The following is a 131323-nucleotide window of genomic DNA, read 5'->3' as shown; positions in this document are numbered from 1 at the left end:
CCGGCGCCTATGAGAACAAACTTATATTTGAAAGGTTTATCACCAAATCGAAGCTACACTTGGGTTAGGCGCGCCCTAGTGAAGGTCTCTGGATCAGCCTGACCATTTAGGATATTTTTCCGGCGCGGAAATTTCTACGCAAGAGTGCTGCTTAAAGCGCCGTTCGAAAAGCAGCCGTCACGACGAGGTAGAACCGTCGTCCCGGAGCTCAGGAGCAGAAAGCCTGAACCCTAGAGCTAAGTCGGTTGGTTGGGAGAACTGGCTTCATAGAGAGGTGCTGCCTTTGCTGAATATCCGAATATGTTTAACGGGATGTGGTGTCCTCACTGATTCCGTTGCACGCCAATGCGCCCTGAAGGAAATCCAACTTTCGGTGACGATACAAATGAATGATCATGGGTGAAGTTAAAGAGAAAAAAAAAAACGCTTCCCGTTGCCCGGACCAAGCCTGGGTCACTCCAGTTATGAAGCCGGCGTCTATTCGATTGCTCCATTTTAACATGGTCAATTCGAACGACAAGCAGTGGGTACCGATCCGCGCCGTACACCCCCACTCCAAACGTTAGACCTACGGGGTTCGCCACCGAGAGTTGCTGTGGCTACTCCAGAAAAGGGGTGCGTGTATACCTCCAGAGTGGAACATACTCGCTGTGTGGGTTTAACAATTCAAAGAATCCATCAAGAGAAAGATTCGCGTTTACAAATTGTCGTCTGGTGGAGGAGTACATCAGTCTTTTTTTTACATGCGACGCATCTCTTGCTCCGAGGCATGTCCCTCCTGCGGCGTCGTTGTCGCGCCATCCGTCCGCATCCCTCCTCCGTTCTTCTCTCCGACAGTTGTGCGCAACAGCTGTGCGCAACACTCTCACTACGTCTCATTATCATAAACAACAGCTGCGTGCGAGCGCTGCGCTCCGCTCTCGTCGCTCGGCGACGCGCGGTGTGCGCAAGTACGCGCATGCGCGTCTCTCCACCGTTGTCGCCTCTCCTTCAAGCGCTGTGAATATAAAGCGGGTATCGCGCTGCGGTGGTTCGGCTGTCTTCCCGCGTATGAGAACACTCGCATGTGAAGGAAATGCATCATACGCGTTCACAACACGTTTCACCCCATTTAGAGTATCAACCCAACGGAAACACCAATTGAACAACCCGATGCATCGCATCACACCAGGGTTCCTTCACGGGAAGATGGGCGTCATTTTTCTTGGTCTCCGCCATAGTATCCTCCTCCCGACGGAAATTTTTTTGGGCCTGATTACAGCTCCAAGCGTGCTTCGTCTTTGGTGAGCGCTTGCAGACGGGTAGTGTTCGCTGAACTTCGCTCTGTGAGCCAAGAAACAATTTCGCTGTAAAAAGTGGTATTTTATTTTTATGGAACAAGGGTTTATTTTCGAAATATTTCGTAATCACCCTATAGGAGAATTGGAGCATTTGGTGTCATGCCTTGTGGGCGATGACGGACGGGAGGGTAGTAGTGGCGAGCGTCAGAGCAGGGAACTATAGCAATCAATATGAATTACGCGAACATAAAATCGCCTACAGCACAATAAAAGTCGTACTATCTGCAATAATGTTTGATTTCTTATAAAGAAGCAGTTATTTTGTGAATCATATCAGAAGAACATTTGCAGTTTACGCTCGTTGAATGCACTGTGCCACGTAAAACGTATGAAAACATAATTTTTACACTTCTGTTTTGAAGTCACGCCTAACGCAAGAATAATTTTAATATCTTTTTAGCCAAAATTTTCGGAAACACATGCTGGAATTGGGTACGATGGCGAAATACTTTGGATGCAATAATGTTTTAAAACAAGCGGTTGTCGTGAATTGCGCTTCTGGCACATGCTATGGAATCTTTACAAATGGCCCATTGTTCTTGTACCGGCCACTTCATTGCGTTGCTATCTTCCATTCAGAATTCCTCCATTCTACAGGGAGGCAGAAGCCGAAGCTCTAATTATTTCTGTAATCTTGTTTTTATAAAACATATATAGGTTGCGCATATGAAGCAGAATTAAATGTGATGAACAATGCCTTTTCTTCTACTAAACGCAAATTAAGAAAAATTTTGAAAACCCATCACATTCTTCAGATGGAGCCAGAAAAGAATAACACCAATGTGTAGGGATTTCGGCGCACTTTAGTGGTTGGCATGTTGTCAAAATCATTCATCATTCATGTCCCCAAAGCATGCAATCTTATGGATCTTAGAACGCCTCGAGTAACACTTCTTCTATTGCACACCTTGCTACAGTCTGGAATACATGTTTTGTCACCACTTGGCAGAATACGGAGCAGGACAAGGTGTAGATGAAAACTCTTAGGCAGAAAATTAAGCTTGAAAGGCAGCAGGTTGGCACATTCTTGGAGACGCACAGTACAAACGGATCTGTGTTTTGCCTGTCTTGGCGGTCATTTTTTTCTGAAATTCTAAATATGTGTTGTAGTAAGGGATTCTCTTCTTCTTACGGCACATTTCTTTGGGTTGGTTTTCACCATGCTTAAACGTACCCATTCTAGAAAAGCAAAATAAAGGAAATAATCATTTCAGTTCGTTACATAAAAGAAACTGTCCACAGCACTTTGCTGCCGGTCTACGGATACTCACATATACAGATAGAAACCGACAGAACATGCACTGTAGAAGACCCGCTCACGCAGACATCACAACGTCGACTCCCATACAGAAAGGACACCCGAAAGGGCAGCAACAATTACAAGTGCTCTATACTCCGTAAAAAACGAGTACACTCTGTACTCTCACTACACTATATACTTATTGCGGAAAGCCACAAGTAAGGTAGCGATAATGCAAACGCACTCTTACTAAAACCATAAAGACACAGTCCACTCAGCTCCTTGTAACTTCTCTGTCTTCCTAAAAACATTCCTTGTAACATCAATCTGGCCAAGTGGTCTACAGTTCTGAGCACGTTCCCAAATGCTCATTTGGCAGTGGTAAGTTTTAAAACGTATTCTTGATAAGTAAGAGAGGTACAGCACACGTTATTTCGTTTATTCATTGACGAAGTGTTATTACACACTATAAAACTCCCCTCTTGGTATCGCCCGTATCCACTTTAGCGTTTCTTCATGTTGCAGGAACAAGAACACAGGCACAGTGAACATGGGTTAAGTTGTAGCGGTAGAACCTAAAATTCTAGCACAACACAACTACACGTGCACACATCCACGAAATGATACAAGTGGCTGACTAGCCACGCACTGCTGTGATAATCATCGCGCTAGTAAATAATGCTGTGCTACATGCCCAGCTTTTGACCTACCTCTAACTTGTTAGCTAGTAGTTGTTTCTAGTTAGGAAATACAATATAGCGCAATGTTTTGTTCCCCCAATATGTAAAATGGTACGTTTCTCCTTATTAAGAGAAAAATCGTGTTTTTGAGCATCACTCCTTCGCGCACGAACACTACTGCTGCGTGGGACTTCTGCGGCTTTCCGTTCAACAGAAGCTTTCTACCTGTCGCCAAAACCCAGCCTGCCAAACAAAAACAAATAAAAAATACGCATTAGGCAAGCTTGTTCTCACCCTATTTTGTGAACGCTTTAGTTGAACATCGGTCGCTCTTGACCTGTCGGCTTTCTTTTAAACTATGACTAATCTATAGTTGCGCTGCCCTGGGAAATGCAAATGTGGTCGTATGCAGGCGGACCCCATAGCTCTGGCAAACTTCTCAAGCTGCCTGCGCGAATTTATTTCCAATCAATTCAGAAGCAAAGGGCCGTTTTTATGGCCGCCCGCTTTTTACTCCCTTTCCCCCACCACAGTACTGATGGCAGCGGAGGCCCCAGAAGGTTTCTCCGAACTAACTTTATTGACTCACCATATATTTACTAACCTTGACGAGACACTGTCAAAAGTTGCAACCTAAATTCTAGCTTTGGTCAGTAGCTGCCTTCAATTGCAGTTTTCAAACATGTTCTGCAAAATCAATAACCAACAATGTCGAACCGAGTAATGTTATGGTAGGATTTAACGCCGCGAAGCTACACAGGTGATGAGGCACGCGGTATTGGAGGGCTCAGTATTATATTTAGACCACCTGCGGCGGGTAACATGCACCTAAATCTGGGCCACATGGGCGTTTATTTTTTTTTGCGTCCCTAAAAAAAGCGGCTACCGTGGCCAGGAGTCAAACCCGCGTCCTTGGGCTCTCCGCACAACGCCATAGCCACGGAGCCACCACGGCGGGTTATGTTGCACAAATTCATATCTCTAATATGCTCATATGCATCATCCCATAGGTGTACGTCAATAATGAGTAGAAGGTTTCGCATCGTATGATCGTTTTAAAACCAGAGGAATCCTTGACCGGCTAAAGGCCCCGAGTTCTATATCACTCTTTAGCTACCAGAGAGCGTTTATGGCTGGTTGCCAGCAGCTTCTGGGTTCAACACTTTTCGAAAGCTGGTAAATGTTCATAAATACTCAAACTGTTGAAGGTAAACTGTCAAATGTTGCTGTATAAGTAGCTGCAGGAGCTTTTATGGCTGCCTGTTTTTAGCTTCTAAGCTAACACTTTCTCACAACTTGCAAAAGAGCTGAATGCTTCAAGCCTAACATGAATAGAAGGGTCCGTAGCCCGCCAAAAATCTGTGTTTAGCCTGTGTAAGATAGCCTGAATGGTTGTGGATCTAAAGTTTTAACACAAAATATAATGTTCTAAAGCTGCCTCAGATAATTTTATGGTTCAACGTTCTTAGCCTGCTTGAAATAAAAAAAAATTAGTAGCTGGCTATACCATTTTACACCCTTTTATGGGTGGCCATAGGGACTCATAGGCGGCGATACCTCACCATAAGTTTTGTTATTGGCCCCCGTGGACTATTTTTGTGTGGAACCCTAGCAAGAACATATATCTTTCGCTAATGATAAATGAAATATTCAGTCATCCCTGAGTAAAAGGTTATTATCTAGCTTAGTACCACGTGGTACAGTTGACATTCAACTAATTTTTTTTCAGGGCAAAGCAAGAAAAATTCCCCGCATTTACCCGAGGGGAAGAATGTGAAAGTGCGAATGCAGGAGTTCAATTTGCGCGGTTCGGTAATATTCGCGAAAGAGAGATCACACACACACACACACAACTACAAAGAAAGAAAGATGCATTTATTCACAGACACCTATTTGTGTTGTCGTTGTACTTGATTGCTAGAGCGTATCTCAGCTTTGAAATTTCGTGTCAGTACTCCTTTAAGCGGGTGCATTAGCCCTTCTCACGCCCGATTCCTGGCCAATCCCCCACGTGGGTATGTGCCATGCACAGACACCTATTTGTGTTGTCCTTGTACTTCATTGCTAGAGCGGATCTCAGCTTTGAAATTTCGTGTCAGTACTCCTTTAAGTGGGTGCATTAGCCCTTCTCACGCCCGATTCCTGGCCAATCCCCCACGTGGGTATGTGCCATGTCAGCGGCCAGGCAGCGCGCGCCCATGTCCCCCCGTTGCCAAGGAAGACGAGGAGATTCCTGGCCAATCCCCCACGTGGGTATGTGCCATGTCAGCGGCCAGGCAGCGCGCGCCCACCTCCGCCCGTTGCCAAGGAAGACGAGGAGCGCGCGCACCCGCAGCTGTTGCTATGCGGACGGCGGCGGAATGCGGACGGCGGCGGACGCTTCAGGCTCGCTTAAGAAGTGCATTCGCACTTAAAGCAATATTTACGCAACTCTTGTTACTTTTAGTTGGTGACGCTCTTTACAATCAAATAATGCGGTGCTTACCCAACAAAACTTTTAAGCAAAACACAATGCTAGAGTACAAGAGAACTAAAGCTAAAACCATAAAAAACATTGACAGTTGAGCTAACTCCACAGCGTGCGGAACCTCTGAACTTACGGTTACTGCGGATTGTGCGGGGCCACGGGTATTGTTGCTGCACCCTCTTGGACTGCTGAAAGAAAAACGGTTCAGTGAGGTCTCAAATATTCTGGTCATTAAGCTTCCATACGCTACAGCTTCAGAAAGGCCCGACGAACAGGAGTGGAAACCTATCCTAATCTTTGCGGTTCTTTGGATTGAATCACGTGTGGCACCGGTACAAAGCCGTCGCATTCGCTCAGACAGTACGGAGAGCCAACAAAACTGTGTCTTGTAGCACAATGACGAAGGCAACCCTTGTATTCTTGGAACGTTAGCGCAGAGGAGCCTACCTTTTGTTGAAACACCGACCTAAGTTCTGTGAACAATCGAGAACCGCTGGTAAAATCGTTGTTTTTAAGACTTGAATGGAGATCACTATCGTTGATGGCACAGGGAAATATTGAGTTTTCGTCTAAAGCAGCCTCAACCTTAGAAAAGGTGTCGATAGGGTTTGCGGGGACTTTCACAGTAAGATGAGAGGTGAGCTCCCCACGAAAATAATAGGAAACCGGAAAAACACCTAGCAGCCACAGCGCGAGTAACATTCCGCTCCATCTCGTAAACATGTAGCAATCCCGCCTCCTTCTCAGCTTGCTAGTGATAGGAACGGAGGTAGACAGAAATGATTCAACGAGCAATGTCAACAAATCCAAGGCATATTTTTTCTGCAAATCTAGTACCAAATTCAATTCAGTACCCGCACTCCATTGCTAACCAGAATGTAGATTTTGTTACAAAGACCAGAGCAGGAGCTCCTTTCGAGTGCGTCAAAATGTAGACGAAAGACTGATGGACTTCCCTTCCCATGCATGGATAGTGTAGTGTCGATATTCCAAAAAATTTGGTGTGTGTGTACACCGAGCCACTTATCATGCACCTTTAAAAGGTGCATTACAACGTCGGGGACGCAGGCAGTTGCTAAAAGCCTCATGCCTAAATTATATAGGCATGTAACGAACATGGGCGTGGCGTTGAGAGCACGTAAAGCCAAAAATACAATTTCGAATAGATGAGTGTCACACGTCATGTACCATCGCTTTTTAAATCTCTTCAAGTTCCGACAGAGAAATAAAGCTTTACTCGCACTGAGAGAACTGCTTAACCAGGAATCGTGTGTGGTTTTGTAAAAGGCACAATTACGGGATAGGAGTGTGCCTTTAAGGGACGAGCAATTTGCATGTCTTGAAGTTTCCCGGTACAGTGGCCATTTTCCTCTAAAGCAAATGAATTAATTTCTCCCATTCTTCGACAACTCTGGGAATGGATATTATCGTCGTCAGTTCTTGGAAAAGACACACAATCAATTTAATGCCAGTCTGTGCGGCCAAAATATTTTGAGAGGCAGCTCTTGCTTTCATTGAAGCCATTCACCAGTATTATATAAACTCTTCACGCGACAAGGTGGTTTCTTAGATCGTTTGGTGGAAATCCCCGTCACGAAGTGACAATGTGGTGACCTTGTGGCTAGACGCACGAATCAGTGACGCAGCTAATGGCTGCCAGTATTTTGCGTTACTTAAAAGCGTAATGTCTTTCACGGGCTGGAGCCAATGTTCAAGCGAAGTAGACCTGTTCATTTCTTCCAATACGAAAGACTTCGATGTAAAAGCATGTTTGAACACTGAAAAAAGTATAAACGTGCAGTGTAATCTACTTAACTTACACCAATCCATACTTTCTAGTCTACGGAATGGAACTGGTACACAAAGGCCCACTTCCTGAATATATATATATATTTTTTTATTTGGGGCGGCAATGGTAACAATCGCGGTATAGTTTGACTCTGTAAATGTGGTTCTGCTGGAGTGCGCAGGTCGTTTTCTTGGGGGTTAACAATAAAAAGGAGTGTGAGGAAAGTTGTACATCACTGTGACAAAAGTGATTATGGTTGGCGGCGACAAATGCAGCGATGAATGTCAAGAACACCGGCATCACGATCAGGAACCAGGCAGCGCTTGCCAAAAGCATCGAAGGTATTTGTATCCTCAAAATGTTCCGAACGTTTCTCCAGTGCGTTTTTTAAAGTTCAGTATACAAGACATCGTCGTAAAAAAGGCATTTGTTGAATATTTGCACTGCAAACAAAAAAACTATACCGACTCAAGGCACGGGGCTACAATTTCACCCCGAAACGACGGCAATGTATCCTGACCAATCAATATGCATAGGCTGAACATTCTTCCCTCAAAAAGATATTAAGAACACAAGTTTTAGTTGATGTAGAACTGTCACAAATGCTCATATTAGGGCATGACAACCCTCTTTCGAACTTAGTGTAGAAGCACGTACTACATAACAGGTAGATATATTATATATTTTAACAACATTCAGTGTTTTAAGCACCTAAAACCGAAATATTTTCCGTAATTCAAATTATGCCGACCTGAAATAATGTTCCGTTACTAGTAACGCTCTAATATTTGCATCGCTCAACAACAGACATGCCAAACGCTTCCTGACTGTATCATTCGCAGTGTGGAGCTGGACGCGATAGCAATGGTGACTTGCGGGTCTATCAACTTTTTGCGCTGGAAATTTATCGTTCCCATAGTGCCTACTTTTCATCCCATTTGAAAGCAACCGCGCCTCAATTCTGTTTTTCAGCATTTCCCTATAAATCGAAATCGCCTTTTATTCCAGAGTGTTAGCGTTGTCCAATGCATAGTTTTGATGCCAGAATAACTGCTTTTATTCATTCCAGAATGGGGACAATCCGCTCAGTAAACACGTGGCAACACTACTGTATTAAATAACGCTATTTCCAGGCAGACTAATCAATTTTAGAGAGTGGTGGTGGTTATTGTGCTAATCGCAACGGCTGCGCGCAAAGCGCTTTTGTAGCTGTCAAACGTTTCAGTTGGTGCTCTCACCAGGATTACGCCATATGCATTTTCTGTCGTGAAAATCTGATTAGGTGATGTCTCCGGTTTTTTACGGTCGTTTTCTCACAGGTGATGCGAAATTCAAGCAGCAAATACATCCAATGTTTACGTGTTTAAATATTTGTGGAGAAGTTCATCCAACCCGATACGGTGAGCAACACGAATTGATGACCTCGGTTGCTAGGCGAAAAGAAATATCTAAAGGAAATTTTGATATTTCGACTGCCGAATGCCCATTTTCTCAAAGGGTTGGTTCTGGATAACGTATGCTGAAAGCACAATAGCCAGCACAACAGCTCTTTTATTTTATAAAAACTAGATCGTACATTCTAAGTTAGTTTTTTTTTCAGTAATAATATGTGAGAGTTTCGTTTCATTATTCTGACCTGCGCTTGCGCAATTCATTGCCGCAGAATACGATCGTAAAGAAATCATGGTGTTCTTTTGAGCGCTAATGTGCCAAGCCTGCAGAAAGGAGAGCAAAGAGGAAATGTTTAGGGCGGAGACATCCGATTAAACCCGTGGGAAAACCACCAACCAGAAAGGGTGTCACAAACACAAGTTTTCTGATACAAGCCATGACCTGCGCGTGTTTCCAACAGTATTAAATATACAATGCCCCTCGCAAGGTCTAAAGGGGTCACCGGAAGTTTCTTAACTTTAAGTTGCATTAATATGAAAAGAAAGAGTTAGCTCATAAATACAAGATGAGTCAAGCCACAAAAACCACTTATCCAGGGAACGAAGCCACGCCTCGGGAATGATTTTGAACTATACAATGGATTGTTGTAGGTACGAACGCAGGATTATTTGTTCTTAGCAGAAAGACTCGACACAAGCTCTCTCACAGGCCAATGAAGCGAAAGTGTTGAAGAAGCGTGTAGAGCTTTTCGTTTACTTCCGCCACACAACACTGATTTTGAAAGCTACCAACAGCCATGCCCTGAAGATCAGTAGTGCACACATCGCGCTTTTTAAACATCTCATGGTATTGTTAACGTTAGTTCTGGAAGGCCTTAATGCTCTTTAGCTCGTAAAACAGAGACAGAAAAAATGTCACCTAATTATTAGAGATGAGGTAAAAAATCACGCAATCAGTTTGTTGTGGTAGAAAGTCGGGGGAAAGTTGTTTCGAATGAATTCTTTGTAAGTAAAACGAGTATAAGACATGAATATAGTTCGAAGTTAAACAGTGGGCGTGATTACTTCATTGTAGGGCTTTAAGAAAATGTCCTCTTTCCCATCACTCTGTGTAAATGCACCGTTCATTTATTGATAGCAGTTTCCGTCGAGCTCGTTTTCATCAACAAACGTACCTATCGTTTACGCAATCTTTGATAATATTTTCCTGTCACCTTGCCGCGGACAGTTCCTAGCCGCTTTTCAGGAATCGCAAACGCCCTATCTGCTGGCGACAAAGTGGGGAGTTCTAATTTTTTCAGACAAAATTACTTTGAGTGAACGCTCATTTGAACATAGCATCTATTTTATGCCTTTTTGCTTTTCAACTATAGGTTAATTTCAAGCTTTTTATTGCCATTTCTGCATTCTTTTTATTCCACTGAATATTATAGGAGGTCTAATTTCAGGTCCGCTTTTCGGTTCCCTTCAGTTCCTCACCGACGCACGCACAAGAAAATGGCCGCGTATGTGCTCGTTTCGTAACAAATGTGGACGAAAGACGAGAGTCGACTGGCACCCCTGCCAAGCAAACGCTTCCCTTCTCTTTTTCGATCACCTCTCATGTTGTTCCTCTCCCGTATCGCTCCTCTTAACTCAACACACTAGAGCTTTCCTCAAGTAAATTAAAATTTACCGAGTTCTACTGCTCCAAGTCGCGTGCATCGATGCCAGCGCTGCTGTACTGCTTAGACGTGTGTGAATCGAGGCGCCCTAAAGAGACGTTTATATAATCACGGTGCCCTATTCAACTTGCGTTTCAAGAGGAACGTGGAAGCAATCTAGCGAAACTTTTCGTTACTGTTGGTGTTTGATTTCTTAAATGCCGCCCGGATCTATAGTAGCGCTGGCCGCCACCGGCGACAATTTTCTGCATTTGATGTAGTATTTCATTTGCTGTTGCAAAAGCCATGCATCTATATTTGTTTAAATAAATGAACACTGCATATATCAGTGATGTGTTGATTTGCTGCGTTATATTGGCGTATCGTTTTGTTCGTGTTCAACAATGTTGACGAGTAGGAGCATTGACACCGGGCATAGACGTTTAGATTTAGCAGTGGGTGTTTAGATTTGGCAGTGACTATTGCGCAGCTTCTGCTTCACTGTGGCCGGGGGGCTGAATCGAGTCACAGACCGACAGCCAGACAGACAGACAGACCAAAATTTCTGCTTTTAAGCAGCCCAAGAAAGACTAGCGTCTTTAAAACACACGCACACAATCACACGCACACACACACACACACACACACACACACGCATTTCGACACCCACACCCGAAAGGACAAACACAACCACACACGCAAAGAAATATTATTCTCTACCAAGCTTCCAGAATATCCGCTCTCACGTTTCTCGGCGACTTATTACAAATGGTTGTCAAGTGTCCTTGTCCGAAGTGTGTTGTGCGTTTCTAAGACCACCTTACCAAAATTTTGCTCCCTCTTTCACTCTTCAAGATGCTGAAAAAGAACCTATGTGCGAAATCTAGTAAGCATCTAAAACCTCATTGTGAAACCCACATCTTCTAACACCAAAGTTATTCGAAAATACTATGGTGAGTTACGCCGTTTGGTTGTTCGCACTGTAATTGTCGCAGTCGCCTCTTATATGACATTTTGTCTCTTTCAAATAAGGCAGCAGCCGTTGTCAGAATTGTACATTCGTAATAGTAAACATTCTTTGCCGTCACTGAAGCCGGAGTGGTTCGCCACAAATAGGCTCGTGGAGTTCTTGTACTTCTTCAGAAAATCTTAACAAATTCAGAAAATCAATATACCGCAGGTATAGGTAGCCGCTGTTGTGCAGGCGAGGAGTTTCTGGGCGTCGGTAACACTGGTAAACACTGGGTTCTCTGAAAACTCGGGGTTTGAAAGAGGGAATGAAGGTGGTTGAAACTTTGCTTGTGGTTGCAATTTATAATTATGTAACGTATAATGCCGACAACAAACATAACGCATTCTGCCAGCGATTGGGTGGAAAACATACGACACGACTGAGTAAGCGACGAAGAGTGTTGCTTCCGAGCTGTGCTGAGCAGGCACTCTACTTTGGATCGTTTATGGTGGGTGGCAAGTAAATGTTGTCTCTCGGACGAGCAATACTCAGTAATGTGTCAATTTACCAGGTATAAAATATTTGTTTAGCGTGAAATTGATTACCCCCATACCCACCAAAAAAGAATAGTTTGGGGTGCCCCTGCAAACGTCAGAAAAACATGGTCATCCTTTCTAAACTGAAAAGCCCTGGCCGTGTGAGGGATACAGGCGCTGTCATGGCTCCACTTTTTCCGTCGGCCAGTAAAACCTAGATGAAGCTTGTTGTGATAACAAGCATTAGGCCACCGTAAGGAAGATGTATTGGGATAAGGTGGAGTTAGGGGAGTGCGGTTACCTACCTCTGTCTATGCGGCAATGAGAACCAAAATGTGTCCTTTTTAGAGAACAAGACATCTTCACAATGAGCTGTGAAAGACAAGTACTGAAGTAGAAATTTATGTGAAATTAAAATGCCAAATACCAAGGTACCTGACCTATCTTGTTCATAACTACTCAGTAAGGGCGCGCGGTTTATAACCTAATAAAAGGACTCTTTTATTTGAAACAATTTGCCTATAGCTTAAACAACATTTAATGCTGTTAGTGTTGTGAAGTAAATAATAGCAACAACCTGCAAATTCAATGTTTTTCCGCTATGTAAAAAAAAATCTTGTGATAACCATCTACTACTCGTAGGAAAGATTGGGCCCGAGATTTTTCTGTGAGGTTCAAAAGTATTTGAACAATTATTCTGAATACAGTTGACAGCACGTTATAATGGCCGCATTTTCCGTGCAAATATTGCAATACTTTGTAACAACTTGACCTAAAATTCTCTCGGTGTAACTCGGTGGCTTAAATTTATAAACGATAAAAGGGTAGCCATACTTGCTAAAAATTTGTTTACCGTTATATATCATTTGCATGTTATTACAATTTCAGGCTTGTTCGTTTCGCTCCACGAATTAGGTCCGCCACCAGATTGACAAACACTAGAATCAGGAGCCATATGTGGACCCCTACAACATGGTAATTAGAATCATCGTTCTGCGTGGTTGATGTGACGCAGTCCTACATATGTGGCATCACGTTCCGGCTCCATTACATCAGATAAGAAATAACGAATCCTACAAATACATAATTTGTGTTACTCAAAAAATGTTGCTCCTATCTACGCTGTTAAGGTGTTCCACTGCGAACCTGTAAGCGACACCCACAGCGATTACCCATACTACTTCACTGAAATTCTTACGTGTTTTTAAAAAGAGTGAAAAAACACGCAAGTGAAATATACTTAACCACACTTTATATTGCTGCAACACAACCTTAACGACTGCTTTATGTTATTTTTCTTCTAGCTGTTGTCTTGGCATCTTTACCCGGGCTCCGTCACCTCCGTCATGTGAGGTAGCGTGGTGGTGACCGGCCGTCAAAGGTTGCTGCTTTTGTGACGACGACAAGAAGCCGAAGGCAACCTAACTGGTTAACTGCATGGTGAGAGGTGAGCCGAAGCAATATATAAACAATACCTTTCCAGTCGAGGTTACAGTACTGGATTCGACAGATCGACCGCCTGGATTCACTGCTGCAAAACAAATGCAAAGTACCCGCCGAAAGGATAATTTTATACACAATAACCGTAACGGCTGCGCACATTTTCTTCTTTTAATATACACACGGAGCGCAAATAGTACAGACAAAGCACTCTTGCCGAGATCGTGAAGGGCCGGCAGTAGCGGCGCTCGTAGAACCTGAATGGAAGAGAGATCTTGGCCGCGGCGTCCGCGTCCTTCGGAGCAAGGTTCTACTCGTAGATTCGTTGTAGCCAACAAAGTTTGAATAGCCGACAGAGACAGCCCGCGCACCGGCTGTTTGCAGGCACGTTGCGACTTGTGCGGGGCACTCCGAAAAAGTTTCCTGGACGCAAGAACATAGTAGCGGCGCGCAGAATCGTTACATCAAGATACTCAAGGAGGTGTTATACCGGTCTTTCTTTTTATATATGAAGGCATGGTAACGTCGCTGCGTGTTTTTTATGCTGTTAGGTACTTATGCACTCGGTGGAGCTTACAAACCGTAATTTTTACCGCTATGGCCAGTCCCAGTATATAGCTATCTCCTGCTGTCTGTGAGGCTGTGGACGCCATCTACACGATGCGAGTTTTCTGGAGACATCACCACGATGATTTGCTTGGGTGGTTCAGGTATGCTTTAACTGTCTCTATTATTCTATGTAAAAGCGTGGTGGCGTCACTAAGCGATTTCTATGGGCTAGCGTACTTTTGCCCTCGGAGTAACTTACGCGACCACAATCTTTACCGGTATGGCTAGTCCACCTGGGTAGGTATGTGCTTGCCTTCTTAATGATGACATTTTTCTGTTGACATCACTACAAAAATTTGCTTGGGTGGTAGAAATATGCTGCTTCGATGTAAAAACAACAGCACTACAATTTCTGGGAAGGGTTGAAATTTTAGGCAATTAACCTAGCTCCGAGCGAGTGAACAATAGTGCATGGTAATTATTTGCGGCTTCATCGCTGGTGCGCGAAAGGGCGGCAGTTGTTTCAGTTATATAAATCAATAATTTAGCATTTCTCCTTTTTAGGTCCCTTAGGGCTATCAGTATATCAATAATATCATAGACAACATCCCACAAATTACATATGAGGATTGAAAAATACAAGTAGAAAATCAGGAATAACAATGTGGTATTCTAACTGTTATTTTGAAAGTACCACAGGACTTTCTCTTGCTGTGCCATAAAAATGTGTACTATCAAGTGTAAAGCAACACAATCCCAGAAAAAGAGATGCTAGCAATAACGCAAACATCCCTGTGCAAGTCATTGAGAGCACAAATACCATTTGCGGAAAATTTGCTGAACGAATGAATAACTACAATTTCGCAAACTTTATTGAGCTTCACTGAATGATTAAGTTACATTTTTTTATTACTTGTTTTTTAGAAAAACGACGACAACTGTCAATTGTATGCACGGGCAATGCTGTACAAAAATGAATACCAGTTTTATTAACTGTAAGATATTTCTATTCATCAACCGATTTAATTTCTAACTTTGTCTAAAAGTGAAACCATCATGGCCTGCTTCGTTTGTCATCCTTGAAACTGACGGGAAAACATCAATAATGACCTGTTATGAGCACAAAAAATATCAACGTCATTGTCAAATGAAAGAATTGTCCCGAAAATAGCAAAACGAAAGTGTGTTGATGTAAAAATTGGCGAACAAAGAGTTCAGAAAGCAGTGCCTTGTTAATGCGATGTTCATTTTTACCTCTCTGGAATGTGTTGACTGCATAGTTCGGTGGCCTAATTAGATTATTTTGTGGAAACACAAGGATGTTATTGATCCCTACATCAGATAAAGCTACCCCGGGGCTATTCCTGCTGAATGGATGAATAAAAGCATGCACTGACCGAGTTACTAAAGAACAAATTGCCCGTGGCTATAAAACATGGTCGCCGGGCGTCTGGTCGCTTCGGTAGTAAAACTAATTATAGCAGTATCTAGCTGCCGACTCTGCATATCCAACACGATCATATCGTTTCCACCTCCCGGCAGTCTAGCTGCAGAGGGCAAACCTTAATGAAACAGAACTGCCATGAAACTCGCTCTAAAGGAAGTTGTTCCTTGCCTGCACATGCAGCCACTTTATTCAATTTCCACCCCTCCCCCTGCGCCCCCAGGAACCGTAATTCTTGCCCATGTTCCAGTCACAACTCATAGTTACTCAACCGCCAAATGGATGCGGCGTTTGAGGAGAGTGCGACGCTCCTGTTTTATCGCTAATGTCTGTAGCTTCGTGCTAATACTCAAACAAAACTTTCAAAGTGCTCAAATGATAACCTCATCTCTAACTTTATTTCACAACGCTTGTAATTGGGCGCTGCTGCCTTGTCTTAACATTTAGCATGCTTGAATAAACTACCGCATGAACAGTTACGCCCAGTGGTTCCGAGGAACGCACCAGCTGCTAACCCGACACGCTCTAATGCCTTTTATTGCTATATTCGTGTTTGCAGTGAAGTGAGATTTCAGATACTCGAAATTTTCTTTGCAAAGTAAGGCGGCATTGCTGAGGGAGGTAACGTCAAAGTGGCCACATAACTTCTGTCCGTTTCGACGATAGCAGCGCGGCGAAGCTAGCACTGGCGACCACAGGAGAAACCGCCGAGTGGCACAGGCTCCCGTCAGAAACCTTGTTCAGGAGACTTTCTGTTCCAGAACCACCAGAGACTATGTGAGAAGGATCCGCGAACGCTGCCGCAAACCCAACTCGTGTAACAATACCCCTTACCCTGGCCCGGTACTTCCAGGAGGCACCCAGGTTCACTACAGTCATCCTCGCTTAGGCACTCCTGGATCTGGCGGTCTAGTGCATTCATCTCATATATATTGCAGAGAGGTTCGACGGCACGTGGAGAGCAGCAGCAGGCGTGGCAGGCTTCAGTAGCATGGACACGACTTTCGCAGCGGAGCTGTTTAAGATTGTTTAAGCTGCGCAATCCCTTCCCTGCGTCACTAACAATTTCGCGCAACAAAATCAACTTTAGGCCAAGAGGTGTGAGGGAAAGAGGAGAGGAGGAAAGGAGCCGACGGATAGCTGGGGGGTGTGCGCGTTGGGGCGAAGACGTTCGGGTGCCGAGCCACCTCGCCGGGGAGTGGCTGTGCCTAGCGTCACTAAATAATGGCTTTTATAGTATTGGAACTCTTTTCTCTCATTGTTATGTGCCGCGAGGATTTTTATTGTTCGGTGGCACCACGTGATATCTGTTTATATACCGGCGCAGCGATTTTGTTTCTGGGCGCTTCTCCCCTCTCTTTCTCTCTCTCTCTCTCTGCGCGGACGCTAGAGCAGCCAGTCACACTCTGCCCGTCACAACCGGCGGCGGTTTCATTGGGAGAGATAACAACACAGCAGTAGAGAACAAAATGGCCCCCACACACTTCCGGGTGCACGAAGTGGCGGTACTCTTAAGCGTAGCTTATTTAGGAAAGCTAGCTGTGCCTTCGGACAACGTGCGCTCGGTTGCAATGTGAGATGTACCGAAAAAAAGGCAACTATCACAACAGCCCAGTTAACGTCTTCACATCTTAATCAGAAGGTGGGCACATTTTTTGGCTGTTTCTTCTTTTGTTGCGGCCCAATATGCACCACAGTGGCAGCACACTTGGTCCATTGCGGAAGAGGCAGCGAAGACAGGGTACTGGGTTGCTTTGGGGCGAGAACCGGCGGCGGGCACCGTTTAATGAGGAACCCTAGGCATCAACTGGATTCAAGTAAACCCCAGGTCTATCGTACCGTGAAGACTGTGCCGCTTGGAGTCAGTTTGTCTCGTAGCTTTACTCTCCCTGGCTTCACTGCAGCACAATGTTGGGTAAAAAAGTACAAGGGACGTCCGAAAGCCGATCATCCGTTCGCTGCACTGATGAGAGTCCAGCTGCGCAAGCCCGTGCTGGGAGCTAGGCGAGTGCCTGAGTTAAAGTGCAGCCCTCTTTGGTTTATTCCTTATTTTCTTAAAAACTTCGTACGATAAAAACTCAGTAATAAGAAAGAGATTAGCAGAAATTTTTATTTTCTTTCAATGTAATTGCGTCCTTCTTTCTCTTAACCGATTATAATCTTCAAAGTATTCATCCTCGTCGCTCAGCTCACCTCTCCCAAAGCAGTTTGCAAATGTGGCACTTGACTTCGCCTTACTGTGATATCAACACAGAGTTCGTACAATAAATAAACCCGTTTTTCAAAGTATGCCTCATCGAAATTTAGCACATGTTCACTCCAAGTAAAGCCCCTTCGAGCTGAAATCTCATTTCAAGACGTGAAGCATATCCCGCTTTACGCCACTGAGCTTTCTCTACGCCTATTTGTGGGAGGCCTATGTTAACTGACGGCCTAAATATGGCCAGGTAATGCGGCCGTTTTGGAACGAGGAACGTCTGTGGGAGTGCTTACTTTGCCCCTTACTCTGGGCGCCTACTTAAGACTTTACACTGACTTACGAGCTCAAGAAAGCGCCTCACACGCATATCGCGGGATCCGAGGTTCTCAAGAAACCAAGAGTTTGGTTCAGCAAAGTAGAGCCGGTTTTCAGCTCCGGCAGGGCACGTCGCAATCGACGAAGTATCTTCTGGTCGTCGCAGCCCTGCCCCCAGAATTCGCCGAAGTTATCGACGACATTTTGGTTTCAGCCCCTCCCTCCCCCACACACACAAGGGAAATACGACACCCTCAAAACGACGGTGTTGGACCGCCTCGAGGCGCCTGAAGAAAGTAGACTTCCGCAGCTCTTATGTCGGGAAGAGCTGCTCGACCAACGATCTTCCCCACTGCTGCACCGGATGCGGCAACTACTCGGTGCGCACGCGCGTCAGGACGGCCAGCTCCGACATCTTCATGAACTTTTTGAGCAACGTCTGCCCCAATCGGTGCGCGTGGTTCTCGCGGGGTGAGATCAGACGTCCCTTGATCTACTGGTGCAACCTGCCGATCGCATCACGGAGCATTCTGCTCCAACCTTCGTGCCCTTAGCTGCTGCAACAACACACAAATAACCAGATCGACTGTCACGCCTGGAGGAGAACGTGCAACAACTTATCAAGACCATGCAACAACTTTTGCTGTCTGGCGCTCCCCAACAGGACGAGCAATGACGCAACCGATCCCCTTCAAGACAGCCAAGCTCTTCCCCGAGAACCCAGTCACAAGATAGACATTACGGAGTTTGCTGGTACCACCATCGTGTCGGCACGGGTGCTAGCCTCTGCATTTGAGCTTGCTCGTTTCCGGGAAACGCTCCGGCAAGTCGTTAGCGGCGGCTTACGACATCGGCCCTTCACCGAGCCGCCTGTTCTTCGTAGTGTACCGCGTAAGCAACTTGCGTCTGCTAGTCGACACAGGAGCCAAAATTTCTATTGTCCGGACAACCCCCGAGGATCGCCGAAGTAGCAAGAACATATCGTCGCTGCAGGCGGTGAACAACACTGCCCTCGCTACGTACGGCTTCCACTCGCTGACAATAGACGTCGGGCTCAGGCGCCTGTTTTGCTTGGTCTTCATCGTGGCGGACGTTAATGTCGCCATACTCGGAGCAGACTTTCTGAGCCACTTCAACCTGTACGTGAGCGTACGTGACCGTTGCTTCAAGAATAACACAACCCTCAAAGTACGTGGTTTGGAGTCAAACATCTGCTCATTTGGTGTCTGCGCATTCCAGCCAGTATCTGCCTACCACCACGTCTAGGCCGAATTCCCTTCTCTCACAAAGCCTCGCAACACGGAACAGCCGGTGGAACATAATGTGACTCACCATATCGTCACCACCTTGCCGCCAGTCACCGCCCGGCCACGAGGGCTGTCCAGCAACAGGCTTCAACCAGCACACAGCGAGTTGGAGCATATGCTGCAGCTGGGAAATATTCGCCCATCGTCAAGCAACCATGCATCGCCGCTGCATATGGTGCCTAAAGACGACGGGAATGACTGGGGCCCATGTGGTGACTACAGAGCCTCGTACGCATCAACAAAACCGGACTAGTATCCTCTGCCACATATTCATGATTTTAGTTTGCGGCTCGCAGGTACAAAAATATACAGCAAGATCGACTTCGCAGTGGCACACCACCAAATTCCCGTCAAACCGAAGGACGTACCAAAAGCAGCCATGAAAGCTCCATTCGGCCTGTTTGAGTTTGTCCGTATGCCCTAAGGCTTACAAAATGCAGCACAGACCTTTCAAAGGTTAATGGGTGACGACACCAGGGGTCTTATTTCTGCCTTTGTCTGCCTGGGTGACATTTTAGTGGCAAGCAGAACTCCTAGTGAGCACGAACAGCACCCCCGCCAGCTCTTTGAGCGTCTGGATGAGCACGGTCTGGTGTTGAAACCTCAATAGTGCGCGTTTGGTGTCGATGCTCTCAACTTCCTCGGGCATCACATCACCGCTGACGGCATTATGGCATTGGAATCGAGGCTGGGATACTTCAAGAAGTTTCCTGCCCCAACATCTTTCCGCAAGCTGAGAGAGTTCCTGGGGCTCTTAAACTTCCACCGGTGGTTCATTCCGTGTTGTGCTCAAGTACCCCTGCCGTTGACCGACCTGCTGCGTCGAGACGACCAAATAGCCCCGGAATTTTGTTGGCCTGACGAACACCAGAACGCTTTCCAGAAAGCTAAGGACGAACTGGCCGCGGCTATCCTTCTCATCACTCTACTGCCTGACGCTTCTATAAGCGCCATGGTGGACGCCTGCTCCCCATCGGTCGGAGCCGTGCTGCAGCAACAGGAGGGTGCAGAGTGGAAGCGACTGGGCTTGTTTTCGAAACGCCTGAAGCCTGCAGATGTACGGAACAGCCCTTTTGGAAAGGACATGCTCACAATCCGTTGTTCCATTAAGCATTTCCGCTACTTCCTCAAAGGTCGTGAGTTCCACATCTTGTCACACCACAAGCCCCTTACCTACGTATTCAATAACAGTTCCTCCTACTCAGAACTGGAAATTCGTCATCTCTCGTTCATCTTCGAGTTTCCTACATACATCCGCCACGTTACCGGGGTCAGAAACGAAGCAGCCGACGCCTTGTCTCGCGTCAACGCTTCCGACACAAAAGTCCTAGACTGCAATGCGATGGCTGAGGCTCAGTAGGAGGACACTGAGTTGACGAGACTAAAAGGGGGGATCTTCACTCGTGCTTTAGGAGGTGGCACTTCCCTTCGTCCAGGGCACCATTACCTGCGAGACCTCCCACGGAACCCCCCGACCTTTCGTCCCACTCTATTTTTGTCGTGTGGTATTCAACACTTTCTACTCCATCAGCCACCCATGTGTCCATGCCAGCCAGCGGCTGATAACACAGCGCTTCGTTTGGCCCGGCGTCAACGCGGACGTGCGACGTTGGGCTCGGACATGTGAAACGTGTCAGCACGTGAAGGTGACTCACCACAATCGGGCTGCACTACAGGAATTTCGAACTCCTGAGTCATGGTTTGAACACGTTCACTTCGACCTGTTGGGACAGCTACCGCCCTGCCAAGGTTTCAGGTACCTGTTCACATGCATCGATAGATACAGCCGATGGCCCGAAGCTATACCAATTGCGGACATATCAGCTGAGACCGTCTTGCAGGCCTTTACTCATACATGCGTGTCCCGCTTTCACTGCCCCGCCCGCATAACAACTGACCGCAGACGGCAGTTCCAGAGCAACTTCTTTTCCGCGCTTTCGACGCTCCTCGGCACGTGGCTGCAGCATACAACCACCAACCACCCCGCCAGCAACGGAATAATGGAGCGCTTGCGCAGGCAACTCAAAGCTGAACTTAATGCGGAACTCTGATCACCCGCACTGGGTGGAAAAGCTCCCGCTCGTTCTTCTTTGCCTACGCTCAACTGGGTAGGACGACCTCGGCTCCAGCGCAGCGGAAATGGTTTATGGCTCCACAGTTCCCCTCCCGTCAGAATGCTTCTCCGACCAGACACTTTGCGCCCCAGCAGCCTCCGACAACATCCAGAAGCTGCGCGCATGGCTTGTGAAACTCAGGCCAACCACATCTTGCATCACCTGTAACAAAGGTTTTCACTTTTCCCTACATGGACTCAGCAACACATGTGTTCTTGCGACACGACGCAACGAAGCCGCCCCTCACTCCGCTGTACGAGAGCCTTTTCAGTGTTTTGGGACGCGATAACATAATCATCACAATAGACGTGCGGGGCAAACGAGAAGTCGTCACCGTCGGCCGCGACAAGCCGGGTCATATTGACGTTTCTGTTCATGCGGCCTCTCACGTACGTTTTCAGTGATAACCAGGGGACGCTGACCTTTCGACATTCAGCAGGTAACTGCTGCCTTTTTTAAAGCTCCGCAATCCAGGGGGGGTTGGAGGAGGGAGGGCTCTGTAGCGGAAGATGCTCGGCACCCCGGCGCAAGCGGCTCCCGCGAGACAGGGCTTTTCCTTTCGCTCCGGTCTGCAAAGACAGTGCGCCTTTGTGGAAGACGCGTATTGGCGACGTCGCCGTTGGCTTACTACTGGGGTCATTCCCCCACTCTCTTCAACGGTCACCGTCGGGGGAGGGATAACTTGTTGCCCGACTGAGTCCTGGGACTATTACTGGCGCCGTGGCCGTCTGCTGGCTTGGGGGTTCTTTTTCATCTCTCTTTCGAAGGATGCGGGGGTTCCCCTTTTTTCCTTCGTCGGGAGACACTCTCAGCGTACGCATCTTCGGAAAAGAAACGGTATTTTCTCGAAACAGCAAACCAGCTCCACGTCTGCTTTCGCCCCTCCTTCAGAAGCCGACATCCGGGCGGCTACACTACCAAGCGGACTGGTTCTTGTAGCGTCTAGGTGGCTGTTTTTCTGATGGCGACGAAAAGCAAAAATGCCCGTGTATACGAGATTGCGGCACACGTTAAAGATCCCCACATGGTCAAAATTAATCGAGAGCCCTCCACTACGGCGCCCCTCATCGCCTGCGGTGCGTCCGCGCGTTAAACCTTACAATCAATCAATCTTGCAGCGTCAAACACCCCTGAAAAATGAGCCAAGTGAAATCCAGTTGCTCGTGCGGTTTGGCAGCGAAAGCGTTTTTCCCCCGGTTCGTTGTGAAGGGAAGGCAGCGGAGTCAGAAATACCGGGAAAGAATAAGGGTGAGTAATTCAGAAAATAAAACAAAAAGGCCGGTGCCCCTTGTTCTGTTGCCCAGTGAAAGTGGTAAATCATTCGGTACTTCCAACGCAATAGGTTCTTAGAGGGGGATGAAGGGAAAATGTGGCCCTGAAGGTAAGAAAGCGCTGACTGTCTCAATGTTCCCTGTGCGTACGCGGCGAGCAGTGTCTGGTTGTGTCTTGCTGTGCAATTGTGAGGGTGTTCACTCCGCTCCCAGGAGGAAAAAAAAACGTACCTATCACTTCGCAAATTTGGTGAAATTGCGTTAAACCAGGGCTCATTTATACCTTAGTTTTGCTTCAACTATAGGTCACGTGCCAGAACGCTTCCCTGGTCCTCCTTCTTCATGGATATTTGAAGTAAACCCACGCTTTCATTATAGCAAAGCTGGTTGCAATCGAGTTGGGTTAATTTTTTTAAGGTTCATATTTTTTGTCGTTGCTGATAATATTAGACGGTGACCAGGGCGAGTGCTTCGAGAGGTGCGAGACGGAAGGAAATGCTTCCGACACTACAACCTCCGTGGGGAAGAAGAACCAGCTCACGACGCAGAGAACATGACAGATGCATACGTCTTGGTTACCCTGGCCGTTTTGCCACAAGTAACCCCCCGGCGGGTATGCGGAAGCTGTTAGTACAGCTTAGCTTTATCTGGTGCAACCTTACCTTCCGCCACAACTCTCCCGATTCGCTCTCGTCGCAACGCACAAGACATGCGCAGGAACCATTTTTGTCTGGTGTAAGATAAAATTCGGAGGCGCATTCAGCAAGGTTGCACCGCACAACCTGTTACAGGCTACCCGGTGGAGGCAAAGCTGACCCTCAGTGCTTGTTCAGGGGATAAGTACGGAGCCGCACAACAGATCACAAAGCGGAAGCCGCTGCCGCAGTCAACCGCGCCTCGGTGGGAAGACCCAAAAAATATTCCCGCCAGAGGAGCTGGTTTAAGTAATTCCCGTCGGGAGACAAACAAGAAAAATCAATAGAAAAGTGCACGGTAGGGAAGTATCCGTAAAAAAGATTCATTATGTATCGCCACGTTTCGCCTTTGTTGCACGTAAGCAGACAGAAGTGCCCTAGGGGACCTTTCTGGTCGGATTTATTTCGTTGATACTATGCAGCTTGAACCATCACATGATTCTAACCTCTCTGCTTCGTTCCAGTCCCAGTTATTTGAGCTTCAATATTAGACAATACAACTTCTCTATGTACCGTTCCTCGGCATGACGCGTTATTTGTCTTGCCTACAGAACGTCTTTCCCTTGTTTACTCTGACAAGTGATACATAAAATTAAGCCATTCGCCTTCGGTTTATTTTGGATCGTAGAAAAATCCCCGTGCGTTGGTAGCACAGTTGTATACGGATGCCTGAACATCGTCGGTATCTGACATAAAGAACACTCCGCTGCAAACCAGCTTTCGACATGGGAAACCTTTTATCCCTCTCATTCTAAGTGCGACCCCGCAAAAGGACGACCCCCCGAGTTTTCGGAAAGACGTGTCGAGCATAACGTTAAGTCTGATTCAATCCTTAATCATTGTTGACTGTACAGTTGCATATAATTAGGAATTCATCCAGGGGCCGTCACACTTGCATTTAATAATATTACCCTGATAAAAATTTTATGTCAGGGCCTTCAGGCCTGCACGACCAGCATTCATCATTTGCCGATAACTTTCACGAGATCCGTGCGGTAACGGTGTGGCCTTTTGTTATTGTCACACACTATCCCAAAACAAAACGAATGATTCTAGACTGCCGCAACGCTACGTAGGTATGAGAATTGATATGTTTTTAAGTAAAGCGCATGACCATGAGTAGACAGTTTTTTATACATGACATAAAGCCGCCGCTCCTAAGGCATTATCGGGACATGACATATTCACCGTGAGACATAGAAGTTTGTTCGTCTGCTGGGATAATACTGTCGACCTACACCTTTTTATTTGCCTATTTACGTAAGATGTATGGTAACTCGACTTTATAAGTTGGCTCGTTACGTTTTTTTTTCACGTGTTTAAACCACGCCTAATTCAATCGTATTCTCCTCAGTGTAGTCATTCGCCTCGGCCGCGCCGCAATGTTAACAGTAAGTATTTGGGGCAAGTTATGCTTCCGTTCAGCAAACTTTTAGTCATTCCTTGAATCTTGACTAATCATCTTATTGAAATCACCATTTCACCGGAGCAATTATGAAAGCTGCATTGTTTGTCTATTCCAAGCACGACATTGAGAAGTGTCGTTCCACCAATGTACGATGTCCGGGTACACGGAATGTTCTGTGAAACTGTTGCTATAAAGCTTAGCGCAAAGGTTGCAGAATGTGTAGTAAACCCAGTGCTTCACGTCATACACTCCTTTCCATGCGAAATAGATTTTGTACAAGTCAAAGTCTTCTGAAACTTGCTTCAGATAGACGGCGAGATCTTTTGGCGTCTTGAATTCGAGGGCGTCGATGTAAGAATGCGGTGGGGCGAGAGCTTTGTAATCAGCACCACCGAAGGTGACCGGTATTATGTCAAATTGCAGTGTAAAGTACAGCTTTTCTGTAACGTAGTCTTTGCATATAGTGTTTTCGAAAGACAACAGAAAGAAATATTCTTTAGCAAATTTTTGGTGACATTTTGTGCCGCGGGGGCACGTATAGTTGCCACAGTGTCCATAAATGTCGACGCGCATATACTTGCGCAGTTCCTCTACAAAGTGTTCCCGTTTGCCGAATGTGTGGCAGTGGCTGACGGGCCAGAGCGCCATAATTTTTTTCTGCCTCCAGTTCTCCCTGAGGCGGTCAAACGAGTGAAACTTTGGTACTGTTTTGGGTGTAATGCTTCCGTACGTATCCAAAATATCCGAGTCAAGTCTGTAGGTCATGGTCCAGTTTATAGCGGTCCTCCAGGAAAGAAGGGGCCGCATCTCACAGTTGGTGGGCGACTCCAGTGACCAGAATACCCACTTCTGACCCACCGCCCTGCGAGTAGGCACGTCAGAGGCGTCAAGGTCACAGTAGTAGAAGACGATGGCATCACTGACGGGCATCGTCTGCCGGTCATTGGCTATATAGCAGCGATAAGAACACTCCGGTTCTTGGTCCCAATAGGCGAGCTCAGAGGTTCCATTTTCGCTGAGTTCGGAAAACCAGGAGCCGAATATTGTCGTCCAGAACAAAATTCTTGGTTTGTCAGGACGTCCAAGGTTGTCCGTGCGCTCGAAAAACGGTTTCCACCTGCTGCCCCTGACAAGAACAAAAAAAACCTTATTTAAATTTCCAGTTAGAGGAATGTTGGAGGCAAAGCTACAGGGCAAAAACTTTAAATGGGCCCTGAAGAAACCTGTCGATACATGAGTGTTCACATTTTCGCCCATTTAATTATCTACGTATACATATATAATGCTTAAACTTTATTACAACGGAGTAACCTGAATACCAAAAATAGGCCCACGCTCCGTGTGTCAAGTTAATGTTTCCTATCTGGTTCAAGCAATTTCTGGCTAGCAAATTGAACAATTCTTGAGTAACGCTCGCGCTTTCGGGCTCGCTAAAGCCTCCATCCGCCATCCCCCCCCAGTAGGTAATGACCAACTGCGCTGCTTCGGGCTGCAAAAGTACTCGCCAATATGTGTGCCCAGCCGCGACCGCGATTTCGCAGTGCGCGCATAGTGCTTGCCATACTTATGTTTTACCATTTCCGCTAAAAGCATTGCCAGATAATAATTCTTTATACCTAAATGGCCTCCCGCAGTGATTCTTCTGCATTTGCCAATCCTTATGTTTTCTAAAAGCGTGTCGGTGGCGTAATTTATGGGCTTTATATACTTTACAAAGTTAATTACACATTGGAAACTACCAAAACAGAGGCGCAATAATTATGGCACTAACGTTGTCGGTCCGGAGCTTTCGCTATGTATGTATTCCCAACGACCCGTCGGTCGACTGGTCTTCTTGTGTCTTAGGACGGCGGGCGAGTCACACTACTCCCACTTTCGATCGGCGGACACGTTTATGACTCCGAGGGCGTCGTGTAACAACGTGGTCCGCAAACTCGGAAGCCGGTGTCGCCATCGTGTATTAGTCGTGTTGTCATAGTGTGAGCATGCCTTAACGACAAAATTTCGAATGGACTAAAGAAGGCGGATATAAAAAAACACAATGACGTGTAGGTGAGTGGAAGGAAGGGCGAATAACGAAAATTAACACGCACAAAGGAACGGGAAAGGGGCGACAAACTTTGCTATGTAAGGGTGAGCTTTCCGCAGCAGGCAAAAAAGCTGTGCTTGGAACAGACGACGTTGACCACCCAACATTACGACTGGGCTTGTTCATTTAGTGTGCCCTAAATGCCTTTCAGGTCACCATTATTGACAAATTAAATAACGCCTTCAATTGAATAATCTATGATAAACAATGTTTTCCACTTTTTGCGTCTCTAGGTGGTAAATTAAAAGCTCTGCTCTCATGGTAGCTGAAGGTTCCTTTCTACTTGTTCCCTTCGTGTCTTGAAATTGAGCTTGTCTCACAAAAGGAAGGTATTTCTGGGCAACGTGGCCTCAAAACCTGCCGTTTTCCTATAATGCTGTCGTTCTCCAAGCGAAACGTACTACGCTGATATAAGTAGCTGCATGATACCTTCAAAGTACTAGAAAAACTGAACGCGTAGAAAATGACAGGGGAAACTCTTGACTGGCAGTGCCAAGGGACCCTTCTGGGTTCGTCAATATTGGTCAGTAGACACTTTTGATGACCTGAGGTCACCACTTCTTGCCTGTTTTCTTTTTACTTCTGCAGAGGAGCGCGAACCACGTGAGCAGTGCCACACTGACTCCTCTAGTAATTGCCACATACACACACGAACACTTTTTTGTGGAGTCTTCTTCATCCTTTTTATAGTATATTTTTAACCACGTTGGTAAGCAGTGGAGGTATCTCCAACAAAGCATTCCATTGTATTTGGGGTGAAGACTCGAGGGACTAAACGCATATGCTCAAATTGTCTTTCAAATATTTTTAAGGTCGCGTGTGCAAGAGTAGTTTTAACGATCGTACATGCTCCCCACACAATATGGGTGACTATTGTGGGAAAGGTTGCCCATACACCTTTCGGTGCAGCTCACAAGGAACAGTAATGTAGTGCCTCTCCGCTCATAGAATCACGCTTGAGAGCATTTTTTTCAACTCTGTACTCTATATTGGAGCTCTTGGAATTGCGATTACAAATTCTACATAAGTTGTATTCTGAAGAGAGCCGCTATTTAGTTTGGTTCTGGACTCTTATTTTCATCTTGGATTTTTTCATTTCGGTCTATTGGTTGAAAGCGTAATTTTTTACATAATTTTTGCTACGTTGGACCTAGCTAAATCACCCATTTACCAAGCAAGAAAACTAAATTTTAATATAAATCTGACCCAATCGTCACTACTGAATCTCTACGGATTGTAGACTATGTTAAAAAAATATTGCTTTTGAATTTTAGGGTGAATTGACAAATGGCCAAAACGTAACATCTTTTCTCGTCCCTCGAGAATTTAGTGAAAAACTCTTGTAGAAAAATACTTGCCCAAAGGGTCCACCAGAGTCATTGACCCGTTCAAGACGCCGGAAACGGGTAAAGTTGTAGAGTTTTAAAGGTAAAAATTTAGTTTTGGGAAGGTTAAAGTAGATCAGTACAGAAAAGATCATCAGTGCGATGAAGAGTACAATACCCACATCGTTTCTTCGGGACGTCATTTTGGGCAACGCTGCAGAAAAAGTAGACCGTGAGTCAGCTGCGCCCACTGAAAGGCTTGAAATTGAGATGAAAGGCTACTAGTATTGTAATTAAAAAACGTAAAACTATGCCATATTTTAATGCCTGCCGCAATATTTTAGATGATTTAGGTGGGTGTAGCCGCGCATCTAGAGAGAAACGCCTTTATAAAATTAAAAATAAAATTTGAATGCAGTTCTTTGAGAAAAAAGAAAGTGTGGATGTATCACACCCCAAAGCTATCAATAAAAATAGTTTGCAGGAACCCTCCTTCGGCCTCAGTCTCACACACTTCTTTCATATCTTGTTTTACTTTGTTATAGTTACATCGTACGCCCAAACAGGCAAACAAATTTCTACATGTTTATTGCTTCTTTTTGCCCAACTGCATTAGTTTTGTTAATATACCTTAAGCATTATAAATTACCGTGGCCACTTCCTTAATAAAAGCCTTGGTTTCTTCAAATGAAAGAGACACGGAGAGTTCCTTATGTGGCCGTAGCACTATATTCTCCTGAAAGCAGTTGTAATAGTGAGACTTTACGTGAGTCAAATCTGGTGAATTATTTCGCTACAAAATTGCAGAACGTTCATAGCGCGATAAATTAATTTCGGGCGGAAAAAACGGCTGTGTGCTCATATACGAAGATCAGCTGTTCTCCCTAGGAAGTACACACAGTACAACCGCGTCGACAGTTTTCAATGGCGGTTAATTACAATTTTCAGTGGTGCCAAATTTTTGTGGCGGCGCCGGGTGGGCTAAAAGACACATTAGAGGGCTGCCTTGTCACGCAGCATCAAATCATGCGCGCTATAAAATATATACAAGTTCCACCGCGTTGACGTTGCTTGCCAGGTAGACGTTGCCGCCAGCTATGCCTGTGCCTAAGATGGCGATTTGGAATAGCGTCTCTGCACGCTGGTTCTTGAGTACGACTTTCATTTCTTCTGCTGCTGTTGTTGCGCTGCCGTCCTAAAGCTAGCAGTGAGGTTTTTTATTGCGGCACGCCTTGCTATTTCTACCAAATATTCTAGTATGTTCGCAGTGTGCAAGCGTCATACACTTAGTTGACCCCATAAAATTGCCAGTGCGATTGCGGTTCGAGACGTTGTTTTCGTGTACTGGGCTTTTCTGCGAACCACAACTGATAGCGCGACTTGTCGACTGAGCGAGCAGGGATCCTGCACATCAACGCAAAGCCGACGTCACCTTGTAAAGATACGGGAAAGTGAAGTTCTCTCGACACCTGCATTTTCACCACAGAATGTCGGTTGGACAAGCTTTCAGGCATCACGTGAAGGTGGATAATCCCACCATATAACACGGATCACCGCGTTCACTTCATGCTAATGAAGACGTGCGTGTCTGTCTATGTAACATGCACGGTGAGATGTATATCCGGGATTATACTTTGCACTTATTACAGTGTGATTCGACGGTAATTAATTTGCTGAAAACGTTTTTTACTAGCACAGCGGTGAGAGTAGAGCGGCCACTTTCAATGAAAAACTGGGCATTCATTTGATGTGTAGCTTGTTCAGCAGCTAACCAGGCGCTAGGGTATACTAGGTTTCCAGAAGCAAAGGTTACGCTACGCCTCTGGAGTGAGGAGTCAAAGAGTGAGGTGGTATGTGTATTTCAAAAGTGTCTTGTCACGTAATCAAATACCCTGAATAAATCCGCACCAGGATACCGACATTACTACGTCACTGAATAGTTCTTACACATGGCTAGCTATATTTGCCTCATCTACCATTGCTTATGGCCAGAAACACTTATATGATATCAGAAACACTTATATGATTATGTAAAAGAATACCGAGCACGCGATCAGAACAATTAATATGTGCCACGCTTGCTTTTCAGCAGCGACTAAATATAGTGGCAATTTGTGAGGTCAATAACTGTGCACTGCTGAGAAAATTTTTCCTAAAATATTTTTTCCCGAACGCGATGAAAATGGGTTGTGAATGCATTGACCACATCTGATAGCTTACATCTGTCAGAAGAAAACGCTGGCGGATGTAAGCTAGCGAGATCAAGGCGCGCCCAAGCCACAAAGCACCGTCAGTATCACCAATTTGTTTTGCAGTGAGATTTTCGCAACGTTCACGGGACAATCTTACGGATCCCATCCAGAATCGCGCATAAGGACTGGTGACCACAATGTGAGGGGCACCAGTCTGTTGCAGTTTTCATCCAACCGGTAAATAAAACAGGGGGCGGGGTTTGGTAGAACAGGGGTACACTATGAATTTTAGGTTACGTCGACTGACCTGGTGGGACCCCCGCTAATAAAAGCAGAAAACCAGTATGGCGTTTTTATATTCACTCAAGAAATACCACAAGGGCACAGGTGAGAGCTTCCTTATTTCACAAAGAATTTAGCCCTAACGCTAATGAATGGTATGGCAAAGCAGTCGCCATCGAGCCCTCCGAAGGTGAATGTATCGCGAATCTGCTAAAACCCACTACCAATGCTGATGGAGCAGAGTATGAAATGTTTCCCGCTGTCTTGTTTGGCTTGTCGCTTGCGCGCGGCTTCTGTGGCAGAAAATTGAGGGTGCTGCCTAGCCTGACGCATGCGTTTGGCGTATTGGCCAGAACTGCTTTATTTAGTGGCACTAGTCCTGCCTACCCTTCAAACATAATCTGCAAACATAAGCTTTACGAGGAACATAAGATGGGAGGGGGGTGGTGTCATTGTTCACAGGGCCTTCTCATCCATAATGTGGTTTCGTTGCTTGTTTGTGTCTTTTAAAGGTTCCAGCAACTGAGCTCTATGCTCTATGCCGTATTCGTGTGACCCCTGCACTCGGCGTCTGAGTACTTTACTCTACCTTGCATTGCATTGTACTTAACTGTACTTTATTGTACCTGTCCCACAAGCAGCGGTGGCTCAGTGTCAAAGGCGTTGTGCTACTGTGCAAGGGGACGCAGTTTCGGTTCCCGGCGTCGGCGGCCGCTTTTTTTAATGAAGGTGAAAAGTAAAAATTCCTGTTTGTACGAGATTTCGGCGCGGGTTAAAGATCCCCAGGTGGTCACAATCGATCTTTAGGGTGAAGGCATTCGGACTACTTAATACCGAGACCTTCACTACAGCGCGCCTCATCGCTTGTGAAGCATCGGTGCGTTAAACCCCACAATCAATCAATAAATTGTGCCTTTCTTTTATTGTTCTTCATTGACTGGTGATCTACATGTTGTTTGTAGTTTTTATTAATCAAACGTTACATTTTCCAGCTTGCCAACTTTGCTTATATATTGCACTGTACCAAAGGAGGCTGGGGCCTCTGTCAAGCTTTTGTTTCCCTTACTCCCAGCCTGCCCATCGTACTTCCGAGGAAACAAAATATCTGAATCTTTCGGTCTTTGAATGGCTCGTTCCTGCCTGGGCTTCTCGTTTACGAAGGTAAATGTTTTTACGAACTAGAGGGTAAAAGCCTCACGGTAATATGTTAATATGCCTTTATTCGGAGTAAGCTATAAAGAAAATTTTTAACGTCCTCGTGTCGCCACATCACCTAAATGAGAATTTCAGAAAAAACAAATTCAGCAGAAGATGTTTTCTAAGAAGAGTAACTTTCCAACGTCGTAGCATCAAATGATGTAAGAATAATTATGCCAATGCACGTTCCAAGCAGGCAAATACACAAAATCCTAAGCGATAAACATTTTGGGCTATTCTTGAATCTCAAGTCGTAATTGCAGCAACCTAAAAAAGGAGACTACAAGAATTTACACGGCAAAAGCAGTCCTGCCTGAAGGCACAAAGTAACAATTCCCATAAAAAACAATTACAAAAACAAGAAAATCTATTCACGTTTAGTTGCACAAAAATAAATAAACACGTTAATAACTAAATAACATGTCACGCAAGCTCCAGCGTCCGTATCAAAAAGAAGGGTAAATAAAGATTATCTGGCGCCACTCACAGAAGGGCGTCGAAACCCCTGGCGAAGTGCAAATTGCCGTCTTCCCCGTCAACGTCCCGTAGATTTCGGAAGCTTTTCTTCTACTAAACTCTACAAGAAAGCGCTCATATGCACTAACGATATAAATTCCACACAACCCCCCCCCCCCACACACACACACAATAAGTTAGACGCCAAGGTAACTGCAAAATAGCGAAGCAGAATAACGGTTCAGACGTTCTTAACCTTTTATTTCCAGCGGCAGCTGCGTCTTAAATGCGTCATCCTGTAACCGCCGATAGAGCTTCGCTAGCTGCAAATAAGCACTTGTTTCCAGGCCTTTCGTTACTTCTGCTGCATTGACAACACTGCATAGACGTGCAACGACATCTGCGTGTGGTTCGTTATTGCAACAGAGGAAAGTGGAGGATTGTTTATGACTCTCATACGAACAGAAAGACTGGACTTGTTTTCAGTTTGCAGCGTGTCTACGCATATCCAGTGAAATACTGTGCGTTGTGCCACCTGGTGCGTTTAAAAGGATGTTTTCTTTTCCGCATTCAGCAGGTTGGGGATCGAGTAAGTTGTTTCGCGGTGAACTCGGTGGGATTGTTTTCTACGCTCCCTGATGTGCGCTGCAGCCGATCGCTTCGGTCCTGCAAATGATGCGGCAGCAACACCAGCAAATATTTCAGCAGTGTAGAGTGCTATTTGTGTGTAAACAAGCGCAGTACGCAGCCATCGCACAAAAATAAATCTGTAGATGACCCGTAGAGCAGAAAGTGACGGGCAGTCAAACACACCGTATCGAACAAATATAAAGCGGACAAAGGGAAGCAATAAACCAAAACTGGAGAAGTTGGATTGGGAGCCATTTACTCAACTAAACCCAAAAAGTCTCCCAAAGCAGCCGAGGAAGCGCATCCGACGACCAGAGGGTGTGTGCGATCTTTACGGCATGTCAGGCCAGATCCAAGGTTGGCTCAATCGCCCATCATACAGTGAAGAGCCAGTCTACGTTCACCACCGGCGCTCTTTGCCCTAGCTGGCCTGGCTCCATAACCATTCAACAATCATCATCATTTCTGGCCACACTGTTCACGAGAAGAACGGGGTATTTGGCCTTTAGGTATTCAATTTCGCTTCGGCAGCCCGCAAGACGATTTCCCGACGTAAGGCCACAGGAAATTCATTTTGTGTTTTTCTATAATGAGTTGGGTCACATGATTGATAATTGCACGGCCGCAAAGAATTGGTTTTCTATCGTAATCAGGCGCTTATAATAACAACACTATATGTTCGGTCGCTTTGTATCTGATTTTCAGGTGGCGTCTGCTGTTCGCAAGAACTACCGCATCCCCCAACGCTCCCGAACATCCGCACTTCCTTCTTCCACTGTCGTTAAGAACCAGAAATTTTAATGTACGCCCACGGAAAGTTTAACTGCACTAGTGATGTTCGGAATACAAACAGCTGGCCTACAGCTTTAGAAGGTATGTTTTGTGCTTGTCTCGGGGCTTGCCCGGAACGAGGACCTCGTTTTATGTATTTATTTATTGACATACCCTCAGGGCCCAGGGGCAATACAGTGGTGAGCGGGAAATAACAAAATTATTGGAAGAATACACAGCAAGTAATAATTTGATAACAACAGCTCTTTACACAAACCTCGTTGCGGGTCCTCGTTGTGGACTTCCAAAAAAACATTTCCCCCTTCTATCCCGCTCGCTGCAGTCAAAGTTGTGAAGTACCTCACAAAAAAGAAGCAGGCAAATATCGCTGAGGCACACGAGTTAGGACGTGTGTGTAGATCCTTCCATAAACCCCAAAAAGTAGGGCAAAGTCCTGTCTACTCGAAAGTGAAATGCATGACCGTGTCTCCTACTCATTTGTTACATATTTAATACATAGCATACCGATGTCGCTTCATGACCTAAATTAGGAGGGCAATTCTTAAGAAAAATGTTTTCGGAAGAAAAAAAACTGTTACAAAATGCCTGACATTAGTAGCATTTATTAATTATCCTATGTTTTTGTGCCCCATAAATAGCGAAATGGGGTTTGTAATGGCATGTGTGCATTGTCAGCAATGGTAATAACTATAGCCGGTTGTCAAGCGCTAGTGTGGTCGTGCACATTAGCGAATGAAGCGGTGGTTGAACACCCGCCGTATACTGCAGAGAACTGCAGATTAGGTTCCGTCACTTTAAGAAATACTATTCTGTAAGTCATAGGACCGGTATGACGGCGCAATGTCAGAAAAAGAATGTTTATTGCATCTTTTTATGTTTTCGGAGTTTAGAGAAACTAGTCAAGGTATTCTGAAGTACACATACGCATGACTTTCCATGTGAAATCATAGACTTTTACTTGAATAAAGAAGTGCCTGGGGTTGGGGAGCCTAATTGAGGTAGTGCGGCCTCAAACCGGAAAAATATGCGTGCAGAAGGGAAACTTTTATCTAGTTGGTGATCGATAGTAGCATAATATTTACTGTGATACCTGAAGGCATGCCCAGTTACATGCAAAAGAGAAACTTGGAACGCTTTGCTTTACAAACTGCTTTTTGGTTACTAGCTTTCTCATACAGCTCTTTTTACTAAGCACGGTCTCTACAAATACAATCACTCTATAGCCCGATTTATGTACACAGCACCCTGCAGGCAGCCTGGAAAAAAGTTTACACCCCCCAGTCGTGTTTTCTCGAAACATTTCTTTCCCAAAAAGTTTCATGTTTTAACACTGTATACGTTCTTGATTCCGCTCAAGCGAATCCGCCCGCTGTGCTTCAAACGCATTACAGGACACGTGTACACACAATTCAGATGCTGGAGTTAGTTTAATCTCTTCGACCCGAGTTTCGTTTCCAATAGAATGCGGGGGCTTCTTGCATTATTCACACCCACTTTATTCTTTCCATTACTCGTTCGACCGACCTAAGATTCCCTTCGGGTACTTAGTATGACATGAAGCTTTCACTCGTGTGTAATTATTAGAAGTTCCCCAAGGTTGCATGCCTGTATTTTCGTTTGCAGAGGTGTCATTGTGATCAGTAATTCATAACGCTCACAGAAAGAAGCCTACCCCATACAAGTGCTGCCTTTATTTCCACTTTCATATTTGGCAACACAACTGTAATGTTCTCCAAGTATTCTGTACGGTGAAATTACATAATTGCTTTCCCCCCCTGTAATGAAGAACACGGCTGCAAGCGCCTTAATACCGGAAACGTTCGATGTTCCCACATAAAAACGCAAGAAAACATCTCCACACTATTCAAAGGTATAAATTTTGTTGCACAAAACCCGCTGAGAGATCAAAGTGCGCTAAAGTGAACAATTTTAGAGGCAAAGTTCTATTACTGCATGCATTAACCAAAAAAGACTGGTTCCTCGGAGCATAAATCTTACCTACAAGCTCAGTCAGGGCTAAAACAGCATCTCCTGCACTTGCGGAGGCGAAGTTTACAACCCCGGTTTTGCCCTAGGGGAGCGGCGCGGTGAGAGGATAGGAAAAAGCGTGATAACTCGTGCATTCGGAAAACGATACATGACGGGGAATGTTCACTGCTCGTTTGCGAAGGCTGCGGGAGGGGTGTCAAGAAGCTAGTGTGTTTTTATTGAAAGTGTGATTGTGTGCACCTTGACGTCATTCTCCCGGCGCAAACGCTCAGCTTTCGCTTGACGTACTTGATGTAGCCGCATTCAGCCACACGAAAATGGCATTATTGAACTCTATACATGAGACACGCGAATCTTTGGGGGGTGCGCTTAGGGTTAGTTTAGAAAGAGAATACTGTACTCTGAGCCTGTGATCCACCTTTGGTTTGAAACGTGCATTGTACATCATAAAGTTGTTTGAAATTACAGAAAACGCTAGGCGCACTCGGAAAAAGGACGAGTTTGATATTGGAAAAAAACACGTTTGTAGCAAGAACACAAGAGACCAGGCTTTACAAATACAAAACAGCGACGAAGTATTCAAGCGTAATAAAGAAACACATTTTTGGCGGAATTGAGCTATTTGTTGGCGCTCCCTCTTATTTGAGATACTCGCTACCCACTTGGAAAAAAATGAAATGTATTAAAGCAAACTGAAAATTTGTGAACACTATTTGATATTTCTTGCTACAACAAAGGAGCTAATAATTCTGAAATTTTTTTGCAACGGGTTCGTCTTTGCAGAACATCATACCAAGAAAAGGCCGAGAGCTCGTGAGCCCTTGCCACGTGGTGACTGCTGAGAGCCCGACTCGCCCAAGAACTCTAGTAAAAAAAACACCCCAGCGCTGTCGTGAAGCGTCCTCACGCTTGTAACAAATACGAGTGCCGATGGACTCTTGTACTGAGGAGGCAACCGTAGAGACTCTTGAAGAGTAAGCCATAAATATGTTTAGTCACTCTCTGCAGCGCTAATGCTACAGATGAAACGACAGCCTATTGGGGAGAGGTCACCGCGAGCACCCGCATTCACGTGAAGATTACGAACATTTGGAGACATGGCAACGAGTGTGCCAATCTTTCTCGAAACGACTTGCAGATACCGCCACCGTTGCCTCGAGTCGATGACGAAGAGCTTGTGAAATTCTGAGGATGATTTTACATCCATTACTCCCCGCGAAGAACACGACCACTTGTTCGACGCATATGACGACGATTGCTAGCAGAACGACTACACAAATAAACAATGATACTGAAGCTTAACTGTGTGTCCCGCATTGCTAGTCTACAAAAGCTTCGCCATTCAAGCCTTCCCGTGAGCGGAAGCTTCCATACTTTTGTACAACTTTTTAAATTGCGCTGGGCATTGCCTGCCAATGCGTTCCAATGTTCACCATCGGCGGCAGTGTTCGATTTTTCGAGCTTTCATAACGCGTTGCTTTAAAAAGCTTTCAAATTCTGCAATAAAAATTAGCATACGGAACGATCCTCAAGTTTGTAGGCATGGATGGCCAAATATCACTGCATCGAGGAGGAATTAAGATTTCCAATAAGCAAAGCTTTCAAAACAAGGGTATCGTCAAACTTAGGCGAAGTTGCTACACTTATATTTGAATTTTTTCTCTTTTGACGCAGGATAGAGCGGGCTGCGGAAAAGATGCTGCGATCGTCACCATGTAGTTTGCTTCGAGCGCATATGCCCATTTGTATTTTCTTAATCATAACATTGGTGATGCGTTTAATATAGGTAGCTTGATTAGGCGCTTGTAGTAACATATTACGGGGAAAACACTGCGTTAGATTAACAGACAAAATAGGTGAAGAAACATGACATACGCATTTTCCCGTCCGTCAACTACTCAGTGGAGCCTGCCTACAGTGGTGGGGATCTTCCCGAGCTATAGAAATCGATTTTGATATGGGTAATTAAACAATGGTATGTTAATTTGATAATGGCTAGGAATTTGAATTCTGGGCCAAATTCTGCAATAGCAGCGCGCGAGCGAGGTCATCCATGTGAAAAAATATCATCACATCAACAGTATTGACTGCCACCACTTTCATTTCTTACCCTCATTTATTGTAATCTTACGCATGTGGCGACAGCAATTTCTGTTGGCGTCACTTCTGCCTGTCTTTTGATGGTGTCCGCCAGGTGAATAGAGCATAACACAAAATAAAGTATTTATGTCTGAAATAAAAAACTTGTGTCGGCACCTCACCGACCTCTATTTTTGCCCGTAAGGTGTTTTTAACCCTTTCGGCCATGGTGGGGTAAATTGACGCCATCACATAGAAGTTCCTCTTGCCCAGAGAGAACGAAACCAAAACTGATATTTTTCTTAGGAATTGTTCTCCAATGATGTCGACTGCGATAGATATCACTGCTGCTTCCTCTTAGTGGAGATGGACGCTACAAAGAAGAGGAAACTCCGGGGAAGACGAAATACAATATTGAGGCCTAAAAAAGTGGCGGTTCGAGTTTTATTCCCAAGCTTGCAAAACTTTAAATACGCGCACAACAAAGCCCATTTTTTGTTTGTAGGTTGATGTAGTGGTTTAGCAAAATATGCAAAATTGATGCCTCTGCTCAGCATACAATTTTTAATTGCCAGATGTTCTAATTAGGTGCCTCAATAATACATCTGTTAATTTGCACTTCGAACACCATATTTTGTAGGCTTATGGGGCCATAAATTTTAGGAGAACATACAGAAAACATTGTCTTGCTTGAAATAAAAAAATCTGGTCGGAAAGACAAAAAACGCGAAATGTATTCAGGAAGTTTAAAATTTTACACCACAGTTACGTAGTACTGGCAGGAGTGGCGTTTTCTGAACCTAGGTGAAACAATTTTATAAGTGCTTTTACTGCATGTTAGCATACAAGGGAGACGATCCAGCAGAACTAGAGAAGCCACTACAATTGCTCGGTCATGTTTTCTGACAGTGTAATAAAAAGACTCCCTGAAATCACAAAAATGGCATTTCTTTGCGTTTTACAAATCGCCGGAAAGTGCCCGGGGAATCTCCACTCCTTTATTTTTTTTCCTTAACCTCTATCTTATCTCTTGGAATGTTTCTATAAAATTGGAATCATTGTTGCCAAACATTGGCAGCCTTTTTAAGGAGCCATATTTTCTTCTCATAGGCCCTTCCAACTAGCAGTAGTTTGGGAGATATGCCCCTCTTATCTTCATGCGGTAAGGAGTCAGTTGTGTAAGCTGCCGTCCGAGAAGAATTGTCAAGCAGGTTTTTTAGCGATCAGTTCGATTTTAGATATATCTGTTTTATAAAAGCATTATGCTCAGACTTGCGTTTTCCGGATTTCAGTTCTTCCAACGTTACAGAATATAGCCATCACACTTGTCTATTTGGCCCGTGCAGACGTTCCCGCGTGGCGTAACACTTCTGGGCGACAACACCTGGTTTGATTGTTGCTACATCGAAACAACGTCGCACAGATGTCACATGCAACATGTGTTCTGCAGGCAGCATTGTGTTTTCCAGAATTCTTCTGGAACGATTCTCCAGGGGCCAAACAGTCTATATCTTGCAGCAGGCGTGCTGTGACCCACAAGCAGTGATGGTAGACTACATTGACGTTGTATCGTAAGTTGAGTGATAGTAAACAAATTTTTTGAAGCACTATCATGTTGCGGGAACATTTAAATGCAGACATGCGGGACAAGGACTGCAGATAACACTTCATTCTTAAGATTGTTTTGTATATTATGTGTGTTTTGTGTACAGTAGAATCTTGATAAACGGAAATCGCTTAAACGGAATTACCGCTTGAACGGAACGGTTGCCGGTAAGTTGGTTCGTTTTATATGCAGATAACGTAAAAAAACTCCCGGTAAACGGAAGGAAAATTTCTGCGTCACCGTGTAAACAGAACTAGAATTGGAACTTCTTGTGACACTCATTGGCATGAGGATCAGCTTTTTACCGTTCCGGCTGTTTTTGTTTTTGTTTTTTCTTCCTCCGTGTTTCGTTTTTAGCCTCGTTGGCCTCGTAAACCTCGTCTCGTTTGTAGTCAGCCGTGTTAGCGCAAAGAATGCAACATCGCAGTTCTTGTTCCAATCGTTCGGTCTTGATTCATGACGCCGAAGTTAAAGGGCTCAGCTCCTGTCACCTAGTTCATGCCATCGTGGTGCTGCTATTCACGCTTTATTACCGGGTTGCCGTCTTCTAAATTCGGTGGCTCGTAAGCACTGGCGAAGTTGAAGCCTCTAGCCTCCGTAAAGATGCAGCTGCAAGGACTCAAACAAAAATATTTGCTGCATTTTGTAGTGCACAGCGACTCATTGTTGCCAAATCAACTTTGTGAATACTGTGCCTAAGCCTTTTGTAGTTTTCTTGATTTCTGAAAAACTATCAGCTACATTCACCTTCTAGTGCTTAGAGTTTCACAAAACGCCATTAAGAGTGTGTACGCACATAAATTTGCACATCTGCACATCTTTCTCAGTAAACAGAACTCCTGTTAAATGGAACTACATTTTTCGGTACCTTGAAGTTCCGTTTATCGAGAGTCGACTGTATTTGCATGATGTATAATTTTATCTGCTTTTTTCCCTATTTTTGTCTCCTTTATTCTTTTTTGTTTGTTAGTATATTTCGTGTGCGAAAATGTGTTTTTACAACCCTGCTGTATTGCCCTCTTTACGAAATGTAGGTATATGAATAAATAAATAAAATAAAATAACACTAAATGTGGATGCGCTTGAAAGATAAGAATAGAGGAAGAGCGGCTGTTTAGGCTGCACAGAGAGGGTCTCTTATCCATTCTTACTGTGGCTCTAGTGCCAACGAGCTTCCTCTTCTTAGAGCCGCAGGTAGGGTGACGCATGTCATCATTATCATTTATTTATTATTGTATTTATTCCGAATTAAGTGTACCTTTTTCTAACGCTTAGAGTCTGGCAGTACTATTTTTAGACCGTGTGCTTTTTTGCAGTATTTATTGCCTTCTGATGCACGGCACACAACAGGGTCTTGAGTGGGTTATTATGTCCGAATTAAAAAAAACAGCGCTACCTGACAATATAAATTCATGCATAGCGTTACAACCCTCACATTATAAACAATTTGTGTTCTGAAAAGCCCGATGGAGTCTGTTAAATTTGTAATCTGTAAAGTTATGAATATCCTGACTGTCATAATTTAGACGTTATTAGAACTTGTAGTACTGCCTGCAGCAGGAAGAAAATATATTTTCATTTCAATGACTACAAATAACCAGGTATCACAATAACTAACTTTTCAACGCCAATTTTCTGGGATGACGATATTTCCTTCGTGTTGCCTAAGACCCTGTACTAATGCAGCTCCCACAAAACGCAGTGTTTTTTAATGTACACAGTACAGTTATTTATTTTCAATTTATGGTGAGTACACTTTAACAATTTGGGTTACCTTTACCAACTCTGACAGAAAACATAGACAGCCCCCTGGAACGAGCAGTTTCATTAGGTTATCCCTATGATTCGCCCTCACGTTTTTGTACTGTTTGAACACCTTTATTCGCTCACAAGGAAGCAGAAATAATTATACAGTATACGGGAGATGTTGCACATAGCTCCCTTGGTCTTGTTCTCTGTAACACAACAGCCCTCAACACCTCGAATTATTTATTGCCTTCTGCTAGAATGCACATATGTCCTCAGCAACGCCCTTTGGGAATTGGGCCTCATGGGGGGCCTAATTTGCGCTTTATTGAGCGAAGTATTTATAAATAACTCTTTTGAGGGCGGAATCATCCACATTGACCTTGGCTGACCTTGAAATATACACTAATAATTCAGAATAAATCCACAGTTGTTTCCATTATGATAACATATTTATGATTTGGTTTTGTTGAGTTATCTTTTATGGGCGTCCACAGATCCCGCGAAGCAGTCGAGAAGACGCGCCTTTCGACCACTCGGCATGGTAGGTCTTCTGTGAAAAGGGCCCATCTCCCCGCGAGGGGGACTCGAGTAAATGCGTCGCATAGGGGGTGGGTGTATTGCTTTAACGTTTGGTGTTTGGGGAGTTGGTGGTAGTGAATGCGTTGTATCAGCAGCTTCTTGACGTAGTTTGAATGAGTAAAGGATATAAGGCGCGTTCGTAGCCTTCTATTCTGCGTCGGCTTTGTGGCGCAGTGGGTAGAGCACAATGTACCCTGCGTTCCGCCCGCAGGGTCGTGGGATCGAAACCAGGCGCCGGTAAGTAATATTTTTTTATATAGTGTAGGGGGAGGGGTGCGGACCTGTTGTTGAAAGCGAGGAGTGTAGCGTGATGCGGGAGAGGAGGAGTGGGGGAGAGGGCGCACCTGCGCGCTGAGCTGTTGCGGGCGCACGGCGGACGCTACATGTGAGTTAAAGAAATGCTCTGCATTTAAAAGCTTTGGACGTCCAGACAGCTTTCCGTAGACACTCGCTGTGATGCCCACGGCAGAAGAAGCCCCCGTCAACTGGAATAGTACCAGCTCCAGAAACAGAAGTCGGGAGGGTTGTCTGCTGCAAAGCATTTCACCCCCCTACTACTCTAAACTACTGTCTTTCGCAACACGAAACTACGCGTGGTGTAGTCTCTGGAGTGCAGGCTTATAAAAGCCTACTAATTGCTTTTATACAAACTGGGATGAGGTGTCAGAAACAAAAAAAGCAAATAACATAAAAGGCTATGCGCAACGTTTCGTGTCATTCTAAGTACAATTCTGGGGCCCCAGCGTCTCTGTCAGTAGCGATGGAGCAAGACAAGAAGAAGCAGACGAGGAGGGTCAGGATGTCCATGCTGGATCAGGACTGCCAGGTGAACTGCAGCTTCACGCCGAGTCCTTTAGTGCGTAATGGCAGTAATCAGGATGGCCAGGGTTACCTGAAGCCGTGGAAGAACGCAGGGGCATGACGTACCACCGGCCGTACTGCGGTATCACGGAATCTCTGTCACTAGCCCATAACCACTTTCAATTTTGGCTCATCGCTTCATAAACCACGGCTGCCACTACTTTCACATCTAACTGCCGCTGCTGTTCCCAAACTACTGCTTCGAAGCGTGCCCACGCCTCCCGCAATGCCAGGCTTGGAATTGCAACCTTTAGGACCGCGTCAACGTTTTTCTATTTTGTAGGACTCATACGATTTTCTTCTTACTGTACTCTCCCTCTTGTATTTGTGGTACAATTCCCGTGTAAACTTTCTGACTTCGGTTCTTAATGCATTGCGTCATTTTCTCCGCCTTCCAACATGTTTATACGTTTAAAAACCCACCGCCAAGGTCTGTTTGCAATTCTTGCATTCATGCTACTAGTTTTCGCGAACCTGAATAACTTCTCGTAAACCTCTGGTGTAAACTATGAGTTCTTGCGCCTTCTCGGCACACTAAGATTCAAGATCATTCAAAAGAAAACATTGGTATCCAGATCACTTAAATTATATCTGGCAAACATATGCGGCAAATTATATGTTGCCAACATTACGGTGGTGTTCATACACTTTTGTGCTCGTTAAAGTTATATTGTGAGCCAGCAGACGTATTCAATAACTCTTTTTTAGTCCTTTGCTTGAAAGTGTGAGAGCAAATCTTGCAAACTAACTATAGTTTTTCGCGCCCGTAACATTTGCCATGTTGTAACCACTTGTGAAGTGTTAGAGCCATATGCTCTTTAAGGTATTGAATTATGATGTTCGAGTTTTTGTGTTTTGTGCTGATGATGGTGCCATTATATTACGGTTTTCTAGACTACTCCGTTGGCACTCAAGTCTGATACAAGCGCTCCGGCATCAAGAAAGAGAGATTTCATCTAGCCACCTAATATAGTGCTGCGTTTATTGATCTGGTACTGCAGTGATGTTTGTTGTTTGATCGTCCTTACCAAATCCATATTTTATTTCTTCGGTTGTTTCATTTCCTCTGTGTCTTTTATTTAAGACATTTCGGACTTCACGTTCTTCAGCATTCTACACAGAAATCTCGTTTTAAAGCTCCCTCTCTGTGCCTTTCGTTCACCAATCATTTCCTTTGTGTTCTCGTCCATCTGGTCTTTTTTGTTTGTTTTTTTGTGTATTGTCGTCGGCCATGTTTTTTTATGAGTTTTTGCCGTTTAGTTCAAAGATGTCTGCATAGGCACCAGCGCTACTCAATGCAATATAAATATGTATTATATGCAACATTCTTGGCGCATATACGCGATATAAATAATATAGGCGAAACTTTTTCATTATGTCAACAGAGTGAGGTTCAATCATCGCACATTTTTATGTTTAAGATTTGCATTCCTTACTCGGCCATCCACAGCTTCCGGTGTGGGATGAAAAAAAAAGAAACTCCATACTTTGGCATACCACGGTATTTAAGAGCACATATGACGCCAACAAATGTTGCTCTCGGGAATGTAATTGGTCGTCCGAACTTGCATTATTACTTCCGGGTCTGCAAACATTGTAGTCACCTTATTTCTTAACTTTGAGCCTAAAATACGCGCTGTGAGTTGGAGACCTTGAATTATCTAGTAGTTCAGGGGAAGACGGCAAGCAGGCAACGAATTTTTGTGGGCCCAAATCTAGCGGTCGTTCTTAAGGCAGAAGTGGTGGCATAAAACGATCACCGGTTTTTAATGAGACACAGCCCCACTCAAGAGTTCGAGTATTGTGGAGTGTTACATTTTTCGTTCTCTATCACATCATAAATTGGCAAAAAAATATTTAGTTCCTCTGGATTTTCACCCGGACATTCTTGTTCTGAGCGCAGGTAGGTAAAAGAAAAGGTACTTCTTAGTCAATAACAGATGACCTTGAATCTACGTGAGGGATATATCTTGTTAACAGTGGCTGCCAGAAGGGAATGGGCAATGTAGCGGCAAAATACTTGCGGTAAGTCTGGTGAACAGTGGAAGCCACGGAAGCATCGACGTTGTTCTGGTATAGTGTTGAATTGTCACCCTATGTTAAGCGTTTGTGGGAACCTTTCTCGACAGTGGTGATAGTTTCGGAACATTTTAAGTGGTAGCGCATGCCGTTCTGGACAGTACACTGGTGGCTTTTCAGGTACAGTCACTGTTTTTTCTGGAATACGGCTACGGCACCGATTGTAAATAACCTCTTACTATCCAACATCTTTAGCTTCGGTTGCATTACTTTCCTGTTGTCGGCTTAGCTTTCCCTCTAGAAGTGTGCTTGCCTGTCTGTAGCTTTGATATCGGTGATTGTGGGAACAATACTTTCTACGCACTGGACACACGTCGTGTTTGCTAACACATCATACATCACGACAGTGCACAACTGTACAGTGAGATTGTTTTCTAGCAGTCCAAGTGGCGTGGAAACGACCGGCACCTGCAGACGTTGCCGACCGAAAAGGCAATGCCGTTTCCATTGTGACAAATGCACATATTTCACATTATAATGTTGGCCACCGGTCAAAGGAAAGTTTTGCTTTTTGTACTTTGCCTTCCTCGGTGGCTGCGGCGCACCTCTTGGTTCGGTCACGACACAAAAAGATGTAATGGTTAAAAAAAATTGAACCTCGAAGTCCCAGAATCGTCGCTTGTCTTGGTCGCGGAAGCACTCGCTCATCGTTATCTCCGTCTCTGGAGAAAACCAAGCCCTGTCAGTGCCTCACGATCGCTCACGTAGGACAGCAGATAGAAGGGTCTCATTTGCTGCAGATACAATAACGTCATACGCAAGTCCTACACCATGCTGTCTCACCATCTCGAATATCGCGCCTGCTGCATTAGTGTTACATTTGAATGCACCTAACTTTAAAAGGCGCACAATGTGCAGAGAAATAAGCCACAAATGCGCACCTCAGATTACAGCGGGAAAATAAGGGTGTCCTAAACCACTGAAAACCGTAGTGAAGAAGATGGCAACTTCTCGGTTACTGAGTATTTGGAATAAAGAAATCTAGGCGACTTTTTGCGTTCCGCAAGTTGCTATTTATCATAAGCAAAACTTTATATACGTAAACCCTCCGGATTCGATGACATCGGAGATGGGGTCCGCAATCTAGACTTTATATTCACCGGACAAAATCGGGAGGACAGACGTTCGCGAGAGCGGGCGGCTAGGAGCACAAGGCGTGGGCTTCTCAGGGCAGAGGAACTCCTAACTAAGTGGTCTACTTTCACCTTCTCAGCAAGAGCTGAGCAGAAGGTTCACGCCGACGCAAGCGGGGCATTGCACGGAGATTGCCAGGTCCTTGTAAAAACGGGTGTGAGGTCCAGTTTAGGCAAACTAAGCCAACTCAACATGGAGAAGTGTACCGGGCTTGAGTATAAATGGGTGCTTGGTGCGCCGAAGACATTGTCACTTAGGTGACGAATGAGTGCTGCGGATGGCGCCGGAGGAGCGGGATGCATGCAGTCGTATGGTGTGCGTACCAGAATCTGAAACATCAATTCCAGAGTGGCTGTTCATTGATATAGGGACACTTAAACACGGCAGCCCTAAATGTCCACTCTGACCTGAATTTCTAGCAAACGTTCGTTCTACGTAAGAGTTTAACGAAGTTCTAAGACAGCAGCGTATGAATCTGTAATCTTTATAGATGTTACACCGTGTTCGAGGCGGGGTGAGAAGTACAGTTGTGTGTAGTAGAGAATCGCGCACGGCAAAGAGCTCTACTTGGCCACTTTTCCGTAGTGGCTTAGATGCACATAATTTTATTGCAAGATAGCTGTAACCAAGTAGACTGGTAAAACGTAAATTATCTCATGCGCTGGCATCGGTAAACATCAGTGTAAAGAACGCATCAGCAGTGTGCATAGAAGGTAGGCAATCATACTTTCAGCAGCGAGACAGAACAAAACAAATGTAGAGAACATAGATGACAGAAACGTGTGCGTACAAACCCTATAATATTGTCACGAAGTCAAAGACGATGCAGTTGTCTTCAAGAAAAAAACGTTTATTGGAGCGAACTTGTGCTCCCGTAACAACTCAAACAATACGCAGGCGGCGAAGCAGCAGACAACAAAGTGACGTGTGCAGGCTAGCTCCGGCGATTCGAATGCCGCAGCGTCGGCTCCGCAAGAATTTATCTTTATGCGCGAGTGCTTCTGGAACCGTCGAATTACATCCAGAACAAAGAAAATTATTCTAGGCTGTTCAGGTTAGTTCGGAACGCTCTGCTCATCCGAAGAGATAACACATAGGGCATAGAAAGAAAGAATGCAACACGCCCTTCCCTTGGCACACAGATAACACAGATAACACAGACCGGCGCAGCTGGGCGCTAAAAGCAAAACACAAACAAACAAACCCTTTGCATGGTTTGCGGCAATATTGTATTGCGCTCAGTTTTTTGTCGGGTATTCTTTGCAAACTTGGGAAGAATACAAAAAACTCCGGATCCAGGCGTGCTTCTGACTTACCAGTTGCTGGCCCAGGTAAAGAACAAATAAACAAAAAGGAAGCCCGCATTCACGTGTGATGGAGCACCGACTGGCTGTTTTTACGTATAGCTCTAGCTACGTAAATAAGAAAAATAATTTCTACCGCTTTGCGACGTTGGAAAGATTTCAAAGGGATCACACAACCCACAAAGCTTTCCTTGTGTTCAACTGCACGGCTGCTTGTAGACGGCGGAAAGGAGGAAACTAGACAGTCGTACTACAGCAGATGTGTTGTTTTTTCTTCTTCTCACCACGGTGTGATGCAGACTGTTTGTACTGACGACTAGGTTAATTTCAGCAGGCAGAGAAGGAGCGAGCCAGGTTGTCGTGAGATAAGGACAGACTGTACTCACACGATGGAACGAGGAAAATACACAAATTGACAATAAAATCATTCAATAAAAAGAGTAAATGTCCTAGAAAACAACGTTTTTAACACAAAAGAGTTCGCGCTCACGTGTGGCAGTTGATGGCGTCGCTGATATGGGTCGGTGCGCTAGTCGTTGTGCTTGAGCGGTGCGCTGGCGCGAGCGGTAGTCGATAGCACTACTACAGAGCCATGGGCTCAGTTTGTTGCTTGGAAAACGCCATTTTGGCGATGGAGGTTGTTTTAGTAACGCCGAGGCGTTAATCTGACCAGGCGGGGAAGGACCAGGGGGTAGGATTCATAAAAGGACAAAATATGTTGACGGCACAAACTGGGAAATACAGAAATAGAAGCGAAAGTCATCTTTGCAGTCGAGTCCTTTTAATGAAAAGTCCCTACAATAAAAGTCCTTAGAATAAGTCCCTATATTAGAGTCTCTATAATAAAAGTTTCTATTAAAGTTCCTATAATAATAAGAACCATGTCTTCCGTGCTGTGGCTCGGTGCGCTGTCGTGGCAAAGAGAGATGCCGTGAGACAACGCGACTGTTGTCTCTGAGCTCGCAAGCCTGGACAGGAGGCTGTGTTGAGGACACAACAGAGATGGCGTTGATGGTCTACAAGGCCAGAAGGAAAATGTGAATCTGCTCTGAGACTCCTGGGCGTACCAATCGAGTAGAAAACTCGCAGAGAGCTGCTTTGCTTCTTCCTCCACCTTGCAACCTTTTTTTCCGCCACTTCTCCCTCTTCGCCTTCGCCTCACGCGCTCTTCTTAGACGTCAGCATACACCTCTGCTTTATTACTTCTTTGAGCCATCAAAAACGCCTCCTCACATGTGCCCCCATCGGGACAAGTGTTTCCGGGAAGAAACAGACCCGGTGAAAGGACCGTTTGTGGTCACAGTGGAATCTCTAGTCAGTTTATATCCACGGCGCCACGTATCACCATTAACACCACCACACTTTCGTGTCATGTAGTAGTACTTAGAAAACACTGCATAACAAGGAATCCCAAAAGCACACAAACTAAACTAAAACACAACTGCTTGGAATTCAACAAAATATATATCTTAAGTCACGTCTTGCACAAAACGGAACCACCCAAAAGAAGCACTAACTTAAAGAACCAATATTATTCTGACCAAACCAAGGAATTGCACACGGTTCAAGCAATACCAAACCACACAAAAACTAGCACTGCGAAGTGCCATTCAGCACTGTACACGCGTGGCCTTCGTTCAAGGAGGCTCAAGTAGTCTGCACACAATTAACAGGGTACAACGCTTGAACCTAGCATACTGCAATGTAGCAGTTTTCTTTCCTCAAATAAATCATCTTCAAATCTTCTCCTTTCCCTTAAACATTAAATTTCGAGCCAGGATGAATGCGTGTCTTCAATCTGGCTTGTTAACAAGTACCTAATCTTCACCTTCTTTCGACGCGTCTAATGGACTCATTTGGCTACGTGGTAGGTTTGGCTTCTCCAAGGAATTCTGTCATGCGCAAGGGTGCCGCATGGTGACTCCCGCAACCGTGTCTTGAAAGACAGGTACCATTTGATTGCACCCGCAGGTTTACTCGCGCGTGCGCTCCTCGGCCAAGTTACTTGAGCTCTCACAGAGTTCGAGGCACCTTTAATCGCGTCTCGTGCGGGAACATCCTTCCGAGAACGTGCTCGCTTCTGCAGAAAGCAATGTGTCAAATCTAGGTCACTCTCGCCTAGCAACAGCTTTGTGGCCGGAATGAGGAGCTTTTGCAGGACATCCCTGCTCGATTCATTTATTTGCGCTTCACGTCCGACAGCGAAGGATTCCGACTGAGCGCGAGCTCCAAGCTGCTCAGATAGCCCGTCACAGGGTTGCGCACCGCTGACCACACTCGGTACATTCCCAGTCGGTGTGCCAGCACGCGACTCGTCTTCCTGGGCACCCTCAGCACGGGCTGCTTCTCGTGCCTGCAACACGGCTTCCACATCTGCGGTTAATCGTTCAAATCGTTTTCTTTTTCTTTTTTCTGAGTAGCCTTATCGCAGCTTACGACCCACGTGACTTCTTTCTCACTGTTGGAGTTATATGACTTGTTTTCTACATTTGTTCTCCTACAGGTGACTGAGGATCTCTAAAATGTCACTGTCTCTATTCTTCGCGATCTGTATCTGGTGATCTAGAGCGGCCACTTCGAGATGAAGCATTCGCACTTCTGCGTCTCTGCCCTGTGCCTTTCTTTCGCGAGCCGCGTTTGCCCCCCTCTCGTACCGTTTCCTGGGCTCAGCCCCCTCTATTCCTAGTCCTTTCCAAATCTCCACGAAATATTCTCATTCTATGTCATCCGCCAAATACTCGCCTTTCCGCACGAGATATTACCTCCTCGACTCGCTGTAAACGATTTACAGAATCCTGCCGTGGACGTCATTTTTTGTGATGGAGATGGTTTGTACTGATGAGGAGGTTAATTTTATCAGGCGCAGAAGATGCCAGGCAGGTTGGCGTCAGAAAAGGACGGAATGTATTCACATGTCAAAATTTAGAAAATACGCAAATTAGCATTAGGCTACTCTAGTCAAAAAACTAAATGTCCCAAAAAACAATCTGAACTCAAAAGAGTTCTGGCTCAAGTGGGGGGGTCCCTGGCGTCGCTGATATGGGTCGGTGCGCTGGTCGCTGTGCTTGAGGGGTAGGCTGGCGCGGTGCAGAAGTCGGTAGCGCTGCTGCCGGGCGATGGGAGGAGCTTGCTGATTCAAAAACGCAATTTTTTGTGATGCAGGTTGTTTTAGTAACGCGGAGGCGTTAACCTGCATACGCCGAGAAGGACCAGGCTGTCAGCATCGGACAAGGACACAGTATATTGACGGTCACGAACGGGATTTACACAAATGGAAGCGAGAGTAATCTTTGCACTGGAGTAGAAGTCCTACACACGAAATAGTTTGGGCTCACGTTTGAGGATTACGCCTTCAATCCTATGGTTCGATGCACCGTCTTTGGCGCTGTCGTGGCCGAGAGAGATGCCCTGAGATGAAGCGACGCTGTTGCGCTCCGCTAGCAACTCTCGGGAGAGGGCTGTGGTGAAGACATCGCAAAGGGGGCGCTGACAATCTACAATACAAGTCCAGAAGGGGATACTTCAGTAAAATATGCTCTTGGGCTAGTTGGTTCATTGCTTAAGAAAAAACAAGCGCTACAAACCAGGACAGAAAGAGCGAAGAACTACACAGACGCGCATTTGCCTCATCGTTCTTCGCTCTTTCTGTCCTCGTTTGTAGCGCTCGTTTTTCCTTAACCAGAAGGAGAATATGGCTCCGCTCTGAGTATCCTGGGTGCTCGCGTGGACCAGAGAACTCGCCGAGTGCCGCTTTCCTTCTGCCTCAACATTGGCACCACTCTTGCGGTTCTTTTTCCTCTTCTCCTTTTTAAGTGCGAATGCACTTTATAAGCGACCCCGAACCTTCCGCCGTCCGCATAGCAACAGCTGCGGGTGCGCGCGCTTTTCGTCTTCCTTAGCAACGGGGGGAGATGGGCGCGCGCAGCCTGGCCGCTGACATAGCACATACCCACGTGGGAGATTGGCCAGGGATAAGTGCGAATGCACTTCTTAAGCGAGCCTGAATCGTCGCGCTCGCATAGCGCCTCCTTTCCCCCCTCGCCTACTCTCCTAAAGCCCCTTTACTACTCTCCAGCTCGCAACACCCTCTCTCGGCGCGCCAGCCAGGCCACTACACTATATAAAAAAAAACAGCATCCGGCGCCAGGTTTCGATCTGCGGACTTTGCGGCCGCAGCGCGACGCTCCACCGACTAAGCCCACGGACGCGACGTTGTTATCAGTGTTAGTAACGCGCCTTATATCTTTAACGCATTCAAACTACGCCGTCAGCGGCGTGCGTTGGCGCCTCAGCGGCGTTATAGCGGCTTGATAACTGCGTGGTGTACACGTGATACTACAAACCCGCTAGTTCTGCATTCTCTCACGTGACTGCGCCTCCTCTCCCTTCACTCCGGTCGGCGCTTCGCAGCTGCGGTGCGCTGCGGTGCGGTGCGCTCCTCCTCTCGAACATACACGTTAATTCACCAAGATTTCCGCAGAGGGACAAACGAGGCGTGTTAAGCCGAACGTGATCACGACGGGGTGTTAATGTAACTAAAGGGCAAAATGCCACCAAACTTTAACAAACTCCCCCTCATAGCATCACCCCGTGCTCCGCACTTCCTCATACTCCCCTTCGGGGAAATGCGGGGGAATTTTTTTGTTACGCCCTCTTCGTCGACGTCAGAACGCACCTCATCTTTACTTTGTGAGTCACCAAAAAGCTCCTCCTCACGCGGAGCTATAACATGGTACCGCAGCCGAGACGGACTAGTGTCTTGCCGAAGTGGTCGTCACGCAACGGTGCTTTTTTTTCTTCAGCGGGCATGTGTCAGCACTTACGGCCGATGTCGTTATAAGGACTACAACGCGTTTTTGGGCAACTTATTCGCCATGTCCGACATCGAAACTCTCGCCAACTACGGAAAAAAACCTTCAAAGGTTGCACGTTCACCCCAGAAGCATCGGCGCTTCATCCACCCACTAGGTGAATATTGTGTAAACTTAGTCTGCTACGCATGTACCCCATCATTTCTCTTTTACTTATTTTTTCCAGTCTGTAATATTTGTTTTGTTGACTCTCTCAGAATAAATTATTTTTATAACGGTCTTCTCGCTCGTTATTGCAGTTTTTTTAGTTACCTTTTTGATTCGTTCACGTTTTTATCTCGTACATTTCCTTGCCTTTTGAAACGAAATTCTCTGATGGCTTGCTTCGAATTTAAGACTTTGCCTCCTTCTATTCACTGTATCCGGAGAAAGAAGCAATTCAAAGGGTTGTTACCTCATTACTGGTGATCTCTGGAGTAGATGGCTTTGTTTTCTCAGCGTACACCTTTAACGGTGAGACACAGTGGTCACTGGTGATTGACAGAGTTGGCCCATTCTCCTCAATTGTTCTCCTGAAATCTGTGACATTTAATCATGGAGACCGCGATAGGGCATCTGCTGTGAGAGTGGAGAAACAGAAGGTTCCTAAGGCTTTATTCACATGTTGTTCATCTTTCTCCATCATTTACATTGTCATTGTAAACTGCGTTGGCGCAACATACACCTAGAAGCAGGATGGACTATCAGGTGTCCCTAGTTTTTCCCGAAACTAGAAGAGGTAGTGCGCCTGGATATTCAGAACCACTGGTCAGGAGCCCAAATGTTATGTTTGGTGGACCAGAAGCAAGAAATGCATCTAACAGCCTCAGGAAGGAAGAAAGTGAACTCAAGAAAGAGATAGTAGCAAGGATCAGAATGCAAAACAGAGTTTAACAGGCTGAAAGGGCTGAGTACGCACTGTGAAGGTGGCAGGAAAGCAAAGGTTCAAACGACACTTACAACAGTTGTCTATGCGAGGTCACTAGAATTCACATTTCCGGCCGCGGCGCCTGCTTTTCTGGTGGAGGCGAAAAGCAAGAACGCCCGTGTGTACGAGATTTCGGGGCACGTTAAATAAAGGGCCCAGTATTTTTCGAAGGTAGCGCAAACTCGCTTCCCCGCACCGATTCCTCCTTGCCCGTCTCTCTTGGCCGCCATTAGTGAGCGACTCCCGCAGAGCGCACCGCCGGACCATTTCGTTTTGTATGCGCGGCGCGTTGAAGTGCTCCCTTAAAACGCGACAGTTCTGGACGTAAATTCCCAACGGTGTTCGCAGATAATGCGTAGGAAGAACAGTTTGTGATTGGTCAGTGCCTTAGGTATCATGCCGCGTTTTGAGGGAAACAAACTGCGGGCTCGTGCCGGCCTACTTCAATCTCCTTTTCTGGTATGTCACCGGAGATTTAAAACCTGGGAGCGTTCTAGGAGATCAAAAACCTAGCATTTATACATTTTTGCTCAGTTCACAGATGTGCGGAAAGGCACGTCAAAAAGTTATGAGCGCCACCAGATTTCTAACCGCAGAATCGTACAAAAAGTTGTAACATGCACGCCTCCTTTCAGAATTTGCAGGGACATAGCCAAGAGGAGATTGGGAGGGGGGGGGGGTTAGGACTTTCTCCTAATGTTTTTCCAGGCAGCGCGTAAACAAGACCTAGTGTTCTTTTCGCCAAAACTCCTCCCTTCTAATACTCCTTAAACCCTCCTTAAAAAATTCCCGGCTACGGCCCTGGACATGTGTGTACAATTTGCTCAAAAAATACTGAAACGGTTCAGTGGGAGGAAAGTACTTTTATTGCATACGCAAGTGTTCAATTCTAAGCAAAATCGGCGCCGCATAGATCTGGCACAAACACTCTCCTAAACAGTTTTCGTTACTGCGCCGTGTATATTAAAAAGCAAGGTGTTTTGTTTAGTGGACTCGTTTCGAAAAAAACTGCATCAGTATAAGCACGCTACAAAGCAGGGAATTTTTTTGCCTACATACGCCCAGTTTTATTTTTTACATTCACAAAATGCACTCACGTGGTTCCATTTCCCTTTCAGTTTTAAAAATGTTTTTGTTCCCGTGTGTGCGCGCGCATTCTGCATCGTGTTTTTACTTGCGACTAATCCGTCGTCCTTACTTTATGGCAACTAAAGCTGACATTCTTGTTGCAAAAATGGGACATTTTGTTGCGAGCAGAGCATACACAGGGACTTTATCCTTGCTCAATTGCTAATATTTTCGTAGGCCGATGCTATTCCCTGTTATGAATGTCTCAGAATTATTTTCTGGATCACAGCTGTTCTGTATGCTGCATCGCTCACGTCTACTGACGACCCTGTTCTGAAGGAACGGTTGAAACATTATCTTGGAAATAGTGTCTTATGGTCAAGTGGCGAATGAACCACCCCCCCCCTACTCCTGTGTTCACCACTGACAAGTACGTTCACAACAAGCACCCCATGAAAACAACTATCAAACATTACACTTTATAATAAGTACACACATATGCACCACATTCATCATGAAAGTGCACAAAAATGGGGTAAATTGAAATAAAATCTCAGAACCCAAAGACCGCCCACATAGAGTTCAAACGAATAGAATATATTTTAAAGCAGGTCACTGGTGAAACGTACTTCTTCCGCTGCAAGTTTTTGCAACTGGAAAAAAATCGCGAGCGCGAAAGATTTTGCAGTAATTACCATGGGCATTTTTGGACACCTCACCGAATGCGAGCGAGCTAGACACGATCGTGCTTTCATTGTTAGTAAATCGTGTGAGAAAGCGTCGATGGAAACGTGAGGCTGTTTTTTTTGTATGTTTGTTTCATTTAACCCAAAAGTCAGTGTCAGCCTGACTTTCATATAAGTAACTTCCAGAGGAGAGTATACAAGGAGGAGTTTAGTAGTGACTGCATAATTCGGAAATCCTTCCTCGGTGACAATAAAAGCTTTTTTTTTCTCCCGGTGCAGAGCAGCGATATCGCTCGCCGTTTAACGACATTTTTCTCATCTGGAACAACAACAGTTGATCGCCTTTTGCAATGTTACGAAGCAGCCAACGACACAGCAAGTCGGTATGGCGATGCCGCCGAGACCGCCTTGAGAAACACGGACCTGATTATGTCTTCACATACAGCGTACATGCACGCCCGTCGTCCTATGCTCCCTAATGGCTTCGGGGCCCGGTGAAAGGGAAACTCGCGGGGGGAAGGGAGGTCCTTGGTCACGTGTCGAGCCTGGTCAAATAGGGGAGCAGAAAAGGGCGACGGGGTGAGGAGAGAGGTAGATGGCGAGAAGAAAATTCGCCTCTCCTTTTTGTACAATGGTTTGCGCTACCTTTGAAAAATGCAGGGGCCTTACGTAAATATGCTTACGTTATCAAAATTAATCAAGAGGCCTCCACAACGGCGCGCATTATCGCCTGCGGTGCGTCGGCGCGCTAAACCCTGCAGTCAATGAATCACCGTTATAAAACTACGCGCAGGAAGGCCAAATATTTTTAAAATGTTCTTCAGACCTAAAATATTGCAACATTATACAAACATACAATTGTCTGCTAAGATGGCGCTTGTAAGTATTATGCGGGTTTATTTGTCATCAATAGTTTAGAATGGAGTTATAAGCGACTTTCAGTTTCCATCTGCTGTAAAAACAAAAAACATATGCTTGTGTGGAAAAGCATTTGCATACAAATAGATAAAACTTGTGTACCATAAAAATATCAGAAAGCAATATACAGGATGCTTGACTTCTGAAATGTCTACATAGATCGTAGACCCTTACATCTAATTAGATATTTGAACTATAGGTATAACTATCAATGCTTTACGACGACGCCAAAACGAAATGCTCTGAAAAGCAGTACGAAGCAATCGTGAATTGAACAGAATGTTTGTCATCTATTATTAAACTATTGTCTTATAATGTTGATAAATCTGTCAGTTGTAACTATGAGAAATCTCAAAATATAAACCATTGTGCTGGGTTGATTGCCGTCGTTTTGACTGCGCCGTGGTTCACCATGTTTTGTGGGTTTCACTTGTTTACTTTACAGTCCTTTGATAATTTCACCCCAAATTCTGGGTAAATTTTTCTAATTCAGAAATTTCACAACTCACCACTTTCAAACTTCTCGTGCAGTCCGTGTTCTTGGTGTACTTGCTAAGCAGTTTTTTAAAATTACGAAAGCTCCATGGTGTTTCTATTCCAAGCGCGGCATTGAGAGCTCTCGTTCCACCATTGAACTATATCTGGGTATGCCGACCTTTCCATAAAACTGCTGCTATAAAGCTTCGAACGTAGGTTACAAAAAGTGTAATATGTAAAACGCTTCACATCATATACTCCTTTCCACTCAAAATAACTTTTGTACAAGTCAAAGTCTTCCGAAACTCGCTTCAGATAGTCGGCGAGATCTTTTGGCGTCTTGAATGCAAGGGCGTCAATATACGAATTCGGCGGTGCGAGGGCTTTGTAATCAGCACCACCAAACGTCACTGGTATCATATCAAAATGTAGGGTATAGAATAGCTTTTCCGTTACGTAATCTTTGCACAAAGTGTTCTCAAACGACAACCGAAAGAAGTACTATTTAGTCGCGAATTTTTGGTGACAACCTGTAAAACGGGGACATGAGTAGTTCCCACACTGTCCGTAGACGTCGACTCTCATATACTTCTGTAGCTCTTCGACAAAATGTTCCCGCTTGCCGAACGTATCGCAGTGGCTTACTGGCCATACCGCCATAACATTTTTCCGCATCCAGCCTTCTCTAAGTCTTTGAAATGAATAAAAGCTCGGCATCGCCTTCGGTGTAACACTTCCGTATGTGTCTAAAACATCTGAGTTCAGCCTGTATGTCATGGTCCAGTTCATTGCGTTCTTCCAGGAATGAAGCGGTGACAGCTTACAGTTTGTGGGCGACTCCAGTGACCAAAATACCCACTTTTGTCCCAGTGCCCTTCTAGCGGGAATGTCAGAAGCGTTAAGGTCACAGTAATAGAAGACAACGGCATCACTAACATCAAGCGTCTGCCGATCATTGGCTGTGTAGCAACGATCAGCACAGTTCGGGTTTTGCTCCCAGTAGGGGAGTTCAAGTGTTCCATTTTGGCTCATATGAGAAAACCACGAGCCGAAAATAGTTGTCCAGAACAAAATCCGTGGCTTGTCAGGGCGTCCCACGATATCTTTGCGTTCGAAGAACGGCTTCCATTGAGGAGTTCTGAAAAGAAACAACAACAATATTTTAGGAGTAGTTATTACAGGAATCAATAAGCAGGGCTATAAAATGGAACATCTGAGCTAAGGTTGCATGCTATTTTTGCGGGAAGTACAAGAGGGCGTGTTTGCAATATATCTCTGTTCCTATGTCAGCAAATTAACCTAGATAAAACCGTCGCCCTAAACTAAGGCTAAAAGTTTCAGGGTGTAGAGGGCGACGTTCCAAAGCAGAAATCAGTTCAGTTGTGCATCTACTAGAGTGTATTAAAATGCGCTGCCGGAAAATTTCCGAGCGATTGGTTTCTTACGTTGTTTCACATGATTAGGTGCGCGCGATCGAATACCTAAAGGAAATCATACCCCCCTCAGTCTAACGAGGAAAAGGTTGAACGCGCAGTTTTCTCCTTGCCGATCGTTTGCTTTACGTGTGAGTTTCGACTAAGTTTCGACATTGGCTAAATGGAGCCTGTCAATGTTTCCTTAATTGGATGCGCTGTTAGAAGAGATGGGGTGTCGACTCAAGAGAGCAAACAACCTTACTGAGTCTACAGGGCACAGGTGACGAATGGGGTTGCCGTCTGGTATGCGCCTTTCGCCGACGGCTTTCGCCGACCAGAGCGGTAAGAATGAGTGAGAGTCTTGAACGAATCAACAAAAAAACAGACCTATACTTTGGAAAGGCAAAACACTGTACAAGCACGAGGACATGTAACGTTAGCGAGAGGTAACTTAGCATAAATACAAATGCGGGAAAAGTTCAAAATTAGACAAAATGATGCTATCAGAAACTCTAACAATGAATATTAGATGGTAGAAAAGTTAACTAAAAGAAAACAGTTCGATGCATATGAGAGACAGAGTCCCACAATATTCACCGACCGGGCCGGACGATGCACCGCTGTCGGAGGCGATTCGGCTACCTGTGAAGCGTGGCTTCGTTGTAGGCCAGGCTTCCCGAAACGATCATGGTGATTCGAGGCCCGGGAGTACGTTGGAGTCCTCCATGGCGCGGGTCGCCGATGGTTTGGTGCACAAACTGTCAGAGGCCGTGTTCACATCACGACGTCCAAATGTAGCTAATTTGCTTCGGCGCGGATTCTCATTTCATAACCGCCGGCGCGGAGAGAGGGGGTGCAACACACAACGCGCCAGCCGCTGTCTAGCACATAACTTCCTTCTTTCTCCCTCCTGGAATTGCCGGCGCGCCTTAGCACTTACAAAGCTACGGTCGCCCCATCGAAAGAACTGAAAGCTTCGGTGAAAGCTGAGCGGAGGAGCTTTTATTTTAATATTTTAAGTGCGAATGCACTTCTTAAGCGAGCCTGAAGCGTCCGCAGCCGTCCGCATTCCGCCGCCGTCCGCATAGCAACAGCAGCGGGTGCGCGCGCTCCTCGTCTTCCTTGGCAACGGGGGGAGATGGGCGCGCGCTGCCTGGCCGCTGACATGGCACATACCCACGTGGGGGATTGGCCCGGAATCTCCTCGTCTTCCTTGGCAACGGGGGGAGATGGGCGCGCGCTGCCTGGCCGCTGACATGGCACATACCCACGTTGGGGATTGACCAGGAATCGGGCGTGAGAAGAGCTAATGCACCCGCTTAAAGGAGTACTGACACGAAATTTCAAAGCTGAGATCCGCTCTAGCAATCAAGTACAACGACAACACAAATAGGTGTCTGTGCATGGCACATACCCACGTGGGGGATTGGCGAGGAATCGGGCGTGAAAAGGGCTAATGCACCCGCTTAAAGGAGTACTGACACGAAATTTCAAAGCTGAGATCCGTTCTAGCAATCAAGTACAACGACAACACAAATAGGTGTCTGTGAATAAATTCATCTTTATTTCTGTGTAGTTGTGTGTGTGTGTGTGTGTGTGTGTGTGTGTGTGTGTGTGTGTGTGTGTGTGTGTGTGTGTGTGTGTGTGTGTGTGTGTGTGTGTGTGTGTGTGTGTGTGTGTGTGTGTGTGTGATCTCTCTTTCGCGAACATTACCGAACCGCGCAAATTCAACTCCTGCATTCGCACTTTCACATTCTTCCCCTCGGGGAAATGCGGGGATTTTTTTTTTGTCGGCGAGCCGGTGAGTGGTAGCGTTACTGAGGCTTTGTTCGAGAGAGTTGCAGTGTTTTCTCGGGGCGAATATTCCTCCTGCGTTGGAGTTTTGGCGACATGTAGCGCCCCTAGTGGCGGACGCCTCTGGGTAGTACAAAAGCAGACGACCCTCACCGCCCTACATGTTTTTTCAATTACCAGCCAGAGTGAAACTTGGTTGTACTTAGTTTATTAGCTTCGGGGCACGTTTAAATTACTGCATACTGTATGAAATAGCCCTTAAAGTAGTTGCAGAGGCTAAACAAAATATTATCCGCTAAAACGAGCCGATTTATCGGTTTTCTTTTGAGTGAGCTGTCGCAGTCGTCGCGACGAGGGACAGTATCTCCAGGTCGGGTGGTATAACTTCCTGATGACCATTACCGTTCTTTCTTCTTGCGTGCGGTCATCAAGGGAAAGTTCACTCTTAGCATAAACACGGAACGCTGCTGGTAACTGGACAAGGTTGCTTCAGCGAGAGCATGCAAGCGAGCGTAGCCGACTCAGCTGACACTGCTGGCCTGGCACCGCCTTGAAAACGAGTGGAAATTTTGTTTTGCATTTTCACATTCTAAATGATTCTTGCGTAACGTTTTACGCCGCACCATTTACGAACGGCATCGTACATGTATACTAGAGAGTAGGTGAGAGAATGGCGTCAAATAAACCAATTAGGCGCTATTAAAGGACGCAAAACAAGCACCAAATCGAACGCCCGCTGCCTGCAAAGATGTGTACTTCTATATTGGCATAAGATAACAGCCGCATACACGCCGGGCGGCCCCGAATAATTACATACGATCATTACTTGCTCTGTTGGTTACCTTCTAGAGCAGGGGTCGATCGTCGCTAACAATCTGAACGGCGACACCCCAGTTTTGTCCTCAAACAGAGTTAGGCAGCGAGACAAGAACAGAGAATTGCTCACTTACAGTTGAATTGTCCCCGATCTTCACACTTCACCAGTTTATTGTCAAATATTATTGGCAATTCGCTATTTCTTTTTTTTCGGCCAAACTCCTCTAGCTCCTCCCACCCCATTTGCCGTCCAGCCCTCCGCCGTATCGGCTGCATGCACCTCGGCCCTACAATTCAAAATGTTGCTGACCGTCATTCTAGCCTATTAAGAGCGAAACGGGAATATATGATGCAAGAGCGTACTTAAGTAAAGTGAGAGAAAACAAGGAAAGCGAGCCGCCTCTCAGTCCGCCCAACCCCCTTGTTTTACTGCCACTAATTTCGGAATCTTAGGCTGCACATGGACAGTATTAAGAAACTATTCTCGATCTTTATGATGTCGGCAGAAGTATAGAAGCACAAATTGTTTTGACAAATCGCGATGGCAGGAGCACTCTGCAGTGGTATCAAGCACATAATCGCTGCAATGACGTAGTCTCCGACTCAGCAGCTTGTTTTGATTGATGAAATAATTATATTTTCGGTTCTAATTTTTTCTAAAGAGAGGTACAGAGCATTTCGTTTATCGTCACATGCGCCCTTCCTCTAACACACATGGAAGCTGACCTTTTTGTAAAGACTCCCGGCATTTCTGATCCCGCTTTTGTAATTCGGACGACGCGATTTCATTTCGAATCTTCAACAACCGAATCAAGTTTTTAAAACAAGCACCTCGACCATCTTTATGCACACATATCCTGCTTCAAATAACCTAACGATTTTCTTTGCATCGGTTACGTTGCTTTGTATTCTTTGTGAAGCAAGCCGCAATGGTGGCAAATATTGCTAAATGCGTCATCTGCCTCATAGGAAGTTGCAGCCAAATGGTATCGCTACGTTCATTGAAATACTCATATATTGCTTCGGCATTGATTTTCAACTTTTCTCTTCCACTACGTGTTGCCTGACAGACATTTAGCTCCTAAAATGGGATGCTGCGAATACACTAACACATTGATTTGGGGAGAATCAATATGGTAAATCTAAAGGCTCAGGACCAGGGCGCCAGTTGCAAATGGGAAATATTTTATGAATACAAACACAGTGCGCAACCTACGCCATATGCACCTAGACTCCTCAATAAAACACAGCTTCCGTAAAAGCAGCTAAGCAAGCAGCATCAAACCCACAGCAAAAGCAAATCAGCTACGCCTCACAGAATTTGATTCGAATGAATGTATTAGCCTCAGTAAAAACATTTTTGACCCCTTGGAAGAAAAAATCTTATCTAAGCCTAACGAAATTTATGTATAAACCTTTTCAGAAAAATACTTACGAAGGTAGTTCGAAAGAAACATTGACGCCATCGAGATGCTTGAAATGCGTAACATTTTCATGTCGAGAAAGTAAAAATTTAGTTTTCTGAAGGTATTTGCAGATCAACAGAGAGAAGATACATATTCCGGTGAGAAGCGCTTTACCAGCTTGAAACTTTCAGAATGCAATTCTGTGCAGTCCTGTAGGAAAATGGTTATACCGTTAATCGGTAGTATAAGCTGAAACGTCTTAGAATACTACACACTAAGGCCCACAAGTGCCCTCATAAAACCATTCTAATATTTTGCGTAATTTTGAAACTAAAACAGTGGAATAGTTGAGTTGGTTCCACGGAGACAACCCAGACTAATTAGGCAAAGTCAGCTGAAATATCTTTTTTTCGGAGCGTGTGATATGCAAACAGAGAAATAGACGTGTATCTTTCCAGAAAATTCTCAACATATGCATCAGCATTTGACAAATACTTTTGTTATAGTAAAAACGCTTTATAAATTACCTCTTGTACGTTGTCTCTTGTAAATTGGTATGTATGCATTCGCCTTAACTACGATGGCTTGTTGTGGTCATCCGGTGTTATTGTTAAAACAACAGCCTGAATAATAGCGTCTTTCCTGGTGGGCTTTAAAAAGTGTTTTATATTTCTGAGGCGTCGCAAAAACGCCATTGAGGAGAGTACTCTAGGCCATAGTTATGAAGATCAAAATTTATGGGGAACGTTTCGCACCGATGTTTTGTTATTGCCACCGCTCAGAGCGTAGAATAACAGAACATTACTTTGTGTAAATGAAAGGAGTGGCTAATTATCTATAAAAAATAAGGGCATGCTGCCAATGAGGTTACAGAAGTTCAAATGCCTTGCTCGACCCTCCAATACTATATCCATTGACCTTCATGCGGCAATTGGGGCCCAAAAAGACAGGATTGATAATTGGCCCCTAATTTTAGCGTACGAGATCCCAAGATAGCTTGCGATCCATACTAGTCTAGCATTATGAAGCTGATGAGAAACAAATAAACGGTTGTGTGGCGATGTAGGGAACCTCTATTGGTTGTCAATGCGACACACACAGAGAGGGAGTTGGAACGATAGCAACATTGGAACATCTATCCTGCAATTTTTCCAAAGCCAAAATCATCGCCAATTATTCTGTCTGAAAAATGGTAGTATAACCAAGTAACGTACTTGAAAAGGGCCAATCACTTCACTGAAGTGACTGGGAAAATATTCCGATATGAGCCTTTTCATTGCTTTTCGTGTAATCGGTAGCAGTGGCTCCATGCTTACGAAGAGTGGACGACTGGTGCATAAATAAATCTTTGAGGAATGTTGTCGGCCATGTCTTTGCGCTCATTGGGAAGATGGGAACTCTCGTTGTCAAAGGAGACACGCTTTATGACTGACGAGAAAGAAAAAAAAGGCCTACGTGAAGTGGCTCTAGTCATTCATGTCTACAAAATGGAACTGGGAGCGCTACAACATAAGTTACAGATTATCTCGAAAAAGTTTGGACCGCAGAAGAGAATTCGAGCGGACCGTGTGCACGGGGAACAAAAACAATGTTAGATAGGTTAATACAGTAAACAATGTTTTTCTGTACTTCTGTGAAGGGAATGGTGAGTGAAGGTATAAAGGAGAGGTAGCGGAATATTTTAGTAATCCTAGGCCTAAGTGCAAAGCCATTTTCAATATTTGAATATAATTGATATAATGTATACGTCGCACACCCAGGAAATTGGGCGCGGCTGAACTATGTTGTATGGGGAACATAACCCCAATGAATCATTAACATCGTCGACATGCAGCCAGAATTTGTGGCTGAATCATGTGCACAGCACGCCTACATCATTTAACTTTTTGTACCAAGATGTGTAATATCAAAGCGCAATGCAAGCGCGTCATCTTAAATTGTACCGAGTTTGATTCGGTACTCCTGCCATCGCGCTTACATTTCACCGTAAGGGATGAAATGCTATCCGTGTCGTAGGCATGACGATACGGGGTCTGTAACCAAAAAGAAAGGAACAGCACACTGTCTAACATAGCGGGATACATGTAGCCCCCTAAGCCAATTACTAAGGATGATTAGGTTGTTTACAATAACCGAATATCTTCGAAATATCAGCCTAATGAGAACGAAGCACTACAGTTAGCATAAACGTAGGGAAATGCACAATTTTAATAAAAATGTAAGTGAAAACAGTGTTAGAAAACCGGTGAAAAGATGGAACCCTTAGGAACCCTAAAGAATTCTGTATAATCGGAATACGATTATCCTTCCCCCCAGTTCGTCCGCTTTGAGTCGCCTTGTTTCTAATATTCTGATGACTACTTGGTGATTTTAAGAAGCAAACTTTTATAGGAATTCGCACAAGCAACAACCCTCCAATACCGAATTTGTAAAAATAGACGCGTATTACGATAAACTACTTTGAAACAACATATCTTTTGCTGCCGAGTTCAATTGCTGTTACATCGAATTGGCACGCCAGGATACAATAAGTCACGTGCCAAAATGTTTCAACTAGAAGAGGAACACTTTTGCTCAGCTTTTTTTTCAATATTCGTAGCTACAGGAACTGCCAAATACACAAGTGATCAGATTGCACACGACTCCAGCCATCGGGCTTAGCAAAATGCGCTTACGATAGCGGAAAGCCTCAAAGCATTCAAAATTACGTTTACCAAACTCAGTGGTGGCGTCGAAATAAAAATAAAACAACTTGTAATGACGTGGAACTAGCAATATCACAAGTCCACTCCTTTTGGAATTCCGAGTGCCGATTACAGGCCAACAAACGAGCAATGGCAAAGAGCAAATTTACCACCTACCGCAACAATGTTTACTTGGCCTAGGCATTTCTAGGACTACACTCCGCTACATCTAGCGCATTCTTCACGAGGCACATTACCTGCAAACATTGGACTTTCCCTGGCAAAAGGCACACGCTGATGTGAAACCGGACACCGGCGAGGCAGGCTGCTGCTTTCACAGCCTCAACACTCGAAATGTCAGCACAGTTGTGCCTGTCTTCGGCAGGTCGATGGCTTGCCGCTTTTCCAGGAGAATATTCTAATCATCGCCCGTACACCCGCCGGTGCAAGCTGCGAGACCTTTGCTGACGTTACAACAGTGTGGGGTCACAAAAGGCCCAGAGCGTTAAGTTTGTCCCACCGGGATAACATTTCGAATGTTGCAACACCTCCAATCAACACCAAGTGCGGATATTTCTGTCTTGTTTAAATTATAGTTTGTTTTAAGGTTTCAGAGAAATAGTGTTTGCTAGTCACATCAGCACAAAGAAAACAAAGCGAGAAAAGGCAGAAGTTTGCGTTGCCTGGTGAGCAAAGAGCGAAATTGTATTTGTCTCCGTTGGTATACCTCTCTTGACACCATGACGACTATAGCTGCCGATTGGTGCCTGCCGCCGAGGCCTTTCTGAAAAGATCTTCACGCTCATTTCACTCCGAAGAGACCCCTAGACAGCGAATGCAGCGCATATAATCGCGCTGTAAAAAGTTATTTGTATGTACACATAAGGATTTGACGGAAAAGCCTTGTGCGACAACGCCGATAACACAGCGCTACGGGGATGAAAACATACGAATAACACAATTTTGAGCGGATTAGAATAGTTTTCCAAGCGCAGGAATCGTGCCTATGAACAGGCATTATCAAGCTGGGTGACAAGGACGTTAAGACAAACTACTCTACTTCGAGTCCACACGACAGATAACTTTTAAACGACTTTGATTAAACATAAAATTGTTTTATTAAAGGGGGAGAGTGAGGGAAGAAATTAACGTTTATTGGTATTAACGGTGGTCGTTAATTCGTCCCTCAGGAAGGTTGGGTCGCCTCAGTCAAGGTACCTTGAGCCTTGGCTGCAGCCCCGGACGGATGACCGGAAAGGTCCAGTGAGCGTGATCTCAGCCGGTCAGCAGGCTGTGCCACTAATTAAAATAAAATCCAAAACGAGTTCAAGTTTTTAACAAATTGTTTTTAGACAAACGCCATTTCGATTATGCATTAACTTGCTCTTGAGCTGCTTCAGATATAGATTTATTTTCACATATCAGGTTTTTTGCGCAGATTGGCGTTAATTTATTTGTTATGTTCACGTTAGCCTTGTTTTCGACAATAGTAGTATTTAGAATACCCACTAGCATACGCTACTGTGCAGTCGGTGGGTACCCGGCCCGACTGGGCCCGTGCGCATTCACTCCGTTGGGAAAATGGGCCCCCCTCAGTGAGCCCGCGGAATATTCCGGCGAAAGTGGCCTTGCTAACCGTGTCTCTAGGCGCGTGCGGAGTCGGGTCCCACTACCAACCGACACTAGCGTAGCGTGCGCTATCCACTACGCTAGAATACTCAAGTATAAAAAAAAGTCATACTAATAAATTGTGGACTTTCGGGTAGCGTGGGCACTTCTAGCGAGCGCGACATTTCTGTTACTGACTCGATAGTAGAGTGCTTCAAAAGAATGAATCCGGCCTCTTGACTTTCTTCTTTCGAGGATACTACAATATCAATGAATTAAGGACCTCATGCAGTTCTCCCATATTCGAAAGTTGGTAGATGGTACGTAAGATAGGCAGCAAGCTTAACGGGTGTCGAAGAAAGTCCGAAATTCGCAGCACGTGCCATACTTCCCTTACCGCCTCTGCAAAAATTGTCCACCTGGGCCCTCCAGGTCGAATAGCTAGATATTGTTGCATCCGAGTATTTTATTGCACTGACAGAAGACAGGCGGGTAGAGTGAAAATAAAGTTAGAATTCAGGAAATGCTATCTCTTGTTTGTAACGCGCTAGGCAGTTGTTTTGGTTTAATTGCTTTCAATTCTAGCTTCGGTGCACCAATTACTGACAACTTAAAGATTGTCATCAGGCGAGTTATAGTCAGCGCTACTTATATTTTTTTAAAAAGCAGGCAGTCATCTACGCAAATTGCTTTTTATTACACATATTGATACTGCGTAAAATGTCATTTATATTATTCAAGAATATCATCGCTCCTAATATGGAACTTTGCTGTACTCGAAGTAGGCTTAAGGGACTCCAATTTGCATCCGTTCATTTTTACATGCGATGTTATAATTGTGAGACCTAATAACTGTGTTATAAAATATTTATGTAGAACTGTGCTAATTTTTAATAAACTCCGTGTCATGACTATCGTGGAAATTGCATATTTTTTAACACTGGTATTGAAGGCGCGTGGGAAGTCGTAGATCGCTTCATTCAGTTGGGCTGCTTTAAACCGAGTTTCCTGAAGCCTTACTGACATCACAAAACGTTTTCATGTCTTTAAAAAAATTTGCGCAAATCAACGCTGTTAAGGTGGTTGGAAAGCAAAGCTTTGCACAACACCCACAACAACTGCCCATATGACGTCACTTGAATTCACACATTTGGCTACACAGAGTGAAACGAGAGATTCTGCCATCTCTTACCTTTGTCACTGATTTACTTTAAACGTGCCCTAAAAATAAAAAAAAACACATAAAAAAAGGAAAAAACCTGCACCAGCTAAGCTATAGCAAAATATTGCCAATTAAAACATAAATGAAGAGGAAGCCGAAGCTCCAAAATCTTTTAGAAGTAAAGCTAATAAGTTACAAAAAAGAGGCTCGTGCTTCGGTCGGCGGAGAACAGCACGACACAAAACCACCAAACACCCAACCCCACAGCGAAAAAACAGTGAGGTCCTCTTACGACATCCATAAAAAGCATTCCCAAAGTGCACCCCCCTCCCCCAAAAACGTTCCAACGCCCTCACGTAAATGTCCCGTCCCTGTTCATAAAACAAAATTGTAGAGCACATGCTTGATAAATAAGGTCCCCTATACGCCTAGAGCGCAGCCTGTAGGGGCGCCACTGAAATCCCCCTAGCGGCCCGTTTCGAAAGCAGCCGCGGGAGTCACCGTCCCGTTCCCCACTGCCGCCGCTGCTTTTTGCTTTTGCGGCACGTTCACGACTGAGATTTGCCGTTTGCGGGCGTTGTAAATCCATGTATATTTGTACCAGTCACTCTGTTCATAAGGGGAGGGGGGGGGGGGTGTTTACGAGAGTGTAACTGTTTCTGACACGATCTTAATGTGGTATATTCGGTCTGTATGACCACCAGGTGTGGGTCAGTGGGTCACGTACAGGCCAGCGTCTCAAAACCGGCGTATGCATGGAGCTGACTGTAGTCACACTGCCCTGAAATTTACTAGCAGTGTGCACGTAACCACCGTTTACTCCGATGATAATGCTACGGCTATATATGCACTACGTGTAAGTCAGTTTTGTGCGCTTATATAACCCAACGCAGCACTCATACCTGACAGCACGCCAGTTATGCTTGCCATTATCATACCTCAGAGTTTGATCACTACCCTGGACATAAATTTCACGAACATTCTATGAAATAAGTATGATGGATAATCTAAAATTATACCCGGGATCTGCACCCACCAAAAAAAATGATTTCTGGGGCGTCTTGCCGCGAGCTGAGCGGCCGCAACATTCACATATGCTACATACATCCTCGGCCGCGAGCAGCGCAGCGAAGGGCTTCTAGAGTAATGCGCATCCGCGACTAAACGTTTCTTCGAAGCATAGTCATGCGACGCAGGGAGCCTGCAGAATTTAGCACGAACGGAAATCAGAGAGCCCTATCACATATCCCGCTCTTCTAACGACGCCTTTTATCAGTTGTAAACTTGTATACCTCAAAAAATGCGTGCGCCGAGTAATCAGCTGTTCATTGACGTCTAAAAACTAGACTAAGGTGGACGCGTACCTTGCGTGTATGATTAGTACTAAAACGTTCATTCCTTGATTTCGCTCCGCATTGGTACACAAAGATAGTTATAGCGTCCCCCTCTCTCACCCCCTCCCCATGTCTCGCGAAATAGCAGTGCATTTCGTAGTTGGCCTCGTTGGACCTACCCGGCTTAAGTTTGAACGAACGTCTTTAGCATTTCAGAAGCTGCACTAAGTTTGTTTTCATTTCCGTACGAGCTATTCTGTTTATTGTGGACTTACAGACCAATAATTTTTCCGTGGTTTCATTAACTTTTCTTGGCTCTTGCTATAAGGCTTGCAAGAGTGCACATCTATCACGACGCAGAGCCTTGGAATATACTTAATATTTTCGCGTGGCTTATATTCTTATAAAAGGCACAAGTTATTATCAGGTATTGCGGAATCACATCGCCGAAATTTATTTTTCTACGACGTATATATTCGAAACGAGTCAGCATTCCTTGTCCGCGCTGCAAGACGAAACACATTCCTCACTGTTCCAATATCAGGTCCAAACGAGGCCGCGATAAAATTCGCTTGTACCGCACGCATTCGGAGGTGACAGCAGTGGTATGCTGCAGCTGTCGCCGACACCCGTAACAACGGCCAAGAAGGGCAAAGGACCGCGTTCCCGGATAGATACTGTTGGCGTTTGAGCACCCTACCAAGACGCAGCGGCTTTGGAGTCCCCTAAACGTACTAGTATTTACTTGCAGACGTCACCATAACAAGTTTTTTAGGGCGCGGAAGGGCAAAAAGAAGCAAAAGAGATCCAAAACACTGCATGAGCCCCTATCAGACGCGCAGCGCTAATCCCGTCAACGCCGCGGAGAAGCGGCGGCAGGCGGCGCAGCGATCGCAAATCTTGAGGCGTATAACCACACATTGAAGTTCCAATCAGTCCTCCCCCACACGCAGACAATCCGTTCCCCCACAAAAGGTTCGCGAAGAAACCGGAAAGTTCCGCAAACCGAGCCGCTCACACCAGTCACAAGACCAGTTCCACGATCCAGTCTGATCTCAATGTCGCACAAATGCCATTCCCGCCGTTCGCAAGAAACAGTTTTAGATTACTTGACCCCTTTCCACATCCCCCCATAACAAACTCACCACCCGATCAGCGCAGTCCCGCCCCCACATAGAGTTCGTGGAGTTCGATAGAATGCGCCTGCCTGCCACAAGAATCCGGCCGCCTCTGTCCATGTTAGTCAATGCACAATCACTAAAGTCCGAAAAAAAACTTGCACATTCGAAGAGCCACAAGCACCAGTGCTTGCTGTCTTCTGTTCCTCAGGGGAAGAACGCTGTTGTCATCCCGAGTGACGTGAAGGATTTTTCCATTAAAGCACGCATCTAGCAGCTCTTATTGATCCACATGCATAGGAAAGGAGAAGCCGTTGTTTAGGGAATCTGCCAGGCACGTTCTTTGGTGCTAAGCGTTGACCAACCAGCGGCCTTCCATGGCGGGGCCCCCCACTAGCGCAAGAGGCAGGAAATCCTAGGAAAAACAAGCGGAGAGAGGCCTAAGCCAAATGCCGCAAAGGTTTCAACAAGTACCGCAAGGAACTCCAGCTCCTCAGATTTCGGCAATGGCGTTTCCAGGTTTTATGAAACCCTGTCACATTGGCCACACCTGGGCAAATAAAAGAAAACAAAGCCAAAGCAACACGCCCACCTACCTGTAACCAGTACAGGAACCTGATGAAAATTGTTTTTGGATGTTAAAGGCGCAAGTCCAGCTAGGGCAAACAGCGCCAAGAAAGCGGTTTGATGAATAGGTGACAACTAAAACTGGATTGTGGGAACACGAATAAAGTCAATTAAAGACTATGAGCACGGCTAGTGTAAAGGGCCAGGATGAAGACCAAGAGTGGTTAAAAGATAAATAAGATGGCTGGTGTATGGGACTATGGGTGGTATGAGATGAGCTGCAAGAAGTAAACATCTGCAATAAACTTGAAAGTGTGCTGGAGAGAAAACATGACCTCGGCTCCTAAAATTATGAGGGATGTAATTGAATGTGCTGTCTGTTGAATTCTCTGAAGTGCTTGCGTCGTGTAATGTCGAGTGCCTGGCATCCAATGAGGATGTGTGTCACGGATAGGCCCTCCCCACACCTGCTACACAGGGGTATTGGAGATGCTGTGAGCAGGTTCGAGTGCATTACATGCGTACGGCCTATCCGTAGCCTAGCTAAGGTAACTTTATGTGCTTGTTGTGTGAGTCAGTAGTGTATTGCCCCAAGTGTAGTTTTATTACGTGTAGTTGGTTGTCTGTCTGTTCGCTCCAATCTCCTTACCATGTTTTACTGGGTTGTTGTCTGATGTGTGGCTCGAGGTCTGTGTAAGGTACTGTTTTTAGGTCTACTGTGTTTCGGAGTGCAGCAGTGGCGGCCATTTCATCCGCCAGTTTATTTCCGCCAATGCCAGATTGGTCTGGAACCTAACACCGAGTCACCCCAAGGTTTGACGAATTAGCTAGCATAAATGATTTTAGGACAATATTATTAACTTCATTTTCCGATGACTTTCCCGATGACAATGCAGGGAGGACGACGCTCAGCGAATCTGTATAGATGACGGATTTAAGACTATGGTGTTCAACTATGTCACTTACAACCAGAAAAATGGCATATGCTTCTACTGTAAAAATACTTCTATTAACATGCATCGTTCTACGTGGTTCCAAATTGGGACCATGTGCAGCACAAGACACCGCAGGGAACCTTTTAGATGCATCACTGAAAAATTCTATAGCCCTGTATTTATCCTACAGATACATGAAATGCAGCAAAATCCCACTTCTTGGTGTGTTGTTCTTATTGTATCGTACGAACGACAAGTCGCATACAATAGGACAAAGATGCCATATTGCTACAAGATTAGCGTCATATGATTTTAATGTGTCCAAAAAGGAGACCTCATGTATAATCACCTGGTCCCTCACTCTCTGCGAGAATGGAACAGAAATTGATGGGCGGTTTAAAAAGAGTTTAATTGTGGATGTATAATTAAAAACCGTTTTAAAGGAATGGTTATTCATTCATGTGGTTTTGGAGACATATAGAAGGTCAACATAAGTTCGCTGGTACGCAAGCACCGTTTGTCGCACTCTGCATAAAGACTGTTGACAGGACTGGTACGGAATGCCCCACAAGACAGGCGAAGCCCCAAGTGAAGCAGTGGGTCGAACATTTTAAGTTGTGTTTTTGTGGCTGACCCATACACAACACTTCCGCAGTCAAAACGTGACCCTTCCAAGGCAGCATAAAGGCGGAGCCGAAGTTGTTTGTCTCAAAGGCATGATTGGTTTGATGGGACTTTCAGAATAGTCATTGTTTGAGTCGTTTTATGCGAGGGATGAATGTGCGTTTCTCATTAAACACCACACTCAAAAACTTCTGTTATTTTTATACTGGAATTGAATCACCATTGTGTTTAAGTGAGGATCAGGCAGGATTCTCCGCTTTTTTGAGGATACAACGCAGGTACTTTCAGAAGGATTAAGTTAAATCCATTTTCGTCTGCCCAGCGAGAATGTTTGCTTACTCCAGGCTGGACCTGACGTTCGAAAATGGATATGTTACATGATTTGAAAGATATTTGAACGTCATCTACATACATCTTGCAGGAGATGGTTGGCGGCAGTGCCTTTCGGGGTGAGTTCATCTTTGCTATAAACAAGGTGGAGGTCAAAACGCCACCTTGAGGAGCACCATTTTCCTGGACGTGAACGTTCGAAAGTGCCGAACCGAATCTGAGCCGAAATGTTCATTCGGGCAGGTAACTGGAAAGAGTGTTCAGCATGTTACCTGTTACACCGAAGAATTTTAGTTCTCTAAGAATGCCGTAGCACCATGCGGTATCGTATGCCTTTTTAATATCAAAATTACTGTCATGCAATATTGGTCATGGACGTAGGCATCTTTTATGTAGCACTCCAAAGCAACCAACTGATCATTGGTGGATGTCCCTACCCTGAAGCCAGCCTGGCAGCTTTCGAGATAACCATTGTACTCAAAGAAGTACATGAGTCTCCTGTTGGTCATCTGCTCGAGGAGCTTGCACAAGCAGCTGCTCAGGGCAATAGGTCGATAGCTAGCGGGAGAGGACGGTCCTTCCCTTCCTTTAGGAAAGCCATTACAATGGCCTCCCTTCAAGGCCTTGGAAGCAGCCCCGAAAGCATATTTTCTTGTATAGGTGTAGGAGTGTCTCAAAAGTGTCTGAGTGTGGGTGTTGTATCATGTTGTACGTAATTTTATCTGCGCCTGGAGCTCAAAGCTTGCACCTGCTCAGGCCACCCTTCAATTCATAGAGTGTGAATTCAGAGTTTTAAAAAGTTTTCGTTTGTCTTTGTCATGTAACGACTCTTTCTCTGCAGATGTGTTGTGTTGCATGAAAGTGTTAGTGTAATGTGCTGAGCTGGGCAGGTGTTGGAAATGTTGTGTGAGTGTGTTAGCCTGGTCTACGAGTGTGTCCCCTGTAGTACTTCTAAAGGGCAGGCTGTGGGTTTGTTGTTCTTTGAGTTTTGGTATTCGTGTCCAGACATTGTGTTAGTCCGTGTATGAATTATTGTATGTCAAGAAGGTGTGCCAACGGTATTGTTTTGCCTCACGGCACACATGTTTTCAGAACGCTGTGGCCCGCCTGAACAAAATGAGTTTAACCGATGTGGGGTACAGACGAAGGATACCCCACGCCTTGTTCTGGGCCACTCGCGCTCGCCTACAGCCCTCATTCCACCACGGCCTCCTCTGGTGGTGCGGCGTATCAGAGGCGTGGGGAATGAACTTTTCGGTGGCATGGAGGATGTGCGCCGTGAGGAGTTGGTTAGCGTCTTGAACGTGTAGGTGTGCTATTGATGTGTGGTGTAGTTTGGATGTCTCTGTAAATTTATCCCAGTTAACTCTTGCTTTATTGAAACTGTTCTGGGAAGATGGGCTGCGTGGGCCTTTACCTATATATGTAAGCGAGGTAGGGAAGTGGTCCCTACTATTTGGGTCAGTGCCCAGACCCCACTCGTGAAGAGGAAAGAGAACTGCGGAGTCAATAGCAAAATCAGGATATAAGTGTGTGTTGTGTCCTATATTAACGTACGTTGGCCTATGTTTGTTGGAGGCATGCGCCAGAAAATGTACAGAATTTCTCTTTCAGGCGACCTCGGGCATCTATGCGAGAAGAGCCCCAAAGAGAATTGTGTGCATTAAAGTAGCCTGTGAGGATGTATGTTTAGGGCAGCTGGTCGACCAGCGCCTCAAAGTAAGACCTCTAAAGTGCGTGATCAGGAGGAAAGTATATGAAGCATACCGTTATTAATCTATTGAATATTATTGTGCGAATTGCTACAGCGTCAAGAACAGTGTTCGAAGTGACAGGGTGCATGCTAAGGATTTCCGAGCGATTATTAACACCCCCCCCCCCAAAAGAGTGCGTGCAGCCATCCCTGTTCTCTCTGAAGACCATGTAACTATTTAGGAAATTTGTAAGTTTGGAATTTAAATGTGTTTTTTGTACACACAATAAACTTGGATGATTAGCATCAGAATTTCGTACAGGTCATCAACATTATTGAGAAGGCCTCGGCAGTTCTATTGAATTATGTTTTCTCTTCCTATTATTAAGTATTCAGAGCTACTGGAGTGGGACTATTTATGTAAGTTTTTTCGGGGCTTGGACTCTTGGAAGGGGTTTGTTGACCTATACTGACCTGGACCTCGCCACCTATTCTTTTCGCTGCGATGAAAGCCGGAAGGGATCGACGTGCATGTCGTCATCTGAAGGCAAGGTGGTGCTCACCAGACTGGGTCCTCTTGACTTAGTACCCTTTCGGGTGTTCTTTGTCTGCGCTGCCAGTGCCCAGGTTGGCGCACCATAGATGGCACAGGCAGGGAGGCGGGAGAGGGGGTCGCTGCGGATGCTTCCGTCTCCATCTGCTCCGTGCCCTTGCGTCTGCTTTGGGCCGGTGGAGGGGAAGTGGATGCAGCAACGTCTCTATCCGACGTGGTTGCCACCACAACCACTGCTGCCTCAGCAAACGGCGTGAAATACAACGCAGGTACTTTTTAAGTCTCTTGACTGATTCAACCCAGTGTGGGGCGGGGGCCGGGCCAGGTCGGCGTCGCCGAACTGGGACCCCGTGGAAACAAGACGCCGCTCCGTCCCCCGGCGAGCTTCGTCGGCGTACCTCCCCAGTGGGAAAGAGGCGAACAAATTTCGCGCCTCTGGGAAGGTAAGGTTATCAGTGACTGTAACCTTGGTAACCCCCTTCTCTTGTTTGAACTTCTCACTGTTTCGAAAGTAGGCGGGGTGGGGTCCCTGGCAGTTGGCGCAGGTGAGGGTAGATGATGGACAATTGTCAGATGGGTGGTCATGCTGGGCGCACTTTTCGCACGTCAGACCGCCACGGCCGGAATTGGTTCCTTGCCCAAACCTCTGACACTTAAAACAACCCCGCGGGGGAGGCCTGTATGGCCGAGCTTAGCATCGAATGTATCCTAGGTTAATAAATTCTGGAAGTGTTGACCGATCAAAGGTTAAGATCAGGTGTTTGGTAGGGATTTCTTTGTCTTCTCTGCGTATCGTTATCTGCCTCACCGCTGCTACGCCCTGACTTTTGAGGCCCTCTAGCAGATCGGTTTCGATTTTATTCATGAGTTCAGGATCTGAGATGACGCACTGTGAGCTGTTAAGGCTTCGGTGGGGTGTGACCGTGATGTCAAGATCTGCGCTGCGTGTCTGGCTCAGGAGAATTGTTGCCTCCTGCTGGGTGCTGACTTTGACAAACAGTTCTCCGGTTGTCTCTTTATTTGCTTTGTAGGATTTTCCTATTACACCTTCTATAAAAGTGGTGACCGAGAAGATGGACAGGGAGGCAACCGGCTTTCTTTTCAAGAAATTCAATGATGAGGAAGTGGGGATAGTTGGCAGGTTTTGGGATTGAGATTGTTGGTAAGAATGGAAATGATACTTCGGGGCGGCACCTTTTCAGAGACCGATCACGTTTGGTAGGGGGTGGCTTGAATATACGATACGGCATAGTATAAAAGCAGGGAGGAGGCGGTACTTCCTTCGTCAGCCTTACCCTTGTTGTTTCGTGGGCGACGACGAGCGACCTCGGCAGCGACGGGAGCAAAGGCGCGCCGCGCACACCGCAGAAGAAAGAGTGCTACCTGCCTAACTCCTTGAACCCCAGACAAAGAATGATTTATTCCACATGAGGACGGCACAACCACACACGCATGCGCACGTGATTGGAGCATTACCATCACGTGGGTCACACCGCAACGACATCAAGTTACAAGCTAGTTACAACACAACCTCACACAGTGCGCGGTCGCTCCACCAGAGGGCGCCAGACACTCTACATCATTTCCCCGTGCAAACGAAGTCTGCACACTCTGTGAAGCACATATTACACATCATTCTCCCGAGCTTTGAAAGAATGTCTGCATCTTCCTTACACATGATCGACAGAAAAGCACTCAGTCGCTCAGGACAGTCCTACATAGTCCCAAGAAAGCTCTATCACTTGCGCAGGAGCAGTTGCAGTATGACTAGCAGAGACACGGAGAACACACAACACGCAACACAGGTAAACATTTTTTGTTTAAACACCGCCCGAAAATCCGCCCAAAAACATTCTCAATGATGATATACGACCATGCACAAGACATGACACGTCCAACAAGACACAAGACATGAACGCTACATCTACACCCTACCACTCGTTGTCGCTAAGCCACTAAGGCTGCTTAGACTTACGGTGCGGAAGCGCAGACGTTGAACCTGAAATATCTGAAGACCGAGACGCCCCCTCATTTTCTCTTGTGTTGCCCACATGGCTATTTGGATCGGTTTTCTAACTATTTCCTTCCTAACATTCTAACGTTTCCTGAGGAACAACCGATACAGACCTTGCACAGGAAGGAAGTTCTGACAGATCAGAGTCTGTCTGGACCCTGGGGCTTGGCCCGACTGTCAACGGTAGACTAGGGTACTGGCTGTCACAAATGTCTAAGTTACACAAAGTGAATAAAAACTCTTTATGCCTCGAAGAGATCTCCACATTGACGAAGGAATACGGTGCCGAGCCAACCTTAGTTCCTTTCAGAATGACTGTGAGTTTTGACGCGTTCCAGATCTTTCCCTCACGGAGCTTAAAAGTGAAAGGTGCAACCTAAGCCTTTACTGTAAACGGCTTACTATACTTCAGAAAACCTTGCTTATGGAATTTTACTTTCACTACATCTCCGACTTTTATGCGGGTCTGCTGTGCCCCTTTTCTTTTGTCAAAGTACTGTTCAGCTTTACGCTGCTTCGAGAAGTCCTGATTCCGAACATGAGGCAGAAAATTGTCCAATTCTGCTGCCTTTTTACTTATCCTAAAGTTGCTAATATCCACTTTGGAACAAGGCTGACGTCCATGCAGTAGAAAAACCTGTAGAAAGACCTGTCATTGAATGTGGTGTGACCTTATACGACCCAAGAAATGGTGTAATGCTTTTCCAAGCGTCCTTGCCTTCAAGTCTGGCTACCTGTAAATGTTCTTTCAGAACCCTGTTAAACCGTTAAATCTGGTCGTTAGCCTGAGGGTAATACTTCGAAGAGAACACGTGGCGGATACCCTTCTTCTTTAGATACTCTTGAAATTGTTTGGAGACAAACTGGGGTCCATTATCCCTCAGTAAGACTTCAGGAAGCCCTTCCCAACTGAAAGACCAGTCCAAAAACTTAATGACGTCGTCAGTTGAAATGAAATTTGTGCACAGAACGCCAGGACACTTAGAGTAGTGACCGACTAGTGAAACAAGAAATATGGGGTACGACGACACATCTAACGAACCGATGATGTCCATTCCAAACTTTTGCCAAGGGCCTTCAGGCCATTCCACCGGCTGCAACGGAGGTACATGAGGCTTAGAAGACTTGCCTGGAGATGACACACTTGACAATGCTTTACATGTTTTTCAACGTTACGATCCATCTGAGGCAACCAGTAACGTTCATGGAGAAGTTGTTTCGTACTATTCCTTGATGATTTTCATGTGCTAACTGGAGGAACATAGGTACAAGCACACACTGAATGACTACACGGTCATGCCGCTCGAGTAAACCGTCCACCACAGAAAGTTCATCCTTTACATGAAAACGATCGGTTAAATCAGCGTGTACTTTGTTTATCGGGCCAACCCTTGGACGCATACTCAGCTACCTTCTGCGACGTCATATCAGCCATCGCTGCCAGCTGCATCGTTTCTCTAATGAATAATGTGTTACCAGCGACACTATCTCTTCTTCCTTAACAAGTTCCTGAGCACTCTGAATGGGTAATCTCGACAAAGCGTCAGCGACCGGATTTTCTGATCCTTTCCAGTATTGGATGGCAATATTGTAGTGCAGCAGAGGAGCAGACCACCGTGAAATTCTTTAAGGCTTTCGACCTGCATCTCCTGCGGCTAACAATACAACTACAGCCTGATGGTCAGTTCTAAGCCTGAACCGTCTGCCCCCAAAACATGTGCCAGTTTTCACATGCGAACACACAAGCCAGTGCTTCGCACCGTCCCTCAGAGTATTTTCTCTCAGTCTAGACGCAAAGTTCTAGACGCAAAGGCTACGCTTTCAGACCTACAACCATACGGCTGCTGTAGTAGCCGTATGGCTCCCAAATCAGATGCGTCCAAAATCCCAAATCAGATGCGTCGGTAGTAACTACTACCGGCAAGTCAAGATTAAAGACCTTCACGACAGGAGAATAAGTGAGGCCAGCTTTCACCTCATCGAAACAGCGCTGAGCATCATCAGACCAACGAAAGTTCGGACCCTTCCTGAGCATGAGGCAAGCGGTTCAACTATCTCTGCATAGTTCTTTATGAACTTGGCATAGTATCCTGAAAGGCCTAAAAATGATTGCAGTGTCTTTATATCCGTAGGAGCCGGAGCACGTACTATTCCACCGAACCACTAACATCTCTGCGACGTCCCAAAAAGATCCCAACGTCTATGTACCAGCAGTATCTCTATTAGACATCCGTACAACGTGCAATATTTTTATGAAAATTTTTGGATGTTGAGATAACGTTGCTGGTACCTTAATGTCGGATGTTCTTTCAATTATGCTAAACACGTACTCTCGATGTTGCTGCTGGTTCATTTGTGGACGGTATTCAGGAATATTTTGCTGACGTTGTTGAAATGTTCCTGGTATGTCCGTTTTTACTTCGTACATGCCTATCGCAGTTACATTTATTTTAGCTATATCTGCTATACTTTATTTTCAACGTCTCTGCAGGCGTACTGTTCTGAAGTTACCGAGTGGTTTTGTATGTGTTTTGTATGGGTTTTGTACAGAGGGGTTTGTCCAAGTTTTGTAATCCACCAATATTGCTTCTACGGAAATATAAATGTGGTGGAAATAAAAAATAAATTAGACTCAACATTGCCTGAACTAATATTTATGCTCATAGGAGTTTTTATTCAGTGAAACCACCTTTTTACTTCGTCGTTCTACCTTCGTAATGAAAATACAACTGCTCACCTGACAAATACAAACACAAGTCACATATGTTAACAAAAAATTTCCACAGCTTGTACCGATGGTGAAAGGCTGCAGGAAAAGGAGAGCTGACGGGCTCTCCCCCCGTCACAATCCTCCCCGTACGGACATCTTACCCCGCAACGGCGGAAGGGGCGGCAATAGCCCTGGCCCGCATCACCTGGTTGCCACCACTCATTATAATCACTTATTCGAAGACGGCCATTCAAAACTTCATTCGTGGTAGCGCTTCGACTACAGCACTCAAGATTCTCCAAAATCCCCATACTCAACCACTCGACATCGTCGGGACCCCGGCCCCTACTGGGGTGGGAGGCAACGAGGCGGCCCATAAAGCAGCACGAGAACTTAACAGCCGTGGTGGGCTCGCTCCTGCTCTCTAACACAGTGCTCGGTCGGCACGCGATCGTCTGCTCTCGTATCAGGAAGCCACGGAGCATTATCGCCTCTCCGGCCGCCATTTTTCCACTGCCCACACAGCCCTCACCAACGCTCAGAATCGCGTATGGCGATTCCTTCAGAACAACTGCCTCGCCCGTTGAACCCTCCTCCACAAGACCTAATCCTATGACTTCCCTGTGCCTAACTGTTTCCTCTGTGACTCCCTGGACGCACTAAGCCACAACATGTGGGCCTGTCCTCTTAGCCCATTCCACCCAATCTCCAGCGTTGTGCAGTGGGAGGACGCGCTCAGCGCCTCGCAACCGGGGGCGCAGCTACTTCTGCTTGACCGAGTCGCCACTGCCACTACCGCCGCCAGGCTTCGGCCAGCAGCCACCACGCATTCCTACTCAACTTCCTTGGAAAATAAAGTGTTTTCTCTCCCTTTCTCTCTCCCTTCGTCGGAGACCTGGCTATTGCACATGACATGGATTTCCCTACTTGCTTCTGGAAGCTCTCCATGAGTGGCTGGCCGGGATTGTTTCGTCCGTTTGCCTAAACATATTTAACAAGGTGGACCGTGTCGCACGTGCTCGAAATAGCGGCTACCGGGTTCGCGAACTCGGCGTCTCCAGCGCGAGCTGTTCGGTGCTGCCAACTTCCGGCGCGAGCGTACGTGAACTGGCGAGTAGAATAGCAGGCGAGTGATCACGTCACAAACGCTGGGCAGAGTGTTTTAGAAGGGCAAGCTGGATGATGCCGTGTGCTCGCCCCGAGGCGCACGCTCACGTGAACTTAGTACTTTCTTTTCTTTTTTGAGTGCCCCTCACGTGGTGTAAGCCCACGCGGAATCCTGGGTGATGCCGGGCTCTCCTCACGTTATTCACGCTCACATGCGCTTGTATTTTCTGCCCTCAGTATTTTCTTTTTTGTGAGCCCCTGCCGTTGCGAAAGCCCAGAAAAACTTGTACGAAGCCGTGCGCTCTTCACGAAATGCAAGCTTACATGCGTGCGGAATTCTGTTGATATTTTTTCTCTTCCAATCAAGAGCCTAATAAACAGCCGGGCAGTGAAAAGGTCCAAAATTTTAGTAAAAATTATCAAAAGGCATTTTTATTGTCCATAATTATTTTTCTGTAAAAACAAACGCGTTGCAATGTTTAGAAAGCAATTCTAGCATCACCCAGCCGAAGGCAAAACGCAGATGAAAGGCAGATGAAACCCCCTGTTTGAAAAAGGCGTCACTGAATTTAAAAAAAAAACAGACCTTCAAGGTTGGCAGTTACTTTGCAGTGATGTGCTTGATGTGCTGTGATGTGCTTGATGGCAGTGATGTGTTTTTCGAAGGAATAATTATGCATATATACCTACTAGCCCCCCTCAGCATTCTGCTGCAGGATGTATACGACCATCGCAGTAACGCTGTCCAGGTATGTGCATTTGTCCTTTTACCACATTTTGTGGACATGGCTTCATCCGTGTATATATTGTCACTTCAATCAACACGGGGTTATAGTTATAGTTATTATAGGTGTTATAGTTGTTATAGTTATACTCAAAGAAAAGACAAATATTTTGCGAGTTCACATGGGATCTCTAGCTGGACTAAAATGTCCTCAGAGTCCCAATTCACAAACTATAGTTCTGATAAATAGTGGTACCACACATTAGCAGTCATATATTCGGTTACAACCTAACAACGGCACCACCTCATGTAGGTATCACTCCGCCGAAGCGCCAGAGCCGTGGCATCAGTGCGCACGCGTTTTGAAAGAGGATTGCGGTAAATGCGTGACATCATCTGCTCGTGTCACCGAATTTGTTTGTCGTCACTGCAGTAATTTATAGGCAGAGTAAGTACGAAAAGTCATGAAAGCGACTCGTGTCCGGTGTGGTTATTGTGTGCGTGCGCTGGCAGTGATTTCTATCGGTTGTTTATCTTGCGTCTATCATTTCAGAACTAATAGATTGTCCACACCTCACACCACTAGTTCACTGACGGCGCGAGATTTCGTAATTACGACATACGAATGAACAAATAGGTTTTAATATAGGGGGTAAAAGAGCGAGTGCGCCGTTTATTTATATAAGACTCATCATGTTACAAAGATCAATGCAGTTATATGTACGTGAAGTACTCGATGTTCTGAAGCAATATTGTCGCGAGGTACGAAACATAATGCGCGTTCGACGTCGACGTGGAGAACAATTTCAGATTTTTAGATTATGCTGATGGTTAATAACTATGGCATCAAACACTTTTGTGTTTAGTAATGTGTACACAAAAGCCACCCCAATCGGAGGCGAACATAGGTAGCGCGCTGTTTGTAAACAGAAAAAAAACAACAACAAAATTACTCATTTCAGATCATGCGTGAAAAGAACTTCGCTTTTGTTTCGTAATTACGCGTTACTTTACTACTTGCGCTTCTTGGTTATTGCTCCTTACATGTGCATTGCCTAATCACGGCCGTCATTTCTACGACTGTCCCTAATAGCGCACTGTTACGCGTTTTTTTATACAGTCTTGGCAACAAAGCCTGCAGTTTACAGGAAGCGACCATGAAGTGTCTGCGCCTAATAACCGTGCTTCACGGTGTTGCACATTTTTAAGAAAAACCGCTTTTAAGCTTAGTTCTGCTTAAGTCTCAACGCAGTGCGATTATGATCGAGTCTCGAAATGGCTGGTAAATTTTCCATTCCTGAAAAATGCTCTTTCGCAGCTACCATCGTAATTGCGATTTTTAAAAGGCCAATATAGGTTATAACCGTCTATTTAACTACTTCCAGATTGTTATACGCCAAACACACGGCATTTGGAGTGTCATTTTAAAATACTAGTGAAAATGCCTGTGCAGGGAAAAAATTTTGTCGGCATAAAAACAGCTAACCTTGTTATGCCCATTGCTTGAATTTACATCTGCTATGGCAGGCTCAAAGAAATCGCAGTACATATAACAAAAACGTTTGCTTTTCTCCTAATTATACGCGGGAGTGAATTATTCCCACTTATAATTTGGCTAGAGAACCTCCACTTATAAACAGCATTTGTTTTCATTCCCTTTTACGCATAAATGTTTACGAATGGAAAGATGGAAAGTTGTAGTGTCTTCTATCTAAATTCAAGTGCCAAAACACGGGCATGATGCAGACAGTCTCACTGGCAGATATACTCATGGATACGAGCTTGAGGTATCATTGATGCGAGGTTGTGGTACCAATTTACAAATATGATAGGTTATTAGAACCCAGAAAACAGTAGCATGCGCCTCCTTTACCCCACCCAAACTAAATTGGCCTATAACCTGTTGTGTGGATTTAACATGGAGCTTCACTGAACAACAGAATTCAGAGTGCGACAGGTGAGGCCCTGATGGCCTTCCATCTTAATTTACCACTAGTGCACTACCACAGGTGTATGAAGGCATTCACAGTGCCCGTACAAAGTTTTGTTCAATGTTTCTTTCATATTATCACAATAATGCACTGCTAAGAACCTCGATATCTCACATTTCTCTCTGAAGTATGCTTTACAGTCCAGATGTTGAAACAGCTGCTTATATTTCTGTTCAGCTGCTTATTTATATACGGGAGGCACTTTCGACAAATTTGACACTCAGTCTTCTTTATCAGAATAAAACAAAGTTCCATTTATTGAAAACAAAGTTGCAATCAATGACCTCCCCATACCCTTAATATGAGTCAAAATTTATCGTGTGTTACAATGAGCCTGAGATTTTTATACATGCATTCGTTATAAGCAGTGTACTCTAGATGCACAAAACTCGCAACGGCTGCTTTTTTCATACCATTCAATACGACACCAAGCCAGGGATGTATTGGAAAATTGATAGTGCACCATAAATTGTATTTTTTTTACATATTATATACATTGAATTACACTGCAAGATTTGACTTGAAATCACATACAGGCACACCTGTAGTGAGAGGAAAAAGTACATATTCTCTGTGAAAACAAAACATTCCATACGTGGCGCTGCCCTGAGAAGTGCATTCAAGCACATAAGTAGCATATGATGCCTCTTAGAACACTTCAGTGATTTCCCTTTTACCTTACTTCCAAATGATGCCGGTGCAAAGGCGCTCAGTGAGCTCGGCAACTCCTCATTGCTAGCGGTTTCAAATGAAATAAAATCACCATACAACAAGAAATACGGTTACACGTCATGTAATGGTGCAAGACAGTTTCAAGCTTACGCGCGGAAGCTTCCTACTCATCAGGCACAACGCCACGAATTAGACGTAAAGAGAACAAAACGACATTACCACATTTTGTACAGCAGCTAGTTATCGTATCAGCCATTTAAAAAAAATTGTGTACTGCCGCGAGGCACAGTCCTCTCGTTGAAGCTTGTCGCTGAAAGTTTCAGGCAGTCCGATAAATTAATCAGTCAGCATTGCCGTGGTGGTATTCAGCGTATCTTGTGCAGTGTTGCAACATGTTGGCATTTGTTCCAAGGATACAAGAGTCTATTGCGTAAAGGAAGGGCACACATGGTAGCAACATCAAAAAATTTGTTGGTTGGGCAGTAAGTTACCCTGCTCATTGTAGTCGTGGGGGCAGAACAGCCGTTCTTACTAGAAAAAGAGACTTCAATAAAATTTTTGACTGCAAGCTTGGGCAGATGGTGTTTTCTCCCTGGTCGATGGAAAAATGAGCGGAAAGTTTTTCTGTTTCCATTGCGTTCATTGCCCCGACAAGGCGAAAGCTCGTACTGAACTGTTCGCTTCCCCACAAACAGAACCAGGTAATGTACTGGAAAATTTATTTCTTCTTTGTGAGAAGATATTAACTGCGTAAAGTGTCAACGCCAAGGGAGAGCAGCGCCAGACACTCTCAACTTGTATACGTTAATGCTCGTTTTCTGGGAGAGTGATAGAATCTATGTGGACCCGGGACGTCACTGGGGTGCTGCCCCGCAATACATGGCGGCATTGCACGTCTCAAGCTCACCTGGAGCGCTTCTGCGTTGTCAGGGACTTCTTGAAGTGGCTGGTTAGATACGGTGTCGCACCTCTTTTCTGAATATAGACTAGTGTCTTTCTCCATATAAACCAGCTTGGCTTGTGTGGAAAGAAAGACCAGCAATCGCCGGATAACAAATCCTAACGCTGTTCACAAACCTCATCTCGTTGAAAATGTAAACAAGACTATTGGAAAACTTGAAACCAACACTGCTGACGTGGCCACATGCAAATATTTTAAGGCAAGAATTGAGCGTGAGGCCACAAAGATCGGTAGGCCCGATGCAGCCGAGCATAAAGTTACAGGAGGAGGAGGAATAAACTTTTATTCAGGCCCAATCTGACTCCATGTGTGGAGGCAGACCAGTGGGGAGAGTTACAGAGCGTCGCCTCAATAATGCAAGATTGTGTCACCATCCCCCTTATTTTCTTCCTCCCCTTCATCCCCCTTATGTTCCTCAGCCCTAAATTGTTGACCAGCCATGTAAAGAACCTTGGTATTGTTCCCGAACAAAAAGGTGAATTCTGCTGCATAAAGCAAACATAGTGGGAGGATACATAGGTGGCAAGCTCGCTGTAGGCCAGACCGCTATTCAACATTTGTTGAGCTCTTAAAAGAGCCGTTTGGTGCTTCGGCGATGAATACTGCAGCATGGCAAGCCTCACTCCATTTGCTCGATGCCGGAGAGGTCGTCTTCTGCACTCGCACAGCTATCGTCGTTTTCCTGCCCGAGGCTCATGATGATTGGCTTCACATGGTCGATGAAGCCACGTGCACTATTGTCCTCAATGCCAATGACGTGCTCAACAGCCTTGGCCCAGTTGCTTGAAGAAACATTCTCAGCTGCTGGGATGAGGAGGTTCGCACACTGTGAATCTTGAAGTCAGTGTTCGGCCTAGCAACTTCACCTTTCATCTGCGCCCAGATCAGCTCGATGGGGTTAAACTCGCAGTGTTATGGTGGCAACTTCAGAACTACGCTCCCAGCCTTTTCTGCCGCGACATCAACTCGAAACTTCACAAACTGGTCGTTCACTGGCCCCACCAGTTCAAGACGCTGCTTCTTCGTCATCGTTGCATCACACGGGATACCGGTTGATGTCAGCCAGGCTAGTATGTCAGGCTAGCGTGAGGACATGGTCTGGACAGTCTCCAGGCGCTTGGAGTAGTAGGACGCGTTGTTCATGACGATAAAACTACCCTCGGGCAGCTTAGTGAGAACAGAGTCAAACCAAACGTCGAAATGCTCGCCATACATTTCCTCGTGATTGTCTCCCGACTTCGTTCCTTTGAAGACAGACAGGCAGCCGTCAACAAGGCCGTCCTTTTTGCCGATGTGGGTGACTATCAACAGTGCTCCTCTTCCGGATCGCTGCTTGAGTCCAGTCTTCAAACAATGCAGGAAAGCGTCCTCAGACGTTTTCACTGTATCATCCCTCCAAGCCTTCGTCACAATGTGGCCAGCTTTTACCCAAGTTTTGTCTGTGTAGAACACCTTGCGGTGCTGCGCCTGTACTCAGCGATCTGACGGAGGTACCTCTGCCGCCAAATCAGCACGTCCTGACGCTCGATCATCATCGAGTTTCGTTCGCGTTTCTCGAAGACGAAGACGATGTCAGTCAGGAGGCGGCGAATGGTCCATGTTCGAAGGCTGGGGAGATGCTCACTCCTCCGAAATTCTTCCGCAATCTTCTCTGCAGTAGAAGGCTCGTTGCGCCAGAAGGATCGTGCACAATGTTTCTCCGCGCACAAAGTGAAGCTGTCATACATCCAAGTGCGGCGTCTCCGGTTCTCGCTTCCGGGCCTTTTCCGCGAAGGGGACAGCTTCCCGCCCGTCGCCTTACGCTTTAGATTTGATGTCCAATCTCTTCCGGAAACTGACACCGGTGTACTCACTTGTCTTGCGGCAAGTTTCGTTTACGCCAACGTGCTGGTGCTCCTCTTGCAGCTTCATGTAGACGTTCAAAACTGTCTGCCGAACGTGGCGACAAAGAACAGTGCTGCTGCAGTTCTTCCTGTACAGATGCTTCGGCGGTGATAGGCTCTTAGGAGGAGTTGGACTCGCCCCAGACCGCAAACGCAACGAAAAATCTGAAGTCGAAGAAACAGTTACGAATGCGGCTGCAGGTGGCACTGCGTAGTCATGCTCCGCCAAAAAATAAACCTCGTACGAGACGCGCATGTTGGAGAATGAGATGGTGGAAAATGTGTGGACAAAAAGAAAATTCGCGAAGCAAGATGGCCACTATACGCTAACACTTCGTAATTTCAAAGCTAGTGAATAATGCATACGTGTGTAAAATACAACACGTAAGCCATAAAAACTATTCTGAGCTTTGTTATTTTTCCAAATAATGTTCTGTTTTGTCATTTTTGGACCGGGTTTTGACTGGGAATGGCAATTTTAATGATACTTTTACGTCTTGATACACGTTATTGTGGTAATGTATCCCACGTTGAAATTTTAAAATCCCAAGAACATTAGGCTTACTTGGTTTCTGTTGGGGGGTTCTTTTATTTTGTGCTTCAAAAACATTCGCAGTAACGCACTCCTTGCGCCGAGCGGAAGAACAGCCGGTTGCGGTTATTAGGCGCAACTCAACTTCCGGTGCCGTTCTTAAGTTGTAACCGAGTATAGTTGGTTTTAAGGTTGCCTTATTAGTGCCAATAGTGTCATTAAATTATATCCACTCCACTCTCTTCCTGTCCCTTAATGTTACACCCATCATCTAGCGTTCTGCTGCCTGCTAACTCGTCCTTATTTTAACTAAAACCCTTTCAGTGAGCCTGGAAGTTTCTTCCTTGTGGGTGATACCGGTAAGATGCAGCTGTCATACACTGTCTTTTTTAGGGACAATGGTAGGCGGCCATTCTGTATTATACCAGTCTTAAAAGCTGTCTTAACAACACACATTTTTCTGTACCCATGCCTAGATTGAAGAACTGGCTTGCAAGGGAGGTTCTACTGCGACAGTCTGCAGAAGACGCCTACTGTTGACGGTCAACTTGGCGCACGAGTTCTCCTGGTTTGGGACAGAGAGAAGCACGCTTTTTCCCACCTGGGAGTGGCATCCTGCATTGTATGTAACTAGATATCTTCGTGTTGTTAAAGACATCGAATTTTTTTTACCTGGCAATGTATAGCGCCTAGATTTTTATTGTCAGTCACATCCTGCGCAAATATCAGCTTTGTCGACATCCTGCGGCCTCTTAGTTTTAATTGCTAGAATAGGTATTGAAATTCTTTCAGCCTTTGGATCATAAAATTTTACTCACGTTCCGCCAATCCGGTCTGAAACTATTTTGGCAGTTTATGGCACCGCAACGAAGAATGCAAACGGTTCAAGAATTCCTACTATAACTGATAATGCAGACTTGCACCATTGAACCACCAGTGAATATTTTCCGTTCTTTCCAGCGTTTTTATTTTGTGTTATTGTTCTTTGAGCTTATCAGTTGGTGTGAATCACGTAGTCGTGTAAATCTGTCTTGCTGTAACTATTATTCAACCGTTTTCGTGTTCTCCGTTTTTTGTTTGTTCCGAAATCACATCACTTTGTGTGAAATATTGAAATAGTGTACCTTTGTATTGTTTTCCTAACCAGAATTCAATAATTTGCTTCTAAAGTTTTTTGTTGTTTTCTTGTCCTGCCATTTTACTAAGTGTGAATCATTTCATCCCGTAAATTTCTTCTGTTCTTGTAACCGTCGTACAGTCATTTCTGTATAAACGTTCTTTTCTAGTGTTCATAACCATTTCCCTAGATGTTGTTTTGTTTAAAGTAGCTTAAATTCGTATGGCTTTCACAACCACCACTCAACACCACTTCTGTGTTTCCAAGGTTTTTTTGTTTTATTCTTCCCCAAACTTTTCACTAGAGGTGAACAATTTATTTTCATGAATTTTCTTTGTTTTTGTAACCACCATTCAATCATTTCTTTCTTTCCACACTTTTCTTGCATTGTGTTTCACCCATTTTACTTAATGTGAGATATTTCAAGTTGCGTAACAATCTTGTGCTTGTACCCTAGGTTTACATGTTTGCTTTTTTTCTATTTTTTGTCAACCGTTTTGCTTTGTGTGACTTATTTATAGTCATGAATATTTGCACTATTCTTGTAAGTATACAATGCGTACCCTCTGGGGAAGGGCAGATAGGAATCAAAATAAAAGTGATTTTGTTGCGAAAGCATATTGCATAATTTGGAAGTCAATATAAACTGTTTTAACTGAACACTTTTGTGTTTATGTGTAAATTGAAAGATTTCTTACTGCCCAGCTGCCCTTATTTACAGCTATTTGCAGAAGGCCCGTACAGCCATGCAGTGTGGTAGAATTCTATGACGCTACTGTGATCTTTAGTCTCAAGGGCGCTTTTGCTGCTCAGGACTGGTTTGTTGTTACTTACTCCCACTTGGTTTAAATGCGACATTTCTTTTGTAGAGCTAACTTTGTGTGCTTCTGCAAGAGTGTGTGGTCAGCTTCGCACTTCACATATGAGACTTAATGCAGTATGCAGTACTTCAAAAATGGAAACACATTAATTCATAAACCAGCTGCCAAGTAACAGCAAAGAGTGCTGAATAGCAAACAAGACATGTATTTGAAGTATACGCCTCGAGCGCGGCCTGTAGGGGCGCCACTGAAGTCCCCATAGCGGCCCGTTTCGAAAGCAGGCGCGGGAGTCCCCGGCCCGCTCCCCCCTGTCGCCGTTGCTTTTGGGGCTCGTTCAAGACAGCGATTTACCATTTGTCCGCGTTCGAAATACCGAATAACGTGGAGCAGGCACTCTGTTTGCAAGCGTGGTGTGTTCACGAGAGTATAAACGTTTATGACGCGATCTTAGTGAGGTCTATATGAGCGCCGGGCGTGTGTCACAGGCCGGCGTCCAGAAGCCAGCATTTGCATGCAGCTGATTGCAATTCCGCTGCCCTGAAATTTAGTGACAGTGTCTCCGTAAGCAGTGTTTCCTCCAATGGTCATGTTGCGACCATAAACACTATGATGTAAATCAACTTTGTGCACTTACAAAATCCTGTGGAGCACTCATTCCTGACAGCACGCAAGTTACGGCTGCCAATATCACATATCAGATATTGATCAGTACCATGAACAAGCTAATGCGGCATAAATTTCACAAATATTCTACCAAAGAAGTACGATGGATAATGTAAAATTGCACTCCGGAGTCAGCACACCACGACAAATTTAATGCTGGGTCGTCTTGTCCCGAGGTGAGCGCTCGCAAAGGTTCATTTGTTACATTTATCCTCCACGAGAAGCGCGAAGATGGGCTTATAGAGTAATCCGCGTCCGTGACTAAACTCGTCTTCGCAACATATGGCACAGAAAGACTGCAGAATCTAGCATAAACCGAAATCAGAGACCCTCATCAGATACGACACTCTTTCAACGAGCCCGTGTGTACGAGATTACGGCGCACGTTAAGGATCTCCAGGTGGTCAAAATTAATCCGGAGCCCTCCACTACGGCGTGCCTCATCGTCTCCGTTGCGTCGGAGCGTTAAATCCTGCAATCAATCAATCAACTACTCCAACGACACCTCGTATCGCTTGTGAATTCCTACCCTGTATTCTTCAAAAAAGGCGTCCGCCGAGTGGTCAGCCGTTCGTTGAAGGCGAAAAAAAAAAACGAAAAGTGAACACGCAGCTTGTGTGTGATTACAAAACGTTCATTCGTTGATTTCGCTCCGCATTTGTAAACGACAGTTGAGCGTCCTCCTCCTTGCCCCCCCCCCCCATGTCTAGCGAAATATCAGTGCATTTCGCATCTAGTTGCTCTGGTGAACACTACCTTGCTCAAACAAACGTCTTTAGCATTTCAGAAGCTGCACTCGGTTTTTTTATTCCCGTACTACTATACTATTTATTCCTGACTTCCAGACCATTCATTTTCCCGTGGTTTCATTACATATACCTTGGTTCTTACTATAAGGCATGAGTGGGCACATATCTGACAATGCACAGCCTTTGAGTGTACTTAACATTTTCGCGTGGCTTATATTCCCATAAAAGGCACAAGTTTTTGTCAGCTATCGGGTTATCACATCCCCGAAACATATTTTTCTACGACGTACATATTCGAAGCAAAGCCGCATTTGTTGTCTGCGCTGCAAAACGAACCAACCTCTTACAGTGCCAATATCAGGTCTAAACGAGGCGACAATAAATAGAATCCACTTGTGCTGACGTGTTCGAAGGTGACAGCGGTGATATGCTGCTGCCGTCGCCGAGGCCCGCAAGAGCGGCCAAGAAGCGCGCAGAACCGCCTCCTCGAGTAGCTGTTGGCGTAAGAGCGCTCTGCCAAGACGCAGCTGTTTTTTTTGAAGTGCCGTAAACGTGCAGTTAGCTTACAGACATCACCATAACAAGTTGTTTAGTGCGCGGAAAGGCAAAGAGAAGCGAAAGAGAACCAAAACACTGCATCACCACCTATCAGCCACGCAGTGCTAATCCCGCAAACGCCGCGGAGAAGCGGCGTCAGGCGGCGCAGCGATCGCGAATCTCGAGGCGTATAAATGCCCACAACACGTAGGCAACCATAGAAAGGGGCTGGCAAAACTCCCAAATAATGTATAAAGAATGTAAATTTATGAGCGCACAGGTTCATCTCAACAATATAGTAGTAACGTACACGAGTATGAATATTACAAACTAATGCTTGTGCCAAAGACAGAAAAACAAAGTAGACCAGACATATTTACACGTTTTGCAAGCGTACCACTAAAATATTCATAAGGAGTACCGTAAACAGCATATAAAAGTATTATGAGAGCTCTATTCTACATTATCGTTCTTGTGATTTGGATGGGTTTTCTTGCAGTTGTAGCAACATTCAATATATGTAATTTCGAACCCAACGGTACGTCTCCTGGACATCTGCAATGTCGATTGCTGACGTCTCCAGGATATCTGCACGACGTAACGTGGTTTCCTGGGTAGCGTTTACTTTGCTTTCCCATGGTGAAATGCCCTCAGCCGAAATCCTGTTACCCAAAAAATGGAGTTCTTTGACCGAAAGAGACATTTGTCATTCAACTTCATGCCACTGTTTGTTATACACGTTACGACTTCAACCAAGCTTGCGTCATGCTCAGTCTGAGTCTTTTTTACACAAGAATACCATCAAGATAGCAAACGACATTTTTGCAATCATTCAGGGATAGGGACATCATTGTTTGAAAAACCGCAGGCGCCGACGCCAGTCTAAAACACACCCTCTTAAACCTGAATAGGCAGTCATGAGTCATCAATGTAATTAAGTCCCTACTGCCTTCTTCCAGCAACAACTGATGATAAGCGGACGCTAAGCCTACCTTAGAAAAACAAACAGCACCCTGAAACATCTGCAAAAGCTATTCAACGTGCAGCAAAAGATACCAATCAATGATAATTGTCTTATGAGATATGCACGTTTCTAGAGTCGTGCGACCATGTTCCCAAACCATGAAGATGTCGTCTATTGTAGCGGAGGTAAACCTGAAGTTAATGCGGAAAAGAATTTATTAGGGTAGTTTCAATTAGCCCATGAAAATATTGGCATAGGTCGGCGCAAATGGAGTACCCATGCAGGTTTCAAAAACTTTCAACAATTAGGACGAGTCAAATTCAAAATAATAGAGATTTAAAACTAATTTTAACTAAGTTAGGTACAGAAAATACTGAGAATTCCATTTAATCTACAAATTCAACTCCATAGAACCTGCTGGAATTAATGCGTCCAGGCGCAACATGGCATTCTTGCGATATTCACAGGGAATACAGCATTAGGCACTGTCTTGCTTGTACCTTATTCAAAGAATGTAACTCCTCCCTCTGCTTCTTATGTGGTCACCTAATTCCTTTTGTTTTCATTTCTTAGCGTCTATTTTAGTACAGGCAGGCATCCCTTCAACTTTTTCTCTGGAATTCCATTTTATTTTAATTTTTTTCTGTTTTTTTGCTCCGCTTTGTCTTGTGCCCGTTGCGTCCTTCTAACTTTACCTTTTCATTTTTCAGTTTCAGGAAACGCCTGTTCCAAGAAAGTTGCTGCTAGCGACATGTGCCATTTCATTTGTGGGGCTACTGCTTTTTTGGGTGTGTGTGTGTGAGTGTGTGTATGGTTTTTCCTCCTTTTTTTTCAATGACCTAGTTATTCTCCCCCTTCTCTTCCATTTCTTTTGACCTACGGTTAGCAGATAGTTTCTGATAAGGACCCCTCTCACCGCATGTTCTGCTTCCGGCGTCTCTGAGAACCTTTCGGTAGGCCGCGCGGCGGGGCAACAAACACCCTGTCATTCTTTCTCTCCAAGAATTTCCCGGAATGTAAACCACCGGCTGTTTTCCCTCTCCCCACTTCGCGGCTCAAACCATACAAACTTCTTTCCTCCTGAGTACTGCATATCAACAACTCCCAAACCAATCCGCTTTCTCAATTACACTTCTTTATCTCCTGTCACCTGGGGACCTACCCTTATATAAAGCGTGCCAGCCAGGCGAATGGTTGCCCAGGCGAAGGCAGTCCTCTATGCTAAAACGTTGGCAACAATCGGGGTTTCTACCATGTTCGAAGTTTTCTTTTCCTGTGTGCTCCACCATCTTAGAATGTTTATTGCTCCTTTTATATATATATATATATATATATATATATATATATATATATATATATATATATATATATATATATATATATATATATATATATATATATATATATATATATAGCGAATCAGAATAGGAAATTAGGGGCTCGTAGAAACAACACAGAAATAAGGGTTGGCAGCCAAGAAAACCTCGGAAAGCAAAGGGGAGGTTGTGGTAGGTCCTTGAAACAGATAAAGAATTTGGAAAGAAAGAAAGAACGCGGAGAAAAAATGCCCGCCAGGTGGTATCCGAACCCACGACCTCCACAATACCGGTCTGGAGGTCATATACCAAGAAAGCGGGGGGCAAAATCGCTTCGCCGGTAGCGTAGTTGCTATCGCACCAGACCGGTATTCTCGAGGTCGTGGGTTCGGATCCCACCTGGCGGGCATTTTTTCTTCGCTTTCTTTCTGTCTTTCCAAATTTCTTATCTGTTTCAATGACCTACCCCCACTTCCCCTTTGCTTTCCGAGGTTTTCTTGGCTGCCATTTCTGTGTTATACATATACTATATATACATATATATATATGTATATACAGAAGGAAATGCCGGCAGTCTACGACGCCAAAGCAGACATTCGGGAATGGTTACACTATTTTTTACCGTTAGTGACGTTACATTATTTTTTATTATTAATTACGTGAGAAAGAAAGAAAGAAAAACACGCGCCCAGAGTGGGAACTGAACCCACGCCTTTCGATCGAAAGGCGAAAGGCGTGGGTGCGGTACCCACTCTGGGTGCGTGTTTTTCTTTCCTTCTTTCCGACGTTATAATTAAAAAACTAATGTAACGTCACGAACGGTAAAAAATAGTCTAACCATTCCCCTATGCCTTCTTTGGCATCGTAGACTGCCGGCATTTCTTTCTTTATGTCCTTACGAGCCCATCGTATATATATATGTATATATATGTATATATATATTCAGAGACACAGTTCGGAGATGCTAAAGGACCACATTTAATTAGGCTGCCGAGCACAAGCCACCGAAACATACAAGAGCCCGGGGATGATGATGGTTATACACAGATGACAGTGGCGATACGATAGATTTGGACGGGTAGAAGAAACAGAGGGATTGACCCGCCGTGTTCCACACTGGATATAACAATGATCATGTCGCTTCCACGCATAAATATTACAGCAGTACACTCCCAATGCACACACATTTCCCCCCCACTGCTGAAGGCGACCGCCTCGCCGTACCGGATTAGAGCTGGCGACGGGTGAACGGTTTTACCCATCAAACGTGCACTATTTCAGTTCCACGTCCCCGATGGTCCGGTGAAGTCCCCACGGGCACACACGGGATAATTAACTTGTGAGGTCTGTTCAATGATAACGTATGGGCCCAGGTAGCGGTGAAGAAACTTTTCGCAGAGTCCTGGAGGGCGAACAGGGGTCCAAAGAAGGACGTAGTCCCCTTCGGAGAATTGTACGTAGTGGTGTGATGAGTCGTAGCGGGCCTTCCGTTCTTGCTGGCTGGATTCGGTGCGGTCTCTTGCCACACGTCGACAGTGAGCGATCTGTTGGGTGAACTGATCGTGAAAAGGCGAAATAGCGGGGTTCGGAGCCGAGAAAAAGGTGGTGTCCAGAGCAAAAGAGGGGGGACGGCCGTAAACAAGAACTAAGGGCGAGTAACCGGTAGTGCGTTGGACAGCTGAATTATATGCGAACGTCACGAAAGGTAGGATGATGTCCGAGTTTCTGTGGTCCGGGCTGACGTACATCGAGATCATGTCGGACAGGGTGTGGTGGAAACGCTCGGTGAGTCCGTTCGGCTGGGGGTGGTAACTAGAAGACGTTTTATGGATGGTGTCGGCAGCCCGAAGCACTTCCGCAAGGACGTGGGAAAGAAATGTTTTGCCACGGTCACTCAGCCGAACCCGAGGTGCGCCATATCGCAATATGATACTGCGTAATACAAATGCAGGACTTGAGCACTACCACATTGAAGGGGAGCGATCTCAGCGTATCTGGTCAAATGATCCACAGCCGTCACAATTCAGCAGAAACCATCGGTTGTTGGAGGTAAGGGCCCGTGCAAATCTATGCCTACGGCTTCAAAGGGAGTGTAGGGGCATAGAACTGGTTAAGGGGGTGACGTCGATCGATTGCGGTGCTGGCACGAATCGTGAGACACGAGTCACACGAGTCGCACGAATTGTGCGACACTGTTAGAGAGGCCGGGCCAGAAAAATCGACTGCGAACGCGATAATATGTTTTCTGAAACCCTAAATGTCCAGAAGTGGCATCATCGTGAAGCGCCTCGAGAATGCACCGGCGGAGTTGACGGGGAACTACACAAACCCATTCGTAGCCAGCAGGGTGGTGGTTTGCGTGGCAGAGCTCCATTAATGATCCTAAATAGATGAAGTTGACGTCGCAAGCGGCTATTGGGTGGCTGGATGGATCCATCAAGGCGGTCGATTAAAATGCGACAATAAGAGTCTGCGCGCTGTAGCGTTTTCAGTTCGGTAGAGTCGGGTACAGAAGCGTGGTTGAGGGGTGCCTGGGTAAACACGGCTGACTGGAGTCGGTGGAGGCTTGCGACACGGTCGGCTGCGATGAGAAGGACAGGGGACACCGCGACAGTGCGTCGGCATCCAGATGCTTTTTACCCGACTTGTACGTGATGGTGAAGTCGTACTGTTCCAGACGCAGCACCCAACGGCCTAGGCGCCCAGACAAATTCTTCATTGTCGATAGCCAGCAGAGCGCATGGTGGGCTGTGAGGATGGTAAGACGACGGCCGTATAGGTAGGGAAGAAACTTCTGAATAGACGAAACAACTGCGAGGAATTCTTGCTCGGTGATACTGTAGTTCCACTCTGCTGGTGTCAAGGCGCGACTGGCGTACGCGACCACCCTTTCGCGATGATGAGCATCTTGCTACAGGAGAACAGAACCAATGCCGCAGCCGCTGGCGTAAGTGTGCGGTATAGTGGGTGCTGTCCCGTCAAAATGACGCAGGACGGGATCGGACATAAGGACGTATTTGATGGCCTGAAAAGCTTCCTGGCACTCGTTCGTCCACACGTAGGGCACGTAGGCTAGTAAAAGCTTGTGCAGAGGGGAAGCGAATGTTGCAAAAGTGCGGACAACACGCCGGAAGTGCGGTGCGAGACGGAGAAAGCTTCCCAAATATTTCTGTTGTAGTGGCCGAGGAAAACTGATATCAGCAGCCGTTTTATTCGGGCCCGGGCGTATGCCATCCTTGGAAACGACATGTCCCAGCACTTTGATGCTCTTACTAGCAAAATGGCATTTTTTAGTATTCTTTTGCAGGCCGGGATTAGAAAGGCAAGCACCTGATCAAGGTGCCCGAGGTGCTGCGAAAATGTGGACGAAAGGATTACCACGTCATCGAGATAACATAGCCACGTTTTCCATTTGAGGCCACGAAGCACAGTGTCCATCATGCGTTCGAATGTAGCCGGGGCATTACACAGTCCGAACGGCATCACATTAAATTCATAAAGGCCATCTGGGGTTGTAAATGCCGTCTTTTCTTTGTCCGCTTCCTGCATCAGGATTTGCCAGTACCCCGATCGAAGATCCAAGCTCGAGAACTACTCAGCCCCTTGTAAACAGTCTTAAGCGTCGTCTATGCGGGGAATAGGATATACGTCCTTTCGCGTAATCTTATTAAGCTCCCGATAATCGACGCAGAAACGCACAGACCCATTTTTTTCACGACCAGTACAACGGGGGATGACCATGAACTTGTAGATGGGCGAATGAGTTTGCGCTTTAGCATATCGGCCAGATTTTCTTCAATTATCTTGCGCTCAGACGAAGAAACACGATACGGTCTGCGTCGGATCACAGCCGATCCATCGGTTTCAATTCGATGCTCTGTGGCAGTGGTCTGTGTGAGGCCAGGCGAATGCACGTCCAACGAAGCCCGGAGCTTCGACAGAAGATCAAGCAATAATTTGGTCTGGTTTGGTGTTAGGTCGGGACTGAGAGTGGCCGCAAGAGCTGACAAATCACCAGGCGAAGCAGACGACGGCTTTTTCGAAGAACGCTGGCCAGTGGAAACGACTGCTGCAGGGTTGCTGTCGGCCACTGAAGCTATAGTAGTTCCATGTGACGTTAGTGTTGGTAAATGTGTGGTGTTACGGGCAACCAAGGCTGTGGACCCACTCACGACCCGAACAAGCCAGGTGGCAATAGCAATCCATTGCGGCAAAAGTCGACTGCACGGAATTGCAAACACGTCGCTGTCGACAATTTCGTCTGATGTGACCGACAGAATCTCTTCGCAACCGGCTGCCAAAACATGATCGGCATTCAATTTTAGTGTTTGCCGTGGTGCGTCCTGATAATTTGGTTGCTCTGTGTCGGCGATGTGGATAGCTGGTTGAGGACAGGAGATAACAGCCGAGGCAGAAGAAAGTCGCAACCAAGGATGAGTTCATGGGCGCACGGAAACAGAACAGCACACTGATTGTGATGGCGGACTTCTCCAATTAAAGCACGCACAGTACAATTGCCCAATGATGTGATGTGCTGCGACCGGGCGGGGGCACCCGATCCTTTCTCCGTGGCCTCCAACATACGATGGGTAGCGTGTATGAAGCGAGCGGTCAGCCGGTGTTGCAGCCGTGAAGAAGTCCAGAGCAGTAGGGTAACGCAACTGTTTACTTCATAGCGAGAGGTGAGCCGAAGCCAAAAAAACATACAATGCCCCGACGGGCGAGGTTACAATACAGGACAGGAGCAGAGCTACCGCATGGATTCGCTGCTCCGACAGGAATGATTTTCAGCGTTTGTGCTGCTTCTTTTATACCCAAAAAACGCCCCCAAGAGTAACACGCCACGAAATCATAGACACACACACGCACAGTCTTTCCAAGATCGCGAGTCATCTTCGCCCCTTGTGGCGTCCGAGAGAGGGGGGAGAGTGTCTGTGAAAGGTGCCGGGGTCGCGCTATCAAGTCTGATCGCGCTGATAGCGAAACGCCTAAGCCGGGTAGGTCAGGGCGGGACTCTCCGACGCGCAGGTGCCTGAAGGGTGTGGCGCTGGCAGCCGCCGGTAGCACGTGGCAAAGCGAGGTGACTGACCCGGCATGGCGAGACCGGAAGTACGATTCACCGACACGCGGGCGCATATGGTCGATTCCCACGTGGTCGCTGATGCGGGAGAACACGTGTTGCTGGCCGATTCGTAACAGCTTCTCCGCCGGGGGTCCGAGATCCCGATGGATAAGGGTCTTCAACCGTTGTCCGGAGGGATGCTTTCGCAGGGAAGTGCTCAGCAGACGCTCGACTCCAGGCCTGGGCTGTACGATACCGTGCTGGAGCTTCACAGGGCCGATCACTGGACGAGAAGTGGCTCCCCAAGAACGTCTCTGGATTGGTCAGGCAAGCAACAGAACAACACAGCAAGACACAACCGCATCGCCGGCAAGTGCAAAGACAAATCCACACTGAAGATCTACCAGGCTTTTTAGTTGCGAAAAAAATACGCTAATAACTAACTACACTAGTTATATTTTAGCCCAGCAGTACTTTAGACAAGTGCACAAACTTGAAAGGTGACATTTCGCGTGATTGAAAATGTCCCACACACAAAAAAAACGTAATCGTAAAGGGCGAAACCTGCTTCAGGAAAAACAAAGAAATTTGAGAAAGTCAGGCGTCTACAGGTCATTTCTCGCGCCGAGAGCTGCGATTTGAGCTCTCGTCAATGCCCTGAGTTTTTCTCTTTCGGTACCGCACTTTAGGTACAGCCGTTCTCTCAACGCTGCTGTGACCGCGTGAAATGACACCGGTCGTCTTGTTCGACAAAGGTCGAGCGCGCGGAGGAGCGAGCGGGATTTTCCCCCGTTCGTACGTTATGCGCGCACTGCTTCTAGGCGGCGTTCCATCGGCGCGATGCGAGCTCACGGCTTTGCTCGCACTGAAACACGCGCCACAGTTACGCGCTGAAGTTTTTGCTACCTCCTCGTTGCTCGCCTTTTTACGAACGCGTTCGGCAAGCAAACGCCGGAACGCGTTTGCGTTCTCCCCTCTAGGCTGGTCGGTTCCCGACTTCGGTGCAGCCACAGGCGACACCGGAACCTTAACTAGCTCAACCGATGTTGGCCTACCGTCGGGAGCATCAGCTGGGAGGAAAACGGGCACGACGAGCCCATTAGACACCTTGCAGTTCCCAACAGTCACTACCTCGTCGTCCCTCGCGCTTTCATCGACAACCTCGGTACGCGAAGACTGAAGCGTGTTTCCGTTCTCCTTCCTTCCTGCTAGAACCACACTACCCCTAGGCTGCCCTGTCTCAAAAGACGGCTCAGTTGCCCGCGAACTGCGCGCGTTCAGGTCGACAGCCGTTTTCAAGGATTCCCGTGAACTAGCGCACTTTGAACATGGCGATGAAACATCTTCGCTCAGCGTAGGGGTTTTACACACAGTGTACTTACGCTCCCCTCCGTCGCGAGCCTCTGGAAACGCCCAATCATCGCTTTCTGTCTGAGTTTCGCCATTCCTCACAGTGGTGGCGTCCCTATCGTTACTCGAGCTCTTCGCAGTGAGCCCCGCTGGTTCTTTCCTCGGCAGTTTCTCAAAATTGTACCCCTTTTCCCTTAACAGCTGATCTGACCTGTTCGAGAATAGGTACCTGTACTCCGGCAGAAGTTGTGGGGATACTGCTGCCTGCGTCACAAGTTCACCAAACGGACCTCCGATGCTGACCTTAGCAATCGGCAGACGAACGTTTCGTGCACCTACGGCTGGCTTTACCCAAACACACTGCCCTGTTAGCTGATCCGGTTCAACGTACGAAGGGTGGACCATGTCTACCGTCGCCGCGGAGTCGCGAACTCGGCACGGTTTACCATTGACGACTAGCTCCCGTACGTACGGCTCTAGAAACTGCCTGCTGTCCTCACTCTGATCTAGTACGTGAAAGACTAGTTTTCCCTTCTTACAACTGGCAGCAAAATGTCCCGTCTCGCCGCAGTTGTAACATGCAGCCTGTCTGCGCGCTTCGAAAGCTTTCTTTCTGCGCTGCTCCGCAGCGTCTGCTGCTCTCTCTTCGTTATCGTGGCCAGTTTCTCTATCCCCGAGAACGACTTCCCTTGCTCCACCGTCTTCCTGGGGAGTTCTGCCTTTCGGCCCAGACTTATTAGGCCTCGGCCTGAACTCTTTTTGGCCGCCTGTCGGCCCCTGCGCATCTCGACGTGCGACGAACTCGTCGGCTAGCTGAGCTGCCTGATCCACAGTTTTTACCCCTGGCCTATCTTGCACCCAGAGTCGCAGATTCTCTGGTAGACGGCGGTAAAACTGCTCAAGACCGAAGCACTCAACTACCTTGTCGTGCTCTCCGAAAGCCTCTGCCTCTTTGAGCCACTCTTCCATATTTGCCTTCAGCTTGTAGGCGAACTCCGAGTACGACTCGCTCCTAGCTTTCTCGGCTTCACGGAACTTCTGGCGAAACGCCTCTGCTGACAGCCTGTACTTACGCAGGAGGCTCGACTTGACTTTTTGGTAGTCCTCCGCCTCCTCCTTTGGCAAGCGGGCCATCACGTCGGATGCCTCACCTGGCAAAAGCGTAAGCAGCTTTTGCGGCCATGAGTCTCGGCTAAACTGGGCCCTCTCACACGTACTCTCGAAGTTGACCAAAAAAAGACCGATGTCTTCTCCTACCTTGTAGGGTCGCATTAGGTCACACATTCGCAACGTAGGTCGCTCAGTCGCCGCAGACTGCACGCTGCTGCCACTCTGACGTCTAGGTCGAGACGCCTCGACGTCTAGACGCTTCATTTCCAGCTCATGCTGTCGCTCCTGTTCTCGCCTTCTATCCTCGCGTTCCTGTTCTCGCTTTCTTTCCTCGCGTTCCTCTTCGCGCTTTCTTTCCTCGCGTTCCTCTTCGCGCTTTCTTTCCTCGCGTTCCTCACGCTGGCGCACAGCCTCTGCAGCCTGACGTTTAGCGGTCTCCCTGCCTTTGATCGTCTCAATGCACTCAGACAGCTCGTCATCGTCAGCCCCAACAGCGATTATAGCCTCTATCAGCTCTGGCTTTCTCAGCGCGTCCGTAACATCCAAGCGCAACTCTTTTGCAAGCTCCAACAACTGCGGTTTTTTCAACGCTTTCAAATTCATCGCCGGTCTAGGGTACTGCTTTCCCACTGCTCCAAAAGATGTTTTGCGCGAATAACCCACGCGGCAAAAACAGACGCCCTACCAGCTATCCTCAGAAGCCTGGTAAAACTCAGTGAAGAAAAGTTCCGCACTCACCCTTGACCGCCGTGAATTCTGCGAAGTCCGAAGCCGCCTTGACGTCCGTGGTGTTGGGTCTCGCACCGCTGGCTCCAGGTGTCACGAAGTTGTCATCCGACCGCTGCCAACCAGTTGTTGCGACCGCGAAGGACGACTGTAGCCGGGAAGACGTCCAGACGCTGATAGGCTAACGTAACTGTTTACTTCATAGCGAGAGGTGAGCCGAAGCCAAAAAAACATACAATGCCCCGACGGGCGAGGTTACAATACAGGACAGGAGCAGAGCGACCGCATGGATTCGCTGCTCCGACAGGAATGATTTTCAGCGTTTGTGCTGCTTCTTTTATACCCAAAAAACGCCCCCAAGAGTAACACGCCACGAAATCATAGACACACACACGCACAGTCTTTCCAAGATCGCGAGTCATCTTCGCCCCTTGTGGCGTCCGAGAGAGGGGGGAGTGTGTCTGTGAAAGGTGCAGGGGTCGCGCTATCAACTCTGATCGCGCTGATAGCGCAACGTCTAAGCCGGGTAGGTCAGGGCGGGACTCTCCGACGCGCAGGTGCCTGAAGGGTGTGGCGCTGGCAGCCGCCGGTAGCACGTGGCAAAGCGAGGTGACTGACCCGGCATGGCGAGACCGGAAGTACGATTCACCGACACGCGGGCGCATATGGTCGATTCCCACGTGGTCGCTGATGCGGGAGAACACGTGTTGCTGGCCGATTCGTAACAGATGTCATTCCCATTAGCGCCACGTAAGCAATGACCAGTATACGGAGTCTTTACCTTGCGCAGACGTGAAAACAAATAAGCATGAATTACAGAAATAATGGCGGCGATATCAACTAACGCTTGCACTTCAATTCTTTCGGCGAAGACAGACAGCATATTAGACGGAAGTTCGGGTGGACTTGTGGACGTTCCAGGGGATGCAGTTTTACCCCTAAAAACTGCAGCATCTACTTTTCCGGGGGCTGGTTGGAAGTATTGGAAACAGGCGGAAGAGGAGACAAAGCACGCTGGAAGGGCGAAGGGGAACGGCGGCGAGAGGGCCGGGAGTCCCAGGGAAGGTCCCTGGTGTTAGGAGGCGGTGATCGGTGGCGAGGAGATGCTGAATACGCATGCTGACGAGGAGAGTAGCGGTAGTAGTCCCGCTCGTAAGGGGCGTAGCCGTGCCTCTCGTCTAGCTGCTGTCAACGGCAAAATCGAAAATGTGCCCCCGGATGCCGCAGTAGTAGCAGACAGGCCGGTCATTTATAGGACGCGGTGCTCGCCACGCTGAACGGAAAAATGGTGGAGCGGAAGGCTTAGATATGGCAGTCAAGTCGCCGTGAGGAGTTAGAGGTGCAAGCTGCTCGGTGGCCACAGGGTGCCTTGAAGCAGCTTTCGAGTATGTAGGCACGTTAAATAAAGTAGACTGGCAGGGCTGCGGAACGGTTGTCACAGCGGCGAGCTCCTCTACGTTCCGCAACCCTGTTGCGTGGACATCATGGACCGGATTGCTGTGATTAGAGTGTGCATCGCGGTGCTGTAACTCCCCGCGAATGATGCTCGAATCAAAGAACGCAGCTCTGTACTCCCAGAGGACCCGATGGTCGAGGGGTCTGGTTGGAGTTGGATAGCCTGGAGATTGTCAAGGCGCTGAGAAATGCTTCGCACATCGGCAACGGCAGTGGGATTTTGGATCGCCATTGCGTTGAAAGCAAAAGAGGAGATCTTTTTAATGATGTACAGCAGCTTGTCCGCTTCGGGCATATCTTTATCAACTCGACGGCACAGCGCGAGGACATCCTCAATGTAGGACGCGTATGTCTCCTCCGCGTGCTGCACCCCAGCGTCAAGTTTCTTCTTGGCTGCCGTGCGACCAGACGATGTTCCAAAAACCTTGCGTAACTCTTGGGTGAAACTCGGCCAATCGTCCAAGGTGTCCCGATTGTTGAAGAACCACGTATTCGCTACTTCGGCTAGGGAAAAAGCAACGTTGTGGAGTTTGAACCTGTCATCCCACCGTTTGTACGAATTCACTCGATTGAAGTGGTCGAGCCATTCTTCCACATCGATCGCCCCGTAAGCCAGCGAAGTCCGGAGGATCACGCTGGGGAGTGGTGATAGTGAAGTCAGGCTGTGCAGGAGCTGCTACGTTGGGAGCACCACGGCTACTTTCGTGCTGCATGGGGATGTCTGCCACCGGCAGTCGCCGACCTGACCGAAGCTCCAGCGGTGCAACCGAGAGAAGTAGACGGAGGAATCGAGCGCACCCTCCACCACTTGAGAGACGCAGCTCCGAGATGCTAAAGGACCATTTTTAATTAGGCTGCCGAGCACAGGCCCCCGAAAGACGGAACAGCATGGGGATGATGATTGTTATACACAGATGACAGTAACCATGAGCTTGGAAGGGTAGATGGTACTGAGGGATTGACCCACCGTGTTCCACACTGGATATAGCAATGATCATGTCGCTTCCACGCATAAATATCACAGCAGTACACTCCCAATGCCCATTATATATATATATATATATATATATATATATATATATATATATATATATATATGTATATATTGAAACACAATAGGAAATGAGGGGCGCGTTGAAAATAACACAGAAATAAGAGTTGACAGTCAAGAAAACCTCGGAAAGCAAAGGGGAGGATGGGGTGGGTCATTGAAACAGTTAAAGAATTTAGATAGAAAGAAAGAAAGTGGAGAAAAAATGCCCCCCAGGTGGGATTCGAACCCACGACAACGGTAACAGCTACAAGGACAAAAGGAAGTATCTTGCCCTAGATAGACACATATGTATATATGCATATAAATAAATAAATAGATATATATATATATATATATATATATATATATATATACATATATATATATATATATATATCAATGATTCAAGTATTCCTCGCTTTTCTTTATTACTATATTTTCAAAGTCAAGCTTCCTGAATACCCCCTCCACTCATGTTGTGCACAGTTTCGTCGATGCGGTGTGCAGTATAGATACATATCTTTAAAAGGCTTATGTATGTTTCCTCCTTTCACGGTTCATTCATTGATTTCAGCACTGCGGCGATGCTAACTGAATAACGCTGTACCGGCGACAAGCAGCGCCTTGTGTCTCCACGTCACGCACATCGTTTACACTCCCGCAAAGCATGCATCGGCCGAAGGAGTATGTCTCTCCCGATTAAGACGCGCTACGCGAGCACCATCGTGTCCCTTCTTGACGACTAATGAGGCGGCTACGATCGAACACCGAGTATCACGCGAAAGTTGCCGTGCGTAAACGGCAGCGAAGAGCACAAGGTTCCAATTCCACGCCGGTGAAGTAGATCCGCTCTTCTTCTTGGATGCGCTCTCAGTATGGGGAAAAGCTAGGTCTAGGTCGACCCCAGCACTGCGGTGTCTCCATCCTTGCGCAATTTTGTTTTAACCTGAAAGTGTTTTATTCCGTTGTACACACGCATTCGAGTGACATATTTGTCACTCAATTGAAGCCAGTACAACGAAGCAAGCGTCGTGTGAAAGCTGCACCCCTGCTCTTAGGAAGCAATCTTTAGTACTAAATAGTACGTTTTACTTAGGTTTGTTCGTTTGCAGGTTTTATATTTCAAAACGAAAATGCTTTACGCATGGATACACGAAGATTTCACTGATGCCATATCCGTCACGAAAATGACGCCAGTACACATTTGCCAAAGCGACCCGCCAGCAGGACGTCGCTCGCCATGCACACCCACAAGACAGCCACCAACCCGCAAGTCATGCACAGCTGCAGAATTCGCTGCACATTTCCCTTTCGTGCTTTACCGATTCCTATGACTCAGTGTCTCATATTTATTTAGCCAAGTAAAGGTGTTAGGGAGTAAACAAAAAAAACATTTACCTGAGAACCTATATCCATTTGAGAAAATGAAGCGAGAGGTGTTCGCCTTAAAAATTTAGGCAAAGCATATGAAAAATGCCAAAAAATGGGTGCAAAACCTTTTATTGATATCGGTATAAATTTCAGTACTCTTGGTAATCTGGCTATAAACATTGCTTCCGGCAAGTGTAAGTTTGACGACAGCATTCGCCTGTTTTGGTTGTGCCGTTGATCTGAAAGAGGCAGGAAAATTATCTTTTTAGAAACTTCATTGAAACAGTTTAATCAGGTAGTTTTTCTGATAAAATTTTGCCCCACATCACAAGAAATTTACTACCTACGTTTGACTGCTTTGAGAACGTTTCTTTGCTTTCAAATTGCTTACTTGAGCGAAAACAGAATTACAGGTTTAAACTGTGGAGATTAGGCCGGATTACGCGAAGCAAATGGAATTCTCCTTGTGCAGATCAGGAGAAGACACTTGGCCCGCTCCACTGCCCACAACTACGTGGTCCGCGAATGTCCCCGCATGAACGTCCCGAGAACGGAAGACGCTCACGGTCAGTTGTAAGAGGACGCGGGTGCCGACGTAGCCCTCGTAGCGGTGAGGTCAGCACCCGCTACGAACTGTTTATTCCATCTTCTTAAACACTTTATATTATGTACAAGCCTCATTACCTACATTCATTTTGTTTTGAGTCCCGCACGGCAGTTCAGTTTGCTGTAGGTGTAGTACGAATGTATTTTGTGTGTGTGTAAATGTATATGCATAAGTGCTCATCTTGTTGTGTAGTCGGTGCATAAGCCTACACGCACACACACACACACAAACACACGCATAATATATTTATGTATAGATATATATATATATGCATGTATATATATATATATATATATATATATATATATATATATATATATATATATATTATATATATATATATATATATATATATATATATATATATATATATATATATATATATATATGCTTGATCTTTGCTGCAAACTTTATTTAGGATTCTGCGATTTACTGGTTCAAGACTGTGCTTGCGTATGTTGTGCAAATATGGGTAAAGCTTCAAAGAATCATCCAAACAATACTGACAGGGGAACCTAAGAGGGAAGATGTTAGATCGACACCCAGAGCTGGTGCTTCTCCGGCCTTGCACCACAATTGCTTGCTGAAGTGTTTTTTTCAAGGGGAACGCCTGCAGGTGAACTCCTCCAAATGTCATTTCGGCCAGCGTTAAACCACGGTCTTGAGCCACGTTTCGGATAAGAAAGGAGTACAACATGGCCCATAGAAAATCCACTCTAAGAAATATTTTGCAGTGGGCGCTGAAAAAAGATATACAAGAATTTGCGGAGCTCTTCTTATACCTATGTTTTTTTGTTTCGTGGTTTTCTAAAAGTCACCTCTCTTCTTACACCCGCCCTCAACAAAATGCCCTTTTGTTCTGTCGCCCGGATCAAGCCGCACCTTTCACCAAAATATTCTAGCTTTTTTTAACACCACCAATTCCGGGTCACTTTACGTCCACGCGCCAGCAGAAGTTCGCACAGAATGCAGTGGCAATGGAATTGGCGCTCTGCTTTCCCATTACCGAGCTTGGGAAACGCCCGTTGTGGCCTACGCATGCCAGCTGACTGAACCGTTTAGCGAATTATTCTATCACACAGATGTGCTTTGTCTTGGTTGAGCTGTGAACAAGTTATGCCCTATTTTATGACCGACGGTTCTCTCTGGTGACCTAGCACCATGCATCATGCTGGCTGTATGCACTGAAGGACCGATCCGCTAGGGTGTTGGGCTGTTCACCCACAGGATTACTATACTGGCGACGTGTACAACTCTGGTCAGGACGGCCACTGTCTCTCCCCTCAAACCGTAAATCCAGCGAATCACCCCTACCTGGAAGGTGCCTTTCACCTGTTCTCTATTTGTGCATTCCTAAGAACTCCCAAAGAAGATCTTTGAGGTGACACCTTCACGCCCAATTAAAAATCGCCTACACACCACCTGCCTGAAACCTCCGATGCGCGTGTTCGTCCTGTGTGATGCTATTCGTGCTGTCGGAACGTAAGACCTGCAGGCCGAGCACCCCTACCGCTGGCTCTCAACGCCTCTGCGCTGCTGTTTTTATTGAAAATCCCCATGACATGCCAGCAAGTGGACACCTAGGAGAGTCTCATACCTTAAATATCCTGAGGCGTCGTTTTTAGGATGCATTAGTATAGTTATTTGCGACGGTACATGACGGCTTGGGACATCTTCCAACTCAGCAAAACGCCCAACAAGCTCTCAAAGGTGCAACTGCAGCCAGTCAACATCCCCGACTGAAACAGTCTACCGCGTAGGCTTTGATCTACTAAGACCTCCGCGACTCCTGAGCGTGAAACCAGTGGATCGGCTTTGATATAGTGACTACGCCAATTGCTATGCGTTCAACGTGAACTTAGAAGAAGCTGTGCCAGATATTTCATAGATTTGGTACTATATGAGGTCATGCTTTATATGGTGCCCCTTACCAGCTGTTAAAATACCAAAAAGCAATCTCTTGTGAAAAGTCGTCGCTACCGATTTCCGTTCGGGCACGAGCACCACCAAGTAACAGGGCACCACCCTCAGACCACCGGACTCACGGACGGCTTTAATCGTGTGTTCAGTAGCATGCTCTTTTTTCACATCTCTGTGGCGAATTGCAACTTTCATGTTTTACAGCGAAGACGTTGAGCGAATGGTTGGGGAATGGTGTCGGCTGTTAAATTACGTGTAAACGTATGAGCACGCGAGCACGCATGCCTCGAACAGATGTTCATCAAGCTAAGCATACCCACTTTGAAATATTGAATAACATTGGCCACAACAAAACTCCAGCATTCCCCGTATTGTGGGAACACTTGCTCTGAATGAATAACACATGTCATAGTGTAGTCCTCTGTTTGTTCGTCGTTTATTTATCGGTTGCATGTGGTCTGTTATGTACAAGACCCGCGACTTGGATGTCCAGGCGTCTGTAGGAAATCATTGACTCAACATGGCCTAGCCTCGGATTGCACGCACGGCTGAGGAAGAGGCCACGCTTCGAGTGGCTTGAAAGAATCAGCAAGAGACGATACGTCGCCCTGGTAGACTGGCGTGCAGAAACGTCGACCAAAACGACGAGCTCACTCTGGCGTTGCTCAACACAACGTCGTTTAAATGCCGCCGACATCAACCACGACACCACAACGATACTAAAACTCAACCTTTTATCCATCAAAAAAACCTACAACAGCATCGCAATTTTAACTCTCGCACTTGAGTGCAAGCTTCCCTGTTTTAGTTTCTGTTCCGCATCACAGCCATCTACATTCTGGCAATATACAACCGGCTGCTTTCATTCTACCTTCTGCTTCGTCGGGAAAATACGTTGCTGCTCGAATCCCTGGTTCCATTTATCCACCCTACTTGTGCTGGTGACATGCGGTTACCAGAGACGACGCCAGTGTTCGAGATAAACGTGATCGCCATGTTTCCCACGCCAGTACCGGCTACTACTGGCTTGCCTACTTTGCTCTGCGGTCTGCTGTCCTACTTTAGACAGCTCGTAGTACCCGGCTGAGCCCGAATTGCCCCATTACCTTGGGAATCGCCGGTTATTGTGTCTGGTGACTGGTATCACACATCAAACGTCTCCGTTTGCTTCGCAGACCCGAAGTCGTGTCCCAAGAAAATACTTCGTGCACGTCATACACCTCGAGCCGTGTACCCATCGGACACTGCCCCTTTATATATTGGCCCGGGAGGGCGCTTACACTACGGAAGAGTTGTGGAACGGGTATCATCATAATGATGATGGTCATGATGGTTGGTGTTCAATGGCGCAACACCAACAAGGGAAACAGTGCAAGAGATCAAGGTACTTAATGGGTAAGGAGACCGTGAATACTGAAACCTGTGAGTAAAAGTAAAATTGACACTAAACAACAGACAATGGAGATAATGGCCACATATTGAACTGGTACAACAGCGTATTCAGGGAATATTATACGCAGGTGACATTGTTCTTTTAGCGGATAAGCAGACCGATATGCAATGGCTAATAAAAATTAGTGGCCAGGAAGCCACCGGCCTCGGGTTAAATTTTAGGGCAGAAAAATCGGGAATAATTGTTTTCAATGACGCTACCACAGACGCAGTGTCTATCCAGCAAGTGAAATTACCCAGAGTGAAGGAAAAGAAATATTTGGAGTGTAGATAAACAACGAAGGGGATAACTACTGAAGAACTCACGAGGAGCAGCTTAAGGGTAAGGAAAAGCGAAACGCAGCTATAATGAAGCATACAGCTCTGTGGGGGTATAACAAATATGAAGTAGTAAGAGGAATGTGGAAAGGAGTAATGGTTCGACTCTCACGTTTGCGAATGCTGTACTCTGCTTAAAATCTGACGTTCTATAAGGCCTTGAAGTCCACCAGAGAACGGTAGGCCGTTTGGCCTTAAGCGCGAATGGACGAACAACCAGCGAAGCAGTGCAGGGAGATATTGGCGGGGCGTGGTATGCAGTTTGAGAAGCACAGAGGAAAATATGTTTTGAGATGAGGTTGACAGCAATGGATTAGCGAAGGGGGGGCAGCTAAGCTTTTAGGTACCTATATTTGAAAAGCATGGACACGCAGTGGTTAAGGAAGACTAGAAGGCTAACAATAAAATACGGGAAGACCAGTGGAGAATCTAAAACAGCAAAGGTAACCAAAAAGAGGCAAGGCAGATTGAAACGACTAAATAAAGAGACAAAATGGAATCTAAAACGTCGTTAGAAATTTGCAGGGCAGAAAAAGTTAACATCATCAAGGAAAATGTCTACATTGATTCTCTGAGCAGTGCTTTGCTTTTTGAGGCTAGAGCAGGTTGCTTGCAAACTAAGAGCTTTGTGGGGAAGTATTCACAAAATGATGGGGCATGCATCGTCTGCGGAAAAGAAACAGAAACTATGCAGTAAATAGTGTTAGAATGTGAGAGTATCCATCCAAATCTACATGAGGGAAATATTTAGGATTTAAGCGTAGCACAAAGGAAGGTAACTTCAAGGCTATCAAAGCGACAAAAAGAAGATTACAATGCTGGTGGACGAGAAGCGGAGGGGAATATTGCCTAGGACAGGTACCACCTGTTACAGAAAAAAAGTATTTTGTGCCTAATAAGCTTTTTGTGCCTGCCCTAAGTAGCCCTAGTATTAAACCAAGAGTATAAAACATCGTTAAGTTAGGCAATTTTGGTAAGATGACATGTCATCACCCCGCTACAAAGGGGAAACCAATAGCGATCACCATCATCATGGCCAGGATGATTATGCGTGATAAGAAAAGGCTGTAAAAATTAGATATGTGCTAAAAACTTCAAAGCACTTCGGAGAGAAAACATGCGTTAGCCGGCTAAAAAGTATAATGGCGGGATATATCGTCTGTAAAATTCGGGAAAATCTTTGTAACGTGCTGTGTCAATTGCCTTGCAGGTGAACAGTCTGCGGACAACGCGTAGCACTTTTCCACATCTGCTACAGATAGGTCTCGAAGATCCAGTGAGCAGGTGGCAGCGAATTACGTGGGTGTGGCCTATCCGTAACCTAGCAATGGCGAATTCATTGTGGCCGTTGTGTGGCTCGGTTGTGTAGCGCTTTAACTTTGGTTTTGTTACGTGTGCGTTGTTGTCTGTTAGTTGACGGCAGTCTAGTTGCCAGGTGTTACGAAGCTGTCATCTGTGTGTCTTTAGGTCGGTGTAAGTAACTGTTGTTAGGTCAACTGTTGTCATGAGAGAAGCAGCTGCAGCCATTGGATCGGCGTCCTCATTGCCAAAGATTCCACAGTACCCCGGTACCTAGCATGTAGTTAATTGAAGACTTGAGGAATATGCGTCATTATATCTTTTAATAAAAGATTGATCGCATAGATTTTAGAAGGCTTCCTTCTTGACAGTGCCTGCACAATGCTTAGCGAATCTGTGTATGCAATTGATTTGGGAATTATATTTTTCATGATGTGATTGGAAACCAGTGGGATGCGGCACGCTTCTGCCTTTGAAATATAGTTAAGGAAATTTACTGTTTTAGTACCACTAAATTTTGGCTTGTGCCCGCACAAGAGACATTAGAGGCAGTTTTCAAAGCATCACAGTAGAATTCCTGTCCTGCAGCAGCAGGAAGGATGGCAAAAGTGCACTCCTGGGTACCACGTTTTTTCTACTTCATTGAAAGACAAGTCGCATGATATAGGGCGTAAATGCCGTGGTTGAAAGACATTATTGATGTGTCTTGTGCGTGTTGTAAAGGGTGACCTTTTGTCCAGAAGCTTCTGCCTGATCTAAGAGAGAAAGGTAAGGAAATCGCCTGTTTAAAAATTGTAATTTTGATGTGCCATTAAAGATAGGAATAAAATGATGGTTGATGAGTGACACAATTTTGGATGCATTTAGCACGTCAACATAATATCGCTGATGACCTATGCACCATTTCACACAATCAACATACAGACTGTCTACAGTGCTAGTACAGAAACCACGACACAAAAGGCGAATACCCAGACGCAGCACTTGGTCGAGCATTTTCAGTGCAGTTTTGTTGCTGATGTATAGACGATACTGCCATATTCCAGCCTGGATCCTATCAAGGCAGTATAGAGACGCAAGAGAAGCTGTTTGTCTGCGCAGTAGTATTATTGTGAGGGGACGCTAAGGATGTTTATTTTCCTTAGGCATTTTTGCTTAGGTTGTTTCGGGAGTGGGATAAACACAAGTCTGTTATTTAGTAATATACCTAAGAGCTTGTGCTACTTTTTAACCTGAATTGACAGGCCATCTATAGTAATGTCAGGGTCTAGATAGATCCCGCACAACCGGGTTAACACAACGCAATTACTTTTTTCAGGGTATAGTTTAAAACTATTGGTGTCTACCCCCCGAGCAAATTTGTTCACCTTGGGCTAGACTTGGCTTCACAGATTCACATATTACATGATGTAAAGGATATTTCAACGTCATCTACATATGCTGAACAGAAAATGGTTGGTGGCAATGTCTTCCGTAGTGAGTTTATTTTAGCTATAAAGAGTGTGCAGCCCAAATTACCACTTTGAGGCACGCCATTTTCCCGAACATATCCACTGGAACGTGCACTACCAATTATTACGCGGAAAGCTCAATCAGGCATCTAGGTAGACAGGGTAGTACGCATGTTACCCTATAAACCCAATTCCATATCATGCGGCCATGTTGTATGCCTTTACCATGTCAAAGAATATGATGCAAAAATATTTATGAACGAAGGCATCTTTTATGAAGAATTTTAACGCAACAAGTTGCTCTTTGGTGGATCTCCCCGCCCTAAAGCCTACCTGGAAGCTCTTGAGAATACCATTTTGCTCCAAGAAGTACACAAGGCTTGCGATATCTCCTCCAGAAGCTGGCACAGGCAGTTAGTGAGGGCCTCGAGTCGATAGCTAGAGGGAAAAGGGTTTTTCTCTTCATCCAAGAAAGCTACCACTATGCGCCAAAGCCAGATCGTACTACATAGGTGGAGAAGTGTTAGAAGAGTGCATGCGCTAGGTGTTTTATCATTGTATATGTGTGGTTGTCTGGGCTGTGACCTGGGGATTACACGTGCTTAGAGCAGTCCTCAGCTCATGAAGAGAAAACTCGCAGTACTAGAATGTGGTTTATCTGTCGGCACGTCAAAGCTTCTTCCCGCCAATGAGTTTGTGTTACATCAAAGTCTGTAGTGTGCTGAACTGGGCACGTTTCGAAGGGTTTTGCAAGCGTTTCCGCATGGTCTTCAAGTGTATACCGTGTTGTGCTTACCAAAAGAAGGCTAGGTGTTTATTACCCGTTATGCTTAGGTATTCGTGTCCACAGCTTGCGTGTCTGCGTATCAGTTTACTGATGTTATGAACGAGCGCAACTATCTTCCTCATGGCGCCCACTTTTTCCAAACGCCTATGCCTTTTTGAACAATACAATTTTTTCGACGTAGGGTTCCGACGGAGGATAACCCACACGTTCTTCCGGTCCTCTCGCGCCTCTTACAGTCCTCATTTCACCACAGCCTCCTCTGGCTGCGCGGGGCACCTGAGGCGCGGGGAATGGTCATTTCGATGGCGTCGATGATTTGTGCCCTGAGTAGCTGGGTAGCTTCTTCCACGTGTCGGTTTTGTATAGAGGTGTGGTTTAGTTTCGATGTCTCTGTAAATGAATTCCGGAATGCTCTTGCTTCATTAAACCTGTTATCGGAGGATGCACCGCTTGGGCATCTACCTATATATGTTATTTGAGTGTGTCAGTGGTCGCTACCGCATTAATTACTGCCAAAATGCCACGCAAGAGTTGGAAATAGTAATGAAGAGCCAGTAGCCAATTCAAGGTGTTAATAGGTGCTGTTTTCTATATTAAGGTTTTTTGGCTTGTTTTTCTTGAATATGCGTCGGCGATTTTTGAGGGGCTGAGCAGTTCAAACCTCTCGCGGGCCTCCGTAAAGGAGTTGTTCTCATTTACCTTCAAAGGGATTATTCGTTTTTCTTCCTTCCACGTTCCGCACGACCGTGAATGCGCTGTGTGAGGTCCATGAACAGTAAGGGCAACTGAAGTTGTCAGCGTCAGAGCTGTCAGTAAGAAGGTCAGCATAGTTTGTATATTTTTGGCTCCATCAGCAAGAGTTCGTACCGTGCTCATACCGCTTGCATTTGTAACAGCGGCATTCGTTTGGCATGACCGGGCGCTTGGGAGATCAGAAAAAAAACCTGCCGCAACCGCTTCTTGTAAAGGGGTTCGGTGAGACGTCAGGATTATGTGCTTTGTTTTGATTGCTTTGCGCCTCGTCTTATTTTGATGCACTGGCATGCTCCTAACCCTTGGACACGCAGTGCTTCTAGGATGTCACTTTCGATTTCGTTGATTAGATCGAGTTCCGCGATGGCGCCTTGAGAAGAGTTAAGTGTTCTGTGTGTTGTAACTGCGATGTCTAGGGAATGGGTGTTGGTTTGTTTCAGAGGTTATTCGGTGCTCTTTGATGCTGACTTTAATGAGCACATCACAAGAAGTAAGTTTGTTCGCATTTTTTTCTATTTTTTACAGCAACACTCTCAATAAACTTTGCACCCCGCAAGACTGATTTTCCACTTACAAGGGTTTCTGTGTCCACAAATTGCATAATGAGGAAGCGAGAAAAGTTGTTGTTCCAAGGCCTAAGTTCGGAGAGTACTTCGGTGGGACCCATTTCAGGACCCGATCTTTTGGGGGAAGGGAAGGGGGGTTGGAGAATACCACAGAGCATTCATTAAAGCACGTGACGGGATACTTTCCTTTTCACCCTTAACCCGATAGCTGAAAGGGTCCTGGAGCTCCCTGTATAGTAAACGAACAGGGAGCCCATTTGCCGGAGCTTGACTGGGGCTCAGACGGCCACCGTTTGTGGTTTCTTTCCTTCCCCCTACAACAGATTACCACGATTGATTACACAGTGAGTGTGGGGGCTCGGGGTGCGCGGTGTCGCCAGTTCCGTCACTGATATTACTCAAGGTGCCCCGTGCGGGGGTATCAGCATAATCGGCGACAATGATAAGTGTGCGCGAAGATGGAGGATAAGAGAATGAAGACGGTTCTTGTAGGCTCGGTGTTTCAACTACGCCAATTACAGTTATCATGCTGCGGTTCCTTCTGTAAATACGATTAACATATTCCTCCCCTGTGCGGCCTCACTTCTACAGAAAGAAGACTGAATAAAAGTAACACAATTCTGATGATTAAAAACATGTGATGCATAGGTACTTACATAACATTGTGTTCCGGGAGGGTATAGGTAACGATAACAATTATCATTCTGTTTTACGCAGACGGGCACCGGTTGCTACACAAATGATGGGAAAAAATGTGTTGTTAGACTGAAAAATCCTCAGAAATCTTTGTAAAACAGTTTTAGGTCTTGTCTATTTGGAAACTTCTAAAAATTTGATAAGATTGGAGTTGTCCCTTCTGCCGTTCCACTGCTCATGACATGCATCTGTTTTTATTTGATGAAGTTTCTTTTTATTTTTAATGGACCTTTTTTGTATGCCAACGCGTAGTATACGCGTTCAACAAGAATAACTTCACCGCAGACGGAGCCAGATGGCACAAGCCAGCGAATGAAGCTTTCTTCTTGAATTGCACCTATAATCCTACTATCTTGAACAATTCTTCTAACCTTGCAATAAATCTTGCCAATATCATGTATACTTATAAGAAAGTGATAGTGGTATTATTGCTGTAAAATATAGCTTTCCCCAGCGTCATTGTCCTTCTAAGCGTAAACCGACCAGAATGCATTAAACGTGTAAAGTTCTGACAGCATCAAATTTCAAGGCTGCGGCTTCTGGCATGCAAATACCTTCTCAAATTTTATTTGCGTTGAATCCCTAATTGAGGCTTCACATGGAGCGGAGTGGGCTACTGTCCAACTAATCATTTTCCTATTTTTATCGGTAACAAGGAGGTCAGATTTCGAAGCCACTCTGCACCACCATTTTTATTGCATTTGAGATTTTAGCAATCTTATTTCCGAATAGTATTTAGGCTGCACTGTAGTGGTTTGTAGAAGTGAATGGGTGTTCAAAAACATTTGTTTCAATGTAAACTTCCCTGAAACATTCGCGTGATGAACCCACGAAAAAAACTTTTTTCTTGTTTTTTTGGGTCTCCGCATTTAACCATTACCCAAAGATCATACTCTCCCTAAATATGATATAGGCTAACTCCCAATACAGGCAACGGGATCTGTCTAGTGGCATTATTAAAAAATAAAATATAGAGCTCGAACCTTTGACCATTTGCCCGTTTTACAGTTCAAATTGATCCAAATTTCTACCAGGTGTAAAAAATATCAATAGTTTTCATATTTAAATAGCAAATTTAGTTGGGGGGAATATTCTTTTGCCAAAAATCAAAATTTAGAATGAAAAACTTGTTCAAGATGTTAATTCAAACATCGCAAGAATTTTCTGGTTTCATACAACCAGTAGAAACGCGTTCGTATTGGAACGCGTTTCTAGACGTGAGTCGTTTTTCGGCTACTAAGCGCGAAAATCTTGGTTTTATAACCGTTTGCCCGTCTGTTAAAAAAAACTTCAAATAGAGAATAAGCACAATGGCTTCCAATACAAACACATGACATATAACATTTATGTCAAATGCTTACATGTATATACAGACACTCACGGTAACTATTTTCGGCAAGCGAATTATATTGTAGAACTATACAACCCCGTACGCAGCTATGTAGATAACAATTTTTTTATTCAGCCTCCCGGACGAAATTTAAAATAATATGAAAAGAGACGTTTATACAGAATCTTTCTGAGAATACTTGGTTAAATTAAAAATTAAGAGAACGTTGCGCTCGCGCGCAATACTGGAATGGTCACGATTGTAGAGGTAAGCATTGCCCGACGCATAGTTAGGTTTCATTATCATTGATTATTTGCATAGTTGCGCTGCCAGTGACCGTCGTTATATGCATCACAGTGGTCGTTGTCTTCGCACCGAGTGGTGGATGCAAAGTCACCCTCAACATTGTAGGCTTCCACCACCTCTTTGGCATCGACTCGAGGCAGCGGTAGCGGGATCTGCAAATCGTCTCGGGAAGCATTGGCACACTCGAAGCCATGTTTGCAAAATTTATAATGGCTTCTAGAGAATGCGAAGGCGGCAGAAACCTCTACCAAGCAGGGTGTCTAGCGGCAAACCATCGTGGCAGTGTTTCAAGTTCAACAGTAACAAACGTTTCAACAGACGACGTGAGTAGTTGAGCTCGCAGAAATTAACTTGACTTCAGGAAACCTCACAGTGCATATCGTGGGAGCAATGGCAATGGAGGGGAAGAGCGTCACATGGTTACATAAAGAAAACATTGCCATTTGCGGTGACGGATGGGCGCATACTCGTCTTTCGCAAAAGTAATCCCGAGTGCGCGAGTCGGGTCGTGGTGCCCTGGTACTGGTTTGTCGTGGCAGGCTTCGAAGATTTGGTCACGCAAGCCAGCGCAAATGAGTCGCTTGTACTTCATGGTCGTTTAAGGGTGGAAGGTCTTCACTAGCACCGAATTCTCGATGCAAAATGCAACGGATGTGCGCTCAAAAGCCGTGAAACACATTCCGTCGTCCCAGGTAATTGATGGTGTTGTGGAACTCGTTGTCGGGGAGGTGCTGGGAGGCTAAGTTACTTTCAGTCACGATGCCGAAAAAGGCGGCGTCTGCATCAGATTCCTGTGGCAGGGAGTCCACATGGGTGCCGAATGCAGTCGGTGTCTGAGTTTTACCGGATACACCTGTAGACAATGGTCAGGTCCAAGCCCTGCAGGCGCAGGATCTTTCGCCCGATGCGGCTAGACCGGTCATTCTTATTTGCGAGCAAAACAGCGCATAGGGGTTCGTTACCATATGAAATAAATTGCCGTGGACGTCTGGCCAAAACGCTTCAAAGGCGCCAATTATGCCAGTGCGCTGTTGATTCGAGGCCGAATAGTTTCTTTCTTCTTTCGACATACTACAGCTGGCTCAAGTGATCACGTTTTCGGAATCGATTTGCTTTTGTACGAGAACGGCATTCAGAGCCTACATCAGAGGTTTCCTTAAACTTTCTTGCGGTCTTTTCGTCAAAGTGAGCACGAACAGGCCGATTTTGAAGGCGTCTTTGCAGCTCGCGGAATGCTTTCTATTGAGGTTGTTTTCTGTAGAAAGGGGTGCTATGTTTCGGAAACGCGTCACCGGTTGGGGTACGCGTGCAATGTTGTCGACGAAAGGCCGCTGGTACGCGCATACTGGGATCAATCTTCGCACGCCTTCTTTTGGTTAGCGGGCACGACGTGTGCACTAGCTGAAGTTTTCGCCGTGAAATATAGACCTCCGTCGGTGTTGAAGACGTGCACTAATAACTTGAGCTCTCAGCACGGAAAGTTGCACCTTTTGGCTCCAGACCTTATGTATATATTCGTATAATCTACGGTACCGGCTCTAATATGATAAGGGGTTCGTCGATGCTTTAGCGCTGCAACATTGCCTAGGGAGATGAGTCACCTGCGCCATTTTGACCGGGGAGCACACTAACCACTACGTGTTTAAATGTCACTGGCACCATGCAAAGCCCGAAGCCCGAATGGCATCACCGTGAACTCGTACAGTCCGTTGGACGTTATAAATGCTGCCTCATCATGGTCTCTCTCGTCTACTTAAATTACACTTACATGGTTTTGAGGCCATAGTTGAGACGTACCTGGTGTGGCAAATTGGTTGGAAGGCGCCGTTGATTCGTGAAGAAGGTGAAGTCTTTCTTTGAATTTTTTTACGCAGATGGCAATCATCGCTGACCATCAGCGCCCCGTGAATTCGTTTTCATGAACACATGTGCAACACATGGCTATTCTACGGTTGAATGATGTCGCCGCCGAGCATGTTTTAAGCTCGTCTCCGGGTACGGAGACTAACGTTGGTGGGGCGCCGTCCTCATTGATCTGCAAGGAGTGTCTCTGTCTGCAGTTTCATCGAAGTGACAAAAAGAGTCCCAGGAGAAGTGCAGCAATGCCATAAATTTTCGCCTTTTCTGCGGTAGTCCTAAGTTACCTTTTTTGCCCACCACCGTGTGAAAACCTACTTTAGCTCAGGGGCCCTTCGGGGCTACAGTAGCAATAGGACACCTTGCGCAAGTGACTACAGAGGGGAACCTAAAGCAAAAACTGCGTAAAACTATAACGGAAGAAGATAACCGAATATAACGCGCAATTCGCCACATTGACACAGGAAACATCTCATGAGTACATTTACAATAATGATTTTGCCATTAACCTATAATATTTCGGAGAAGCACACATATACAAATTGTCAAGTTTATGGTAAATTATCGATGTTCCAGAGTTCTATGCGGCCATTATAAATATTGGCACGAGGAAACAATGATGACGGGAGGGGCTTGTAGCTCTGTAGTTCTAGCCACCGAAAACGAAGCTCTGTGGGAGCGTGCGGCCTGCGGAGGACCTGTCATTGCCTCCGCTTAAATATACTGTAAAAACATCCTTTGCCTACCTCATGGTTCATGTTTTCTGTTCTGCAGCCACGTAGCAATATTATTCTGTAGCTTTCCTTCAGTGCACAAAACTTCAGAGTTGTGTCAGTCGTACTTTTGCAAAATACACCCACACTTGTTCATAATATACCTCGATAAATGAGCTGCCACCCATCTCGTAATAGCGTATATACTAGATAACAACGCTAGTTTTTTCCTCCTTTCGCGATGTATGTTGGCAACATATCCCCGAAAGTTTTCTATACATTACAACCATTTTCGTTTGCTTATATATATATATATATATATTGTAGAACAGAGACGTACGGGACGAGGGATTTCGTAAGGACACATACAAAGTTGCAGTCCTTATTGCCAGTGCCGTTTGGCGTTTTAACAGTGTTTTATAGTGCCGAATGAGGTATGATTGCCTTTTTTTTAATGCAGGAATAAATAATTGAAAATTCAAGTTGAGAAAAAATGCGCCGTTTTTTCCGGAAGCGGGAATCGAACCCACAACCTCCGCATAACGCGTGCGGTGCTGTACCATTGAGCTAGTTCCACGGCGACTCCTCTCTCGACTATACCACGGGGTTTTGAATTTACGACTGCTCAGAGCCCGGTCAACTAGCGCAGCCCCTCGACCACCGCGGGAAGACGTAGAACGTCTTTTCCCAGCGGCCGCACGTAAGACGTGTTCGGAGGTCGGGGATAGCCAAAGGCATTTCAGACTGCTGAAGCCGCAACCCTCGTAATGCATTTTGTAGAACAGAGACGCACGGGACGAGAGATTCCGTAAGGACACATATCTAAGTTGCAGTCCTTATTGCCAGTGCTGTTTGGCGCTTTAACAGTGTTTTATAGTGCCGAATGAGGTATGATTGCCTTTTTTTTTATTGCAGGAATAAATAATTGAAAATTCAAGTCGAGAAAAAATGCGCCGTTTTTTCCGGAAGCGGGAATCGAACCCACAACCTCCGCATAACGCGTGCGGTGCTCTACCATTGAGCTAGTTCCGCGGCGACTCCTCTCTCGACTATACCACGGGGTTTTGTATTTACGACTGCTCAGAGCCCGGTCAACTAGCGCCGCCCCTCGACCACCGCGGGAAGACGTAGAACGTCTTTTCCCAGCGGCCGCACGTAAGACGTGTTCGGAGGTCGGGGATAGCCAAAGGCATTTCAGACTGCTGAAGCCAGAACCCTCGTAATGCATTTTGTAGAACAGAGACGTACGGGACGAGGGATTCCGTCGAGGGGCGGCGCTAGTTGACCGGGCTCTGAGGAGTCGTAAATACAAAACCCCGTGGTATAGTCGAGAGAGGAGTCGCCGCGGAACTAGGTCAATGGTAGAGCACCGCACGCGTTATGCGGAGATTGTGGGTTCGATTCCCGCTTCCGGAAAAAACGGCGCATTTTTTCTCGACTTGAATTTTCAATTATTTATTCCTGCATTAAAAAAAAGGCAATCATACCTCATTCGGCACTATAAAACACTGTTAAAACGCCAAACAGCACTGGCAATAAGGACTGCAACTTTGATATGTGTCCTTACGGAATCCCTCGTCCCGTACGTCTCTGTTCTACAAAATGCATAACGAGGGTTCTGGCTTCAGCAGTCTGAAATGCCTTTGGCTATCCCCGACCTCCGAACACGTCTTACCTGCGGCCGCTGGGAAAAGACGTTCTACGTCTTCCCGCGGTGGTCGAGGGGCGGCGCTAGTTGACCGCGCTCTGAGGAGTCGTAAATACAAAACCCCGTGGTATAGTCGAGAGAGGAGTCGCCGCGGAACTAGCTCAATGGTAGAGCACCGCACGCGTTATGCCGAGGTTGTGGGTTCGATTCCTGCTTCCGGAAAAAACGGCGCAATTTTTATCGACTTGAATTTTCAATTATTTATTCCTGCATATAAAAAAAAAGGCAATCATACCTCATTCGGCACTAGAAAACACTGTTAAAACGCCAAACAGCACTGGCAATAAGGACTGCAACTTTGATATGTGTCCTTACGGAATCCCTCGTCCCGTACGTCTCTGTTCTACAAAATGCATTACGAGGGTTCTGGCTTCAGCAGTCTGAAATGCCTTTGGCTATCCCCGACCTCCGAACACGCCTTACGTGCGGCCCCTGTGAAAAGACGTTCTACGTCTTCCCGCGGTGGTCGAGGGGCGGCGCTAGTTGACCGGGCTCTGAGCAGTCGTAAATACAAAACCCCGTGGTATAGTCGAGAGAGGAGTCGCCGCGGGACTAACTCAATGGTAGAGCACCGCACGCGTTATGCGGAGGTTTTGGGTTCGATTCCCGCTTCCGGAAAAAACGGCGCATTTTTTCTCGACTTGAATTTTCAATTATTTATTACTGCATTAAAAAAAAGGCAATCATATCTCATTCGGCACTATAAAACACTGTTAAAACGCCAAACAGCACTGGCAATAAGGACTGCAACTTTGATATGTGTCCTTACGAAATCCCTCGTCCCGTACGTCTCTGTTCTACAAAATGCATTACGAGGGTTCTGGCTTGTGCAGTCCGAAATGCCTTTGGCTATCCCCGACCTCCGAACACGTCTTACGTGCTGCTCTGGGAAAAAACGTTCTACGTCTTCCCACGGTGGTCGAGGGGCGGCGCTAGTTGACCGGGCTCTCAGCAGTCGTAAATACAAAACCCCGTGGTATAGTCGAGAGAGGAGTCACCGCGGAACTAGCTCAATGGTAGAGCACCGCACGCGTTATGCGGAGGTTGTGGGTTCGATTCCCGCTGTCGGAAAAAACGGCGCATTTTTTCTCGACTTGAATTTTCAATTATTTATTCCTGCATTTAAAAAAAAAGGCAATCATACCTCATTCAGCAATATAAAACACTGTTAAAACGCCAAACAGCACTGGCAATAAGGACTGCAACTTTGATATATATATATAGGAAATGAGGGACTCGTTGAACGTAAGACAGAAATAAGGGTTGGCAGTCAAGAAAACCCGGGAAAGCAAAGGGGAGGATGTGGTTGGTAATTGAAACAGATAAAGAATCTGGAAAGAAAGAAAGAAAGAAAGTGGGGAAAAAATGCTCGCCAGGTGGGATCCGAACCCACGACCTCCAGAATACCGGTCTGGTGCGATAACCACTACGCTACCGGTGGGACTATAGTTGCCCTCCACTTTCAGGGTATTTATGTTAGGTATTTTTGTTTCCTGCGCTTGGGCGTGGTAGCCAGCGCAACTCTGACTACTAGAGTGGTGCTGGCTCAGTGCGGCGACCATTTCTACAGACTAGCTGTTTTGATAGCTAAAGACATAAGCAATTCAGCTGCCCGAAGACGGCATGAAGGATTCAACCACCCGCGGAGCGCTTTTCAACCGGGATCGCCTTTCACAAGTGAACCTGGCCGAAAAGATTTTAGTTGGTCTCGCCCCAGCCGCCACGTGCAATTATAGAAGCCTGTTAGTGATTCCGTAACAGAACAGCGCAACCGCCTCATGCAGCTCGGCAGATGGGGATAACCCCAACGACCTTGAAAGCGGCGGAGACGTCAAGCCACACTGTTTGGAAAATAAATGCGTGCGCTCCTGCTTGAACAAAAACACGAGTTCATGTTTCCTGTGGCCTTGTATGAATACATAGGCGGTTATCTCTTTCATTTTTTGCTTGACGAGACAAACTCACTCATCGCTTACTATCATGGTTTTATTTTGTCGTGAAAGCTACACTACGCTACCTCAGGCACTCGTCGCGTGGTTACAAGTTTTGACCTTCAGCTCTAGAGGTCGAACCACACCCCCTTACGTCAGCGCCCCGCACGGAGCAGTGGCCCGAATGCGGGGAGAGATAGGCGGCAAGGAAGAGGTAGGCGAGGAGGGAACAGAGACATGCGGGGGAAACTTGACGCCAGTTGGCGGAAGAAGGCGTGGAGGCTGCAACCACAATGATGAGCGCGCGCCACTAACGAAGGCCAGGAGGCCATTAGTGGAGCAGATCTGTGTGCGATGTAGGCAGGCGATCGTCCAGCTGTGGTCGCGCCTACAGCGCCGAAGCTTAAACAACGGCGTGAGGAGAAAAAAGATGAACAAGGAGTGTATTCTTTGCCAACACGTCTGTATATTATTGCGAAACCGCACCTCCACAATGGGCCAACGCAGGACAGTGAAGCTTTCGCTATCAGCTAGGCTTAACCAAAGCTAAACCGCGGAATTTTTTTTCTTTTTGCATGATATGAAAAGTCACCCTTCGCGTTACAGTTCTGTTCCCGTTACAATTGAAGAAAGATGGTACTCAAGTCTAACAAGCCCTCCCGGTCTATGTAAAAACCTGGTACACTATACAGGGTGAAATGAACACTATAACAATTACGGCGAAGCTCACCCGGAGCTAGTTTGTGAAAATAAATCATTTTACTTGCACAGTACACAAACTTCTAAGTATCCAGTGAAAACGCAGGGCTAGCACATGAAAGTGCTAGCGATTTTTATATGTGCGATAGTATTCCGCTGAGCCAATAGAAACATCTCAACCTCTAACAAACCAAACACAGTTGGATATCGGTGGCGTAAACGCTGCTGCTACAAGGGCCTTCCGAACCAGTTGCCCAGAACTCCGCATGGTTTCTCGCAACTTCGACCAGATAATGTGGAGCGGGTGCAATGTTTTGAGGGAATTCTGAAGCGTAGGGGATGGGCCAAGGAATGGTGGACGGGACGCCTGCGGGGAATATCCTTTTCGAGAAATGTCTTCCCAGCAGTTCTAGAAGATTCTTTCGAAGGTTGGTCACCCGGATTTGATTGCGTTAACTGGGTTTTCCTAGACCTCTCTGTTAGTTGAGCCGCGGCCTCCATTTTTACGGGGATAGTATTAGGTTTCTTGTCAGCGAAAAATCGTAGTCCTTCTTTTAGCTAGGCCTAGCACTGGTTTCTCAATTTTTGGGAGTTATTTAGGCCGTCCTGCTTTGCCACAGTGTTAAATCACCAGCTCACAGGCTTGTCTGTTTCGGATTTCATATAGGTGTAGTTGTCACAATTTTCCGGTAACGACAAAGGCTGGCGATGCCAACGTTAAGTGAACAACACCTGAGATACGACGGGACATAAACCCGGACCTCATTAGTAGCTTCTTGATACTCAACCACAGCTGTATTACCTACTTTTTATGCCGATTCATGAAAAGCTTTTCCCAACCGACCCATTTAAACTGACACAAAATTGAAAATATAATCAAGACGCGATAAGCCCATAGGTGTGCCGAAAATCGGCAGTGCTAGGAAACTCTGGGCCAGCAGGCGGAGGCATCACACAGATGCAGCTACTCTGTGGATCACTCTCGTCCACAAAAACGCGCCGCATCCACGCTAGCGCATCCTTCTCCAAAAAAGCACTTGGTGGATGCTCAGTGTTCAGGTTTTTCAGGTTTTTCAATGTTCAGGTTATTCAGCCTCAAAAATGTTCAGGTTTTTTAAGAGTAGGTTCCAAAACGTCCCTGCAAAATACCGCTTCACGGCGCAATACCAAAGCAATATCTATAGTGTGTTGTAGATTGTGCACCGGCATTCGACTAAGCATAAAATGACATTTCTAGCTCGCGCAGCCTGCCTTAAACCCAAAGCGTTTCAGGATCACGCTTAACGAGAAAAACGTTTGAATTATAGGCTACCACCCTACGCTTGGCACGGTCCAAAACACTGCTCTGGTTATCACCCGAGTAGAGTGGGACTACACGTTTATTGTAGCAAAAACTGTTAACGTTGTGTTTTTTTTTGTTTATGACACGTACCTGCTTTGTTATATATGCCATGAATCAGAGGCTTTGAGGAGCCAATTTGACCCCTTCACAAAATTTTGAAAACCCGCGAATTAAAAACATAAGGCTGTATAATAGTCCGCACTGCCCCATCCCACAACGTGATGAAATGTGGTGAGAACAAATTTACAACAGCCATGCTAAAACTTTTTTCGAAGGAATCGCTAGCGTATTGCTGCCTGCTTCCCGACGCAATTCGTGCCGCAAGGGGAAGAAACAATATCGAAGAAACGGATGCAGGTGTGTCATATCAGTTAAAGAAGCAGTGACAGAAGGTGTTGGTCTTCAAACAAGGTGAGAAGGCTTCACTGCTCCAAGTAACTCCTTTTCGTTTCCTGCTTATGGTTGAGTTCTGATTTCGCTTTGAAAAATGCTCCAAATCGCGTGAGTCCTAGTTCTTTCTCCTGGACGTAGAGGCACTATGGACCAGCAATACACTTAACCTATGCAGTTGAAAGCCCAAATTTTCTGGCCTGCAGCAGTACTGCACCTCCGGTTACGTGGCCCGTAAATACGTGTAAGCTGTCATATCTTGGCTTCCTGTGCTGCATAGTGGCGTTTTGAAATTGTTTAAAGTAGCCATCACAGGGACTGCTAATTTCCCGCTTTTGTCACCTAATGATAAGGTAGTTTAACAGCTGTGCCTGGCCGTATGCGTGGCCCTTATGATTATCTGACTATTAACCATGTATAGACCCGCACTGTTCTGTTTCGATCGTAGTTGCCTAGCCACAAGGTCCCCGGCATCGCTCGGCTTCGCCGGCCGGCGCCACTAATTTACGCTGTGAGGCCTTCCACTGAGTCCTGCCGAGATGTTCTAAAATCCGCGATTCGTTTGCAAACGCGTCTCTTTCTCAACTTCTGTAAATATCTCAAGATTCTGTTGCGGACGTCACAGCTCTGTTATCCTCATGCTGCGGACAATTGAAGTCCTGGATTCCTGACTCTATTTCGCGGATCGATATCTGCGATACACTCGGCTCCAAGCTGGCCTTAACCGGAAGAGGCTCGGCTTACTCTTGTTTTCCTGCAAACACAATCGGCTCGCCACTACAATGAGCGGCTTCGGGTCTACACCAAGTTCCGCCAACACAGGCTGCTCTAATTTGCCTTGCGCGGCTGCGGTTCAAATAAAGTATCGCCATATCTCGATACAATCGGCTTGCCCCTCCTATAAGTGGGTGTGCCTGTGAGCTGCTGGTTTCGATGTTCTGACAACATTGACTTTTCATTGCAGTCAGCGCCTACTGGGTAATCTCGCTTATCATATACTTCGCATCAGAGCGCATCGGCCCTACAGTGAGCGGTTACGCGTTTCACCACTGTGCTTAGTGCGCCATGCAAGGACACCTCGTTGGTCTTATTGATCCTATTATACAGCTTCTCTCTCACTTTTCAAACTACACTTCTAGTCATCAATTTAGGTATTGAAATCTGTGTGTGGCTCATACTAGATACACAGGAGGTGAACTTCTTGTATACGTCAATACTGTCGTTTCACAAAACATTGTCCTTTCATAAAAAAATTACCGAATGGCATACTTACCTGTAAGTGACTGTTCTATTTATTCATACGTACCGTTAAAACGTGCATAAACATGTTTGTTGGAGAATTGCAGCTTGATGCGGCCCGTAGCAAAACTAAAAAGCACAAGAATAATAGAATTGTTACAAATACTCCACAGCACAGGTAGAAATTCAATTACCCCGAAAAGCCTACGTTTAGTTGTCAGCAATGTCATAAATATGGTGAAAATTTTCGCCTCGTCAAGCCAACGCTGCACTCAAAGTAAGTGCAATAACCAAGGCTATACAGCATACCTTTCGGCGCACCCTATGTTCCATACATTTTTAAAAAAATACGCGCCTTCCTAGCTATCAAAAACTGATAAATATATAAACCAAACCTGTGTACATAGGCCATCCTAATCTTGTTCATTTATTCAGATTTTGGCAAAGATTGCCATATTATCACTTTAGTATCACATGTTTTGATGCTGTTTCAGAATTCGAAGAAAATAATTCAAGTAATTTATAGAAATTGGGCGAGTGTTTCAAACATGCTATACAGCGAATAATATTTCATTTGTTTAGCAGGCAGGATGGCAATGTCTTCTCCTATTACGGCAGTGGTTTTATTCTGCGTTTGAGAATCACAAACGCGTTGGTCGGCGCAGTGTTCCGGTCCAGCAGCTGGTGTTACGACGGTCTTTCAAAGACATGCGGCAAACAAGTTTTCGGAATATATATATATATATATATATATATATATATATATATATATATATATATATATATATATATATATATATATATATATATATATATATATGTATAAATATATATATATATGTATAAATATATATAATTGGTAAGGCATTCGACATGTAATCGAAAGGCGTGGGTTCGGTCCCCACTCTGGGCGCGTGTTTTTCTTTCTTTCTTCTGTTTATTTAAAACAAATGTGTACTTCATTAACCGTAGTGAAAAAGAAAAAGAGCCTAACCACACCCCTATGCCTCCTGTGGCGTTGTAGACTGCTGACCTATCTTTCTGTATTTCCTCAACGAGCCCCTCATTTCCTTACTATATTATTCTGCGAAAGCCTAGCGAGGGTCTCGGTTCTGGCAGCCTTGATGCCTAGGTAGCATAAGAGGGCTTCCCGCCAGTTACCCGCTCATGACAGGCTGTAGACGTTTGAGTCACGCCCCGGGGGTTGAAAAGAAGGTCCCCTTCTCCCCGTGTAGTCAGAGTGGTGCTGGCTACCACCCTCAAGCGTCAGATACAATTCTAGTAAATATAAATAGCCCAGAAAGTGAAGGAGAACACAGTCGCCCAGATAGCCGAATTGGTAAGGCATTCGACATGTAATCGAAAGGCGTGGGTTCGGTCCCCACTCTGGGCGCGTGTTTTTCTTTCTTTCTTCTGTTTATTTTAAAAAAGAATGTGTACTTCATTAACCGTAGTGAAAAAGAAAAAGAGCCTAACCACACCCCTATGCCTCCTTTGGTGTTGTAGACTGCTGCCCTATCTTTCTGTATTTCCTCAACGAGCCCCTCATTTCTTTACTATATATATATATATATGTGTGTGTGTGTGTGTGTATGTGTGTATGTACAAATAAGGTTTGGCTGTCAAGAATGCCAGGAGCAGCAAGGGGGAGAATGTGGTGTGTCATTTATTTTTGTTAAAACAGGTGCAGAGTTTCGGAAGACAGAAAGAAAGTTGAGAAAAACTGTCCGCCAGATGGAATCCGGACCCTCAACCTCCATAATACGCGTCTGGTGCGATGACCATTGCGCTGCCAGCGGGACGCTTCTCCTCTCCACTTTCTCGGGTATTTATGTTAAAGTATTTGTTACCTGCACTTGGGGTTGGTAGACAGTGCCATTCACACTACACGAGGGGAGAGGGGACCTTCTTTTTAACCCCTGGGCCGTCACTCGAGCGTCTACGACGTGTGGAGAGTTGTCGACCAGCATTCTACGATTTGATAATAATATAACCTTTGCCTCCATCAATCGCCTCGGAAGGTTGTGCTCAGCCAAGACTCGTTTACACGGATTAGGATACCCTTCCTTGCTCTATAGCTCAAGTAATAAGCAGATTGTGCCTTTTATTACCAACCGCGGGGCAATAGGGCGTCTTCTCTCGTCTATTGACGTGTTTCGGTCGTAGTCTTTGAGGGGCTGGGAAGAGTCTCGTTGGGATATTCTAGGTTATACCATGACCGCTATACGCCCTTGTCTGTCTGCAGGTATTGGCTTCTAAGACCACCAAATAGCCTCGTCGCGTGAAGCCGAATTTCATTTTCTGTTCTTCCAGGTAGCGTCCAGGTTTCCAGTCAGGAGCGATAGGTCAGGCGTGGAATTCCTTGAAGTGCTAATACGCATTGGTGTGGCAGGGCCTTGTTTATTCTGTAATTGTAAACTTTGGCGACCCAATAAGTTAGTTATTCCCATCCTGATTTCAATGAAAATGTAAAACCCCCCATACTAAGGGATGCAGTTACTTCACCTAGATCGAGGAAATTCAATGGCTGGGTTTTTGCATGGCATCCTGAATTGTTGCCGGCAGCACAAGGCACTTGTTCTCTGGTGTGTAGTACGCATTCATTGAAACGTTTTGCGCAATTCCTATTCCTCGACTGTGGATTTCAGTCAAGGTATATAGGTACCCGATTTGTGTGCTTATATTTTTTTAGCCGCTATGTTTCTCTGCGCCAGCACGGCCGTTCCTCTTTACTTTGGATCCAGGTGCACAGTAAACCCTCGAACATAGTCTTTATTTGTCTTTTGCGTGATTATAACACCTTCCTTGCTGTCTTGATAGTGCGCATATTGCTTTAGTTCTTTTCCTTGTTTCTGAAGTAACGCCAGTAGCACTAAAGAATAGTCCTGCTCTCGGTCTGCCTTGTATAGTCTGACCCTTCTAGATTCAATTTCAGGCTACTTCTTTTGTCGCCGCTTACATATGCTGTCTTCGAAAGTGGCACCACCCCAGTTGTATGTTACGTCAGCCGGACCTTATTGACGTTGGTTGCACTCTTGTGTATCATGAATACTGTCAAGGTGGATTCCCGAACACTTGTGACACCTTCTACGCGAGCTACGTTTTTGTATACTTTATTTCTTCTGTGGGAATAATCTGCTGTGGTTCGTCGTTTCTGGCTCGCATGGGTGGCTTTTCCCATTCCGGCCACTATGGTTGAAAGTCCCGTCCCGCTTGGTTATCTTCAGTCTTCCGTTGGTTTCCTCGAGTCTGTTACAGCCGTTAGTTTTGGTTTTTTCTAATATTGCTCTCTACATAGCGCTTACCTTTTCTCTTTGTTCGGGTAGGTTCTCTATCTTCTAAGTTTGCTTTACTACTATTGATTTTGTATTGATGGCAATTCTTACATTTCTTAGACCCGTCGGGTTACGGGGGAAATTTGTTCTCATTTATGATAGGAGATCTGTCTGTCCAACGCCATGGTTGAGATTTCTTCTCGCTAGCAATTCGATCCCCGTCCTTCAGCTTGATCTCGACTGCCATGTGTTGCCGTCACCACCACAAGATCTAGTAGTGGTGGAGGCACACATCCTCGTTACGGGTGTCAGCGACCAGTACTTTAAACTTCAACACATAGCCCGCTTCCACCTCGTTAGCCGCTGCTTTGTCTCGGACTCTTTCTGCTGGAAAGCTTGTTGCAACGTCGGTTGTAGTTGACTCGGCTCCTATCACAGCTGTTCCTGGTCCCTCATGGTAATAATATACAGATGAAGAACGCGCTTCCGAGATCGTTTGGCGACTTTCACGTGAGCGCCTCTTTTGCAAGAATGGAAAAGAGAAAATTGGATGACAATCGTATTGACAAGACATGCAATCACACTACTAGATGTTTTAAGAAAGAAATAAAGAGAATTGTAATAAAAAGAAACTTGCAATATATAACGCATTTCTTACGACTGTGGTGTTGCTAATGCGATGCACCTCCTAACGTGCTGTGGTGATCACGGCAGTGCAACATGAAAGAAGGTGCACGGCCATGCAAAATTGTCTCCTGACAGCTAACAAAGAGAAAGCTTCCTGAAGCTAAAACTAGCAGCAGCCGACACTGGAACTACCATTACGACTCCCCTAGTAAGAAAAGTTTGTCGCAAGTGAAAAGGGTGCAATCACGAAAGACCTACAATAAAACTTAGAGCATCCCAGAGCTGGAAAAATGTTGACTACTTCTGCAATCATTTGAGCTTCACTTAGTGATTGGCTTCTGTGGGAGGTTACGACGGTCAGAAGACTCATACTACAAAGAAGATGCATTCACGGTATAGGCAAACATATTTTTAATTCGCTGATGTTCAAAAGGATGCCTGTATAAAACTAATTTACTCCGTGCCTAACACAATACCTAAACATGCAAAGTTATGGTAAAGGGTATTTTGGTATTTTTTGATTCCAGAATGACTTCTAATTAAGCAATGCTTGTATGAGTTGGTTGTAATGTATTTTTTATGTTCGCAAACCAGGATGTCGAAGTGGAAGTAAATAGACCTGAGAACCGACAATGTACTGGTATTTCATTTGAAGCGCATGACCCCTATTGAAATAAAACAGTACAAATAAACAGCTGTTACCAATTTACAAATAAAGGTTCGACCATTAGGGGTTTGATAATGCACACGCAAATATCGTAGCGTATTGTTTATAATTGTCAACAGTAAGAAATAATTCAATTATCAGAAAAGACCTGAATCTCAGGAACACCGAACGGAAACGCTCTCACTGCTGATAGGGCACACGATAGAAAACGTCCTCTTCCTCTTCAAGCCGGGGCGCCTAAATCCACTCTCGCGCGATCGAGCGATTGACGGCATTGCCACTCTGCGCTGTTTGAATATCTCGGAGCTGACTTTCTCTAGGATTGAGTGGGACTTTCTCTAGGATTGACTACACGCCAGAAGTTTTTGGGATTGGATTTAAGAAGGTTGGGTAGAGTCCAGTTGAAATATTTGTCCTTGGCCTCTTTTACGA

The 131323-nt window shown here is 45.7% G+C and overlaps 1 protein-coding gene and 1 pseudogene across 1 annotated transcript; both read right to left on the bottom strand.

The window, feature by feature from the left end:
• Positions 1-11199: 11199 nt before the first annotated feature.
• On the bottom strand, positions 11200-42553 carry LOC144139923 (alpha-(1,3)-fucosyltransferase C-like). Its single transcript, XM_077672147.1, has 4 exons — positions 42474-42553; positions 32354-32371; positions 28374-28409; positions 11200-25907 (listed from the first exon to the last, which is right to left on the bottom strand). Exons 1-4 carry the CDS (start codon positions 42551-42553, stop codon positions 24866-24868), a joined length of 1176 nt encoding a protein of 391 aa, XP_077528273.1. The 3' UTR covers positions 11200-24865.
• A 12868-nt stretch (positions 42554-55421) lies between these two features.
• Positions 55422-85298, bottom strand: LOC144139922 (alpha-(1,3)-fucosyltransferase C-like; annotated as a pseudogene).
• Positions 85299-131323: the final 46025 nt, after the last annotated feature.

The sequence above is a fragment of the Haemaphysalis longicornis genome, unplaced genomic scaffold, assembly GCF_048455015.1.
Source record: "Haemaphysalis longicornis isolate Haplotype H1 unplaced genomic scaffold, Haemaphysalis longicornis Haplotype H1 scaffold_5, whole genome shotgun sequence".
NCBI classification, from domain to species: Eukaryota; Metazoa; Arthropoda; class Arachnida; order Ixodida; family Ixodidae; genus Haemaphysalis; species Haemaphysalis longicornis.
This window is presented reverse-complemented; position numbering and strand designations above follow the sequence as displayed.

What these genes read in the sequence shown, in the direction of transcription:
- LOC144139923 (XM_077672147.1), bottom strand. Translation starts at nt 42,553, where the DNA reads ATGGACATCCTGACCCTCCTCGTCTGCTTCTTCTTGTCTTGCTCCATC. An exon ending in GTCCCGAAGAAACGATGTGG is followed by an intron (nt 25,908 to 28,373) that starts GTATTGTACTCT and finishes TGTTCTTGTCAG; the next exon opens with GGGCAGCAGGTGGAAACCGT.